Genomic DNA, 140,087 nt, shown 5'->3' on the forward strand with positions numbered 1-140,087 from the left:
ACAGCCCCAGAATGCTCCTCTGGCCCACGGAAGAAAACAAAGTCCTTCCCTGGTTTCCTGAGCCTTGAGCCCACAAGTGTGCCCCACATTGTGGAGCAGGCAATGGGTGCTGGGCCAGGCAGAAAAATGGGTGAGATGTTGGATGATGCTGGGCTCAGTTTTCTGCTGTTCTGGTCTCACTAGCTTTTGACACTATGCTCATTGCTATGCTTGAAGCAGGAGGCGAAGGGGGTAGGCAGATCCCTCCATTTTTGAGCCCCTGTTGAGGGCAAGCAGGGAGAAATCCAGACCACCATGATGATGAGCCATGTGTCTGACAAAGCTCTTTTGAGAGCACACATCAGTCAGTCATTTGGTGTCTCAGTAAGGCACAGCCTCTCCATAACCCTGGCCAGTGCAGCTCAGCACTGTGGGTGGCCCTGGCTGACTCTCCACAACTTTGACAGGTGCCTCTGTGGCTGGATTCACCCTGAGCATGATGCCAGGAGACCCACACCTTAGAGAGCATGCTTGTTGCTGTATGGCTGGAACAGGATGGACAGGTGCTTTAAGGCTTTGAAACGTAAGGTGACTCTCAGGCTTCCCCAGCATCCCAAAGCCCCTCTCCCTCACAGTGCATACACCCCAGCCCCACAAGAGGTGATTCTCCAAGGCATGGGGAAGCAGGAGATGATGATGTTTCTCTTGGATATTTGGAAAGTTCGGGGGAACTCTCCGGGGTCATTTGCTTTTAACAAGCAAACAGACAAAGGCTGCTCAACGTCCTGATTACATCTTCTAAAAATCTTATCTAGGAGAAACTCTTGGCAAGTCCCTTCTTCAATTTTAACCTTGTTTTGCATCCAAGAAATTAGAGACCAAAGCTATGATTAAATAAACATCAGTGTATCACTTAGTTTTCCCTTCTCCTCCCTCCTTCTTCATTCCTGACACACAACCCCACCCCACCAGAGAGTTAATTTACAGTTTGGGTTGATCCTCTTGACAAGCCTCACTGGAGGCAGGCAGCTCAGTCTGAAAACTGATTGTCCCTCCTAGACTCCAGGCTCTCTGCGACATCCTCCAACTCATCCAGGATCTCAGAGAAAGATGGCCTCTTAAATGGTTCCACCTGGAATTAGAAGGGAAAGCTGAAGAGGACACCCTGGACAGGAGGTTAGTGCTCTGCAGCAGCTCTGGTAGCTCCATCAAGACTGGCCATTCATCCATCATTAGCACTACTCTGGGTCACTCACCTGCTGGTGGAGACTTCGGGCATCACCACTTGGTGATGCAGGCCCAGGCTGATGCAAACTAGCAGCTGTTGGGCAGGTGTTGGTGCAGTACAGCTTAGGCAAGGGCAGGAACATGCTGAACACCAGCCTGACACACCCCAGCGTGGGAACTGCTCAACCCAAAGCCTATGGTACAGGGGCAGGAAAACACTGCAGGGAGGTGTCAGCAGGGTCCCTCAGCTTTTTCATGACAGTCAGGATCCAGCTGTCTTATCTCCCTCATCCTCAGCTGGCTGCGATCTCTTAACCACCACCACCCCCCCCAGAGCCATTGGCTCGAAGTGAGGGATATGGCCCAGGGCATCCCCATCCCACACATGCATCATGGGAATGCCTGCCCTTTGTGCCTGACCCCTGGAGAGCTGCAGCAGAAACTCCCCAAATGTGCACTCCACACAAGGGCAGAGACAAACAGCCCCAAGAGCCATCTCTGGCAGAAGCTCATTATTGTATTGATCTGCATTAGGAAGCTGCCTGTCAGATGTGCAAGATCTGAGCACACGTAAATCTGAACCAGCTTCTGTCGCAAAGCACTGATTCAGGGCAAGCTATTCACGTTTCTTGGGACCTATGAAAGGGTTTATTTCCATTTGCTGCCCTGCACTTCTAGCAGTTAGGTGCACTGGATCACCCAGTTTCTTCATCCTCTGCCTGAAGGGAAAAACAAAGAGCACAAAGAGCAGTCCCTTTTGTTTTTCTCTTCCTTTCCTAGATTAACTTCAATCCTGGCTTTTTCTGCTTTGCCTCCTGAGGTGTTGGGCAGCACAGGGAGGCCTCTCAATTTCTGCCATTACCTTTTATGTTAAATCAAGAAAGGCTAGAGGACAATACTGTGATGACATCTGGAACACCAGGTTTCGTTACAGTGAGGCAGTGCCCACCAGATCATCAGCTGCTTGCCTCTGCCTGCAGCCTGGCTTAAGGAAGCACTGGACATCACCACCAACTTCCTTCCCTCTCTGAGGTTAACAGGCAAGGGAACAGGCAGGATCCTTGGAAGTTTTAGGCTGTAATACACAAACTGAACACTTCTCCTAGGGACAAGACTACACAGTGGGTGAAAGCACACTACTGACTCACTTCACAGTTCAAATGGCAGCACTGACAGCAGCAGGTTCAAGCTCTCCGTGGCTTACAACAGTTTTGGTCTCTGCCATATAAATGTGACACAAATTCAGTAAAACCAAAGGGAAAAAAAAAAAAAAAAAGCAAGGCAGAACTCTCACCCAACAGCAGCTAACAGCAAGGTCCATCACCTGCTTTGGGCATTCACCAATCATCCCCTGGAAGGCAGCAACATCCAATCCATAATCCTGTGAGGAAGGGGGCAGAGTACATGAAAAGACTTTAGCTACAAGGTCCTTTAAAGCTCTTCATCTTTCTCAAGGTGTTAAAGCACAAAACAGTCAATGTTTGAAGATTTAGAGTTTCTATCACAGGTACTTCATTGACAGCTGTGCAAAGATACCAAGGCAACATCAGCTCTGGCAAGGCTGCTCAGGTGGTAAACCATCCACAGAGCTGGGAGCCTGCAGCATCCTTCTGCTTGTGCTGTGCTGTCTCTGCTGTATCCTCCTGGAAAAGCACAGCCTAAAGGCAACCAGAGACACAGAAGGGGAAACCAGGAGAGGAAACAGCCCAGGTGCTGAGCAGTGGCTGCTGAGGATGGGAAGTGCAGATGATCTGGGCTTCCACCAGCACCTGAGAGCTGAATGGGTCCAGGTAGCTGTTTTCATAACCACATCTCTGTCCCTCCAGACATCAGAGTCTCTGACATGTAATTCTTCATCTTGTGAACACAGATAGGGGTCAGTTCCTATTCAGTCTCACAGAGACATGGAATAACCTCTGACCACTGCAGGTTCCTTGCATTGCTCCTTGGAGAGCAGCAATTTACTGTTTTCCTGATGGATTTGTCATCCCTGTTCAGGGTAAAATTTTCCTTCCCACTTGGTAGAAAGAAACTGTTGTAAGTGTTGAAACAAAAAAGCCCACTGCTTCCACGTGAGCTGTGCATCAGCTGCAGTGTATTTCAAAATAAACATTGGTGATGGAAGCTGTGTTTAGCCTGTTACTCAGTGGAGAAGTAGGAATCACACAGGACCACAGTGTGTTAGGGGTTGGAAGGGACCTCTGGAGATCATCCAGTCCAACCCCCCTGCCAGAGCAGGGTCACCCAGGGCAGCTCACACAGGAACACATCCAGGTGGGTTTTGAAAGTCTCCAGAGAAAGAGACTCCACAAGCTTTCTGGGCAGCCTGCTCCAGGCCTCCAGCACCCTCACAGGGACAAAGCTTTCCCTTCTGTTCCCATGACACCTCCTCTGCTCCAGCTTGCCCCCAGTGCCCCTTGGCCTGTTATTGGACATCCCTGAGCAGAGCCTGGCTCCAGCCCTGCACATCTTTATCAACAGAAATAAGGTCACCACTCAGGCTCCTCTGCTCCAAGTTCCAAGCCCCAGCTCCCTCAGCCTGTGCTCACAGGGAGATGTTCCACTGCCTGCAGCATCTTTGTGGCTCTGTGCTGGACTCTCTTAAGCAGTTCCCTGAGATCCTTCTTGAGGGGCCCAGAACTGGACACTATTCCAGATGTGGCATCACCAGAGCAGAGGAGAGGGGGAGGAGAATCTCGACCTACTAACCATACCTCTCGTAATCCACCCCAGGATGCCCTTGGCCTTCTTGCCAAAGCAAAATGAAGTTCTTGGAATTGAGGCCTTTAAACAGAAGTGCTTCATCTCAAATTGTTGATCCACAAAAGTTTTGAACATACAGATGCACTGAACTCTAGTATACTGAAAATGTTGAGATCAGACTTTCTCATAGAAAAAGCCCCAGAGAGAAACCCAACTGTGGACACACAAACCTGTCTACAGACCTGCCTAGAGCCACAGCTTGGTACCATGGAGAAAGCACCACTAGATGTGGCTGTAGGAATCATTACCTGAGTCCTGGGAAGTACTTCAGGGTCAGCTGGGATCCTGCCCAGGATTTCACACAGGACAATGCCAAAGGAGAACACGTCCACCTGCAGGAAAGGTGGGAGAGCAGGAGGTGAGACAGGGGATGCACAGGAGCAACGCATGAGCTTCAAAAAAGCCTATGGGAGATGGAGGCAGCAATTCCCTAACCTTGTTCTGGGCTCCTGAATCCATGCAGAAACATCACAAGCCCACCTGGAGGCCAGCCTCAAGTTCAGGAAGTCCGGCCCTGTGCTCTTATTCAGTCTGTCTGGTGCTTCTACAACAGCTCTGCCAACCTCCCCAAACTCTGTAAGGATCTCATCAAGCACCCTCCTCAGAGGGGCTTCGCTGTGTTTGTGCACAGCACCAACTCTCTTCCGTAAAAGTAGAGCTTAACCAGGCCATGGGAAGAAATTCCAAGTTCCTAAGCAGAGCAACAGTCTAGGTAGCAAAGCAAGGTTTCGCCCAAAAGGAGGGAAGGGCTTTTCTGTCTTTGGGAGATGTCACCAGCAAGCAGAGGAGACATCTCCCACGCTCACCTGGGAGCTCTAAGGATGAGCAGGGAGCAGGGCAGCAGTGCCAGCCATACCTTCCTCTCCCCATCCTTCACAGGCAGCTCCACCACCTCCCTGGCCAGCCCAAAGTCAGTCACCAAGGCCTCATGGCCCCGTGGCATCACTCGAATGAGGCAATTCTGAAAGGAGTCCACAGGGGACAGCATGAGACCCCCAGCATGTAAGGGCCTGCACACTTCACCAGGCAGCACCCTGATGGCCCTCAGCCCCAGCTGGCCAGTACAGGCTTTCCCCTAGCCAGGGGCCTGCACCCTGGCAGCACACATGGGACATGCAGGGCAGATGAGGGATGCGCCAATCGCATCTGAAGCCAGGGAAAGTCCTCTGAAGACGATGAGCAGTGAACATGACGCTATAACCCACAACCTTCCATCTGAAAGGGGCCTTGACACGGGCACCTTGACCTTGCCCATGGTTCAGCCAGAGGCAGGCAGGATCACAGCCATAGCCATCACTGCTCACAGCCACGTCACCAACAGGGCTTTCTGCAGGAATTCCTACAAAATTATCCTAGGGTTTCCCAAATCCAAGCTGTTTCAGCCCATTCAGCAGCCCAGGATTTCCTCCTTGGCACCTGCTCCCAGGAAACCAGCAGAAGTCTTCTCCAGATAGCTCTCACTAACAACTAGATCTCAAGTGAGCACATCCACACTTCTCCCCTCAACTTTCAGCCAACATCACTGCACATTTCCTAGGTTGCCCTGGGAAAGGATGAACCTCTGCCAGCACTGAAGAGCTGCAGGGAGATGGAACTGACAGGCAGAGATCTCTGGCACTTTCCAAAAGCAGGTCTGGAAAGCTCCTGAGCTCAGTCACCACCCAATAGGAAATGACTTTGAGCACAGGAGAACAACCCCTGTGGGCAGAGTAAGCCAGGCTCTTGGTCTGCTCTTGCCTGGTGTTTGCAGTGGTCAGTAACTGAGCCAGACACACAGCCTGGATTACAAAGGTGAGCTTCATTCCTCTGCTGGTGTCTCTCAAGACTACACCACTTTACTGGCTTCCTGACTGCCAACCTCCAGCAACATTTCAAGTTTCTCTTAGCAGGCTCATAGAGCACCAAAGAAAGTGGATGCAAGAGACACACCACTGCCTGTGCAGGACCAGCTGGGACTTGCAGGCTCCATTTCCATAGGTCACCAAGCCAGCCTCTAGTGTCAGCTGGCACAGATAAGGTCAGGCCAGTGGCCAGTCCCTCAGCCCATGTTCCCTGTGGCACCATGGACACACTGAAGATCCACCTGAGATTTGAATGGTTTTGTTTAAGAGAGACCAGCAAGGCACCACTCCACCATGCCACATCACTGGAAGGGGAAGAGCCAAAGCAAAGCCTGTCACCAGGGACAGACCTGGGAATGGCTAAGCCTCAGACTGTTCCTGCTCCCATCATCAGCATAAACCAAGACAGGAGAGCAGCTTCCCAGCCAGAGGGCTACTACAGCAGGAACGTGATGTGCTTCTGCATTACACCCAGAGCACCTCTCCAGATGCCAGTCTTCACAACTGGCATGCTGCCAGGATGTGAAACCTGTGGAGGTGACTATCCTAAAATTGGTGACCTGGACTCTATGCCTCAGGGAAGAACAAATTCCCTGTGCTTGACTGAGGTGGCATCTCCTGAGCTCTGTGGGTGCTCCGCACACAGACAGGGACCACCTCACTTGGCACTTGCTCCCAGAGCCCATACCCAGCTGCTGTTAGCAACAGCTTCCTACTTGCTGTGAGCAGGAAAGGAAACCTCTAAACCTGGCAGAGCTTCCCTTGCAAGTGCAGGCACTTGTGCACTGCTGCACACCCTTCTGTCTGCTTTCTTTTCTGATGGCAATAGCAGGAGGTGCAAAATGGTTTTATTTGTGTCTGGAGCTCCTGCTTGGCAAGTGATGAACACAAAGCAATGACAGGTTTGATCAAGAAAGCTTCCTCACTTGCCAGAGGCATCAGCATGAAGCAGAGGACCAAAAGGAGGTCTGAGGCCTCCTGGTTACAGCCCTAGAGGGTCCCTAACCGTCCCCTAACAGAGTTTTTGTTAGCAGTGCAGGAGTGATGTCCCCTTTCCAGCTGCATACCTTAGAGTTGAGGTCGCGGTGGTAGATGTTCTTGGAATGCAGGTAGATCATGCCTCTGGTGATGTCAGAAGCTAAGTCCACTTTTTCCTTCCACATCAAAGCAATGTCTTTGCTGGCCAGGAGCTCCTCCAGGCAACCTCCATTCACATACTGTGAACAGAGACAAAAAGCAGGTGGGGGTGTGACCAGCCATGTCCTGATCACAGGAGCCATCCTGGAGTTTCCTGCATGCTGAACCCTCCCTTGCCAACCCAGGAGCCTCTCCTTCAGGGTGGAGATTGGAAATGTCATGGCAGAAAGGGGTCCCTGTGAGTGGCAGTGCAAATACCCCTTGTGGCACAGCAAGCCACAAGTCCCCGGGCCCCAGTGCAGAGACAGCTGTACCAGCCAGCCATGGTCCTCACTCACAGGCAGTTAGAGGCAAAAAGCCTGGCAAGGGCTCAGTGAGGGCTTTTTGCTACTAGCAGCACAGAAACAAGGTGAGAAGTCCCCAGGGCCAGCCCAGGCTTTCACATTAGACCACACCACCATTACAGGGCCACCCTGGAGGTCCTGCCACTCTGCTCTTCTTGCTGCTTGTGACCTCCATCTCTAGCTCCTCTTCTCCCCTCCAGACAGCCCCTTCTGGCCTTTTGGTGGTACTAAGTCAACATGAAACATATTTTAGCTCTCCTGCCTGAACCTCGTAGCTCTGAGACCTGCTGTGGGGCAGAAAGGACCAAAAGCCCCTGAAAGGCAGCTTTGCTAGTCCAGAGCCATTCACAGACACAGGAGTCAGAGAGGCAGAAGTTTGTGTCACAGGATGTATCTGCCACCCATCCTGCCAAAGAGCCACAGAGCCTCTGCCTGCCCACAGCACACTTATAAGCAAGAAGCCTTTACCTCCAGAAGGGGGTACAGCTTGTCATCTTTCACACATATCCCAAGGTACCTGAGCAGAACAACACACACAGACAAGACATTGAGGTTCAGCTCAATCCCCCATGGCAGAACTGCCTCAGAGACACTAAGCCAGCTCCAGCCTCTGTCAGTGTCCACTGCTCATAGCTGGAGGATGTGCCCACCTGACAATGTTGGGGTGGGACAGCTTCTGCAGCAGGCTGATCTCACGCACAATCACCTCCTGGTCCACATCATTCTTGTAGATCTTCACCACCATCACTTTACAAGCAGAAGCCTGGGTCACCTGGAGCAGGACATCTCTTAGGTTGCGGAGGTGTGCCAGGCCCTCTGGACAGCAGCATCCCTTCCCAGGAGGAAATCTGCTGCCCCCTTGGTGAGACCAGGGCTGGGCAGTACTGAATGCAGGAGTTTCATGCAGGCTGCAGGACACACAGTGGTCCTGTGGCTCTCAGCCATGGCAGGACCATCCAGGGCCCCTGTTACGTTGGGGATCCAAACAGCAATTTTCATGTCACATCACAGAGCACTGTGGTACCTGTTTTAAGGTGGCTCATGTCTCAGATGTGGCTCACATTCATGTCCTGACAGCTCCCCTCAGGGCTAGTAGAAAACCACATGTTCAGCTTTCTCTCATGTTGAGGTTTATGGAGTTTTCTTTGGTTTGTGTAAGAGAAAAAAAATAGTCTAAACACACCATGAGCTGGCTTGAGAGCAGCACTCTGAGATCCAAAGTGTCACCCACTGCTCTATGTGATGGATAGGGTTACTAGACCAGGTGAGGAGAACAAAGAGCTGCATGTAAGACTTAACTGGGTTAGAAGGAGAGAAAGGCTCTGTACCATCAGGGTCACAAAAGCAACTGTCTTGGGAGCAACAGGAATTGCTGCTCCCTTTCTGAAGGAAAGCAACCTGACAGTCAATGTCATCACTGAAATAACTTTGCAGGCTCTAAGGAAGCCAGGACTCTGACACCTTCACCTGATGGTACTTCATCACCACAGCCTGTGGGTCACTGATCAGCTGCAACTGATCATCAACTGTAATTACACAGATGTAAAGGTAAGAGATGCTAGCAGTCATCTTTGCACAAAGACTGTGAGTGCTCTCATGCCCAGGACAGCACATGAAGCAGCTGGAATATGAAAGGCTTTCAGGAGAGCTAATCCTGAGTTTCAGTGAGACCTACTAGCTCTGCATAAACTCTGACAGTCACTGAGCTTCCAGCTGAGGTTGTATGTCCCAGTTGGACACCAGCAGAGTTCACTGTCTGGGCCAGTGGAGTTGTTCAGCACTGGAGGGCTTCCTGTCCACAGCCTGGTCTGGAGAAGAAATGACTGAAAAGCAAGGATATACCTATACACCAAAAACAGGTAGTATGAGAGATGGGCAAAGGTAACAGGCCCAGAAGGCCTCTTCTAAAACCACAGGCCCTAAGACTTTGGTCTGGCCAACCTGGAGCAGCTCTTGGGTCACTCTGAGTCATGCAAACTGTCTAGTTTCATCCTAGATTGATGTGAGAACTTGGGAAGGACAGAGGGGCCTCCAAGGTGTTCTCACTTTATGCTAAAAAGTGATGAAAGATAACGATCTGGTGTCAGCCTTGAGTGCAGAGAAAGAGGTGAAAACCTGGCACTGGCAAGATGCAGAAAGCCAGGGAGTGAGACTCTGCTTCCTAATGTGGGTGAAGCTTTTTGAAGATGAACAGGTAAAGAGGTTGGTCAGAGGCTCACTTAATGCCTTAAAGCAGCCTCAGAAAAAGAAGTAATGAAGTGTTTCTCTTCTGCTTTTGAGCACCTCAGAACTCTGTCAATGAAAGTAGCTTTATGCTTTCCCTGAAAGAAACCCACACTTGAACAGCTGCTCAGAGTACATGAGAACACCAAGGCAAAGAAAGAGGGGAAGTAACCTTCTGTCTAGGTCATGCAATACATAAACCCACAGAGTAGAGGGCTCCTTCCTTAGCCAACCCACATAATAGCAGCTCCTGGGTATGTGCTTGAAGGAAGGACAAAGGATGGCAAAAGCATAGGCAGACAGCACAGCACTTTGGGGAGTCTCTGTTTTTGCTGTGGGAAGCTCTGAAAGACAGTGTCTGCTGGCAAGGGGTTCAAAGGACCATCCCCAGTGATGATCCACAGCAGGAGTGCTTCTGGCTGACTGACGAGTCAGAGCAGTTGGTTACAGTCATGCTCAAGTTCCCAGACAAATGCCAAGTCTCCACAAAGGGCTGTCCCTGACCCAAGTCCTTCTCCACTGGCTTCTCTTTGACCCACTGCATTCCACTCCAAAATTACATATTTTTCACATTTCTTTTTCTGTTTCTCCTTCAAGAAAGATTCTCCATTCAAGATCTGCTTCCAGCCTGCCTACTGCTGAAATTTCATTCTCTGACAGGACAGGAGGAAAATGTCATGCAGGAGGAAACAGCAACTGTTATTGTGAAAATCTGCTAGAGGCAAGAAGAGAGAGCAATGGGAACAGCACTGTGGACGTGGGGAAACAGCTGCTAGAGTGAGGCTGTGGTGGGCAGAGGGATTTGTCACCTATTGCTTCATTCCGCAGGGAGCTGCCACAGACCTTTGTCTGGAGATCCCCTTTGAACAGCTTTATTGCACTGCCCCTGGACATAACCACCCAAAAGCTTTATCACCAAGTCCAGGTGCAGTAGAGGAGATGGAGCCTTAAGAAGCAGCTGTGGTTATCTATCCAGCTTGCATATTTTCTGCAATTCCATGGCCAGATCCTGCCAGCCTGGCTCCATTAGTTTCAACTGGACACATGGGCTTACATCAGCCAGGGATCTCGCCCAGAATATGCCACAGCACTCCTCTGGCAGAACCATCTCATGCTGGCCCAGAAGAAACATGTGCTCATGGTATCTATCATGGGGCTGGTCAAGCTAAAGAGCTGAAGCCATTTGTACAGTCAGGCCCAATTTGTTTCCACTGGATCTGTGTCACATCCCAACAACCAAGACCCATGTCAGCAGCCCCAGTCTCGAGGGCTGCTAGGAGGAGAGACAAGCTGGGCAAATCTGGCTACACTGCAGAACAATGTGGCATCTGCTCCAAGAGGGGAAGGCTGAGTCTCATTGGCAACCATGAAGCACCTCCTTTGGCTGTGTGTTTGTGCAGCAGTGACAACTGAGGGCTGCAGAAGCCCACCCACTCCCCCAGACAAGCAGCACAAAGGGGAGCAAAGCTAGCAGCACCCCAAATCCTGTGCTTGCTCTCAGCTGGTTAAACAAACTCCCACACCAGTGGAGCCTGGTGTAGGGAATGACACACAACAGCCCCAGTGAGAGCAGTGGGTTTGCTTCAGTGCCACAGCAACTGCAGAGAGCCAAGGGTCTCCTGGCACGAAGAGAGCAGAGGCAGAAGTGGATGCAGCCTGTCCCATCCTACCCCTACCCCAGCACCTGCTGGAGTACCCCTGCTCCTCCCCAGCACCACTGTAACACAAGGGAACAGCTGGAGAGGGATGACAGTGCTGGCACCTCCACAGGGTGTGGGTGGCAGGTATTTTACATTCCTTTTCTCTGTAGATTTTGCTACAGTTTTGATGACAAAACCTGCAGAGAACATCCTCAGCTCATCCAGTTCAGCCCCCTGACACACATGGATAGGTCACAGACTCAGTGAGCACTGACTGGTTGTCCTCCCACCTCCCTTTTCACCACAGATGGGGAGATGTGCACCACAGGTGATGTGCTAAGTGCACAGAGGAGAGCATCCTGTCCTCCCTCACCCCATCCAACCCACCAGAGTGAGCTGGATGGGATGAGAACAAGGACAGATTCCTCATCTACAGTCTCAGCAGCTGCTTGGCTTCTCCCACACAGGTCCCGGGCTGCCTGCGAGTCACTTTACCTTGTAGACCGTGGAGAAGAAGCCGCTGGCGATCAGCTCTGCGCTGAAGCTCTCCCAGAACTCCAGGCGGAGCACGGCACTGCGGCCGCTGGCGATCAGCTCTGCGCTGAAGCTCTCCCAGAACTCCAGGCGGCGCACGGCACTGCGGCCGCTGGCGATCAGCTCTGCGCTGAAGCTCTCCCAGAACTCCAGGCGGCAGAAGGGGTGGGCTGGCTCCGCGCACTGCTGAGGGCAGCGCAGTTCCGGGGCCACCAGCCTTGCCTCGCACATCCCGGCAGCAGAGCTACAACACAGATCAGAACACAGCGAGTCAACAGCAGCATCTGGGCATCACACAGATACCTGCACTAGAGACTAGGACTGGACAAATCCTAATGAGCAGAAGGAGAGTGCTGAGGTGCCGAGATCACAGAATGATAGAAAACATCCAAGCTCATCCAGTCTAACCCTTGACCCAGCACTGAAGGCTCAACACTAAACCATGACCCCCAGCACCAGGTCCACAGCTACTTGAACACCCCCAGGGATGGTGACTCCAGCACTGCCCTGGGCAGCCTGTTCCAATGTCTGAGAACCCTTCCAGGGCAGAAGTATTTCCTCAGATCCAGCCTGAGCCTCCCCTGGTGCAGCTTGGAACCATTTCCTCTGCTCCTGTCCAAGGAGCAGGCTGCCTCCTCCTCACTTCAACCTCCCTTCAGGGAGCTGTAGAGAGCAATGAGGTCTCCCTTCAGCCTCGTCTTCTCCAGCTTGAACACCCCCAGCTCCCTCAGCCCCTCCTCTAGCCCACGTACTCCAGGCCCTTCTCCAGCCTTGTTGCCCTTCTCTGGACAGGCTCCAGCCCCTCAATGTCCTTCCTGCAGTGAGGGACCCAGAGATGAGCACCACACTCAAGGTGTGGTGTCCCCCAGTGCTGAGCTCAGGGGGATGGTCACCTCCTGTCCTTGCTGCCCTCCCTGTTTCTGAGCTAAGCCAGGATGCCATTGGCTTTCTTGGCCACCTGGGCACTGCTGACTCATGGTCAGTGACTGCCAACCAACACCCCCAGGTCCCTCTCCAAGCTGCAGCTTTCCAACCACACATCCCCAAGTCTGTAGCTCCCCATGGGGTTGTTGTGACCTGGATGATACACCCTTCAGCACACATTGCACTGAGAAGCACCCATGGGCACAGACTCCGGGATAGGTCACCCTGGGCTTAGGCCTGCCTTATGCAGGCTGCATTCAGACTTCTTTAAACTAGGATTTAAAGATGTTCCATCAGTACATACTCACACCTTCTAAGGGTTCATGTTGGACAGCATGCATCACCTTCAGCACAGGACACTGCAGCCCAGGGCATCTGCCCTTACTCAGCCAGCTTATGTTGGGTTAGAAACCATTGTGTCTGACTGAGAACAGGTCACATGCCACATGCTATTGCCACATCTCCTACCCCACAGCTGTAGGCAGGGCTTAGCTAGCAGTGCAGAGAGAGGCTTCTAGCTTGGTGGGCTAGCAGGAAATAATCTTAGAAAGGTCCTCACTTTGCAGATGCCTGCACTGCATGATAAGCCCCAAAGAATCACACAACAAGGAAACACCCCATCAACTCTCCTCCTGACTCTGTATCCCAAGTTTGACTCCAAGCCTCTAGTGCCTCTTCCTTTGCCACTGCTCTGCTTCTCACACTTCCCCCTCCAGACACCCTTTTATAGCAGAAGGATCACACTCCTTCACAGCCATGTGCCAGTCTTCCCCTTCTGCATCACTTGCCTCTAGTTACTTCCAAAAATTCAGGGGAGGCAAATCCAGTGGTGAAAGTGCTTCTGGCACCGTGAGCGAGGTACAGGAGACACCCACTCCTGGGTAAGTGAACCACTGTTGGTGTGCTACAAAGCTGTCTGAGCACTTCCACCCACAGCACCTGCTCAGATTGCTGCTTTGCAATGGTCAAAGGGTAAATCTTCAATACTTCCAACTGCAGCAAAGGTAAGTTTTGACCTTCCTGAGTTTCTGTCCTTGCACCAAACAAGAAGCTGTGTCAGCATGCCTGGATCCCATGAATTATTTCATGAGTACTTTGCCTCTACAGGGCAGGTCAAAATCTGCACTGAGACATGCATAAAATATTTGCACCAGTCACCTCATCTACCCAGAGGCAGTCACGATCCAGAGAGCTACCAAACAGGGGCAGACAGATGTAGTGGCAAGGCTAAGCAGGGCAGTAATTGAGGCAAAGCTGAGGGCTGGGAGCTGGGCCAGGCAGGCAGACAGCACCGACCAGGGCAATGATCCCCGACACAAACAGCAGGCAAAGTCCAGGCTGAGACGCAGGGACTGCACACACAGGAACAACAGCACAACGTGCTAAAAGCAGCCAGACCTCAAGTCACAGCAAAACCAGCATGACACATGGGCTCCTATCTGAATGCATGTCAAACACCTTCAGGACCAAAGCCCCAGAACTGCTCCTGGACAGGGGAGATGGCTGCCATGGTCAGGGAATAGCACTTAGGTCAGGCACATGGAAGAGGTTACAGGGCCATAGCTTTACCACTGCTTTGACCCAAGGACAGGCAACCAAGGACTAGCCTATGATGGGATGCAGCTGCAGAGACCTGAGGTTTTTGTCTTGGGAGAGGCACTGCTCCTGACAGCCAGCACCATCTGAAACACAGCCATGCCATGTGGCCTCCCATCTGGCTGCACCTGGGCACTGTGTATGGGCAAAAGGAAGAGGCTTATTGCAGAAGAAGGGAATACGACTCAAATCAATCACACTCTGTGCTGCTAAAGCCATCCCACTCTGGCTGTGTCATGTCCCGTTCCCACAGGGCTGGTTCATCCAGATTCTGCAAGGATCTCTCTCTGCTGTGCAAAACAGGGCAGAAGGGCTTGGGGCATGGCTGCTGCAGGGCAAGACCCCATCACAGGCTGGCGGCAGGGTGCAGCAATGGGCTCTTACTTCAAGGCCATGTTCTGCATTCAGGGTCACAGAGCAGGAGGGCAGATACAGGAGGTGCTAGAGCTCTGGGCTAAGACTGTGTGGTGAAGGCACCATATGCCCAGAATTATGCCCCCAAATACTGGAAAACTTGTCTCATTATGTTTAGGCAAGTTCCCTCCTTCCACGAATCTCCTTTCCCAGAATAGGGAACAAAGGCCCAGGCACCAACCTGTCTCCCAAGGGGTAAACAACTACATGCACCCATCGCATGGCATGCTCATGCTTCTTCCATTTAAAGGCATAATTCTAGCTCTATGCTTTCTATAGGTTAAAGCAGGTTGTTGATAAGTGTGCCCATTGGCCAGATCCAGCCTTAAGAAACTTATAAGTATTACCCCATTTGTTTACTAGTTGCTCTTTCCTTTTGCTCTGTCCTTTAGCTCCCTTGCTTTGCTCGAGCCTTGTAAGCTCGCAGCGCTTAAGCCATTGTCTGTAAGTCTTCTTACTCCTACAGGCAAGCATACTAGCTGCCTCTGCAGCACAGAGAAGAAGCCAGCACCCCGAGCTGCCCAAGGAACCTGCAAAAGGAGATCCCTTCACTGAAGCTATGAAAGCCAGCATCGTAAGCCCAGTCATGTCTTTAAGGAGGACTGGACTCCCCATGGTAAGCTTTAGCCCAGAGGGGGAGGGACTTGCCCAAGCTTGGCAATCCAATATCTGCTACAGCTATAAGCAGCAGACCGAACAGCCACAACTTTGTGTGTACTGGTTCAGAAAGCAGGACAGCGTTCAGGCATGCCCTGCATGACCCCGCTGTTCGTGGGAGACAAATGAAGCCTGTCATCGCTGTGCCACAGCCCTGTGTAACCAGGATAATATAACTCAGGACTTCCCAAGAGAGACACCCTCTCCTTTGAGTGCAAGCCAAGGACTGCATCGTAACCTTAAACAGGGAAGCAGTCATTGATTCAAGCTAAGCAAGGGGAAGTCGCCACTCCACGTAACTGCACCCCTTCCCTGAAGCCCGCCACCAGGATCAGAGGCATCCGACCCTGCCTACTGGGAACCATCACCCCGCCCCACTGTGCAGGCCGACCCTATGAGGGCCGACCCCGAAGGACCCAGCCCTGCCGCACAGGACCACCTTCCAGCACCGGCCCTGCCAGCCCCTGGTCGCCACAGTTGTGCCGTGGGACCACCCTGCCAAGGGAAGCCACTGATCACTGGAAAGCCTCACCTCTCCTGCAGAGGCGGGAGGAGAAAGAAAGTCACTGTCCAGAGGAAAGCCAGGTCAAATTGTACATACTAAAGCAGTTATGGGATATGTTTTCACAACCGTGCACTAGAATCAATATATAAAATAATGATTAACCAGTTATTAATATTTTTAATTATTAATAAAAATATTTTTTCATAATTCATCAATTAATAATCTCTTCATCACAGACTGCAGCTTACACTCAGGCAGCAAGACACAGAGGATCCTCACATCCTGCACAGCTGGTCAGGACATAAAGAGATGACAGCAGTGTCTGACAGATCCCACTGACCCCAAGCCACTGACAAAACATGGAGAAGGAATGGCAAAGGGTCACCTTGAGCATCAGACCTGTCTTTGAAGATGCATTCTCAGGATTTACCTTCTCCTGCCCCAATCCTGGACACAAGTTTGCCCTCTCCTATTGACTCAGATATCAAAACAGTAACACAAGCTGTAACCTCCCACCTCAGTGCCAGTCACTCACTGGCACAGCTGTGGCAAGCAAGCCCAAATGTTGCTCTGGCTACCAGAGCTACACTTACCTAGCAGCGTCTGAAAGCCTCTCTCTGCACTTTGGCACCTGTTGGTAATAAAAGAGGAGCCTTTCCTCAGCAGAGCAGCACACCCGCAACTGCCCTGATCCCCAGCCACCATGCAGACCCTCCTGCCTGCAGGGTGACTAAGGCACAGGCACAACACATCCCCTCAGGCAAGGCAGCCTGGGGCTGCCTCTTCCAGAGGGAATGATTTCCTTTTCAGAGGCCTCTCTGTTCAGTGCTTTTCCCTCGTACCATCTCCTCCCGCCATGACCCAGTTCATCAGTTGCCTCTTTGTCCAGTAGAAGTCCCTGCAGCGTCCCCAGCATGCCAGAAATGGTTCCTCACATTACGCCCCTGTGTGGGAGCTGAGTCTTTATTTTCTTCTTACAAATGTGGCTGTTTGTCCCCAGATGAGTGCTGACACATAGGATGGGGGGAGAAAGCAGCCTTTCAAAATGCCAGGATTTATTTGAAGGCTTCCCAAGACCCAGGGAGGGATGTGGAGAGAACAGAAGGATGGGGAGCAGAAAGGTCTCAGGGGACAGCCCACAGCCCCAAGAAGCAGGGCAGGGCAGGGCACATCCTTGTGTCACCAGCAAGATTCAGAGCACCTGAAGTCGTGCTGTTGTCTGAGCAGGCAAAGTGCTGGGAATGCTGACCCCAGCGCGAAGTCAGCCCACGAAGGAGAGACCAGGCTTGGGCACAGGAAGAGGTTTGTGCCATTCAAGGCTGCCCTGCCAGTAGGGAGAAGAGAGACACAACAAGCGGCTTCCACCACCCTCTGGGGAAACCACCCATGGCCCCAAGCAGTCAGCTGTGCTGCAGCAAGCAAGGGGCTCCCTCTGCACACAGCAGCCAACAGGCACCTCTTAGCCCTCCAGGGCAGCAAGGAACACTGAGGTAGCAGCTCCTGAACAGCTGGGAAACATTAGGATGCTGTGACTTCTCACTGCAGGGAACCCACTCCTTGCCAGATTAAAACCATCAACTTTGGAAAGCAGACCTGTGCCACCATCCAGCTCTCCCACAGCTGTGTACAACCACTCATAGCCCTCAGTACCCACCCAGGCTCTGCTGCAGAGATGCAAGCATCAGGCTTCAAACACTTCTTTCCTCAAAGACACAAACTTTCCCAAAAAGGTAAGGATACACTGGTCAGCCTGCCTCCCCTGTCACTGCTTCCAGGATTTTCCTTCCCACCATCAGGAAAGCAGAGCACTTCTCCCCAGCCTCCTCTGCCAGTAAGCAGGAGGCTGGACCAGGAAGCCCAGTGGCTGATGGCTGGAGCCTTGTCCTAGGGACCAGCTTCTCTGGTGTGTACTAACGTGCCATGCAAAAGCCTCCTGCGAGTGGGATCACTCTGTAGACAAAGTGTCTGCCAGAACAGCAGGGTGCCAGCACTGATTGCCAGTTCACTCCCCAGATGGTTTAAGCTACATGGGCTTTGTGGCTTGCTCCTGCAGCATGTGCTGGGGTGTATGGGCAATGCTCCCCGCACCCTGTGCTGTCTTACTCTGCCCCTGCTGTTCCTCAAATCCAGAAAATCCAGAGAACGATGGGAACATCAAATAGGATCATCTGTCTAAGCAAGATAAACAAAGCACCTTGGCAGAGCCACTCAGCATTTATCTCTCTCAACAGAAACAGACTTTCACAGAATGACAGAAAACATCCAGCTGGAAAAGACCTCCAAGTTCATCCAGTCCAACCCTCGACCCAGGCTGAAGGCTCAACACCAAACCATGTCCCTAAGCACCAGGTCCACAGCTGCTTGAACACCCCCAGGGATGGTGACTCCAGCACTGCCCTGGGCAGCCTGTTCCAATGTCTGAGAACCCTGCCAGGGCAGAAATATTTCCTCAGATCCAGCCTGAGCCTTCCCTGGTGCAGCTAAAACCATTTCCTCTGCTTCTGTCATTGACACTCCCTTCAGGGAGCTGTAGAGAGCAATGAGGTCTCCCCTCAGCCTCCTCTTCTCCAGCCTGAACACCCCCAGCTCCCGCAGCCCCTCCTCTGGCCCGTCTCCAGCCTTGTTGCCCTTCTCTGGACAGGCTCCAGCCCCTCAATGTCCTTTCTGCAGTGAGGGACCCAGAGATGAGCACCACACTCAAGGTGTGGTGTCCCCCAGTGCTGAGCTCAGGGGGATGGTCACCTCCTGTCCTTGCTGCCCTCCCTGTTTCTGAGCTAAGCCAGGATGCCATTGGCTTTCTTGGCCACCTGGGCACTGCTGACTCATGGTCAGTGACTGCCAACCAACACCCCCAGGTCCCTCTCCAAGCTGCAGCTTTCCAACCACACATCCCCAAGTCTGTAGCTCCCCATGGGGTTGTTGTGACCCAGGTGCAGGACCTGGCCCTTGGCCTTATTGAACTTCATCCAATCAGCCTTGGCCCATGGGTCTGACCTTCCCAGACACTGCTGTAAAGCTTCCATACCCTCTAGGAGATGGACACAGCCACCCAGCTTGCTGTCATCTGCAAACTGAGGGTGCCTCAATACCCTCACCCTGATCATTGACAAAGGCATTAAAGAGGACATGCCCCAGTGCTGAGCCTTGGGGGACCACACTGGTGACTGGGCCCCAGGCAGGTTTAGCTCCATTCCCACTACTCTTTGGGCCCAGCCATCAGCCAGTTTTTAAACCCCTACAGAGGACACTGAGCCAAGCCCTGTGCCAGGAGCTCCTGAAGGACAATACTCTGCTTCCTTGCATTCTGGCTTTTCATAGCAAACACTCCTTGTAGCACAAAGAAAAATGCAGTCAGTTAAGCAAAACCAAAATGGATTTGCTGACCAATACAATGTTGCTGATTCCTAAAACTGGCATTTGCACTTTTGAGTTCTTGACCCACAAAATACCAAGGAGAAGGAGTTAATTCCTGAATATTCCTGGCATGGGGAGAAGACTAAACAGGTTGGTTTACCACAGATAAAATAGTGACTTTCACCAGTGTGAGGATGCCAGGAGCAGCCCTGTAGCCACCAGCTCCCAGCATCAGCAGAGCCCTGCTGGCTTACCCTGGATGCCTTTTTTACATGAATTATCAATTAGCTCTCTGTAGACATCCTCACACACATGAGCACATCTAGTCTAGGTTTGGCTGTTTCCTTCAAGCAAACTCAAACACACTGGATCTCTCCAGTGAACAAGGCAATCTTCTGTTCGGTAATAACAATAAAACAAGAAGGCAAATTCCTCTCTCCACGGGACAGTAAAGTCAAGGAAATAATGCAGTAGGGATAGGGGCTACCTGTACCTCTTTTGAGCATGAACTCATTCTTCACAAAATGAAATAAATTCACTCCAGGGTAAGCTGCTGCCAGGATAAATCATTTTCACTTTGTAATTTCAACTGCTTATCATGATGTTCTCAACAAGGACACCTGTGAGCCACAGACCCGGACAAAACCCTGCCTTCCTGGGACAGCACCATGCTCACAGGACTAGGATCACATTCTGGATGGCAATCCTAGCTTTGATTTAGTTGCTCTGATTTAAAATCTGTCCTTTGCCAGGTAGGAAAGACTCTATGCTTTTGCTGAGGGGACATGCCAACAGTGCCAAGGGCATTGTAAGAGCCAGCAAATGCAAACTCAGAGAATCCAAGTGCACAGGGAAGCACAGGTCTGTCATAGAACCAGGCACCATGGGACATAAAGCCCTTCCAAAATCTAAGTCAAAAGTCTCCACACATGTATTGCTGAGAGAGGACCTAAGCACTGGAAAACCTAATCAGAACACACTCTTGATTCCACCTGAGTTATGAACAAGATTCTTGCTACTCAGTAAGAAACCTAACCAAACAGCACCAAGTTTCCAGGGAATGCTCTATCAGTGGTGCTACCTTCAAGGTGAGGTCAAGCTCTGAAGATCTTCTGGCTCTAAAAGGTCAGTATTTCCCCAACGCTTTCAAGTAAGAGATTAACTGGCTGTAACTTCAGCAATGAAAACTTCTGAAGATAAGTAGGGAGGGACTGGCTGCTCCAGCAAGTGACTTGTACCATCCCCACAAGACAAGACTACAGGGGAATGAAGATACAGTTAGTCCCCTCCTCATCCAGCGAACCCTGACCTCCAGTTCCCTTGTGCCCACACCCAGTGAACCGAGTCCCACTTGAAACGGGTTTCACAAAACTGATAAAGACATGTAGGCAGCTAAGATGCAGATTGGCCTCTAGCAGGATTAAGAGCACTCAGGCTCCAGAGTCTTCTGAGAACTTGCCTGTTCTGCACTCATTTGGGCAGGTACAATCCAACCATTTGTGAGGGCGTCTGTATGGAGTCCTCTTCAATAACACTCCACACACACAGAAAGTGCCACAGCACTGACTGCCAGATGGGAAATTAGTGAAAAGAAAGAGAAACAATGAGAAACAAGCAAAAACACTCTCTGAGGGCAGGCAGTGGTGAAGGCTGTGAGCTGCTTACCTTGCAGTGATGATCAACAAGGCACATGGATTGCTTTGAAATGCAAAGGTACAGAAAAGAGCAGAGAAAAGCAGGTTGTAACAGCTCAACAGTCACAAGCCCTGACCCACACACTCCCTGTCTATCTCTGCTCCCTCTCCATGAATTTTTTGGCATTTTTATTTTAATTCTGAAGACTCAGGGTACAAGACCCCTAACTGATGTCATCTGGCACTCCTTTCACCAGCACATACAAACCTCGCTCTCCTCTGATATTTTAATTGACACCATACAAATGAAGAAGCAGAGCAGAGCCTGTGGGTGTTTAAAAGGAAGCTCAGCATGTGGGAACTGTCAAGCGTTGGAGCTGGCTGGAACAGCCCACCCTCTCCATCAGGAAAAATGCATTAGGATGAGAGAAGATCCCATACCCTTACTGCTGAGATATTTGATGCATCATCTGAGGGCAGCATTGCAGGCTGCTTCCTGTAACAGCCCAGAGATGAGGGCTGGGGACTGTGGAGGAACCAGGAAGTGTGGTGGAGGCCATGCTGTCAAGCAGTCCATGGTAGGGGGTGCTCCTTGCAAATTCAACCATGCTTCACAGCAGGTGAAAGCCATGCCCTTGCAAATCTCAGCCACTCTGTGCTGTTCACAGAAACCAACAGGTTGTTTTTAGCTCAGGGATTGCTCTCACTGCAGATGGCCACTCCTAAGCTAGGATAACATCACACAGGAACACATGCAGGCAGGTTTTGATAAGTCTCCAGGGAAGGAGATTCCACAGCCTCTCCAGGCAGCCTGCTCCAGAGCTCCAGCACCCTCACACCAAATTATTTTCTCCTTATGTTGAGGTAGAACCTCCTGAGTTCCAGCTTGTACCTGTTGTTCCTTATCCTATCCCTGGGCACCACAAAACAGAGCCTGGCACCTTCATCCTGACACCTACCCCTCAGGTATTTATAGACATTGATCAGGTCCCATCTCAGCCTTCTCCTCTCCAGAACAAACAGCCCCAGGGCTCTCAGCCTTTCTCCACAGCAGAGATGTTCCAGTCCCACAGTTGTAGCCTCCACTGAACTCTCTCGAGCAGATCTCTGTCTCTCTTGAATCATCACTTCCCACCACCTCTGGGACATAGCATGGTACCGTTTCTCAGGTATCTTAAGGGCTGGATCAGTTTAAAGGAAAGCAAATGAATCCCTGGCTCAGCAGACAGGAAAAGCTCTCATTCTTCACTTGCATGTCCCATTCACCATTCTCAGGTGAGCAAAGTTTCTCATTTTAGGTCCAGGGGTTACCAAAGAGCACCAGTACCACCAAGGGGTAACTCTCTTGCTGGGGCAACAAGCACCAGCACAAAGCACTGCTCAGGTTTTACGTGGAGCACAAAGGGGAACCAGAATGAGCTCCTTCGACTGCTCCATGCTGTTCTTCAGCAGGTGCAGACAGAGCAGAGGGCTCAGTAGGAGCCAGCACACAGAAAACAATTGCAGAAGCTGTCCTGAAGCAGGGTACCTGAAATAAACCATGGTCCATCTGGGATCCTGGGCATGGGGCTGCCAAGAGGCTCAAAGCTATCAACTGAGGAGTGAGAGCTGCATGTGTCCAGTAGAGAGGAGGACACTGCTCTGCCCTGTAGGGGAGGGCAGCCATGGAGTCTCCCACATCTCCAGGGCAAAGGAAGCAAGCTGTGGGCTGTGCAGGGACAGTGCTGGCACCCAAAAGGATGTGGGCAAGGTAGGATCCACCCCATGTCCTGTCAGTGGTCCTGAGGACACTGCAGAAGGATACACCAGGAGGGTGGGATCAGTCTTTCTAGGGAAGTGTTGGTCTTTCTCCAGCAACTGTTAAAACCACAAGGGACATTCACTTGGATCAGGCACTTCACCTTCAGACAACTAAACCTGGTGAGAGCTGACCCTGGGCTCCAAATACTCTCATGTCTCCAGGCTGTAGCTTGCTCTTCTGCTAACAGTAGCCACCTGAAAAGAGCAACAGTAGCTGAGAGACACCCGAGGTAAGCAATCTGAGAATTAAAACATAGCAAAAACAGTCTTTAAAGGCCAGCCCCCCTGTGGCAGAGGACAATCCCTCAACTGAGGGAGCACAGTCTGCTGTTGCTGCCTACAAGGCTCAGCAGACATACCAGCCACAGGCCAGCAGCACTGGTATGCATGGGAAGCCAGAGAGGGGTGGCAATGCTTTCCTAACTGAGACTCCCACCACTGAACAACCCACTGCATTATACTAAACAGCCTCACTGTGCATCCCTCCCTTGCTGCACTGCCACAGCTTCCCACCCTTCCCCATTCAGCAATGCTCAGGCTCTGCTTCATTTCCCAAGCTGTGCAAGATCTAAGGCAACAACAAAGCACCATCGTTACACAGAAATTGTTCATTCTATTCCCTTCCTAAAGAGACCACTTCCCCCCTCTCCACAGGTCACGGTTCAAGGAAAACGATCATCCAAAGAGCTGCTGGAAGGATGGAAAAAAGCTGTCCTCAGGATCCACAGTGATGGGCATGCAAGCAGGCAGCCCCCAGCTGCCTGAAATATAAAGGCTGCAGAATTCAACTGAAATTTGACTCATGCTTCCCCATCCTGTCACCAGCCTTCCTGAGGCTCTATTGCAACTTTAAATAATTCTTGATCCAGCACAAAAGAAAGGGCAAAGCTTCCCCTGGGCTGAGGCATGCCAAAATGTCATCAGCCCTTGCAGCAGAGCTACCTCAGAGCGATGGGGCAGTCACTCAGCACACTGACTCTGCAGGCACACGTTGCTCTCTGGATGTGCTTCTCTTGCTCTATCATTTACAGGAGCCTCTGGGGCACTCTGCTGTCTCATTTCCCAATCTGCAAAGGCAGGAGAAGACCCTGAGCCCTCACACAGTCACATTCACTCCAGTACCTCTGCAGATGTGTGGTCTTGGACCAAGCCATCCTCATACCAGGCAAGGCAGCACAGCAGGGACAAGGTGGTCTTGGTGGTCCCCCAACCAAGAGTCAGTGTAGAGATAAAGCTTTGGCCATCTCTCACGTTCAGCTACGTTAAGAGCTAGCTGGACAGCTTTTACCTCTGCAAATTGACTGGATTCTCCTTCTCCATCTCTCGCTTCTGCAACTCTGCGCGTTGGACTCCACACTGCAGATTTCCATCTCCGCTTGTTCCCAACCAGACGACAGGAACCGTCTGTGAACAAAGCATATCTCTTTTCATCATCAGACAGATCACTGTAAGGAGGAGCTTCCTCTGCACGAGTTACTCTCTCCTCTGGAGGTTTTGCACAGCTTGTGCCTTCTGGCCAGTTTGTGATCACCTCCACCAAACCAGGCCTTTCGAGATTTCCCATTCAAGCTCTCTGTGTTATCAGAGCCATCCACTTAGACCAGGTAGCATCTGTTGCATGATGTGGTGAAGAACCTTTGCCTTTGAACATCCAATTCAGAACTGGCAATCTAGGAGCTAGAAGAAGTTGTGACTCAGTTCCGATCACTTCAGAAGCAGCTTTCACTCCTTCATAAGCAGCTAAAATCTCTTTCTCTGTTGGAGTGTAGTTTGCCTCTGAGCCTCTGTAGCCACGACCCCAGAAACCAAGAGGACGTCCTCGTGTCTCCCCTGGAGCTCTTTGCCATAAGCACCAGGTTGGACCATTGTCACTCGCAGCTGTGTACAGAATGTTCTTAATGTCTGGACCAGTTCGGACAGGTCCCAGACCCATCGCTTGGACTACCTCTCGCTTGATCTGGTCAAAGGCTGCTTGTTGCTCAGGACCCCATTGGAAACTGTTTCTCTTTCGAGTCACATCATACAGAGGTTTCACAATCTGACTGTATCCAGGAATGTGCAGTCTCCAAAATCCCACTATGCCTAAGAAACGCAGAGTTTCTTTCTTGTTGATGGGATTTGCCATGGTGGAGACTCTGTTTATCACATCCATTGGGATGTGACGGCGACCATCTTGCCACCGCACTCCCAGAAACTGGATTTCTCTGGCAGGTCCTTTCACCTTGTCTCGCTTGATAGCGAAACCAGCTTGCAAGAGAATGTCAATGATTTTGTTACCTTTCTCGAAGACTTCTTCAGCAGTCTCACCCCAGACGATGATGTCATCGATGAACTGAATGTGTTCTGGAGCTCCACCTTTCTCCAAAGCATCATGGATCACTGCATGGCAGATGGTTGAACTGTGAATCCACCCCTGGGGCAAACGATTGAATGTGTACTGAATGCCTCTCCAGGTGAAAGCAAACTGAGGCCTGCATTCCTCTGCTATGGGAATAGAGAAGAAAGCATTAGCAATGTCTATGGTAGCATACCATTTGGCCTGCTTGGATTCCAGCTCATATTGGAGTTCCATCATGTCTGGTACAGCTGCACTCATGGGTGGAGTTACTTCATTCAAGGCACGGAAATCAACTGTCAGACGCCACTCTCCATTCTGCTTTCTCACAGGCCAGATTGGACTGTTGAAAGGTGAATGAGTTTTGCTGATGACCTTCTGACTCTCCAACTGACGAATCAAGTTTTGAATGGGCACCAAAGAGTCACGGTTGGTTCTGTATTGTCTGTGATGCACAGTTTGAGAAGCAACCGGCAGCTTTACATCCTCTATCTCATGTTGTCCCACAACTGCAGATTCATCTGAAAGCTCAGGTCTAATGGACAACTTCAATTTTCCTCCATCAATTTCTACAGTTGCTATTCCAAAAGCCCATTTGTAACCCTTAGGGTCTTTAAAACGCCCTTCTCTCAGAAAGTCAATTCCCAAAATACAAGGTGCATTAGGACCTGTTACAATAGTATGTTTCTTCCACTGCTTCCCAGTTAAGCTTATATCAACCTCTATCTTAAACAACTCTTGAGATCCACCAGTGACTCCCTGAATAGTTATAGATTCTCCCCCTTGATAATTTGATGGTATTATGGTGCACTGAGCTCCTGTGTCAACCAAGGCCCTGTACTTCTGAAATTTTGAAGTGCCAGGCCACTGGATGTACACATCCCAATAGATTCTGTTATCTCCATTATCCCTTACCTCCCCCTGGCGGAAGGCAGGGCACCCCTAATGGTGGGGATTACCTCCACATGTACAGCTGGCACAACGTCCAGCACCAGAATTAGGATCACTGTTGGAGCTATCAGAGTTGTTCTGGGAAACTGAGGAAGCGACAGCTACCCTCCTGGTATTGCTACCTCGGGATCTGCCCCTCTGCAGCTCCCGTAACCTCTTGAAAAGATCAGAAGTTGGTTGACCATCCCATCTGTTCATGTTCTCACCAAACTGATCACGCAGAGTTATCCAGATACTGCCACGTGATTGCCTCTGCTGTCTGTTTTGGTTTGACCTATTCTGGAATGGCCTTCTTGGAGCACGTCTGTTCCTAACAGCTGAAACTTGTATCCATCTGGAGGAAGAGGAATCAGAATCATCCCCCTTCATCAAGTTGGATATGGAGGTTTTAAGTTCCTCCTTCAGCTCTTTCATGCAATTCTTTATTTCTCCAGACAAAGTTTCAATGGCTGAAACCAAAGAAGTACGTGCAAGACTATCCTCCAACTGCCTCATTTGGTCAGTGAAATGGCCAACAGTAGGAGGCACTCCACCATAATTTCTTGCCACAATCCTGCTTGCCAGAATAGTAGCATAATTAGGAGGAGCAAGCTTAATGAGCTTTTTGGCAAGGCCTGTTCCAACAGGAATTTCATCAGGATTCAGAGTCTTATGATCTCCATACATTACTTCTCTCACAGCAAATTCTCTCAGACGCTTGATTCCCTCAGCTATTGTGGTCCAAGGCTTAGGGTTCCATGGTAAATCATCTCTGCTGGGGTACCTCAGCGAGACTGCCAGTAGGAGGCGTGCCCACAGAGAAACTTTACCAATGCACTTGCCTAGGTGCCTGTCTATGCCTGTATCCTTTGAGAGCATCCCCAACTGAGAGGCCGACTTGTCGCCTACCACCAATGCTGGGGCTCCCATATCAAAACACCTGGCTAGCCAAGACAGGACTGGCTCATTATCTCCTCTGATGTAATCCTTCCTCACATGTCTAATTTCCTGTCTGGGTGCATTAGCTGACTGTATGTCATCCTCATCATCATCATCATCATCATCATCCTGAGGTCGCTGTCCCCATATTCCTATTGTAATCCTCCGTTGAATTTCCTTGAGTTCAGAGGCACTGACCAGCAGTTGCTAATCTACCAGGGTCTACATCCTGACCTACATCTCCATCATCCATGTGGGGTCTCAAGAGGTCTACCAGAGTTTTAAGGCTAACCCTCTCTTCCTCACCAGAAGGATCTTTCTTAACAGAGGGACCCTGAGTAGAAGGACCCTCATCTCCATCTGCACCATCTCCTGCAGCATCTGCATCTCCTCTGCAGCTCCTTTACGCTTTCTGGTTACAGTGGCCACCAAATTTACTGGCTTGGTTTTCACATTCACAGCAGAGTTGGAAGAGCAAGTAGCCTTATGTCTTTCTTGACACAGTGCTATCAGTAGCCATATGATTATTCCAAGAAGCAACAAAATTAAGGCAAGCACAAGATATCTAGGGTACCACTGGTTCCAAGGACCCTCTGTAGTTGTAAGAGGAGTAACAAACTCATATGTGTCTGCTAGCAGATCCATAGTTGAGTTACCATAGCTTCTTAGCCCAATAAGACCACAACAGAATTCACCAACATTCAGTAACTTGTTCTTAACCCAAAGAAATGACTTATATGCCACATATCTCACAATCTTGTCTGTCATGCAGGTAACAGCCCATCTGTAGACAATTGCACTGATAATAGATGAAATAAAATTACTCAAAATCCAAAACAGCTTCATTTTGCTTCCTAATCTGAGCAGAAATAAATCACAAGCAATCGAGCCCCACGTTGGGCACCAAAAATAAAAAGTGTGTCAGTGTGAGCTGAAATTCCCCCCCCCACCGACAATAACCAGGCTAGCTCAGTCTGGAAGCAAATGAAAAGCTGTATTTACAAGCAGAGTCTAAAATCTACAATGAAATGCAATGAATATGTACAAATATACAAAATTCACAACATTCACAAATATATACAATCAACAGAAAAAGCACAACCGATCTCCCTTTGCTTCCCCCCAAGGGGACCCTCCCAAAGGGGCCTCCCTCTCCCAGGAGCTTCCCCCCAGACCCCCCTGGACAGAGAAGCAGAGTTAGTTAAGCAGAAAGTTGTTAACTTAGCTGCCAAGGTCAGTAGTGTTATCTTCAGCCAGAAGAGAAGAAGAAAACAGCAGCCAGACAGCCCAGCAACTGCCCCCACTGCAGAACGCAGAATGTGCAGAATGCCTACTTTGTTTTGGGTAATAGTTCTTAAACATTTCTATCTATCCAATGGAAGTGTTTAGAACAATCGTTATTTTGCTTTCTTACACCCAATAGTGACATATTTACATTCTTTCACTTTCTCTGTTCTGAACTTTGCAAGGAAAAATTAAAAAAGACAGTTTCAAACCATCACAACTGCTCTGCCTGCATCTCCCCATTCAGTTAGGGCATCACAGAATGCTATCAGATTAGCCAAGCCTGATTTCCCCTTGATGAATCCATGCTGACTGCTCCTGATCATCTTCTTCTCTTCCAAGTACCTAGAGATGACCTCCAGAATGAGCTGCTCCATCACTTTTCCAGCGATGGAGGTGAGGCTCACTGGTCTGTAGTTTCCTGGAACTTCTTTCTTGCCCTTTTTGAAGCCTGGAGTGACTTTGGCTTTCCTCCAGTCCTCAGCACCCCCTCCTGTCTGCCACGACCTTGCAAAAATGCTAGAGTGGTAGAGCAACCACATCAGGTAGGTCTCTCAGCACTCTTAGGTGCATCTCATCAGGGCCCATGGACTTGTGAATATTCAGTTTATGTACCTGATCCCTAATCTAGTCTTCATTGACTAGTGGAGAGTCTTCCCTCCTCCAGGCTTCTTCTCCTTCATCCAGGGTCTGGACTTCATAGAGGAGTTCAGTCTTAGGAGTAAAGACTGAAGCAAAGAAGGCATTCAGCAACTCTGCCTTCCCTGCATCCCCAGCTCTCAGGGCTGCCTCCTCACTCAGCACTGGACCCACACCTTCTATATTCTTCCTTTCCCTACTGATAAATTTGAAGAGGCTCTTCTTGTTCTCTTTAACTTTCTTTGCCAGTTTTAGTTCCAAGAGGGCTTTGGCCTTCCTCAGGTGCCTTCCTACATGCCCTGGCAACTACTCTATATTTCTCCCAAGGGACAAGTCCCTTCTTCCATGAACTCTAAGTATCTTTCTTCCACGAGATTCCCTTCAGATGCTCCTTGCTCATCCATGCAGGTCTCTGGGCACCTCTGCTCCATTTTTTACTCACCTATTTCGGGCTTTGAGGAAGTGGCATTTAAACATTGTCCAACTTTCTTGGGCTCCTTTGCCCTCCAGAATCTTAGCCCATGGGATTCCTGCAAGTATATCTCTGAGGAGTACGAAGCTAACCCTGCGGAAGTCCAGGGTTCTAATCCTACTTACTGCCCTGTTCCCACACTGTATAATACTAAACTCTACCATGTCATGGTCATTGTCACCAAGGCTGTTCCCAACCTTAATGTCCCCAACCAGCCCTTCTCTATTAGTTAATACAAGGTCCAGCAGTGTCCAACAACGTCCTTGTTGGCTCCTCCACTACCTGCATCAAGAAGTTATCATTGACACACTGCAAGAGCCTTTTGGACTGGCTGTGCCTGGCTGTGTGGGCTTCCAGCAAACATCAGGGTGATTGAAGTCACCCATGAGTCACACACCCAGGAGTGTGTACTAAAGGCTGCCTCCAGTTGACTGTAGAAGGCCTCGTCAGCATCTTCTGCTTGATTTGGTGGTCTATAGTAGACCCCCACAACAGTTTCACCTACCTTTTCACATCCATTAATTCTTACCCACTAGCTTTCAACCTGTTCTACCTCCCACCCTGGGTGGAACTTGACACACTCCAGTTGCTCTCGCTCGTGGGGAGACCACCACCACCTCGCCTTGCTGGTCTATCTTTCCTGAACAGTACATAGCCATCCATGACAACACTCCAGTCATGGGATCTGTCCCACCATGTTTCAGTGATTCCAATTATATCATTCCTTTCCCTTTGGGTAATAGTCCTTAAACATTTCTATCTATCCAATGGAAGTGTTTAGAACAATCGTTATTTTGCTTTCTTACACCCAATAGTGACTTATTTACATTCTTTCACTTTCTCTGTTCTGAACTTTGCAAGGAAAAATTAAAAAGACAGTTTCAAACCATCACACTCTGGGTGGATCCCTTCCCTGTCAGCTGCACCACACAGCTTGGTGCCATTGTCAAACCTGTTGAGGGTCGCAGTACTGATCCCCGAGGGACTCCACTTGTTACTGGCCTCCACTTGGACATGGACCCATTGGGAGCCACTCTTCGGTGCAGCCATCAATCCAGTTCTTTATTCACCCAGTGGTCCAACCATATGGCACCAGCTTGGAGACCAGGATGTCGTGTCAGACAGAGTCAAAGGCTTTGTTCAGGTCCATGTATATGATGTCAGCTGCTCTCCCAGCAGTGTGGCAAGCTGACTGCCCAGCTGGAGACCCATGGCCACAGTGGGGTCATACCCCACTGTCCAATTACATGTGGAGGAGGAAGAGCAGCAGAGAGGAACCCTAGCAACAACTGAGCAGTCAAGAAGTAGGGCACTGGTGAAGATGAGTTTCATGCATCTTATCTCTCCCAGGACATAAAGGCCCACTCCCACCTCACTATAACAACTCCAGTGTTTTCCACAAACTCACAGCAGCATGGAGCTGACCCACAGCTCTTGCATCTTATTTAATCACAGTTGTCACTGAGGGCAAGGGAAGGAGCACAGCACCAGCCACTTGGTAAACAGCAGCAACACTTCATGTCCTTCATGTCTGTGCACCTCTGATCTTTAGCATTCATGTTGAAGATCAGATAGAGTAAGAGCCAAAGCACTTGCCATCAATGCTCAAAGTTGAAAGCTGCCTCAGAAACTGTGCTCCAAGTCAAAACCTCACAGCCTTACTGCATGTAACGTCAGGCTGCTACTTTATATAAAGTTTTCATGGCAAAATCTGTCCTTGGGGGAGAAGATTATGTAAGAGTTAATGTCAACAGTGGAAATGATCCTGAAGTGTTTTCTCTAAAGGCCTTGATGTTTTTCAGCTCAGGCTTTCAGTCCCCAGCATTAAAGGGGAAAAAAAAAAAAAAAAAAAAAAAACCAGCTTCTGTGCTCATAAGGCAGACAAGCAGCAGCTCCCTCCAGACAGCAAGAAGCAGGAAGAGGCAGACAAATCACAGCTTCTGCCCTAAGTGGCCTTCCCCACTCCATGCTCTCCAAATAACTCCTATGCCACTCCCCAGGTGCATCGACATTTGAGTGGGGTCTGAGGATACCCAACAGATTCCTGGAAGCTTTGCCTGCTGGCGTAGAAACTGCTTCTGGACAACCTCCAGTTTCAGACATTGCTTTGAGATCCTTTGACAGGCCACTAGAAAGCAGCAAGCCTGGCAATGATGACACCAATAATGGAAAGAGAAAAGAAGGGGTAGCAACAGCAAGCATCAGCAGCAAGGAGTACTGAAGGACTTACTGTATGAGGACGACCTTGCCTGGTGGAACAGCACAACAGAGATGCTGGAAACGCACGTGCATTGTACTCCACAGAGCCAGGACATTCCTGGAAGAGCTCCCATTCCTGGAGCACCAAGATTCAACAGGGAAAGGGCAAGAAAATACAGACCAGGCACCCTGAATAACTCAGCCCGGACTCCAGCCTATGGAAAGGCCAGGCAAGGACACTCCAACAAGGTCCCTATGGGGTTCTCAGTGCTCCCCACTCTTCCGCACGCCGAAAGTCCCATCCTGTGATGAACTGATGGCTCAGCACTGCAGACAGCTCCCTCCCTGCCTGCATCCAGCTTGGTTTCATATTCCTTTTCCGTTGAGGGACAGGAGCACTGGCATGTGATTTGCAACCAACCACACACAAGTAGCTCTGCACTGAACACTTCAGTTCCAGCTGGCATCTGTTTGGCCCCTTGCAGGTCAATGCCATGCTGGGATTGACTTTGCATGGTAACTGCCATGCCCTCCCTACACAATGCTGTCTTTGTACCATTTGTTCACCCTACAGCTTTACTACACTTCACATGCAGGTTTTGAACAGCCTGACTCAGCTTCCCCTGTTGTTTGAGTGTTGTTTTTTTTAAAAAAAAAAACAGGATACATTTGGGATTGAAGCAGAAGGCAGGATCATGCAGCTCTCTCCTGGGTACTGTTTCTGTGCTAGAATTACTGAACAGGAAATGGAAGAAAGAGACCCTGGAGCTGCTGGGAGAATCCTGCCTGAGCTGCCCTGAGCCATTTCTTGCCACAACAGGGCCCCGTTCCTAGGGCTGCTCTGGGGCAGATCCGTGTTTCCAAGTCAGGCACAAGAAAGAGCAGGGGATGAGGGACCACTTCCACAAAGCAGAGGTCTGGGCTGAAAATGTCTCCTTCAGCAAATCGATTGGAGCCAGCATGTGCACAGCATGTGCAAGCAGCATCGGAACAGCAACAAAGGCACACCGCTTGCTTGGACATACGGGTGACACAGAGCAGCTGCCTAGAATCCCAATCCAAGCACAAACTCCATTCCCCGCCTTGGGGTCTAATTTTTTCTTTAAGTCTTCCAAAAACCCCACAGCCCTTCTGCAACTTCAGACTAAGGTCAGTGCTGGAGACATCGGGGTCAATGAACCACCGAGCAGGTCCCGGGGGCAGCAGCTGGGAAACCACCTCCAGCTTCTCTCGGGACCAGTCCAGGCCAGAGGAATTCCCAAACCACCCGGCGCCGAAGCTGCTCCTTCTCACCATTGCTCTCCGCACAGCGTTGCCCCATCCCCTGCCCCTCGGCCGCTTCCGTCAGGCAGCTTCTGGACAAAGGCAGGCTGTGGGGACACAAGCCGGCTCCGGCTCCATCCCATGAAGGAGGGAACAGGGCCGCAGAGCAACCAACGCAGCTTCAGCGATAAAGCAGCGGCGCCCTGCATCTCCCCAAGCGCTCCCAAAGAGGCCGGGGCTCGGTGCCGGAGCCCCCTGCAGCTTGCCCGGAGACCGCGGATAGGGCAGGGCCGCTGCCCCAGGCCAGCTCGACGGGACGGGGCCCGGCTGGCCGTGGGGAGGGGCGAGCTCCACCGGCCCGGTCTCCTCCTGGAGAGGAGAAAGGAGCGGGCGATAGGGACGGAGACCTCTCGTGTTCCGGGGGGTTCCACCCTCCCGCTCCGCAGTTTCCCGGCGAGGACAGGGCGAGAGACGGCACCGGACAGCCAGGGCCGGGCCTCAGCAACCCCCGCCCGGTCCGAGCGGCGACTCACCTGTGCGGGTCCCGCAGGACGCGGCGCCACTCCCGCGGCGGGAGCGGGCTCGGCTCGGATCAGCTCAGCTCGGTCCGGCCCCGCCCCAGCGGCGCTGCGCCACCCCCCGCACCGCGCACCGGCTCCTGCACAGGCTGGCATCGCCTGCCCGGGGCACCTGCCCCCCGACACAGGCTGGCATCGCCTGCCCGGGGCAGCTGTCTCCCTCAGGGCTTCCGCCGGCGCTGCAGCCCCTCCCGGGACAAAGGGCCGCGGCTCCCGGGGCAGCTGTCCAGCTCTCCGCACACAGCAGCGGCATCGCTCGTTTGCGGCTCCACGCCCAGGCTCCTCCGTGATTCACAGCACAGGCGACCCCCACTATCGCCCCTCCTGTGTCCCCCTCTAGGGCAGGAATTTCACGCACCCTGCGGTGGGACCGTAGCTGGCAGAGGCAGATCCCCTTGCCCTGTCCAAGGCAGCACCCGGAAACACTCTGCTTCCCTGCACTGGGCTCAGGGCAAGGGCAGTCCCAGGGCCAGACATGCCTGGCCCAAAGACACCACTGTTAGATCACAGAACATCAAATGGCAACAGATCCTGGCACCAGGATTTACCAGTACTTGCACGAAGCCAGAAAGAGCTCCTGCGACCCCAGAGTAAGGAAAGAAAGCATGTTCTACCCCACCTCTCATGGTGGGCTGTCTTCTCCCCTCTGCTCCAGCCCTCTCCCCTCCCAGCTGCTATCCAGTCCCTTCACCCCCGAGGACAAGGGTACTTGTTGAGGGAAGCCACATAGCATCCACCACTGGAAGCCCTCTGCTGTGAGGCCATGCTGAGGGAGTTGGGGTTGTTCTGCCTGGAGAACAAAAGGCTTCAGGGAAACCTTGTTGTGACCTTCCAGTACTTAAAGGGGGCCTACAAAGAAGCCTGGAGAGTGACTTGTAGTGATAGGACAAGGGGTAATGGCTTTAAATTGAGGAAAAAATTCTTCACTATAAAGGTGGTGAAACCCTGGCCCAGGTTGCCCAAAGAGAATGTGGGTGTCCCATCCCTGGAACCATTCCAGGGCAGTTTGGTTGGGGCTCTGAGGAACCTCCTCTAGTTAGAGGTGACCCTGCTCATGGCAGGGAGTTGGATTAGTGGCCTTTAAGGTCCCTTCCAATCCAAGGCATCCTGTGATTCTATGAAGAGGTGACAGAAGGCAGGAAACTTACTAGGCCATGTTGGCTTCCCTCAGGTGGGAAGACACTGGAACAGGTTGCCCATGGAGGCTGTGGATGCCCTCTCACTGGAGGTGTTCATGGCCAGGTTGGATGGGACCTTGAACAACCCGATCTAGTAGGAGATGTCCCTGCCTATGGCAGGGGGGTTGGTCTTTAAGGTCCCTTCCAACCCAACCCATTCTGTGGTTCTGTGACCATGTGCTCTAGCCCTGTGGACTCACGGGTCAGGAACAGGGCCACTTCCTCTAGAGGTTGTGATGGGCATCACAACACTTCTCCATCAATATAAATGCTGCTGTAATATGGGATCAGGGTGTCTTGTGGGTTACACCAACCCAGCTATGAGAGCACCCAAGACTCATTTAGGTTATTTGAGAAAGTCAAGTTAAACAAAAATCTGGGTCATGCAGGAACAGGAGGCAGCTGGGACATGAGGAACCCAGCTGGTGACAAGAGACTGGGCCATCACAGCCACAAACATCTTTGCTGCACTCCCATGTACTCCAGAGCAGGACAGGGTACCCAGAAGAGCATGTGCTCAGCCCTCCAGCCCTTCCACAGCACTCCTGTCCCCACTGAACAGCAGGGCCCAGGGAGAGATGTAGGCAAGAAGGAGCAATTAGCTCTCTCCCTGACAGCTCCCTGGGGAGCTGCTGGCAGCTGGAGGCACATGGAGCCAGGAGCAGCATTTATCCCAGGCACCAATGCAGGATTCAAGGGACACACTTGGAGCAGTCACACAAGCTCTCCTGGGTGGAGGTATGACCGGAAACTTCATTTTAGGCATGTCACAGACTCTCTTCTAAAGCACTGCAGACCCCCTCCACCAGAGCTGGCATAGGGCATGTTGAGAACATCTAGCTGCTAGAGATCACAAGTTGTGTCCACATCTGCCCAAGGCCCCAGACTTGTACTTCTGTATGACAGCCTCCATCAAGGAAAGCAACAGGAATCCGTTCCTTCTCTCTGAGATGTCCAGGGGTCATGTTCACCATGTGAAGGACAGGTTCCACAGGTCACAATGCAGTTTCAAAGTCACTTTCTGGGGCAGAAAGCCAGCATTTAGACATAAGCAGTTCTTTAAGCTTTTAATGGCTTCTAGATACCTGACTTTAAGAGTATTTACTACCCATTCATTGCTGTCTTGCAAACATGGTTGCTAAGATGTAGCTGTGTAATAAAACTCCATCTCCAGGAGTGTCCCTCCACTGCAGCCCAGAATGTAAGAGCAGCTCCCTGGGCAGTTACTGCCCTAAGATTCATGGTAGCAGTGCCCTGCAGAGCTGCCCAGACCAGGTGTACTCACAAACTCCTCCCTCAAACTGGTGATCACTTCAAGCACCCTTACGACCAACACCACAAACACAGTGGGAACAAGCAGGTTTGCACAGGTGGCATCAGGAACTTATAAGTAGCCTGGCACAACAAGGCTGTCATCATCCTGTGCTCTGGTACCTACAGCTCCATGGCTCCATTTCCTTTAGGGGAACCGGGAAAGGGATTAACAGGGACTTAAAATCAACTCCACTCACAGGGAGAAGTGTCAGGAGTTGCAACAAATTTGACAGGTCAGCCAGGCAAGTTCAGTTGTGGACTGAAGCTCCCGTGGACCGGAGCACATGTTAGGATGTGGAAGAACCCCTGGTTACTTTGGTGGCCGCTCCCAGCCAGGCTCAGCTTCACGTATGGCTAACCTGGCTTGCTGTCCAGCTGCCTGCCTTGCCCTCCCTCCTGCCTGCTCCCTCAATGTCCATCAAGAGCAACATATTCAGTGCTAAGGTAAGAGGAGAGCCCCAGCTCCTCCCTCCCCTTTCACTTTCCGCAGCACACAGACACAGGCTGCATGCCCATGTGATGCACTCAGCCAAGTGTGCTGGTTTGAGGCCAGCCAGAACATCTCTTGCCCCGAAAGGGACAAAAGAATGACACACGCAAACGGATTGGAGAGTGATGGAAAGTTTAAGTGGAAAAGCGATTCGTGAAAGTACAGAAAAAAATACAAACTACGAAGCATAGTGGAAAAGAACATCCCAAAGCATACAGAGTCCCCCACAGAATTCCCAAAAGCTTCCCAATCCTCCCTTCCTCCCACCTGAGGGTCTACTCAATCCCTCAGGGCTCTTCCTTCCCCCCCCTCTCCCACTGCTAGGCAAGTCACAGGCTGGCCAGGTCTGAGACTGCCCCCCCCCCTCCATTCTCCTCCTGGCATTAGGCCTAGTCAGGCCTAAGAGGCCTGAGATACCCCCCCCCCCGGCATTACCCGTTAAGAGAGGACATCTCCCATGGGAGCGGAGAGGGAAGAAAAGAGAAAGAGGATGACTCTGCAGATGGCTTTATAGGGCGCAGGATTTATGGGTAGAAATATGCCATTTCCTGTGTCCACCCCTATTGGGCGGGCACCCGGGACACCAGAGGTGTGTCTCATGCAGCAGTGGCAGGGGGCACCCAGCCTAAACTGCCACACCAAGCTACACTCCACAGGGCACCCTGCTGTGTCACCCTGCCTCACCTGCAAGCACGGATCACTTTCCCTGCAACAAGCAGCATGCAGAGCAGCCTTAACAGCATCTGTCTGCTCTTGCAGCTGGCCAGGAAGGTGCAAGCTATCACACAATCATCATCACCTGTCAAAGCAGAGAGTGCTGATCCTGTGCCCAACCCAGCTGAGGGACACACAAGCATCCCCATCCACACCAGCCCGGTGTCTCAGTGATTTAGTGCCCACATCATTAAGGCAAACGAGCACCAGCTAGGAAACCCAGCAGGAACACTGCTTTCAAGCAGACACAGTGCCAGCAACATCCTTAGGGTGCTGATGACTGAGGAACACCTGCAATACCCTGCAGAAAAACACAAGGAGACCCAGGTGTGTGCCACTTTCCATTTGCAAGAACTTCCTTCTCTTGTCCAGGTGCTTTTCTCCTCTGACAGGACCTTAAATGATGCCTCTATTTCAGCTTCCTTGGTGCCCTCAGTTCCCCCCAGGCCAGTATGCCCATGGCTCCCAGGCACAGTTGGCAGGAGCAAGGGCTCTGGCATGACTGCAGCAACACAACCAGGCAGCAGCTCTGCTTTGATGGAGGCTTGCAATGCCCTGCTTCACCCCTACTTTCAACTGCCTTAGGAGTATCAAGGATCCTGGGAGGTTATCAAGGATTTTCTTTTCTATGTGTTTGCTGTCACTGAAGTAATTAAATGAAGGGTGTCCCTGGGGATGCTGAGCAGACAGTTAAGCCTCTCCTCTGAAGCCCAGCCCAGGACACCAAGTGGCTCTGGGCATTTCCAAGCCAGCCAGCAGCCATACTACCCCACTGGGAACTTGTGAGGTGACAGCTGCCTGTCGCAAATGACCCCAGGATCATGTCAGTGAATGCCCTGATCTTGGGAAAGCCACTCTGGTGTGCCCTTTGGTAAGGGACCCCTGGGACTCCCAGCTGGCCCTGCAGACCAGGGCAACAAAGAGAGGAACAGAAAGAGACTTGAGATGGCTCTAAGCATCTGCACTTTTCAAGCCCAAACTCATGGACACGCTGTGTGTTCCCAAGCCCAGCCTGGTGTCACGCCGAGGGTTGCTTACTGCAGAACAAGATTTGTTCCCTGTGTTCTCCTGGGAGATATCTTCTAGAAAAGACTTTTGTAATCCACTGCCTCCAACTAACAGGTGCCCTGCCTTGGACAGTTTTGGGGCTTGTCATTTTAGCCACACATGTCAGAAGGGTCAAGACCTCAGAGGTTTTGTGAGAACAAGCAGCACACGGGGAAGTGTTCCCAGTGCAGGAAGCCATTAGCAGACATTTAAGAATCCACACCCCAGAGCAACTCCCTCAAGGTCCAGCAGTGGGGGAAGATCTGGTAGGAGCTTGCAGCTTCTTAGACACCAAGAACAGCACAGCAGCACACCCAGCTGAAAGAAACCCTTGAAGAGAGCCCCTAGTCAGCACAGGGGCTGCCCATCAGGAAACTGTTGACACTGGATAGAGCATCACAAAATTGGGTCTGGCCAGAAGAGGGAAGTTTATAGCTTGAGAAATTGTGTGCGCAAACCCATTTCATATCCCAAAGGGGGAAAAATCTGGTTGATAGGTCACCCCACAGGCACTGTGACTTAGCTCAGTCCTTTAAACAAGCCTGAAGTTGCTGCTGAGCCCTGTCCCACTCAAAACCTACCCCTCCCACCAGCTTACTGTGCACCCACTCGCAGCTGTTGCCAGGACCTTGTCCTTGAACAGCCTTGAGGACTGATAAGAGTCCTTCTGGCCTGAGCCAGGGCAGGTGTGTTGACCTTTGGTATGCTTTCAAGCCATGGGATCTCAGGCATCCTGTGGGGAGACAGCAAAGGCTTGGACTCCAGCAGCAGTGGCATTTGCACTGAGCTCCCCAGTCTCACCTCTCCTGCCTGCAAAAAGTACTCAGGGACTGCTCTGCATGGTGAAACACTCAGCCATGGCAGTGGCAGCCATCAGTCCCCACCATCACACGCAGCCACTGCCTACCACCACGCACGGTGCTGCTCCAGGCAGCAGCAGTGGCCAAGCCGGCCAGGCTCTGTGGAGCACAGTCCCCATCTCTCCCATGGCAGCTTATGTCACAGCAGCAGCGACATAATCACATTCCTCCTCAGCTAACCACCTCATGGTGCCACCAAACCTGACCTGATTATCAGGAGCCTGGAGCTATAACACCACTTTGCATGTCCTGTCCTGGCAAGCCCATGCACATATTGACACCAACACTCTATCACCCAGCTGGCACAAACCACACAATGCCAGCTGCACCTGAGGTTGAGTGCTGCACCAGCCTGCTCCCAGCTCACTGCATCCTCAGGGCTATGGATTTTTTCCACCTCCAGTGCCTTTATGGTGAGCTGTGGCTCCAGGTAGCAGCAAACAGCCCCAGGAACGCCTACCCAGTGCTTTACAGCACAGGAGTGGCAAAAGAGAAGATCAAAGCTTTCCTCTGACAACCATAAGGCCAAACGAAGATTCAGTTGAGTGCCATTTGTGCAGGGAGGCTGCCTGCTCTCAGCCAGACACTGAAGCCTTCATGCCACATCCTGTGGAGCTAAGAGACCTGACACTGGGCAACCTAGAAACTCAGCACGTGAACAGGAAGGTGCCTTGTCTCCTAGCTCCAACCAAGTGGCCAGGTAGCCTTGGCCTCCCTGCAATTACAGGGCCAGCTTTACACCTGTGCTGCCTTTTTGGCCTCTGTAACACAATGTCCAGTGCCCCTTTTTTGAGTCCTTGATCAGCTTTGGTATTTGTATTTTTCTCCACATGATGAAGCATAGGAACCTTTTCCAAAATAAAGCTGCACTTTTTCTGTCACAAGGAATGCTCCCACGCTGTCAGCTGAAAGCAAGGCAGAGAAATTCAGCATTCAGATGATGCCCTCACTCTCAGCAAGACTGCTCCAAGCCTTGATGTTGTTCCATGCTGTCACAGCAAGCAGCCAGGGGAGCATGAGGAAGGAGAGCCAAGCAGCTCTTCCAGGAGACGCTGCAGCAGGCAGAGGAGTCAGAGAGGCTGCACTCCCATGTGGACACTGTTATTTCTCTTCTCCTGATACAGGCTGCCATTGGGTGATGAATGAAGGCACAAACCCTGCTGCTATATAGCAATGAGATTCCAGGCATGCAGAGAGAATCTCAGAAGTTGTCCCCAGAAGTCCTTTATTGCTCAGAGTCCCACTTACAGCACAAGTCCCAGAAGCCCTTTACAGACAAAGCAGGTAACAGAAGTCCTGAGCATATCCCTAGCAGCATCCCCACACTGAAGCCCTGGCCAGAGGTAGCTAAATGACAGAAGCAGAAGTCCCCAGCAGCCCTAACTGAAGCCATTCCTACCTAAGTCCCTAATCCAAGATAACTCTTGCTCAGAGTGGCTGTCTTTTATATTATTTGTTATCAATCCCTTAACCAGTAAAATACAACCACATAGATAAGCTATTTTTTTTCCCAATAAGAGCTGCCAGTGTGTCAAGGAGGTGGCCTCTGCTGTATGTTCCAATCACAGGGTGCCAATGTGAAGATGTTGCTCTTGGCACCCATGGAATGCTATTGTTTTGCTCTACACAGTGTGCTAAGGAATTAGTCAGCTAATGAATCCTGCACTCTGCACACGTCCAGCAGCTGCCCTCAGAACAGTGGCTGTAACAGTCTCCACTCAGGTATTCCACGGGTGAGCACTGACAACCCTCAGTCTCAGCCATGGCTCAGCATGAAACTAGGCTTCCAGTCATGGAGCCATCTATCCCTCCCTTCTACCCCATCACATCCATCTCTGCCCCACAGGGCCAGAGGAAATGGTTCCAGGCTGCACCAGGGGAGGCTCAGGTTGGATCTCAGGAAATATTTCTGCCCTGGAAGGGTTCTCAGACATTGGAACAGGCTGTCCAGGGCACTGCTGGAGTCACCATCCCTGGGGGTGTTCAAGTAGCTGTGGACCTGGTGCTTAGGTTTGGTGTTGAGCCTTCAGTGCCGGGTCAAGGGTTGGACTGGATGAGCTTGGAGGTCTCTTCCAGCTGGCTGTATTCTGTGATGCTGTGATTCTGTGACAAGTGTCTGATCTCTCCACCTTCACAGAACAGGAACTTGAAAGCAGTGAACCTGGGGCAGTCCAGAGGACACTCCAAGCAGCTCCTGCTCTTTTACCCCACTGAGCAGGGATAAATGAGTGGGATATCAGTTATCCCTGCTCAGTGGATAACTGAGCAGGGATAACTGAGGCCAAGGTTCTGACCAAGTGAGACTGGAAGGAGCTTGTCCAGCTGGAGCTGCCCAGGGCTGAGTCTGAAAGCAGTTGCTTTCTCAGGTTGGTATCTTTGGATGACTTTAATATTATTGACAGGAGAAGGACAAACCCAGACTATTTCTTTCCCTTTTCAGATCTTGGAAAGCCTTCGGCTTTTTATCTCATCCAGCAGCAGGTATTTTCATTTCTGAAGACACCGAGAGCCTTTTTTAAAGCATTATTTTATTAGGATGGGTTAATACAAAAGGCTTAGATGAAATCTCCTTTCCTTACCCCAGGACAAATGTCTCTGCCAAGTCATCTCCTGGATTTCCCTAGCCTCTTCAGAAAGCTTGGCACTGAGTACAAATCCTTCTTCCGTTAAAGCCCTGAATTACACACCTCACAGGCTACAATGCTTGTAGCCTAACTCTGCAAATCTCTTTGGGACAGAATTTAGATAAGCAGTAGTCTAAAAGTAAGATCTTAATCCTGCCTTCATTCTGAGGCCACACAGGGCCTATTCCAAGGAGCAGACCCACTCAGGCTTTGCTCTCTACTGCAAAAGCAAACAATATTCTGCTAATGGGTTGAGTTTTCTGTGTACCCTGCATGTTTTAAAGTAACACAGCAAGACTATCCAGAGGCTTGTGAAGCAGAAGAGCCTCCTATGGCACAAACTGCTTCTCTCTGGTAAGGTGGGAAGACAGTTGCTTGATCCCCATCCTTCGCAGAAACAAACCTAGGCGGGAGCATGCAGCTGAAATAGTCCTAAAACAAAATCAACAAAACCCCAGGCCCCCAAAATCAAAGATTTCAAAGCCCTAATTATAATGGCACTTTACTGAAAGTGCTGGAGAATGCTTACAAATGTTCATTAGCTTGGGCAGCTAAGGCCACCTCAGCACTTTCACCACATCCTTACTGCATGTATCTAACACAGAGTCTTCGCATCCTTAGGACAGAAGCCTCCACAATCATAAAATCATAGAATCATAGAATCAACCAGGTTGGAAGAGATCTCTGTGGTGAATGCCCAAGACTACATTCTAGATAGTGGCAGGACATGTCCCTACATGTTCAGCTTGAACCCCCTCTTTCCTCTCCCTTCTGGAGTGGGCGGGAAGTCTTGGCACCCCTTTGTCTGGGTAGACAATTCCCTGGGCCTTTCGGGGTAAACAAAGATCAGGCGACATGCTCATGCTGGCTTTGTTAGGAGTTATGCTCACACTATATTTGGTGAAACATCAGTTCATTGGTTAATTGCTCTGTTTACAAGGATGTTCACTTTGACCAATGTTTGTGTGACAAATGTTAAATAGGGGTTGTTTGGTAAACCCGTGTTCCGTGCTCCTGTGTTCCGTGCTTATACTCCGTGCCTGTTCCCGTGTGCGTGCCCATGTTTGCCTCGTGCCGTGTGCTGCCAAGAGGTCCACTTTGCCCAGGACTCGAACCGGTGTGTTCGAGTGCATCACCGCAGATCACCGCCTTTGCCTGACTGACCGGCGAGAACACCACCCATCCTGGATCGCTACAGCTGCCCTGAGGTGGCGACATCGTCTCAGCGGAACCGGCACCTCCCCGGCCGATCTCCATAGACCGCGGAAAGGGTCGCCCCAGCTTCACAGAGGAACCGCTTTTGGCTGTATCCTGTGACCGCAGCGACAAGGTTTTTCCCCTGGAGCGGCAAGCTTGTTTATACAGCGCCGCCCGCAAACTGACTTGCAAAAGCCTCCGAGACTCACCGTCAAACTCCCAGGACCCTTTTGTTCCGAGAGGAGCTGCAACCACGCGGCACAGCGCCACACGGTCAGCGCCATTTTAATTGCTTTATTATGATACATCCGTGCTACAATTTCCGGGAATACCAAACCAAAGAAAAGACCTCGCAAAGTTTCTTCAGTTAGTGAGTAAGCTAAATATTTCTTCATAGAGTTTCTGTAGTAGTTTGTGCCAAACTGCCTGTTTTAGACTTGCCGATCCCCGACAAGCACTCACCCCCCATCTCTCGTACCTCTTTCCAAGTTAGTTTCACTTTCTAAACGTCTAGATTTCCTCAAACTATTTAAAGGGCCTACCTATATACATTCTGCAGAATTGATTCTTTCCAACTGAACATTAGAACCTGTAAATATCACTTGTAAATAAGTTGTAATATAGTGTAAATAAATATTTATAAACCTTTATAAATATCTCCGCCGCTTATTTTCGGTGAGAATTTACATTTCACATCAACCTCCAAGATCATCCAGTCCAACTGACCACCCAGCCCTAAGCAATCAACCAGACCATGGCCCTAAGTGCCTCATCCAGTCTCCTCTTGAATGTCTGCAGTGATGGCGACTCCATCACCTCCCTGGGCAGCCCATTTCAATGGGCAGTCACCCTCTCTGTGAAGAACTTCCTCCTAATGTCCAGCTTATATCTCCCCTGGAACAACTTGAGACTGTGTCCTCTTGTTCTGCTGGTGGCTGCCTGGGAGAAGAGACCAACCCCCACCTGCCTACAACCTCCCCTCAGGTAGTTGTAGACAGCAGTGAGGTCACCCTTGAGCTTCCTCTTCTCCAGGCTGAACACCCCCAGCTCCCTCAGCCTCTCCTCATAGGGTTTGTGTTCCAGGCCCTTCACCAGCTTCGTTGCCCTTCTCTGGACACGTTCCAGTACCTCAACATCTCTCTTGAATTGAGGAGCCCAGAACTGGACACAAGACTCAAGGTGTGGCCTGACCAGAGCTGAGTACAGTGGAAGAATAACCTCCCTTGTCCTGCTGGCTACACTATTCCTGAGATACAGGCCAGGATGCCATTGGCCTTCCTGGCCGCAATCTTTCCTTAACTGCTAAAGTCTCCTTCAGATCACCCACTACCAATGAATGTGGTGCAGGACCTGGCAAACTGAGTGCCATAATGCGAGAGACGGGACAAAGCCTGATACAAGCAAAGTGTTGATTTATTGTACAAAGCTTTTTCTTTATATAGGTTAACATAATATCAGAAGGCAGCTTGTAATTGGTCATTACTATGTCCAAACTACAGTTGTAAATTCATGATTGGCTACAGAGAGAAAGTATCACACGAACGCATATGTTTTTTAGAAGGCTTAAGCATACGTCAGGCAAGAGATAAAAGGATTCCATAATTCTGCATCTTCGATGCTACAACTTGGTAATTACCGAGTTCCTGTTATCAGGTCCCTGCATAACTCCCTTAGGTCACAGTGACTACTGGGAGTCAACCTATCTATGTTTTCCTTTCTAGCTGCACTCTGTTCCCAGGGTTTGCTGCCCATCAGGGTTAAAGCATCTCCTTCTATCAGTAAGACAGTGTCTGGAGTTCTGGTCCCTAAATCAATTCCTTCAACTGAGTGATGTAAGGAAAAGGAATTCAAAGCAGACAAAGTTCAAACTTGAAAGACCATCAGAGACACCACACCTAGCTGGAAGACCCCTGCCCAAAATCACAAAAATCACAGAATGACAGAAAATACCCAAGCTCATCCAGTCCAACCCTTGATCCAGCACTGAAGGCTCAACAATAAACCATGTCCCTAAGCACCAGGTCCACAGCTGCTTGAACACCCTCAGGGATGGTGACTCCAGCACTGCCCTGAGCAGCCTGTTCCAATGTCTGAGAACCCTTTCAGGGCAGAAATATTTCCTGAGATCCAGCCTGAGCCTCCCTTGGTGCAGCTTGGAAACCATTCCCTCTGCTCCTGTCCCTCACCACCAGGGAGCAGAGGCTGTCCCTCTTCACTCCAACTCCCTTCAGGGAGCTGTAGAGAGCAATGAGATCTCCTTCAGTCTCCTCTTCTCCAGCCTGAACACCCCCAGCTCTCTCAGCCGCTCCTCTAGCCTAGGGGTTCCAGGCCCTTCTCCAGCCTGGCTGCCCTGCTCTGGACAGGCTCAGTCTGTGCTGGCAGTCTTGCTCCTCACCCCTCCCAAGTCAATGGACCACTAGGTGTGGACCAGGGGGGTCCCACCATAATGGAAGATCAAGTTCAGGACCACCCGAGGAACGTAAACATACATAAATCTATGGGACCTGATGAGATGCATCTCTGAGTCCTGAAGGAATTAGCTGATGGAGTTGCAAAGCCACTCTCCATGATAGCTGAAAATTCCTGGCAGCCAGATGAAGCCCTTGGAGACTGGGACCAGGGAGATGTTCAGCCCAGTTTTAAACAGGGTGAAAAAGAGGAACCTGGAACTACCAACCTGACAGCCTCACCTCTGCCTGGGAAGACCATGGAACAGATCCTCCTAGAAGCTGGAAGAGAGGGCAGTGATTTGAGACAGCCAGGACAGGCACTAAGGGCGAGTCCTGCCTGACCAGCCTAGTGGATTTCTATGATGGTGTAACTACATCAGTGGACAGGGGAAGACCAACAGATGTTGCCTAACTGGACTTCTGTGAAGCCTTTGACGGAGTCTCCCACAACATCCTTCTCTCTGAGCTGGAGTTATGTGGATTTGATGGGTGGACTGTGCAGTGGATAAGGAATTGTTTGGATGATCACATACAAAGGGTCAACAGATCAATGTCCAGGTGGAGGAGGGTGTCCCTCAGGGGTCTGTACAGGGACCAGTGCTGTTCAATATTTTCATCAATGACACAGACAGCAAGACTGAGGCACCCTCAGCAAGTTTGCATATGACACCAAGAAGAGTGGTGCAGCTGACATGACTGAGGGATGGGAGCCATCCAGAAGAGACCTAGACAGGCTGGAGAGCTGGCTGAGGAGAACTCATGAGGTTCAATAAGGTGAAGTGCTAGGCCCTGCACATAGGTCAAGGCAATCCTTGATATCAGTCCTGTCTGGGGGATGATGAGATTAAGAGCAGCCCTGCAGAGAAGGATGTGGGTGTGCTGGTGGGGGAGAAACTAGACAGGAGCCAGCAATAGGCACTGGCAGCACAGAAGGCCAATGGCAGCCTGGGCTGCATCCAAAGCAGGGAGAGGTGATTCTGCCCCTCTGCTTTGGTGACACCTCACCTGGAATACTGCAACCAGCTCAGCTTCTCTGAGTGGAGGCTGAAAACTGAACCTGGTGCTCCAGGTGTGGCCTCACCAGGGCCCAGTACAGGAGCACAATGACTGCCCTGGTCCTGCTGGCCACACCATTGCTGATCCAGGTCAGGATGCTGGTGGCCCTCTTGGCTCACACTGGCTCATGTTCAGCTGCTGTCAACAAACACCTCCAGCTCCTTTCCTGCTGGGCAGTTTCCAGCCACTCTCCCCCAAGCCTGGAGCCTTCATGGGGTTGTTATGACCCAAGCGCAGGACCCAGCACTTGGCCTTGTTGAACCTCATCCCATTGACCTCCACCCATCAATCCAGCCTGGCCAGATCTGCAGCACCTTCCTACCCTCAACAGTTCTGAAGGAATTGATTTAGGGACCAGAACCCCAGACACTGTCTTACTGATAGAAGGAGATGCTTTAACCCTGATGGGTGGCAAACCCTGGGAACAGAGCGCAGCTAGAAGGGAAACACAGACAGGTTGGCTCCCTAGAGGCCACTGTGACCTAAGGGAGTTATGCAGGGACCTGATAACAAGAACAAAGCAAAACTTAGGACAGAATTATGGAATCCCTTTATCTCTTGCTTGACGTTTGCTTAAGCCTTCTGAAAAATATATGCGTCCGTGTGATACTTTCTCTCTCTGTAAATCATGAATTTACAACTGTAGTATGGACATACCAATGACCAATTACAAGCTGCCTTCTGATGTTATGTTAACCTATATAAAGAAAAAGCTTTGTACAATAAGTCGACACTTGGCTTGCATCAGGCCTTGTCCCGTCTCTCACATCGCAGCACAGTTTCATCCAGTTTAGTGTCATCTGCATACTTACTGAGGGTCTTTTGATCCCCTTGTCCAGATCATTGACAAAGATATTAAACAGAACATGGAGATGTGGGGAGCACCACCTGGGGAGCACCACCTGGTGACCAGCACCAACAGGGTTTAACTCTGTCTGCCACCAGAAGGATGATGTGAGAGGCAATGTCAAAGTCCAGGTAAACAACACCCACAACTTGTCACTCATCCACTCAGCAGGTCACTTTGTCACAGAAGGAGAACAGGTTGCTCAAGCAGGACCCATGCTGACTGGGCCTGATCACCTGGCTGCCCTGCACCTGCTGCACAATGGTCCTCAAGATGATCTGTTCCACGGCCTTCCTTGGCATCAAGGTCAGGCTGACAGGCAGTAGTTCCTCAGGTCCTCCTTCCACCCCTTTTTGCAGATGGGTGGTTAACAAAGCATTCGGCCTCTCTCAGGGCTGATGCTTTCCAAACAGGGTTTTTCAGTCGAGAGACCAGTCTTCCAGAGATAAATGCTTGTGGCACGCCAGCAGCAGGCAGGATCTGTGCACCTCTTCAGGTGGGAATCTGAATACAAAATGCACCTTAGAGAAGCCCTCTTCAGAGGCATTGCTGCATTCCTCAGAGGTGCCAGGGGCTCGGGGCAGCTGGACTCATCTCTGCATATGTTTTTTAGAAGGCTTAAGCATACGTCAGGCAAGAGATAAAAGTGTCATCTTACAGCCTTTCATTTTGTTTCTAGGAGCCAGGTACCACCGATAGTCTGGCTCCTCTTCAAGGCTGCAGGCCCCAACAGGGCAAAGTAACTAACTTTACACTATCAAGCGCCTGATCAAAGATCCTCCTTGAAGCCAAATGCAGTGTGTTTAACCCTACCCTAAACTGCCACTGTAACCTGGGCATTCACTCCAACGGTTACCCTTAGGTAACGCCGTGAAGGCAGCAGAGCAAACCTGCAGCGTGCACCGCCCCGCCCCGCGCTGCTCCCCCGCCCCGCCCCGCCTCGCCTCATTCTGCTGCATGCCAGCAGCGGCTCCGCAGCAGACGCGCGGCTCTCGAGATCACGCGGTACAGGGTGGCACGTGACCGCTGCCCGGCGGCGCCATGCGGACGCTGCTGCCGGTCTTGTTGTTCCTCTGTCCTTCGCCGCTGTCTCGAGCCGCTCCCGGTGGGTGCCCTGGGTTGGGAGCCCTGTCTACTTAACCGGTCCGTAGGCCCGAACCTCCCCGGGTGGGTTCCCTCCCCGCCGCCAACCGTTTCCTGGGCCCCCGCGCCGGCATGAGGAGCACAGGACAGGTGCCCCGAACTTCCGTGGGCCTGTGACCAGGGCTGGCCTGTGCTGTACCGGGTGGCAAGGCCAGTTGCCGGTTTCCCTGGCGCTGACGATACCCCCTCCAGCTGTCCGGGCAGCGAGGCCTGGCCTGGAGGAGCGGCTTTTCCAGCAGGTGCGGGACCACTTCAGCTTCGAGCCTTGTGGGAATGAGACCTTTCCGCAGCGGTACCTGATCTCAGGTAGGTCCTAGAAGCATGCTGCGGCCGAGCTGCCCCCCAGCCCTGGCAGAGCCTTGCAATGGCTCAGGGTTGGATTTCTGTCTGCTTTAGTTGCTCCCGTGCCTCACTGGTTGGTGCTTGGAGAGCTGCGCTGAGCAGAGAGGGATCAGTGCGAGCTGAGAGTGAGCCCTGCATGTGCCAGTCCTTCCCCCTCCACACCCCCTTTGATTTGTGGTCTGGCTGTGGGGCGCAGGTGTGGGGATTGGTCTTGCTGCAGCAAGAGCAGCCTAGAAGCTGCAGCTGCATTAGGCTTGCCCCAGGGCTGGCTCTGTACATGGTGTCTTCAATTGGCTAAAGCATCTCTTAAAAGTGCAGCTCAGTGTACTGGACACATCAGGAAAAACAAGCAATGACCTAAACATTGCATTCTGTACCTGTTGCTGTCAGGATGAAGGTGACTCTTCTTGGGTCAGTGTTTTCACAGGAACACAGAATGTCAAGGGCTGGAAGGGACCTCTGGAGATCATCCAGTCCAACCCCCCTGCCAGAGCAGGGTCACCCAGGGCAGCTCACCCAGGAACACATCCAGGCAGGTTCTGAAAGTCTCCAGAGAAGGAAACTCCAAAAACTCTTTGGGCAGCCTGCTGCAGGGCTCTAGCACCCTCAGGGACAAAGCTTTCCTTTCTGTTCTCATGGCACCTCCTCTGCTCCAGCTTGCCCCCAGTGCCCCTTGTGCTGTCCTTGGACATCCCTGAGCAGAGCCTGGCTCCAGCCCTGCACATCTTTAGCAGCAGCAATGAGGGCAGCCCTCAGGCTCCTCTGCTCTAAGCTCCAAGCCCCAGCTCCCTCAGCCTGTGCTCACAAGGAGATGTTCCACTGTCTGCAGCATCTTGGTGACTCTGTGCTGGACTATCTTAAGCAGTTCCCTGAGGTCCTTGTGCTGAGGGGCCCAGAACTGAACACAATATTTCAGATATGGCCTCACCAGAGGGGGAAGAGAACCTCTCTTGACCTACCACCACAGCCCTTCTAATAGACCCCAGGATGCCATTGGCCTTCTTTTATGTTATTTAAAACCCTGCAACTTTAGCTAGTTGCTGTGCTGGGCAATGAGGGCTCACAGCAAGCAGTCAGTAGTGGCTTCCTTTCTAGCCACATCAAGAGCTGTCCTCTGTGCAACAGACAGTAAGAGGCTTTTCTGAACAGTGTGACTCTAAACACAGCAATCTGAGTAACCCGGGGCATCCATCCTGCCTGCTTGGAGGATTTGCCAGGAGTTGGGGCTGTGACTAGCAGCAGCTCGGGGTGTTGCCCAGCCTGGTGCCTGCCTGCATGTGGGGCTTTGTATGCAGTCGTCAGCTGCTGTTCTGCAGCCTGTTCAGCGTTTGCACCCAGTCCCATACGTTTCACCATGCATGAGCTCAGGGATCAGATCAGCCCAAAGACAGAACATGTGTGAATTTTGATAGCACATCCAAGGCTGATATTTGACTCTTTAAGTGGCCCTGTTTGAACAGAACCTATGCCTCAGTTCAGGTCTCAGGCATAAGTCTGTTCAAGCAATTCTTCCTTGTTATACTCCTGCTTAACACCAAAAGCAGGGAAGCAGGGTGATTCTATGATCATGTGTTGTTGTTTGGGGTTGTTGGTGTGTTTGTTTATTTGTTGTTGGCTGGGGGGGTTGGTTGTTGGGGGGGGGGGCTGGTTTATTTTGATTTTTTTTTTTTTTTTGTTTAATTTGCTTCTGTCAATTGCCTCATTCAGCAAAGTTCTGGAAGAAAGGATCTGGACCCATCTTTTTCTATACTGGCAATGAAGGTGACATCTGGACTTTTGCTCAGAACTCTGACTTTATATTTGAATTAGCAGAGGAACAGCAAGCACTTGTCATTTTTGCTGAGCATGTGAGTAGTATAGGCAGCATCCATAATGCAGAGCCAGGTTTGTTCAGTATCACCCAGTTCAGCTTTCCACAGGTCCAGAATAATAGTCACATCTCTTATGAAGCTGAGGCATTCCTGATGTTAGCTTTCTCCTGATGATAGCAGCTCTGTTTACTTAGCCGTGGCTTCTGGCTCTGTTTGTTATGATGCCTACCAGCAGTCCAGAATGCAGGCTACTGATCCAGTAAAACCTGTGCTGTGGTGTCATTTGCTTTATAGCAGTGCTCCTGTAAGCAGTTCCCATGGGCCTTGAATTCCACACTGAATCAGAGCATTCCTTTGTTTGGATAATATTTAATCTCTGGTCTGTGAAGTCCCCAGCCAGCCTCTCCCCTACCACTCTATACTAACCCATGATGTCTACCTGTAGAGATGATTCTGCTTCCTTTTCTAGGTGGGGATTTCAGGGCAGACACATGTTGGGGTGTCCACTGAAGCAGCTTCTCATCCTCTACAGGCCGTGTCCTGAAGGTCTGTGTTTACCACATGCAGGAGCCAAGGTCCTTCCTCAGCTAGTACCAAATTAGAGGACATCTTGTGCTCTGTTTCTGCTGCCCTTTGTGCACACTTAGCCCAGTTCTATGATGAGAACAGAGAAGACCCAGACATTGACACCAGCCTTTCCACAGCATCTCTTTCCTTGCAGAGATACTATGGGAAGTCTCTTCCATTTGGACTTGAGTCAACACAGCTGAAGAAGACTCACCTACTTACTGTGGAGCAAGCCCTGGCTGACTATGCAGTGCTGATTACTGAGCTTAAGCAGCAGCATGGTGCTGCAGCCTGCCCTGTCATAGCCTTTGGAGGCAGGTAAAGGTTCTGTGTGCTCCCTTGTATCCTTGCCCAGCCACACTCATGCTGTTCTACACTTATTTGGCTCTCCAGCATGTTCTAAAGGAAGAGCTTTAAGCTATCTGATAAAGAGCACATGTGCCTGTGCCTGAGCTCCCAAGAGCTCATCACCCAGCCCAGCCAGCTCTCCCACCAAGAATTAATCCCAGTTTGTGATTGCTGTGGAGAAGCACCACTACCAGGATGGCTCTAGGCATCTTTACTGTACGAGTCAGCCAGAACTCCAGAACACAGGGAATTGTTCCTGCAGGATAGAAGCATTTCACACTGGAAATACAGAAAGCTAAGAACTGGGAAAAGATTATTTCCAGGGACCACTCAGCTTTTTCCTAACCACAGTCGGTCTGACAACATTCAGCCCTTTTCATTTAGGTTCCTTTAAAACTCTGTTCTGCAACCTGGGGCTTGCTGGCTCCTGGCTTCCCAGCAGCAGTTATTCCCCACAGCATGAGGTGCTGCTGCAGCTCAGAGCTGTGTTGAGGCAATATTCTTGTCTCCTGAATGAGTCCCCAGGCTTATTGTGGAGGGAGGCTTCCATTTGAAAGGCTTCCGCTAGGGCCTTCTAATGCAGTCACAGTGAGCTAAGAGTTGTTTGATCTAACAGTTACCATTACGCTGGGTTGCACGTTGGACTCTATTTGTGTAAGTCAGAGTTGAGTCTGCAGCAGCCCTGAGTGGCACTGCACCCATGTGAGGAGCACTGAAACGGGGCAGTGCTGGAGCAGCTCAGCATTTCCCATGGAGAATAAAAACTTCTTCTGTTGCTTAGAACTTAGCCAAACTTTAAGCTGAAATTACTTGTGGCAGGTCTCAGCTGATACCTGTTCCCCAGGCCAGGGTAAGGGAGCTGCACCTGGCCTAACGCACGTAGGGGCTGGGGAGGGAGCCCCGAGTACCTGCAAGCCTGGGGTCAGACCTGGTGTTATTTGTGTTTTGGGGTTGTCGTTTCCCACCCCCAGGAGTGACCTCAGAGTAATTCCACAAGATGCTGCATATGAATAACTTCCATCACCCTGGGTTTATCTAGCACTTCTTGATCCAGCTGCAGATTGTGGCCCTGGCATTGAAGCTACTGAAGTGGTTTTGAGTTTTAATGTGGTATTTGTTAATGCCTCCCCTTGCCCATATCTGTGCTGATATTCGTGCCCAGGAAGAACACTTTCCACTTGCAGCACTAGAGAGGCTGTCCCTGAAGCATTCAGGGACACCCTTTGCCAAGAGCCCAGGCAGTCTTTAACATCCCATATGCAAAATGTTTCTCCTTCCCCCCACTGAACGTTGACAGCCTCACTTGGGCCCCACTTAACTCTGTTTCAGCTGTCAGGACACACTCAGGATGTTGCAGAATTAAATCTGAGGCAGGGTTTACATTTGGCTGCAGAAACAAAGATGTGTTCCCACTGGGGTCGGTGTGCTGTCCTGGACTCATGAGAATAGCATCTAGCAGATATCTATCAGCTTCTTGTAGCCTTGGGTCAGGTGAGCCTGTGAATGCTGCTCTGACCTTTTGAGTTCCTGTGTTAGAAGCTGTCAGTTAAACTCTCCTGTCTGTGCCATGGCAGCTATGGGGGAATGCTGAGTGCCTACATGAGGATGAAATACCCAAACATTGTGGATGGAGCATTGGCTGCCAGTGCTCCTCTGCTGTCTGTGGCTGGCCTTGGAGACCCCACCCAGTTCTTCAGAGATGTAACAGCAGTAAGTAGCATCTCTTTTCAGGAGTACTTTTCTCCCTCTAGGAATGCTGGAGGGTTTCTTTTTCCATCTGTTTAAGCAAACACCTGTCTTCACAGCATCAGTGCTGGTCCAGGATTGCAATTAAATGGGAGCCTGCAAGGGGAAGCAGCAGCTGCCTGTGTGATGGCTGAGCACTGCCTCAGCTAGGGCAGCTCAGAGCCCAAAGGTACTGCTGTGAGGAGCAGCACAACCCAGTTCCAGCCCTTTAGTTCCTTTAGTACCATTATAAGGATTCATCTTCCCATTCCTAGGAATGTGGCTGTAGTTTCAGTCTGAAGTTTTCCTTTTTGCCTGGCTGAACCTCCTTTAGCTAATTGATTCTTCAGGTGCTCTCCCCAGATGATGTATTTTGCAGTGTCAATGATTCACAGCAGCTCCTCACTCTCAAGAGGGTTCAGTTTCAAGGAAGAGCTTGGAAATCTTTCACTAATTTAAAACATCCAGAGTGTCCTGGGTTCACTTAAACACAATATTTGAGTGTGGCTTTCATGTTTTGAGGACACAGGATCGTAGAATCCTAGAATCAATTGGGTCGGATGGACCTTAAAGATCATCCAGTTCCAGCCTTCTGTCATGGGCAGGGACACCTCCTGCTAGCCCGGGTTGCTCAAGGCTTCATCCAGCCTGACTTCAAACACTGCCAGGGTTGGAGCCTCCACAGCTTCTCTGGGCAACCTATTCCAGTGCCTCACCACTCTCCTGGGGAAGAATTTCCTCCCAATGTCCAGTCTGAACAGTTTGGGTTACTGGAGCCTGCAGTGACAATAACCTGCTCCAGGTTGTTATTGGTGTGCAACCAGCCATATGCCTTCAAACATGCCTTCAAGTGCTTCTTCAGCAGCAGTACTCTTTTCCCCAAGACACATGACATGGTGGTCTTGATCACCTGGCAGATCACTGGTGGGCTTAAGAAGAAAAGCAGTTCCTGGTTCCTAGAGCAGTGCTCTGCCCCCCTTGCACAACTGACTGGTTCATGGCTCCCTCTCCTAGAGCACAGATGGAAGAAATCTATGGTGGAGTTTAAAACAAATCCTGAAGATGCAGAGGAGGTTGTAAGCAGTGGGCCAGTAACCCTTGTCACCTGCTGGTACAGTTCTTCCCAGTGCAGGCTCCACATGTGTCTCCCCTCTGTCTTTTCTGTCCCTTCAGGATTTCCACAGGACCAACCCAGGCTGCAGCACCACTGTCCGCAGAGCCTTCCAGCAGATAAAGGATCTGTGCCTGAGTGGAGGTAAGGACAGGGAGCCCTGCAGGGCTTCTGAGGGGTAGCCAAGAGGCAGACAGGGGGATTGCACAACTGACTTCTGAATGAATGAGGGTTCAGTTAGTGTTTAAATGAGTATGAGAACAGGCTGACAGAGGTGGGGCTGTTAAGCCTGGAGAAGGTGCCAGAGAGACCTTAGAGCAGCCTTCCAGTACCTGAAGGGGCTCCAGGAGAGCTGGGGAGGGACTTTTGACAAGGGCTGGGAGTGCCAGGATGAGGGACAACAGCTTTGAGCTGGGAGAGGGGAGATTGAGACTGGAGATGAGGAAGAAATTGTTGAGATTGAGGCTGGGGAGACACTGGCACAGGTTGCCCAGGGAGGTTGTAGATGTCCCCTCCCTGGAGGTGTTGAAGGCCAGGCTGGATGAGGCCTTGAGCAACCTGGGCTGGTGGGAAGTGTCCCTGCCCATGGCAGGGGGTTGGAACTGGATGATCTTTAAGGTCCCTTCCAACCCAAACCGTTCCATGATTCTCTGAAAGCAGCATCTGCTGGGTGCCCTGCATGGTGCTGGAACAGCTGTGGTGGGTTCCTGATCTGTCTCAAGGCTTGCCTGGTCTGTGCACATGCCTCAGGTGACTGCTGCAGGGGCTGGCCCTGGAGCTGTCCAGAGGAGTTGACATCCTAAGCCCATTTGGCTCTGGGTCACAGCAGGACAAACATTACCAATGAATAGCCATGGTGTGCCTGTGGCCAGGCTTCCTGCAGCAGGGTAGGCAGATTTCAGGCCTAGGAGGGTGAAAATGAAGGCAGCAGCTTTCTGCAGCAGAAACACAAAAGTGTGTGAGTGCCTTTTGAAGGAATATCTTCAGAGATGGATTTCCTGACTCCAGCTGACCTCTGTATCACGCTGACATTTGGAGGCATGTTTCAGGAGTCCTTTGTGACAGACAGCTCTTCTCACTTGGCAATTCTTACTGCAAATGTACACAGCTCTTGCCAGTTTTTGCAGCTGTTGAACCCCACTGGGACCTCTGTGCTGTGCCCTGCTATCCTGCCTGACAGCTGGCCTGTGGAGGCTGCCCTGCAGCACCTGCCAGGCCCCAGGGGGCCTGTGGGGGCAAGGAGGAGGCAGCCAGGCAGGGCACTGGCAAGGACAAGCTCATACCAAGCTCCACTGTGCTAGCTGGGACTACTTCTGTTTCAGTGGTGCTGTTTTCTTGGGGCTCCCCAGGGAGTGTTGGTGGCTCCATGAAGGACTGGCTGTGGGTCATGAAGCTGCACACAGAGGCTGTGCCTGTGTATACCTGTGTCTGTGCATTTAGATGCAATGTGTCCTTCCCTCTGCAAACCTGATCTGTCTGTCACAGCTTCTCAGCCCTGAGCCAAGCAAGATGCTGAAGCCTGCCATCATTTTTGTCTGTCCAAGTTTGTGTCTTTCATTTTCCTTCCTTCTTCAGCGTACGATGAAATCAGCAGGAAAATGGCCACGTGCCATAAGTTGTCTAACAAGCAGGATGTTTACCAGCTGTTTGGCTTTGCTAGAAATGCCTTTACTGTGATGGCCATGATGGACTACCCCTACAAAACAGACTTCATGGGACATCTCCCTGCCAATCCAGTGAAGGTGAGTGCCAGGACAAGAGTGCACCTTGGGGACTGGAGTGCCTGGCACACTGTTAGGCACCCACCATTGGTGGCAGTGACAGGAAGAGGCAGTGATGGAGGTTGCAGCCTGTCCACTAGTAACTGCACCTTCTGAGCCTCTGTGGTGGTGACTGCTGCTCTAGAAATGTGCTGCTGTCAGACTTGTCAGGGAGCACTTGCTGCATCCACTCTTACTCTGCCCTGCCTTCACCTTAGACACAAAGCTGCAAGCTTGTGGACTTCAGCTTTGAAACAAAAACAAAGTAGCTATGTTGTAGCCCATCTCAATGGGCTTTCAGAGATGGTTTGGTGGATAGGGATGGAGATCTAAAAATCAGGCTTCTTTCTAAGCATCACCCAGGCAGATGGCATCAAAATATAAATCAGAGAAGAGTCTCCTGCTGTGGGAACTGGAAAACCATTAGAATTCCAAGAGAGTCAGATGGCAAAGTGTGGGAAAGGGGCCTGGGTCTTGGTGGGGGGCGGGGTGTTACAAAGACTGCTCAGATGACTGCTGCTTTTGGAAGCTCCCGGCCTTGACCCCAGATCTCCAGCTGTGGTTGCAGTTCTCAGTTTCTTGTGATGTGCTGTGGCCACCATGCCAGCATGACTTCCTTTGCCTCTGGCCCTGTGGCATTTATGGTTTGAGTCCTACCTGGAGCAAAATGCAAGAGGCTATACAGACTGTGCTGTCCTGGGACTCAAGAGATGCTGTCTGTGGCCCCACTGGGCATGCAGCTTCTTTCTAGGCTCTGTTTACAGCCTGTAAAATGGAGAGAATTATTCTATCCCCTTTGGAGAAGAGCATTAGAATACTCTGACTGTAGGAGGAAGGAACTGCTGTGTGGCACTGTGGCTTCTGCAGAGCTGCTGAAATCAGTGAAGGGACTTAGTCCCAGCCCTGCCTCCTCTTTCTGTGCATATTGTTGCTGGAAGGGAGAAGAACACCCCCTGCATACCCCTTCTGTGGAGCAGAGGCTCTTATCTACCCTGTCTGCAATTTACTTGTCATGTGTCTTCTCCAGGTTGGCTGTGAACAAATCCTTGCCCACACAGACCCAGTTGAAGGCCTTGCTGCTCTGGTTGGTGAGTTCCTGGGACCAGCTTGGTCTTTTGAGGCCCTGCAAGCAGAGCTGCTATGTTGTTGTGTGGCTCCTGCCACCCTCATCTCCTACTAGGTGGTTGTGCCCTGAACAGGCTTTGCCAGAGTGGCCCATGGTGGCCCATGATGTCATCCTCTCCCCTTTCCAAACCCATCCTTCTCAGATTACTCAGCAGCCCTTTAGCCACCTGAAGACGCCTGGTTCTCTTCTAAAGCAGGAAGTTGCACATTCGGTGAAGGAGCTAAGGAGCTTTTCAGGTGTGCTTGTTGAGGACGAGGTTGTCAGCACAGTGCCCTATGCTCTGACCCGCTGGCAAGGCCATTTTACATACATCAGCCACATCTATCTCTGTCAATGCCTCATCTGTCAGCCAGGAGTGTTTGTAAGTAAATTATTTGAGCTCTTTGGAAGACTTCTCACAAAACAGTTCAGGTTGCTCACTAAAAACAAGTTCTGCCTTGGTCATTGTTCAGAGAAACAGGCTTTGAATGTCAGAAAATTGATTGAAGGAATTTCTTTAGGTTTCATGCAGCTTAGCAGGATTGGCAACTGCTGTTTTATTTTCTTTTGTGCATTGTGCATGTAGCCAGGATGGCTCCAAGTCAGAACTGTCCCAGTTCCCCCTCACTGGTACAGACACTTGCCTGGCAGCTCTTGTTGACGTCTTTACACTCTACTTCTCTTCTGAGGCAGAGTGGGGCTCTTGTCTCTTTGTGATGGCAGCTGAGGGTGGATTTCTTCCTCCTGCAGGCAGGGGAATCCTTTGTGTCCCTGCCCAGCTTGCCACCTGCACTCACTGGAGGCAGTCTGATCATGCAAGAGACATGATCAACCAGAGCTGTGGGCAGGGGAGTGGCTTTTGTCCATACCTGCGCCTCAGTGTTGTAGAGGAGGACGCTGTTCTCCTTCTGCATGTGCTGCAGCGATCCCCCTCCTGCCAGGTAGAGTGTGCTGCCGTGTGCTGTGAGGCTGAACTGGCAGCAGCTGAGTGGGGACAGCGTCAGCGTGGTCCACTGGTTGCTGGCAGGGCAGTACTGCTCCGTCTGGTTTCACCTGAACCCATTCCCCCACCTTCAGAGAACCACAACAGCACTCCCCCACTGTCTCATGCTTTGTGGGGGCATCACTGTCACATCAAGTTTATGATAAACCAAAGTCCCAGCATCCACTGGAACACCACCAGGCTTAAAGTGCTGGATGCTCAATCCACAGTTAGTGAGCAGAGACTCAAAAGGAACAGATTAAAATCCTGCTTTAAAGGAGCTTCCTCCTTGGAAACCCAGAGCAGGGTGCCACAGGGACTGGCACAGCCCAAGTCCTGCCTGCTCTCCAGACTTCCAACATGTTACAAAGGATATTATGTAAGCAGGTCTAGACTGCACCCGGTTGTGGACGCTAACTGAGTTTGTGTCATCTGGGGGAATTGGATGTGCAGGTTTCCTTTAGAGATCTCTGTCCCTTCCCCAGTGAGCAATTAAGTACCCCAAGACTTCCAAAGAAACTGGGCCCATCATGGCAGAATCAGGCCAGGGCCTGAGTCTTTAGGCTTTAGTCATAGGTTGGAAGGGACGTCAAGGATCATCCAGTCCAACCTGGTAAGGTCATAGCTGAAATGAGCTGGCCCAGCACCCTGGCAAGCTGGGCTGTGAAACTCTCTAATGTAGGGGAATTCTCCACCTCCCTTGGGAGTTTATGACAATGTCTAAGAGTTTGAATGGTGACAAAATTTTTCTGGCATCCATTCTGACTCTCCCCAGTGGCAATTTGTCCCTATCACACCTGGTCTGTACTGTGGGACTCTGTACAAATGGAGTCTCCCTCCTGACAATCTTTGCAAGCTCCCCTGTGCCCCTCTGCACAAGGACACACAGGTGCTGGGGGTGTCTGGGGCAGGTCTGGGACTGATTTTACACTCAGGTTATCCTGTGTTAAGCTGCTCTCACCAAAAAAGCCCCCAAGAGCCTCTGTTCTCTGGCAGGTGCAGTGACAGCAAGGCAGCTCCCAGCATGCTTGGCTGCAGTGGCAGCCACAATGTCACAGGTTTGCTGGCCTGGCCCCCCAACTGTGCCAGCCCACTAAGAGCCCCAGGGTAATGCAGTTATGGTCAGCCTGCTGGAGTACAGGTCAGAGCACAGCAAGGGTGTTGACTGGGGATTCTAAGAGCCAGTAAACTTACTGCTTTGAGTGTCCTTCCCCCAATGCAGAAGAGGCTGTCCCCGGCCGCAGCCATGCCATGGTCACAGCGGGTGAAGGCCATGGCACTGTTGCCAACCCAGCGGCACAGGTGAGGGAGGAAGCTGTAAGTGTCCCGCAAGATTTTGCCTCCAGAGAAGCCTCCTAGGAGTGAAGCAGAAGTCTAAAAAAAAAAAAATCTCTCCAGCATCCTCTCTGACATCCAGCAAACCTTCTGCAAATGTCAGCTGACTTTTTTGATTTAAAGCACCTGGGGAACTCAAGTTTTAAACTTCAGTGTGTTCTGCAGGGCCGAGGGCTGTGCACAGCCAAAATTCAAACAAATTCACACAGAGTGATAAAACTGCAAAGGTAAAAAACAGACTAAAGGCCAGGATCATGGTTACAACATTTCTGCTCTGTCCATAATGCTACATCTTGGGTGTATTTGAAACCATATTCCAAGATTTTAAAACAAGTTATAATCTGATAAACAGGTTGTTTTGCTGAGGAAAAGAAAAGGAGGCTCCTGGTGACTGTTTTCATTGAGCTCAGGTGTTTGAAACTGAAACCTTGAGCTCCTCAGGTGCTCTAAATTGAAGCCTTGAGCTCCTCAGGTGTTTTAAAGAGGAGGAAAACACAATCCAGTTTCAGTTCTTTCTGTAAATAGTTTTCCACAAAATATTTTTGAATAAAGCTCTTGGGGTGTTCCAGACATAACCAGGAACAGCTTTAGTGAGGGAATCTTGCTACCAGCACATGCAGTCATGCAATGGAGATTTGAAAGGAAAGCATTCAGAAGTGTTTGAATTTTGGGTCTTTGAAGGTCAGAGTTAATCTGCCAATGCTGTTGTCACCTTACTAAGCATTCACTTGTGTAGTCAGGTGTCCATTCACATGAGGCTTTAATCCATCCCTAACACCATGGCAGCCTGTTCTTGTTTCACCTTTCCAAAGAGCAAAGTTTTGGGATTTAGCCAGGACTGCAAGGTCAAAGATGACCCTGGGCTGGGGGTTGTAAGCACATGATGTCACCTTTAATGGCTTGGACATAATTCCTGCTGTTCAGAAGGGCAGTGAGGCTGTGGTAACACAGCAGAAAAGGGCCACTGGAGCTGTGGGTGTCACTGGTGTGGGTACAGGGTTAAGCTGTGATACTGAGACGGCAGCAAAAATCCCCCAAACTGCTCTGCTGTCACCTGAAATGTAGAGGATTCCCTTGTGGGTGGTGCCTGCGTGATCAGCAATAGGCATGGGGAAAGGAGCTGTGAACTCCCACTGGTTGGCAGCAGGCTGGTAGAGTTCTGTGGTGTGGGTGAGGGTTCCCAGCAGTGTCCCACCACCCACAGCGAGGATGCAGTCAGCGAGCACGGTGGCATGGAAGCGTGTCCGCCGCTGCAGCAGGCTGGCCACCTGCAGCCAGCAGGAGTGCCAGGGATCGAAGCGGAACACCTAGGAGGGCAGCAGAGAGGTGAGGGTTAGCAGAGGGCAAGTGGCTGGCTCGCATCTCATTTGGCTTCAGGAACTGATAAACATTTCCCCTTGACAGAGGGTGTGTTTGTGTTCAGACCTGGAGAGGTTCAGCTGCCAGTGCTGACCCATCAGTACTCCTGTAGTGCAGCTGGGGGCAGAGCTGTGGCCTGTCTGCAGCTCTAGGGCTTGCAGTAAGGAGGAGGTGAAACATTGGCTTCATGAAATAGCTTTGTGTCAAACACCAGCTAGCAAGTGGCAGCTGACAACTTCCAGTGAGGTTTTAAACAAGCACATTCAGCACTTCTGCAGCTGCAGAGCTTTGCCCACTGCTCCCACCTAGAAGAAGGTGTGAGGGGCATCTTCCCTTACGTCACCACAGGGGTACAGCCCCTCTGCCACAGCTGAGCTTCTACTTACATCTGAGGCAGAAGTAAATATGTGCCCAAGCTGCTTGTGTCGCACCTGGTTAGAAAGCTCAGGTCACTGAACCAAGGCGGTATCTGCAGAACCAAACAGGCTGAGTGCTGGGCTTGGGCTGTAGCTCTGCAACCAGTGCCATGGTCCTGCTGCTTTGGCATGCTCTCCTCTATTGCTGCTGAGCTGCCTCCTGCCTTCCACGCAGTGGAAGAGAGCTGCTGTTTGCAGTGGCGCTGCAGAACTGAGCACAATGCTGGGTTAAGCCCTCTGACAGTATAGGGAAGGAAATCTTGCTGCTTTTTCTAGCAAGCTCACTGAAGCTGTGTAGGAAAGGAGTTTGGAAGCCGTGTTCCCAAGGGCCTTCCGTGCTGCACAGAGCACTGCGAAGTACCTAAAGGCAGAAGGTCTGTAGTGGGCCAGACAAGTGACTCCCTCCCCCAGGCAGTGTTCTAAGGGGAAGTTCTTGTGCCTTACCTCGTTTGAGGGCTGCTTTCCTGTGGGATCAAATTTGCTCTGTCCCCCAATGACAAACAGGAAGTCATTGATGACAACAATGCAGTGGTTGTACACTGGCACACAGAGGTCCCCCACCTTGTGCCAGGCACTGCAGCTCTGGTCTGCAGCCCACATCTCCCTGCACACGCAGTTGTCAGTGGTTCTGCCACCAGCAACGAGCAGCACAGTAGAGCTGGAGCGGAGCCTTGTGCGCTGTGTCTGCAGCACTGGCTGAGCATACAGTTGGCAGTGGTAACTCAGAGCCTCCTGCAGGTACCTGTGGCAGCCCAAATCCAGCCTTGTAAGAGGTGTTTCCTGGACGTACCCCTGCAGGTCCCACAGAGGGATGAGAGGGAATCTGATGAGCCCTAGAACACCTGCAGCGTCCTTCAGCCGCGCATGGTCGTGCTGCAGCCAGCTCAGGGCGGCTCGGAGCAGCTCCAGCTCGCTGCACCCCTCAGTGTCAGTCCTGTCTAAAATTTCACAGAGGGTTCCTCGGTCCAGGTCTTTCAAGCACTGAGGATCGGTCAAGATTTGTTTGTAGTGCTGCCCCACGTAGCACATGGCTCTCTTCCTCAGCTCTGTGTGGCCCAGCCTCTTGGCAATGGTAAGAACATTCCTGCAGTTCTCGGGGTTCAAGCAGTCATCCAGAAAGCCAAAGCACAGCTTGATCACCTCCCGAACCAGAAGGGCTTCTGCAGCTTTGAAGGTCTCCTCAATATTCCCTAAGGAGAAGTCTAGTTTCTTGGAGTAGATGAAGTTGAGAACGTTCCTCAGTCCAGCAGCACTGACAGCTTTCAGCTGGACGTTACCAGCTGGGCTCCCTGCTCTTGTCGAGTCTCCAGCAAACAGGACCTTGCAGTAACTGCTTGCTGCTGCTAAAACCACCTTGTGGGCAGGAAAGCAAACCCCTTCTGCCTCTAGCGTCACATCACACAGCTCATGCTGCAAGCGGAGGCTGCTGAGGCCCTCCAAGAGCCTTGCCAGGTAGGTGTCTGACGTGAGCCTCCCTGTGCCAGCCTGGGAGCCCAGCAGCATTTCTGACAGGTAGCGCCGGAGCAGCCCTGGCACTGCTCACTGCACTTTAGGCATCTCCTGCAACTTCAGCAGTGGTTTTATGCCTCAAGGGAGCTGAGACAACACAGCCATGCAGAGCAGGAGCAGCTGTGGCAGCCTCCGTCCAAGTGTCCTGTGCCTTGCAAAGCCGTGTGGGGCTGTTTGCAAGGGGAGCTGCTGGTGCTGCTCACTGCACACAGCCCAGAGTGTTTGTGGGCTTTGCCTGTGGGCTGTGACACTGGCAGCAGTGGGTGGCCCCCAGCATAGCCACATTCCTGCTACTGGCTGGCTGGCAACTGCCCCTCTCACAAAGGGCTGCTCCTGCTTCGGCAGCTCCCCCGCCACGCTCTGCTGGCCGCCTAGCAGGTGTTTTTCTGTCTGAGCAAGCCTGCACATGCTGTGCTTCCCTTCCTGAGCAACAGGCAAACACAGGCCTGGCTGTGACCTGCCAGCCTTGGCCCTCTGCCCAAATTTGATGCATTCAGCTGACAGCTACAGGGGGTGGAAGGGTCCCAACAGCTGTATCCCATTCAGTGACCATTCCATACAGCACCAGCTGCTTCAGGGATTTGGGCTAGGGCTCTCCCAAGGGTGCTTCTGGCATGAGCAGAGATGGCACCTGGGAACCTTTCCCTCCCTGTGGACACAGCAAAAGGCAGCCTGCAACCAGGCTTGAGCCTTGGTAGAAGCTTTGGCATAGAGTGGGGATCACAGCCTAAGGCTGGGGCAGACCCTGCTAGTTCTGTTGCAGCCTTACTCAACAGGGACAGCTACCCCTCTGCTGTGGGAGGTGGTGAGGCACAGAGGTGCTGAAGGCTTGGCTTTGTGCTGTGTTCCCCCTTGGCAGGGGTGTTCTACAACTCCTCGGGCTCGGCACAGTGCTTTGACATTTACCACCTGTACCAGGCCTGCGCAGACCCCACCGGCTGCGGCACCGGCATGGACGCAGAGGCCTGGGACTATCAGGTGAGGTGCTGGGCACACCAGCAGGGTTCATCTGCTTCCATAGTTAGCTCCTGGCTTCACGAAATCCTTGTACCTCCCAGGTCTGCACAGAGATCAACTTAACGTTCAACAGCAACAACATCACCGACATGTTCCCTGCCATGCCCTTCACGGAGACCATGCGGCAGCGCTACTGCCAGGGCCGCTGGCACGTACAGCCACGCCCGGGCTGGCTGCGCACCAGCTTCTGGGGAGCAGGTGAGGGGTGCTGCCTGCCTGGCCCTCTGTGGTCCCTTGTAGATGCCTGTGCCCCTCTGCCCAGCTGAGCTCTGTGAGCACAGCTATAGTGCACTTAGTCTTGTACTGACCTGAGCCAAGCAGAATTTCCTGTGCCCCTTTGAGACAGAAGTGGGAAACCTAAAACCTGCCAAGAATTTGTTCTGTTCCCCGGGGTTGTTTTTCTATTCTTGGCCATGTTTAGGTAACTGGGCAGGAAGGAGGCCTCTCAATTGTCATTTCTCTGAATTTCAGACCTGAGAAGTACAAGCAACATCATTTTTTCAAACGGAGACTTGGACCCCTGGGCTGGAGGTGGGGTAAGCATCGGCACTCCTGCACTCTCAGCACAGAGTGCTGCTCAGGTGATGCTTTTCTCCCCCTCTCAGAACAGCCCTAGTAATTCGTCTTTAGCTCATGTGAGTTTCTGGAAGTAGCTGTTCTACACTGAACCATCCAGGGGCCTCAGGACATTCATGGTGGTCCATCAGCCAGGGTGCAGCAACAGCATCCCCCCTTAGTGCAGACACAAGAGCCTCCTGACCCAGCCCCTGGCATCCCAACCACAAACCATCATACATCTGCATCCAGACCTGGGCTCAGTGCTGATAGCTGAATCCTCCCTGCTCTCTCCAGCCCTAGCACATTTTGTGACACCACAAGGCTGCTCTCAGCAGCAGCTCAAACCAGGGCATGTTTTAGCTGAAGTTCAACAAAACGTCAGAGTGATGGCAGAGCTCTAGTTTAGAATTTAAAACCCAGAGCCACCCAGAACTGGATTTTGAGTCAGTTGAGCTCCTGCATGTAGTGCAGGAGCTCCTTGGGTTAGGCTGGCTTGGTGGTCCAAGGCTGCTTAGGGTGCATAGGCCCAGCTACTGCAAAGTGCCTGTGACAGTTTCCATCACCTCCTCTGGGACAGATCAATCAGCCCACTGGGCCTGCTGGCCATGCACAGAGCAGCAGCTATACTGAGGACCTCTTTGGGTGCTTTTCCTCAGTCCTTCCCAGGTTGCCTGGCCACTTGGTGAGACTTTGCCTCTGCTCCTTCTCCTTGCAGATAAACAGCAGCCTGAGTCCTTCCCTCATTGCCTTGACCATTAAAGGAGGTGCTCATCACCTGGATCTCCGGTAAGCACTGCACTCTCCTTTGGCTGACAGAATCCTGCAGCCCTGGGTGGTGAATCTTAGCTAACCACAATCTAAAGAACCAGGGGGTGAACCACATGGGAATTGGGTACTAGGCTGTGCCAGCCTAACTGCAGATGAGAATTTTTTACCCAGGACAGGGCTCCTGCAGCTGCCAGGGAGGCTGTGCAGAACTCTGCACTAAGCTCACAAACTTCCATTTCTTGCACAAGGACTGGCACAAGTGCATGCTAGCTTGCAGAGATTGGTCACATCAAGTGGTGCAGCATCTCTGGGCATCAGCCTTCAAGCGTGGAGCAGAGGGCAGCAGCTGCCAACACAAGGGAGAGCTCAGGGCTCTCAAGCCTGCCTCCCCGCCTCCTGGTTTTCCAGGGTACAGATACCGAGTGCAAACCAGATCACCACTGTCCTTCAGTTCCTTGGCTTGGTTTTTGCTGTGCAAAGTAAGTGGGCTGCTCCCCACTTTCTGTCTGACACTGCTCTTTTTCCAGAGGACACAACCCTGCTGACCCCCCGGCAGTCACCGAGGCACGCAGGCTGGAGGCGAGCATCATCGGCAGCTGGGTGGAGGCTGCAGCCATGGACAGGGCACGGACAGCTGGCTCTGCACACCCAGCACCACAGGCTGACAGGCTGCCACCAGGGCACGGACACACAGCAGCCTGCTGAGCTGTGCCTGTGCTGTCTCCTCTTCCACAGCAGTGGGAATTTGCCTCTTAAGTACCCCACCTGCCCCTAATAAAAACAAGAGGCCCTGATCACCAACTTGAAGCCAGCCCACACTGTGTGGGCTTCCTGCTCACCTGCTTGGAATGCAGAAGCATTACAAAGGATGGAAATAATAAAAGCTTGCCTGTGATGCCCATTTCAAGCCAGGATGAAGTTGCTTACCTTAGGTCACAGTGGTCTCAGGAGGAGCAGCTGAGGAAGCTGTGTTGGTGGCCGTCTGCCTTATGAGCATCCTGGGAGAACTGCTTCTGGAGGAGCATGAGTGAGGATGAAAGGTCAGAGTCCCAGGACACTGCGCCTGCATCCCTGAGGATTAGTGGTGTTCAGTCAGGTCAGCAGTTCCCCCAAACCAGTGTCCTGATGTTGAACTTCCTGCATAAATACCTGCAGCAAGTGCTATCCAGGGGGGTGCCAGCTCTGTGACACTGCCACCCAGCTGGACTAGGGCAAGTGCCTTGATCTGTGCCAGTGCTCTGCATGCTGGGTCAAGGATCCAGACTTGGTACCACACCTGAAGGCCCCAAAATCACCACTGCCCTGAACACCATGGTTGCAGGTGCAGCCTTAAGGCAGAAGCTAAATGTTTTTTAGGCAAAAAGCACAGGATGGCAGGCGGGAAAGCAAAAGGGTGGTCATGACCTCCACAGGCTCATGGGGGTCTGCCAGCCTCAGCCCGGGCAGTGAGTTTGGGTTTTTTTTGGCTTTAACTTGTTCTAAAGATACCCAGGAGGTGAGCTAGAGATTTCCACAGTGTCATCCTGGTGTACTGCTGCCACTCAAGAGCTGCATGTCAGTAAAGCACATTTCCACTTGAGACAGCTTCAGAGCTTTTGAAAATAAATTACAAGTTTATTAAAGTGTGGGACAGAATTTCATGGCTTGGTAGTGTAACAAAAGATTTTAAAAAAGGACACTGCTCAGCATTCTCAGCTTTGCACAGACAGGTGGATTCTTACCTACTGCAATCACTATGCACCAATAAATATTAGCTTAATTGCAAATTACTAAATCTTGGGAATCAATTGGATGACTCAGCTGATCCATTTATAGTGATTTTATGTTAGCAGAGAAGCTTCCAGGCTCATCAAAGGCTTAAGGTGTCCTGTTTGCTCAGACTGAAACCAGGCTTCAGTCTTGCTGAAAAGATGGTTTGTAACAATGCTGCCACTTCCAGACTTGCTGAGATGTTAGACCCTGCTGCAGGGCAGTTCACAGACCCTCCCACCCCCACACTCCCAGCTTTTCTTAATTTCCCAGACCCCAGCAAGTATTCATTAAAAGAAAGCAGCCAGCAGTGGATGCATCTGTAGGCAGAGGCCTCTTTATGGTACCTTTCTACCACTATCCCTGGCTCCCAGTAAGCAGGCACCCTAATGAAACCTACCCAGCAGCCAAGCCCAGTCTGTACTTCCTGGAAAGTAAAAAAGCCGCCAGGGGCTTGGTTTGTGCCTTGGAGTGAACAGAGGCCCAGGTGTCTTCTGACCTGCAGAAGGACTGAGTTCTTAATCTCCTAATGGATTCTCCTGCTCTCTCATTCTCCTGTTGCTCCAAAGGACTCCCCAGAGACTGAGGGGTACAAACAGTCTGATGGAAGGAGAAACTTTCAGGTGCTCTAGCAAAGGAATGAACAAGATCGACACAGACTGCTGCAATAAAACCAATGACAAGAAAAGGCTTCAGGAGCTATGGCAGAAGTATGAGACCAGTGCCACAATGTCCACATTTTGAGGGGAGGATGGGACCTGGTGGGGTGTAGGGAAGAGCCCAGCAGCAGCAGCCACCTCTCCTGCATGTTGCAGGAACACTGGTGGCTGAACTTCAGGTAACCCAACAGGAAAAGGAGTCAGTAAATTGGCCCAGAGCACCATTCCTAGGTCCATGTAGTTGAAGACTTGCAGCAGTGAAGGTGTAGAGCAAAAGCTGATTCAGCCTCTCATCAGATACCAGCATGAGTGACCAAGGGGGCCACTGCACACAACAGGAAGAGCTTCTGCCTGCCTGTAAATCAGAGCAAATCAATAGCTACTCCTGGTAGGCACAAGGCATCCAGTTCTGAAGACCTCAGGGTTAGCTTTTAGTGGAAGCTGAGGCCTGCAGATTGGAGAGTAAGTTCCAGCAACACTTCAGAGACAAAAGCCTCCGAAGCCCAAGCTTCCCAAACCCAAAGCCAGGGAACGGAGTCCTTCTGTGGAAGCAAGTTTGGCAGACAGCATCATGCAGCTGCCCTGAGATGGGAGCTTTACTGCTCCTGGTAAAGAGCCTGAATGTGGGACTGGAGAACAGGAGCTGCCTGCAGCTCACTTCTGGGAGTGCACAGCTAAAGGTAAGTGGCCTTAAAGGGCAGGAGAAACTCACAACAGTGTAGCTGCAGAAACCTCTCCTGTCTGCATCCCTCATCACAGCAGTATCACATTGGTATGGAACAGCAAACAAAGCAGAGTCTAGGCCTAGTATCTGAAGGCGTAGCTGCAGCTGAGCTTGACATGGGCCAGTCAGAATACTGTTAACAGAAAGCCATGGTGAGCCCCTGGCAGCCAGTGCCACAGACCATGCAAAACTGGCAGTGGCTGGTCCCCAAAAGTCCTGAGGTTAGATGCTGCCTGTGGCCCCATCCCTCTGCTGCGTCTGACAGCAGCAAACAGGAATCTTGTTGAGCTGTGGCTTACAGCCCAGAGCATGAGACTTCAAGTGCCCCAGCTGTGCAGCACTCCATGGCTTCAAGTGCCCATCAGCTCTGCTGTTCCTAAGTGAAGGCAGCTGCCTGGGGCTGTGCTTTTCTTCCTTTGATTTTAATGAGGAAGGCACTCAAGCTCTTGAGGAGAAACCAAGGCAGCTCTTTGTGCAGAAGGACAGAACCACTGGCTAAGGAGATGGCCCTTCTGCAACAGCCAACTGCAGAACCAGCAGAGCAGTGCACTGTGACAACAAAGAGGTCCCAGACCCTGCAGCTAAGGCTTTGGTTCAAAGAACCACAGAGGGCTCCAAAGAAACCTTTGCAAAGCTGCTGTGCTAAGCTTCTGCTGTGCTTGTGAGGCACGCAGGGGAACTGAGCTGGGCTGTGAAGCTTAGACTGACCTGATGCAACACAGGATGGTAAGGAAGGGAAAATACATCAGAAATGTAAAGGGGCCTTTGCAAAAGGACAGGATCAAGCAGATGAGCTTTTCTCAGATTATTTAGACTGGAGTCTAAATCAGATAATTTTAGACTGGAGTCTAAAGCAAGCATCAGTTCTATAAGGCAGAAAGAGATGAAAAATCTGAACTCCAGCTTTAAAGGCTGAGACCAGCAAAGCCACACTCTGCAGAGATGCAGCTCCCAGGCAGAATTCCATAGAAAAATATATTAGTTGGTCCAGGAGGTTCAGCTAAAAGACAAGAAGTGTGCTTGGGACAATGACGATTTATTCTTCTCTCCAACTCCTTATCAAATGCATTGTCACTCTCAAGCCAATCATGAGGCAAACCCAGTTCCAACACAGAGTCCCATTTGTAAAGCTGAGCACATTAGGACTTAAGAACAGAAGGGATTTGGAGAACTTTTTCTGTCCACTCTCTAAGAAGTCTTTTGCTTTCCTCAGTAAGCCTGGGCAGGTGCAATGCCAAACTCTGCAAGTTTGGCAATCCAGAGCAGTCATTACTTCAGGGTTCAAAATTAGGTTCCTCTGACGGCACAAGGCCAAAGCAACACAGGGCCAGGGAGCGTCTCACTGAATCTATGTCTTGGGTTTGTTTTTTTTACAATCTCCAGTTTTAAACTGGAGCTTTTAGCCACAGCTGAAGAGGAACACAAACCTGCTCCACAAACAGAAACACTGGAGGTGTTTTCTCCCACATTTCAACAGCCTTTTCCTCCTCACTCTTATGTCAAAGTCTCAGGAGCAAAACAGTTGTGCAGACAAAAGCTACAGCTGCTGGCTTCCACTGCACACAACTGAGAAACTCATCTTGGCGGTTACTGGTGGCACTGGTAAACAAAGAGCATCAACATTCTGCACAACCATGTGTGCCTTGCAAATCCCAGGGGCCCTTGGATGCCGGAGAAAGGTGCATTTCACTAATTTCCAACTTTCTCCATCCCCACAAGCCATCATCAGCATATAGAATGAGAAATACTCCCGGAAAGACTTCAATAGTGGTCCCAAGGGTAAGGTCTGGCTCTAGCAAACAGAATTGGTCAGCATAAACCAGCCCCAGATTTAGAGATTCACAGGGGGCTGCACTTTGCTGCCACCACCACACACCTGCAGGCTTCCCACCACTGCCAGGGGTGTGACAGGAAGGGACATCTTAGTAAGAACCTCTTCAAGAAACATGAACAAGCACGTTTCTGATAATTCATCTATGAACACCAGACTGCTCAAGTATCTACAGAACCAGAAGGAAAAGCACTACAGAAAGCTGATTTCCAATTCATGGCATAAAAATCTATTTGCACATCAAGACATGCAAGCTCCCTGGGCTCCCAGAAGGCTCAACCCAGACCTGCCTGGTCTTCAGGCAACTGACCAGATTTCACTGGGAGCAGGAATTGCAGCAGTGCGGTTGGACTACCTGCTTTTAATCCCACTAATGAAAAATACTTCTACCCAAAGTACTCCTAAGGAGGGAAAAAACCCCAAAGATCAGCACTATTATTTCCCCAGTCTAACCAATGATGAGTAAGAAGTTTGCTGTGCATTCTAAGCCTGTCTTGAGTCAACACCTTGCAATGCAGTATCTGGACAGGATGGGACAGAAAGGCTGACATAGAATTGCACCTCATGTGCTGACAAGCTTCCTCAGTGCCCAGCCTCAGAAAGCAGCTTTCAGTCAGAATACCTGAGTCTAACTGATGCAAAGAACATCTAAAATGCAGGTGGAGTTCTTGTGTTTCACATTATCTCCCGCATTCCTGCAGGTCAGCTACAAAACTGCAATACCTCTACAAAATTCTAAACCACTTCGAGCCAAACCAGCAGCAAAGTCTCTCCCATCACTCAATTTAGCCACAGCTTGAAGAGATTGTTCAAAGTGCTCTAGAAACTTAAGACACTGTACAACAGAAGCTTTGCTGCCACTTCCTTCTCCTCAGCCGGTGCAGCACAGCTGGGTAGCTTGGAATGAGTGCAGAGTACCACTGGCAATGGCGAGAGTTTTCTTCTGCCTGGACACTGTCACAGTTCTTTGTTGATTCCCCTGACCACCTGAAACAGCAGCTGAAGCACCCTTCTTAAGAAGGGATGGTGCTGTTACTGGTGTTCCAGTAAGTCCAAAATAAACCAGAGATCTGCAGGTTTATTCCTCCTCTGCAGGGCCAATCCTGTGTTGGACAACACCAAGCTGTGCTCCTGGTATTTAATGAACATTTAGTAAGACGGACAAAAGTGAGGCCTGTTCCACCAGAGCCTCAGGAATGTCATGGTCCACACCACAATCCTCTGAACCTCATCATCAATGCCAGGAAATGGGCTTAGCATGGCACAGCTTGGCCATCCCAGAAGCAGGGATTAGCTTTAAGACTGATGTGACTTCTCCAAAGCAGAGATGCTTCCCTAACGGTTTTGCCTGTTTGAAACCAAACACAGCGCAGTGCAGCATCTCTCCTCAAACCCTGAAAAGTAAAGTGACTTGACGATAAAAATGCCACCCCTGGAAGGTCTGCTGACACTCAGTCTATGCTGGCACCCAGATAGGGAGTGGATGAGCTTCTGTGTTGAACACAAACTTGTCGAGGTTGATCAAGTCAATGTCATCTGAGAAGAGCAGGAACAGGTACTTGAGTGTCTCCCCAAGGAAGAAGCTCTCCATCTTATCCCGTGGCTCTGGATTGCTAGGGTTCTGCACATTGTTAATGGAAGTGTAACCACCTGTGGGGACCTGTGCCAAAAGAAAAGCAGACTCTGTGTGTTCAGATAATTCTTTTTACTTCCTAGCATCCAGATGCACTTGAAGAAATTAAGTGCCAAGGAACAGCCCAGCATGGGCTTCAGTCCACACTTGCTCTCAACTTACTGCAGCCACTGGAAAAAATCTTGCGTTTTAAAGGAAACCAGAAGGATAAAATGAAACAAAATGTCCAGTGATGGTTAATTTACAGAGGTATTGCAAGAATAAGTTCTGTACAAGGATTGCCCAGGGAGGTGGTTGGGGTCTCATCCCTGGAGATATTCAAGGTGAGGCTGGATAGGCCTTTGGGCAACCTGATCTAGTGGAGGATGTCCCTGCTGAATGCAGGGGGGTTGGACTGGATGAGCTCTGGAGGTCCCTTCCAACCAAAACCATTCTGTTATTCTATGATCTCCTTCAAGTTTCTGGACAAATGTACAAAAGGTGCAATTTTTTGCATTAGAGGTGGCCAAAGCACCACATCAGACCATGGATGTTTAGTGACCACTGGCATCTAGGCCCCACTTTGACAGCATCTCAGAGCAGTAGCTGCAGAAGCACTGCTGGCAGGAGGAACAGAACTCCTCTCTGGTAAGGCTTTCAGGCCATTGTGTGAACCTAAGGGTTCTTTCAATACAGTCATGTCCTTCTCAGCCCCAAACTCCTAGTAATTGGAGTTGCACAGGGATTCCAACAGCTTCCAGCAAGACAAAGAGACACTTTGGCAGCCTGCACACAGCCTCTGCACGTTGTCACCAATGCTCTTTCCCTGAGTGTACTGAGCAGGGAGCACCTCACCCTGCAAGGCGCTGCATGAACTGGGCATCTCGGGGAGCATCATGAGAAGTGCTGCCAGCAGGTTGAGGCAGGTTCTGCTCCTTCACTACTCCGTGCTGCTGAGGCCTCACCTGGGTACTGTCTGCAGTTCTGGGTGCCCCAGCACAGGGCCACTAAGCTGCTGAGGGCACTGGGACACCTGTTATGTGAGAAGAGGCTGAGAGAGCTGGGGCTGGTTAGCTTAGAGAAGAGGAAGCTGAGGGGAGATCTGATCAATGCTTACAAATATCTAAGGGGTGGGTGGCAGGAGGATGGGGCCAGACTCTTGTCAGCAGTCCCCAATTGACAGGACAAGAGGTAATGGCCATAAACTTGGACACAGGAAGTTCCATTTAACATGAGGAACTTCTTTGCTGAGGGTGCAGAGGCCTGGAGCAGGCTGCCCAGAGAGGTCATGGATTCTCCTTCTCTGAAGGCATTCAGAACCCATCTGGATGTTTTCCTGGGTGACCCTGATCTGGCAGGGGGCTTGGACTGGATGATCTCTGAAGAGCCCTTCCAGCCCTCAACCATGCTGTGATTCTGTGACCTGAACTCCATGTTCTGACCAATTTCCCCACAGGTGATTCCCCAAGCCCCAGGTGGCTCTGAGCTGGCCTTACCCGTGTGTACTTGTTGAAGCTCTGCAGGATCTCCCAGCCCCAGTCCTGGTACTTCTTGTCACCAGTGAACCTGTACATGTAAAAAAGGCTTTCCACAGTTTCTGGCCGCAGTAAGTTGTGCCTGTCTGCAGGCTGCAAGAGGAAAAAAAAATGCAAAAATAATTCAGACAGGGAATTTGTTCAGGGACTGCAGGGAGCAAAACAGTAATTCCCATCTCCACCTGCTCCCAAGGGTTTGTTGTGCATAACTGTCTTAGTTTACAGTGAGGCAGATTTGCTCTTTTACCTCTTCCAAAAGGGGTAAAAGAAAAACACACAAAGGATTGGATAGGATTGGAAAGTATAAATGGAAAGGCTATTCACAACTACATGAAACAGCACAAAGCATATAAAATACTAAGAAACCCATAGGCCACAGTTCTCCTTAGGCCAAAGCTTCACACAAACCTCCCTCTAAATCAGGCCAATAAACCCATGCCTTCACCCCCCCATACAAAACCATTGTGATGCAGCCAATATATGGCTTGGCCCAACTAGGCTGCTCCAGGCCTAAGTGGCAGCATTGCCAAGGCTGACACCAGGCCTTCCCTGCAAGAGCTAACAGCCTGTGCATCCTCCCAGGAAGAGAAAGCAAGATAAAAAGGGAAGAAGAGCGACTCTGCAGCCAGTTTTATAGAGATGCAGGACTTATGGGAATGAAATACACTTTCTGGTTCACCTCCTGGACGTCTATAACTTTGTGGTTCTTAAAGGCACCCAGCCCCTAAACCATCACAGTCAGCCTCTCAATACACTGCAGGGCAATTAAAAACAAAGGCCAGGGTGCAGCAAGAAGCCAGACAGCAGAAGAACATCTGCTCCACACCAGCACATCACCAACATCAGCTGGGAGGTCCAGGAGTGGAAGAAATCACTGAATTCCAGCCCTCTGCTCACCTTGACCTCCACATCATTCTGGCCCTTTTGTGCATGAAGGTTGAAGTGCACAATCTCTGGGCTCAGACCTGTCTCCACTTGAGCATACATCTGGTAACAGGTTTCTATGAGGGCTTCAGCCAGTTTCATATGATCAGCAGTGAGGCCATTGTGAGCTCCCAGGGCCAGAGTGCCAGGCAGAAAGCAAACCAAGTGATCCTGCAAGACAAGACAACTCTGACTGGGGCAAAGCTGACACAGCAGAGGTGCAGATGTGTGTGCCTGTGAGTGCAGCTGCCTCTCTGCCCAGCTGCCTCTTTTGTCTTCTTTCTCTTCTTCAAAGCTCATTTCAGGTACCAAGAACTTTAGGGTAACTTTTTGACAACGTGATGGGAGGCAGCACAAAGCAGGCAGCATTATTACAGAAGGCATCACTCAGCTGAAAAATGTTCAGGACTCTGGTTTTAGGTCAAGTTTCTGGAGAAGATAATACAAGGTTTCAGGTCAGGGCAAGGGGAGGAGAAGTACCAGAAGTACGCATTTGATACCAGCTCAAGAGGGCAGGGGGGCAGAACCACCTCAAGGTTTCTCAACAGAGATACCTAAAGGGACAACAGAAATTCAGATGATCAGTTTGCTCCTTAGTTTTTAACATAAAATAACAACAGGAGTCAGCCACAAACAAAGCTTTAGAAAGGGGGGAGAGATCAGCTGAAGGAGATTTTCCTCATCCACAGAATCCCAGAATAGCTCAGGTTGGAAGGGACCTGATATCATCTACTTCAACCCCCTGCCATGGGCATGGACACCTCTCAACTAGACTCAGCTGCTCAAGGCCTCATCCAGCCTGGCCTTGAACCCCTCCACGCAGGAGGCATCCACAACCTCCCTGGACAACCTGTTGCAGAGTTTCACCACAGTCTAACCAACTCTGATCTCCCTCAGCTTCCACCCATTCCCCCATGTCCTGTGTCTCTAGACACCCTCGTGAAAAGTCCCTCTGCAGCCTTCCCGTAGGATGCCTTCAGCTATTGGAAGGCAGCTCTAAGGTGCCCTGGAGTCTGAACACCCCCAGCTCCCCCAGCCTGTCCTCATGAAGAGTTGCTCGAGCCCTTGGATCATCTTTTGTGACCTCCTCTGGACTCTCTCCAACAGCTTCTGCATCTTCCTTCTGCTGGGGACACCAGAACTGGAGGCAGGATTGGAGGTGAGGTCTCAGCAGAGCAGTCAAGGGGCAGAATCCCCTCTCTTGCCCTGCTGCCCACACTCCTTAGCATTGCCTGCAGAGCTCACCAGACCCAAGAGGAAAGCTGCTAAGCTTTCAAACACATCTCTGCCTGAACACCTCCCCATTCCTGGCAGCATCGCTCCTTGGAGCAGTAAAAAGCTGCTACCTCTGGTGTCTGTGAACCAGCACAGGAAGGCTGGGACACAGCTGGCTCCCAGCACCAACCTCCTGAACTTGCTTACAGCCAGCCAAATGCCACAGATACTGAGCACCTTGAACAAAACATTTTGGGCTCTTCATGCAGCCAGGGAAGAGGGGCACCTCAGGATGACCATGTGAAAAGCCTTCCTGCTTGTTCTGCCAAGGCAAAGCTGCAGCAATGAAAGGACTGCAGGGACATTTATTTCTTAGCTGCTACTTGGTACAACACACCCAGCACCTGTACTTCAGTAGATCTTCAACTGAAAGATCATAAAACGCATGTTAAAGGGTAGGGATGCACAAACTAAGAGCAGAGGGACAACATCAACCCATGTTCCCTGCAGCAAAAACTATCCTGGCTTTACACAGTAGAACAAACATCAGGAATGGGCAGAAGCCCTCCAAAATGAGCAGACTTTTTTTACCCAGTAACACAATGTTACGTCACCTACTGCTTCTGGGGACAAAGCTGAAAACCAGGTGTGCAAAGTGTCCACAAGCCAGGTGTGCAAAGTGTCCAGAGAGTCTGCACTTATAATGCATAAACCAGGCACTGCCTCAGCAGTTTCAGACATTGAACATTAAGAAAAAAAAAAAAAAAAAAGGCAGAAATCTGACTCCAGCACCAAAATTTTCAGTTTACAGGAATGTAAGAGGATTGCCCAGCAGGCAGCTGTGTGCTGGGCTGCAGCCAGAGGAGTCTGGCCAGCAGGGCAAGAGAGGGGATTCTGCCCCTTGACTCTGCTATGCGGAGACCTCACCTCCAATCCTGCCTCCAGTTCTGGTGTCCCCTGCAGAAGGACAGAGAGCTGCTGGAGCACCTCTGCTCTGGGGACAGGCTGAGGGACTGGGGGTGTTCAGGTTGGAGAGGAGAAGGCTCCAGGGGGACCTTAGAGCTGCAAAGGGTTGGAGTAGGTGAGCCCTGAAGTCTCTTTCCATTCTGTGACTTAGAATAACTCAAAAAGAACCAGGCTCCTGCTTTGCACAGGTGAGTACTATCTGCAAACCTGTTACTCAGTACTTGCCACCACACTACACACAGTCTTGACTGTCTTGTGGACTACTTTTTCCAGCTGGTTGGTTGGTTGTTTCTTTGTCCCTTGGCGGGAAAGAAGGGGGGAGGAAGACAGCAGAGAACCTTTGCATTTGCCTGCTCTTATGGGGTTTGGTGGTGGTGTTCCTGGTTTTCTTTTGCTGTTGTTTGTTGGTTTGTTTTTTAAATGCAGTTGTACTCCTTACCATCTTGGCACTGAAGTGGCCATGAGCAAGCTCTCCTACAAATGTCAGCTTCTTGGGTTGTGATCTCTGAAGAAGATGCTTCTTCACTCCTTCTATGGCTCTCATGTAGTCTTCCAACAGCCTGTGAATTACAACCATTCCCAGCTGGCTCATACACATTTAATCACAGGTGATGTTCAGCACAGTCCTTTTGCAGGCTGCTATCTCAGTCTGAAGAGAATATTGAACTAAATGTAAGACCTGACAAACACCCCTGCAAGTCCCCATGCCTGAGTGACCACCACCATGGAGCAGTGTCCAGCTTCCTTTCCAAGTAAACCCTATACTGAAACAGGAAAGAAAGTCCACCCCCAGCTCTAAGTCCATGCAGTAACCAGATTGCATTTCAGGAACCCTCAGAAGTACAGCTAATTAAAGTCACAACAAAACCAGGCTGCTAAGGGTCCCTTGGAGGTCTCTACTTCAGCCCTTTACTCTGAAGCAGAATCAATCAAATCAGATTTGCCCTCAGGCTAATCTGAGTAATTTCTTTAATGTCTCCATCCAAAGATAGAGATTCAGTGATTCTGAGCAATCTCCCCCAACCTCTGTCCACTCCCATCTCACAGCATTTAATCTGCATTTCCCTCATTTCAAAATACTTTTGTGTGGCAAAAAATCCTGCAGAGTACTTCCGGGAGTTCACAGACTGCCAGAGGTCCTGGGTCCCCAAGACAGTGGTTCTCCAGTTCCAGGGAGGGTGGCTTAGTAAAGGCAGTGCTGCAAGCTTCCTTTGTAGCAATGTCTAAAAGCAGTGCCTCAGAGAGGCAGGAGGTCTGCTGCAGGCATCCAGCTCCTTGGCACAACCAAGCCCAGCAGGCACAAGTGGCCTCAGCAGGCAGAACCTGCTGGCAGTTTTTGTCTTGTTCTGGCGAAAACATCTTTTCCAAGATCTTCAGTTGCAAACATTTTCATCCACTTACTCAGTGCGGATAAGGGAAATGTGAGACCCAAAGCAAAGTTTATACAGACTCCATCTATTCCTTAAGGATTAAAATTCCCACCTCCATGAACTTGTAGAATTCACCATTCTCTAACAACCCCACAGAAAAAAGCTAGCACTGGTGAAATGAAGCCTCAGCAGTAGTTCAGAGATGTCTAATTCTGCTCCACCTCTACTGCAAAGAAGTCACTGCCTTCACCTGCCCACTCCTCACACTTGATGCACTGAGGGAGAAAACTTCTCTGAGGAACAGAACTTTTGAGACCAAACCTTAACTCTGATGCTGTTTTTACATCAAGCGATAGAATGATCTGGGTTGGAAGGGACCTCCAAAGGTCATCTAGTCCAACCCCAGTCACCACAGGTCTCTTGCTTGCTTGGTGACACGCAGTGGTCCAGGCAGTGCTCTTTGCAACTGACTGCTGGGCAGAGACGTTTTCTTTAAGCAGCAAACTTCACAGCTCACACAACTCCCTCACCAATAAGGGAAAAGGAAGGGACTTACTCATTTTCTTTTTTCCCCCCCTGAATCCATTGCTTGAGCAAATACTCGTAGTAGCTGTCAGCTCTGGCCCCCAGAGTGTAGACACCCAGGTGGGTGAACTGCCCACTGTTGGTGTTTATGAACATAGGCACTAGTCCATCGTTTTTCCCTGAGAGGCTGTGAACGTGCTTCATCACCTCATCCACGGCTCTCTGGGAGACAGAGCAGAGCAAGACAGAGACAGGTGTGAGTGATGCACAAAAACGTGGCCAGCAGCTTCAGCCTGAGAACTCTTCTTCCTCAAATTAGCATCAGGGACATAAGTTCAGCTCAGGCAATGCTTTGTATTTCAAAGACTCCAGGGGAACCTCAGAGCTACCTTTCCAGTACCTGAAAGGCTCCTACAGGAAGGATGCAGAGGGACTTTTCATGAGGGTGTCTGGAGACAGGAGCAAGGGGGAATGGTGTGAAGCTGAGGGAGAGCAGAGTTAGACTGGAACTGAGGAAGAAGTTCTTCAGCAGGAGGGTAGGGAGACTCTGGAACAGGCTGCCCAGGGAGGTTGTGGATGCCTCCTCCCTGGGAGTGCTCAAGGCCAGGTTGGACGAGGCCTTGAGCAGTTGAGTCTAGTTGAGAGGTGTCCATGCCCATGGCAGGGGGGTTGGAGCAAATGATCTCTGAGGTCCCTTCCAACTTGAGCCATTCTACGATTCTATACAATAGGAACTAGGGCTTTGTGACTCTCAAAATACAGTGTTCGGGTACATTTAAGTACTCTGAAACAATTCAAATTATCTCCTTTCCTTCAAGCTTCCACATAGATGTGGCTTCTGAAAGACAGTAGTTTTTTATGGCCTGCAATAGCACCGCTGTCACCAAAGGTGAGGGGCTGAAAGAGCTGTAGAGAAGTGGGAAAATAAAAAAAAAAAAAAAAACAACCATGGAATGCTTCTTCCATACCTGGAATTTCTCATCCCCAGTGAGACGAGAGAGCTCCCTAAACTCCAGCTGAATGCTGGTGACCTCTGCCACGGTGCTGTCAGAGGTCCAGCGGGGCGGGTGTGCGGTGCCCCGGCCGATGTTGACATCAGAGTATGGGATCTTGGAGGGGGTCCTGAACGCTGGCATCAGCCTGTTCCCAATGTCTTTCTAGAGAAAAGCCAAGAGCACAGCACAACACAGCAAACAAACCAGCAAATAAAAAACTTGCACACACCTACACTCCTCTGCATTGCCTTGCACCAAGGAGACAGGAAAAGAGACGAGTGGCTCAGCTTCAGATGGTGCCAGAGAGCCAAGAATTAGGGAGGGCCAAGGATTTATTCCCAGTAACAGTTACAGAGCTTCTGCCTGGCTCCTGTTATTGCAGTCTCATTGCAGTCTGCAGTCCCTATGCAATTCTGAGGTCACTGACTGCTCCCAGCCAGGTGGCTGATCCTGCTGAGACTCACACAAAGGGCACCTCTTTGCCCAGCATTTCCTTCCTTTCTGTTTCATGAACTTTATGCAGGTCATCTCATCAAGAGAGGAGCAGGCAGGTAAGAATGGCAGCTCAAACACAGCAGTGCTCTGAGCTGACAAGCACAAGAGGAGATTAATGGTCCCTTTCCCAATACTTCAAATACAAAACTGTCGAACATTTCCCTTTCTGATGGACCTTCCCTCTGCTCTCTCCCAGGTGGGGTGCATGATGTAGGTTCTGTGAAATCTGGGCACTCACTGCTTTTTCCAGGAAGAGGCTATCTCCAGAGAGGTGGTAGGTGCTCAGCAAGCCCCCCAGGATACGAATGGTGCTCTCAAAGAGGTTCACATCCACGTTTTTATCAAACACTAAATCATTTGCTACCCATTTTCTTGCTTCTTCAAACTCTGCAAAACATAAAAGGTCATTTGGCATGTTCCAGCTAGACCAGAAACAACAGTACCCCACATATCCATGGCACTTAACTGGGTCTGTCTACAGACAGCATTCATTTAGGTAGAAAACGAAAATGATGAGCACATGCTAGAAGAAATTTCACTACTATTGGCTTAAATAAAAAGTTCCTAATAGTCTAAATTAAAAAGCAGTTGAGGAATTATTTCTAAAACCCACTAGAAATCGAGATCTTGGCTTGTCAGGCAATCAGCTACACTTCCACAAGAGCCTTCTGAACTTTTGATTCCCATTTCTTTAAACCAAAGCTGTTATCACCCCAGATAACCAAGACAACATTTTCAGTTAACAGCTGTTAACAATCACTAACACCTTCTCTCTAGCAGTCTTCTGGGCACCTGCCTGAACCCCTAAAATTACAGAATCACACAGAAAACATCTGCCTAAGAGAGATCTCCAGGTGGAGCCTGAGCCCAAAGCATCACCCACAGTGTCATCCCCTCCTTCTCTTTCCAAAACCAGGGTAGCAGACATGGCCATATTCCGAGGAGAGCACTGACCACAGAGCATTATTTATGACATTCCCAGTATTGGCAGTGCAACCCTACAACTACTGGAGAGATTTTCCAAGTTTCTGATCTAGGGTCACCAGGAAAACAAGTATTTCCAAAAAGGTAAGCAAAGGGCTGCTCTGACTTCCCAACTGTAAACTACAAATGTCCACAACTAAAGATCAGACCTGACTCATCCATGCTGCAAAAAGTGGAAATGCTTATCCCTCTTTAAATAAATAAGTCACAGCATCCAGTCCAACCCTTGATCCAGCACTGCAGGCTCAGCACCAAACCATGTCCTTAAGCACCAGGTCCACAGCTGCTTGAACACCCCCAGGGATGGTGACTCCAGCACTGACCTGGTCAGCCTCTTCCAATGTCTGAGAACCCTTCCAGGGCAGAAATATTGCTTGAGATCCAGCCTCAGCCTCCCCTGGTGCAGCTTGGAACCATTTCCTCTGCTCCTGTCCCTTGCCACCAAGGAGCAGAGGCTGTCCCTCCTCCCCCCATCCATCCTTCAGGGAGCTGTAGAGAGCAATGAGGTCTCCCTCAGCCTCCTCTTCTCCAGCCTGAACACCCCCAGCTCCCTCAGCCCCTCCTCTAGCCCAGGTGCCCCAGGCCCTTCCCCAGCTTCGTTGTCCTTCTCTAGACCTCCTCCAGCCTCTCAATGTCCTTCCTGGAGTGAGGGGCCCAGAGCTGAACACGAGACTCAAGGTGTGGCCTCAAATCCTGGTAGCCTGCAATTTTTTCTCCAGAAACAAAACTGAGTGTTTCTCACACCGCTGTTTCAAAAAGAAATGTAAAATAATAATAATAAAAGCCATTTCAGATTCAACAACTTAGCAGCATCCCTCCAGGACTGCTCTTGCACAGGGTTTGGATTCATAGTGCCTGTGAATTAGCTCAGCTTTCACAGGCAGAGGCAGGAGTGACCTCAAGCTACCTTACAGCTGCCTGTGAGCAGGTGCAGAACAACAGCTTCCCAGGAAAGGAAGCCACTTCGTGGGAGATTAAAGCAAAGGGACACCTCTGTGCCCTCATGAACAACTTGGATGTTGGGTAGGCTGAGAAAAACCAGAGAAATCTCAGCAGTATCTGGCAGTACAACAGAAAAGGGAGGGTCCTCCTGCACAGAAGCATCAGCATTCCCAGAATCACAGAATGTCAGGAATTGGAAGGGACCCCCAGAGATCATTCAGTCCAACCCCCCCTTCCAGAAGAAACCCCAGCAGCTTTCTAATGCAACTAGAAGTACCATAAAATTGAAGAAGCCTGCACTGAGAGCCTATTTTCACCATGTCTAAGTAATAATTGATTTGAAAAGCTCCATGAAGTTCACAATTCATTCCTCTGTATAAAAAAGCAGGACATTGTCAGCTGGAAGAAATTTCAGGACAGCCTGATCAGACCTAGAGCTGCAGACACGTGATAGAATTGTTGCCTTATTTAATCTTTTATACAAGCTTCAAAGGTAGAAGTGAACCTTGCAAGACCTTCACTGCCCCCATACAAGCAGCTCTGTTCTTCCTACCTTGACCGAGGAAATTGCATGATGGATAAGCTGCAAAGGGGGCTGCTGTCCAGCTTCAACAGATACAGCCCCACACATTTTAAATGCTTTAAAAAAACAACCCAGCTCCATAACAAACACCAATAAAACAACCCCAAAAAGCAGACAGCAACAAAACTTTAGCACTGATTAAGCAGCTTTGTGGGTTTTTTTTCCAACAGAATTGTAGAGATTTTCTCTTACTCTTTAAAATCTGTTGGGAAGGTTTCTGACTTTGCCACTTCCAGAATAACTAGGAAAAAAGTACAGAGCAGAGCAGTGGAACAGTGGAAAGGGGTCAGATCCTCTGCTGAGAGCACAGGCTGAGGAAGCTGGGGTTGTTCAGCCTGAGAGAAGACTCCAGGGGGACCTCAGAGCTGCCTTCCAGTACCTGAAGGGATCCTGCAGGAAGGCTGCACAGAGACTTTTCATGAGGGTGCCTAGAGACAGGACAAGAGGTAATGGTTTGAAGCTGAGGCAGAGCAGGGTTAGACTAGAGCTCAGGAAGTTCTTCAGTACAGGGTGGTGAGACTCTGGAACAGGCTGCCCAGGGAGGTTGTGGATGCCTCCTGCCTGGAGGTGTTCACAGCCAGGTTGGATGAGGCTCTGAGCAACAAGGTTTAGTTGAGAAGTATCCCTGTCCATGGCAGGAGGTTGGAATAGATGATCTCTGAGGTCCCTTCCAACCCAGGCCATTCTGCAAATCTATGAATCTAATGAAGATTGCCCTGCTCCATTCTTTGACTCCTTACAGAAACAACCTTCTTAAGCCCAGACGGGAAATCCTGATGTTGGGTGTGGTAAAACACAGCCTAAAAGCTTACAGGCCAGCTGCCCAAGCCTGCTGGGAAGAAAGCAAGGCTGCAGTGGCAAAGACACAAAGACCACTAGGGGTTTGGCACAGGAACAACAACACACAGGAGATTCATCCATATCTTCCTCACAGCAGACACATCCATTCTCATATACAACAGAAGAGGTTTTTTTCTGGATAAAAGTTCTATTCCAAGAAGCATTCTGTGCTTTAAGAGGACACTGCTGGAACACTGCAACAGGTTGCCCAGGGAGGTGGTTGATGCCCCATCCCTGGAGATATTCAAGGTGAGGCTGGACAGGGCTCTGGGCAACCTGATCTACTGGAGGATGACCCTGCTGAGTGCAAGGGGTTGGACTGGGATGACCTTTAGAGGTCCCTTCCAACCCAAACCATTCTATGATTCTACAAAATGTTCCCCCCAAAGAGCTCTGCGCATCACTGCCTGCACAGACAGCAAGGCACTGCTGCAGAGAGGAAAGAGGAGAGGGAGGGGAAACCCCAAAATTACCTTCTTTTAAGCCCAGAATCCAGAGGGTATCCAAGGCATCAATCAAGGTGAGCCCAAGGCCAAACCATTCGCTGTAGGACTTGGATAAAGGCTTTAGCTCATCATGGCCCCAGGCAAAGGCCTTGTAGCCCCTCCAGGCATGGCGGAAGGCTTCGATGACGGCCAGCTGGCGCTCGTTGATGGGCACTGCCAAAGGACAAATACTGCTCAGCACTGCTGCAGGGGGCTTGCACAGCAACACCAAGCCACATTTTGCTGCCCTCTACCCAAAACAAAATTTCTTCTGCACTAAATGATCAGTGTAAGGGCCAAAACCATCCTCAGAGTATTCTCTCCTCTGCAGAATAACAAGCCAGTGCTTCTGGTCAGCAATCCAGGAATCCCAGAATACCAGCTTGGAAGGAACCCCAAGGATGGTCTGATTCAACCTTTCTAGGTCACAGCAGAGTTGAAATGAGCTGGCCCAGCACTCTGGCAAGCTGAGTTTTTAACTGTCCAGTGTGGGGGACTCCACTACTTCGTTTGGTAGATGATTCCAATCTCCAACTGTTCTCACAGGGAAACATTTTTTTCTGGAGCCCAATGGCAATCTCCCCAGCAGGAACTTGTCCTCATCAGCCCTTGTCTTCTCATGTCACTGGTTGTAAAAAGTTCTCTCCCTAGTAAAATAAAAAGTCACTTCTGCAAATCAAACACTGCTGTAATCACATGCATGGCTGTTAGGAGAGCATCACTGCTGCTCAAAGACCTAGAAGTCAGGAAATACCAGGGTCAAGATTGGTTAAACCAGCTGTAGTCCAGCTGCTGAACACGTAACTCTCCACTCAGGTACCACCTACCAGTTTTCCTTCATCTTCCCTGCCTTATTCACTGCTTCCTGCCGAATTTAAAGTCAGGACAAAGTTTACATGTCCCGCCTCAGGCAAAGCCAGGGCTTTTTCATGGTCCTGCTGACATCGCTGATTGCAATCTCCCATGAAGATGAATTTCTGTTAGAAAGCCAACACCAGCAACACCAAACCCCTCAGCTGAAAGGCTGAAAAATGATAAACAAAGCCTTCTCCAGTGCAAAACACCAAGCAGCACTGACTGACTCCATACACAGAAAAAGCCCAATAGATGACACTGCAACGTGCCACACTTAGAGCTCCCTCATGAACCCAGAGCAACAGCTGCTTTGCTAAGGACAGCACCTGCAAAAACAACTTCTACAGCATCTTGGTGAACCTTAAAAACAGCTCAGTTTCATTTAGGGAGGAAGTCACTTGGCCTGTTCTTGCAGACGAAAACCAGTGCTGAAAAGAGCCTTTCAGGCCCTGTCTTTGTGCACTGTCACAGAGTCACAGAACGTCAAGGGTTAGAAGGGACCTCTGGAGATCACCCAGTCCAACCCCCCTGCCAGAGCAGTGTCACCCACAGCAGGTCACACAGGAACACATCCAGGTGGGTTCTGAATGTCTCCAGAGAAAGAGACTCCACAGCCTCTCTGGGCAGCCTGCTCCAGGCCTCCAGCACCCTCACAAAGATCAAGTTTTCCCTTCTGTTCCCATGGTACCTCCTCTGCTCCAGCTTGCCCCCAGTGCCCCTTGTGCTGTCCTTGGAGACCCCTGAGCAGAGCCTGGCTCCAGCCCTGCACATCTTTAGCAGCAGCAATGAGGGCAGCCCTCAGGCTCCTCTGCTCTAAGCTCCAAGCCCCAGCTCCCTCAGCCTGTGCTCACAGGGAGATGTTCCACTGCCTGCAGCAGATTTGTGGCTCTGTACTGGACTCTTTCAAGCAGGACACTGAGGTCCTTCTTGAGCTGAAGGGGCTCAGAACTGGACACAGTATTCCAGATGTGGCCTCACCAGGGCAGAGTAGAAGGGCAGGAGAACCTCTCTCACCCACCTACCACAGCCCTTCTAATCCACCCCAGGCCACAAGGGCACATTGCTGGCTCATGGGCATCTGGTTGTCCACCAGGACCCCCAGGTCCCTCTCCTCTGTGCTGCTCTCCAAGTTACACTGTCCTTTCCCGGGGAAAAGATGGGACAGGTTGCTGCCTCCCAGAGGTTGTGTTTCACAGATCTGACACTAAAATTTTCACATTCTGAAGACTAATAAGCACAAAGGCTGCTGTGGTGGAGTAAAGACAGTGAGAAGCTTGAATGTTCTAGGTAAATAATCCTTTTAGTGTCCTTAAATTGATAATGAAATGGATGCATGTCGGGGGGGGGGGGAACTGCACAACTTCAACCATGAAGTGGACAGAAATGAAGGGATCATTAACTCTCCTACTCACCTGGCTCCTTTTGCCCTTCAGCTTCCACAGATGAAGGTTTTTCTACTTCTTTCATTTTACTAGATGGAGGTTCAGGGCTTTGGTCAGGTTCTATTACTGCTCCTCTCCAGCTGCAAACACAAGGGGTTATAATTAAGACGTAATTTGATCACAGAAAGTCAGGCAAATGTATGAGACTTATCTCTGCATTGCATTGATTTCATGATCCTTGGCTAAAACAGGAGCTGGATTCTGCATTAAGGCTCAAAATGTCTCTGGTCATTTTTCTGTTCAGAGAAAGTAATTTGCAGCTGAGAAGTTTGCCTTGATTAAGAAAGGCTGCAATTACAGGAATGTGTCATGGAATATCCTGGCAATGGAATTTCATAGAAAGCTTCTAAAATAACTAAAAACCTCAGAATACTGCATCAGAAGCATTTTATTATCTACCAGGTCTGAAAGCATCATGGAAGCCACCAACATCTCACAACACCACACAAATGATGGTCACCAAAAACCCATAACCAAGCACATGGGAGGAGCTGCCGCAAGTAGCTGCTTTACTCCAAGGGCTGACAAAAGCCTTCTCTGCTACCACAGAGGCATGGAGTTCAACAAGGCCAAGTGCAAGGTCTGGGCAATCCTGAGCACAAATCCAGGCTGGGTGAGGAGTGGCTGCAGAGCAGCCTGAAGTAGAAGGCCTTGGGGGTGTCAGTTGGTGACAAACTGCCCAGGAGCCAGCAATGGTCCCTGGCAGCCCAGCAGACAGCTGTGTGCTGAGCTGCATCCAGAGCAGGGAGAGCAGCAGCACAGGGAGGGGATTCTGCCTCTCTGCTCTGCTCTGCTCACACCCCACCTGCAGCACTGCCTCCAGCTCTGGGGCCCCCAGCACAAGAAGGACCTGGAGCTGCTGGAGACGGTCCAAAGGAGGCCACAGAGATGATCAGAGGGCTGCAGAACCTCCCCTGTGGGGACAGGCTGGGAGAGTTGGGGCTGTTCAGCCTGGAAAAGAGGAGGCTCCAGGGAGACCTCAGAGCAGCCTTGCAGTACCTGAAAGGACTCCAGGAGAGCTGGGGAGGGACTTGTGACAAGGGCTGTGAGTGACAGGATGAGGGACAATGGCTTTGAGCTGGGAGAGGGAAGTTTGAGACTGGAGATGAGGAAGAAATTCTTGAAAGTGAGGCTGAGGAGACACTGGAACAGGTTGCCCAGGGAGGCTGTGGCTGCCTCCTCCCTGGAGGTGTTGAAGGCCAGGCTGGATGAGGCCTTGAACAACCTGGGAGGTGTCCCTGCCCATGGCAGGGAGTTGGAACTGGATGAGCTTTAAGGTTCCTTCCACCCTGAACCATTCTGTGATTGTATGAATCCCTTTTTCCAGGGTTTTTATTCAAAATCTCCTTTCAGGATGGATTTCCAGTCAAGCCAAGCTCACACTAAGATCAGTTAATCTTGACCATGCTGTTTAACACACAGGCACCTTGCCTTTGAGGTCAAGATTCACCTCCTAAGGGAAGCAGGACATTTAAAAGTTTCTGTTGTTTACAGTCATGATACCTTAGGGCTCACAGAAACACCCTAAGGTATCATTCTTTCTTTGCATTTGTACCAATCCAGGTTTCCCCTGCTCTCCTGAGCTTTTCTGTTGCCACCAGTTTAACTCTACAGTTTCAGAATGAGCAGAGGCACAGGACTGAACCACTCAAGTCATTCTGAGAGATTTCAGGTAACAACAACAGCCAAAATGCTGCTGCAGACAGCTCTGCTATGATCAGCTCAGCTGTGCTGGTGCCGAGAAGGACACCAACATTTATCAAACCCAGCTCCAGTGTCCTGCATCTTAAGAACCTCTCTTGAACTCATAGTAGACTTTTGGATATCCAAATGACATCACTCCAGTTACTCCCAAATCAAAAGATTTCAGTCACTAATATCTTGGGTTACCACTTAGCACAAACACACCCACAGCAGCACAGAGCCTCTGCAGAAGATTTTGCCACACCTGCACAAGAGTCTTTGAACGATATCATTAGCCTGCTGCAAGCAAGGAGTAAGCTACAGGCCCACAACTGCACACACATCTACAGCCTCTGCCAGGTCAGCCTGAGCTTACTGACAACATTGACACTGCTGCCACTGCGCAGTCTGGCCAAGACAAAGGCAGTAGTGACTCCAGCACTGTACTGAGACTGAATCCTCCAAAGGTCATCCAGTCCAACCCCCTGCTGCAGTCAGCAAGGACATCCTCCACCAGGATCAGGTTGCCCAGAGCCCTGTCCAGCCTCACCTTGAATATCTCCAGGGATGGAGCCTCAACCACCTCTCCGGGCAACCTCTTGCAGTGTTCCAGCACCCTTCTGGTGCAGAATTTGTTCCTCACACCCAATCTAAATCTGTTCTGCTCAATTTCAAACCATTGCCCCTGGTCCTGTCACTGCAGGCCTTTGGGAACAGTCCCTCTGCAGCTCCTACAGTTCCTCTGTAGCCCCTTCAGGTACTGGAAGGCTGCTCTAAGGTGCACCCAAGAGTCTTCTCTTCTCCAGAGTGAACAAACCCAGCTCTCTCAGCCTGTCCTCACAGAAGGTGCTCCAGTCCCCTCATCACCTCTGTGGCCTCCTCTGTATTTGCTGGTGGTGCCATAAATTTTGTTCACTGTAGCGAGCGTCCAGTTCTCTTTCAAAGTGTTTTGATAAAACTTGGACTGTGAATTCCACTTGCATGTGGGAGCTCCCAGTAGGGCACCACATTCTTGTAGTAGCAGCTCTTGCTCTCTTTCTCCTTGATTCTCCCATTTGCTTATTGCTTGTCACCCACACTGGCAGGAGCTGGGGGAACCACTCATCTTCCCCAAAGTTCTCTGCTTCAGTGGCTCTTGTGCTCTACCACCACTCTACCAGCAGAGAAGAACCAAAGCAGAAGCTGCAGGACAGAGGAGGTGATTCTGCCCCTCTACCCTAGTACAGGAGGTTCAGTACAAACCCAAGGCAGAAACCCACAGACACTGAGAGCTCTCAGGCCTGCCCTGAGAACAAGGAAAGAAACCAACCTCAGGCACAGACCACAAATAGCCCCTAGAGCGGATCTTGTCAGGGACAAGGAGAGGAGCACAGGGACTTGCTGGCAATATTTCTACCTGATCACAGATTTCTCTGGTTTCTCTTCTTTCTCAGCCTGGACTGGCCCTTTCACAGCCTTGTTGATATCATGCTGGGTCTTCAACCTCACATTCCTTTGTGGTGGCTTGAGCTGAAGACTGGGAGGACCACGGCGACCATGAGGCAGTTTTGGTGGCTTCTGAGAAAATAAAGGGAAACAGCCAAAGCTGCTCAATGTGTTGCAGAGATGGTAAAATTGCAAACCATACATCAGCAGCATTCCAGTGATAAACACAGCTTCAGACAGAGCTGATTCTGCTCTCATATCAGCACGCAAGTTCTGCCCTGAATAGAAGGCACACCAAGACTTCAGCTTTCTGCTTGATATTAACATTCTGCTAAAATGACCTGGTTTAACTCACACTGATAAACTGAACTCCCTCTGCTGCTACCAGATAAGTCACTGAACACAAGGCACTGCCCAGAGCTTATAAAGCTACGTTTATTCCATTTACTAGGCACAGTAAATTTTTAGGAGAATTAGCAAAAAGCATAAAGAAAGACTCCAAACAACCAGAGAAAAGCTGACAGAATGGCAGCATCAGGCAACACTCAGTGCTGCAAGGACATCTGAGCACCAGGAGGGCAGGACTGAACACAAGATTTTGTAGTCCTTAACCGGAAGGCCCCAAACTCAAGAGGTAAATACAGCAGAGCACCACAGCATTAACACAGGTGGTTGGTTCATGTTTCCTCTCACATCCCCACAGGTGGCACCTGCTGCCTTCAACACCTATCAACATCTGCTCTGTTTGCTGCTGCTTTTCAAGCCAGCAGAAGAGCTGCTCCAGCTCAGTGTGGCACTGGCTCTCACTGGGTCTCATTTTAGCCAGGACTGTTTGGGCTCCTCACAACAGTGATGCCCAGAGCAATCCCAGCCCCAATGAATCATGGCAGGAAAGTCAAGCCTGAAATACGAGGTCACTGCAACCCAAAGTCCTGGCACTCCCAGATATCAGTGGTTAGGAAATAGCATACTGGGTGCTGAAATGTAAAAGGGAGAGGCAAGAAACACTCTACCAAAATTCTGCTGAGAGGAAAGCATTCCTCCTAGAGCAAGCTTGAGTGCAAGAAAGCTGGGGAGGGACTTTTGCCAAGGGCTGAGAGTGCCAGGATGAGGGACGATGGCTTTGAGAGGGGAGATTGAGAGTGGAGATGAGGAAGAAATTCTTGAGAGTGAGGCTGGGGAGACACTGGAACGGGTTGCCCAGGGAGGCTGTGGCTTCCCCCTCCCTGGAGGTGTTCAAGGCCAGGCTGGATGAGGTAACCTGGCCTGGTGGGAGGTATCCCTGCCTGTGATGGTTTGAAACTGTCTTTTTAATTTTTCCTTGCAAAGTTCAGAACAGAGAAAGTGAAAGAATGTAAATAAGTCACTATTGGGTGTAAGAAAGCAAAATAACGATTGTTCTAAACACTTCCATTGGATAGATAGAAATGTTTAAGAACTATTACCCAAAACAAAGTGGGCATTCTGCACATTCTGCATTCGGCAGTGGGGGCAGTTGCTGGGCTGTCTGGCTGCTGTTTCTTCTTCTCTTCTGGCTGAAGATAACACACACTGACCTTGGCAGCTAAGTTAACAACTTTCTGCTTAACTAACTCTGCTTCTCTGTCCAGGGGGATCTGGGGGGGGAAGCTCCTGGGAGAGGGAGGCCCCTTTGGGAGGGTCCCCTTGGGGGGAAGCAAAGGGAGATCGGTTGTGCGTGAATTTTGTATATTTGTACATATTCATTGCATTTCATTGTAGATTTTAGACTCTGCTTGTAAATACAGCCTTCATTTGCTTCCAGACTGGGCTAGCCTGGTTATTGTCGGTGGGGGGGGGAATTTTCAGCTCACACCGACACACTGCCCATGGCAGGGGGTTGGAACTGGATGATCTTCAAGGTCCCTTCCAACCCAAACCATGCTATGATTCCATGAGAGTTGTAACGCCCTTCTCCCCAACAACTGTTGAAACCAAAAACTGCTTGCAGCTTTCATAAAACCCTTTGGCAGCTTTGTAAGGCTCCCCTCTTCTCATAGTACCTGTGGTGAAAGCTCTGGGTAGTCTCCAAGGTTGCCATCTGCTTTCTGGGGTTCTGGTAGAACAGCTGGATTTGCCAGCTTCAATCCAGGAATGTCTGGTTCGGTTCTCTGATCATCCTGTGATTTGTTGACTAAGCCTACACAAAGAAAAATGCTCAGCACAAGGAATCAACAGGACAGGCTCCAGCAAGACATTTCTGACAGTCTGCTGCACTCAGGCACTAGCTGCAGCTCCATTCACAAAGCACTGAGAAGCACACACTCACTGTTAGACACTCTCCCAAACACACAGGGAGGCTGCTACGAGGCACAGGCTTCTTTGGAAATTGCTGTCCTGTAAGCTTCTCCACACAGGCATCAAGATAACACCAAAGGTAAATGTACCTCCAGATGGCAGAAAAGCTTGGAGTATCTGATGGACAACCAGACCCAAGAGAGCGTGACCTCATTCTAATGGCTAGGATTGGGTTACAAATATGTACAAACACAATTATTTTAAAACCCTCCAGTCTCAAATTTCAATTAACTAAACCAAAACATTACTCGAGTGCATATAAACAGTAAGAAATATTGCTGAGTCAGCAGCAAAGGTCACTGAAACACAGCACTTAAAGCCATCCCACAACTGCACTTTATGGCTGCACCCAGGAACTGCCAATCAGAATTAAAAACACTTGTAGGAACTGTAAAGCTCTTAAACACAGCCCCACACTGCAGTAACACTGAGTTCTCCTGGGCTCTTACTTTTCCAGGATTCCCCCATGCTGGTGTAGGAAATGACTCCACAGACAGCCAGGGCAGCAAACAGGAAGAGGATGACGCTGCGCTGCAGGCGAGAAAGTTGCTTCCATTTCTGCTGAGAGAGAAGTGTGAGGAAGAACACTGAGCAGCACATAAAGAATCACACATAAACTTCTCGGTTCATTCAGAACAAGAAATACAAAGGTGTGCAGGTTTCCAGCTGCAGACATCCACTGCTCGTTCTTTGATAGGGAAACGCCAACCCCATTGTTAGTGCAGGTACACCTAGAGCAGGCTGCACACAAACACATCCAGGCAGGTTCTGAATGTCTCCAGACATCTTGTGACCTATTCCCACACTGCCTAGCTGGTAGAAGCTGTCTGCTGTGTCCCTAATCAAGTTCTTCACACACTTCACTTGACCACTGTGATGCCTCCATAGGTGGCCATACTTCATCCCCCACCTGTAACAAGGATTATTTTGTCCCTTTGGCTCACACTTTCCCACCCCATCCCCGTTAAAGCTGCCTGCCCACTCCCTATACCTAAGGCAAGAAGGCTGCTTCCACACAGCTCTGCTACAGACCCCTTCTCACACCCTGTCTTCCTGCAGAAAGGGGAATCATTCCCTTTACTCTCTCAGGACGCAGGACAGGGCTTTCCCTTCAAGTCCTAAAATAAGGGTCAAAGACACCAAGACCAACTCTCCCCTTCCCCTCCAGAGGGTCGATTCCCGCACTGTTTCCCCCTGCTCCAGCTTTCCACACAAACACTGAATGGATTTGGAGCACCCTCAGCCAGCCCGCACTCGGCAACCCCTGCCAGGAGATGATCTGCCACCTAAGTACTGCTAAGACCAGAACGCCAGCCTGGTGCCACCGCTCCCCAGAGCTCAGGGCACCCCCATCGTCAAGCGCACACAGCTTGGGCACCGTCCCCAGCTCGGCAGGGGTGGCCCCAAGCCAGGGTCACAGTGCAGACAGTGCAGCTGCACCCGAGAGTAGAGACAGCCCTCAGCGGCCCCTCCCTGCAGCCCGTCCCTCCCAGCCCAGCGAGGTCTTCCCTTTTGCCAGGTGTCCCCAGCAGCCAGCACGGAGGTACCCGCCACTATCGTACCGCTCCCCACACACCCCGGGCCGGATCCTCCGCGCCCGAGTACTCTCCCTGCCCGGCGTCCACCCTCACCCGCCAGCAGGAGCGCCGCCTCCAGGCCTTGCTGTTATTGTAGCTGCCGGGCCCCAGCCCTTCCTCCAGGCTGAGGGTGACGGAGATGAAATCCCGTCGCGGCGGCGAGGAGGCGGCGGCAGCACCAGCAGCAGCAGTCGAGTACATGGTGGCGCCTCAGGGGCCGCAGCCCATCCGCCCGGCGCCCTGCGCACCGGCCGCCATCACCCCGCGCCTGCCAGCGCCGAGCGGAACGGAGCGGCCGCTTCCGGGAGCCGCTCTAGCCCCGCCCGTCGCACACCCGGAGCTCTATGGCGGCCCCCCTGGCCACAGCCTTGCGCTGCCCTGCCCTGGCCTGCCCGATGGGAGATATGGTGGTCGGAGGCAGCCCGAGGTCCAGTGACCATGAAATAATTGAGTTTTCAATATGCAGTGAAACTAGGAGGGACATCAACAAAACCTCTATTTCCGGAGGGCAGACTTTGGCTTATTTAAGGAACTAACTGGGAAAGTAACTTTGGGAAACAGCCCTTAAAAACAAAGGGGTCTAGGAGGGCTGGACCTACTTCAAGAAAGAAATCTTGAAGGCCCAGGAAGAGGCTGTCCCAATGTGCCAGAAGAGGAGCCGCCGGGGTAGACAGCTGACATGGATGGGTAATGAACTTCTGAAGGAATTAAGGGGAAAAAAGAAAGTGTATCACCTTTGGAAAAAAGGAGAGTCAGCACAGGAAATGTTTAAGGATGTGGCTAGGTCATGTAGGAGAAAGAGAGGCAAAAGCCCAGTTAGACTGGCGACTGCTGTGAAGGACAATAAGAAATGTTTTTATAAATATAATAATGACAAAAGGAGGGGCAAGGACAACCTTCACTCCTTATTGGACATGGATGGGAATATAATAACAAAAGAGGAGGAAAAGGCAGAGGTACTAAATACCATCTTTGCCTCAATTTTCAGTAGTAGGATACATTGTCTTGCAGACAACTGGCCTCCTGAGCTGGCAGATGGAGTCAGGGACCAGTACAGTCTCCCTGAAATCCATGAGGAAGCAGTAAGAGACCTGCTGAGCCACTTGGATCCCCACAAGTCTATGGGACCAGATGGGATCCATCCTAGGGTAATGAGGGAACTGGCAGATGAGCTGGCCAAGCCACTGTCCATCTCTTTCAATACTCCTGGCTCACTGGAGAGGTCCCAGATAACTGAAAGTTGGCCACTGTGATGCTCATCCACAAGAAGGGCCAGAAGGAGGAGCCAGGGAATTCCAGGCCTGTCAGCCTGACCTCAGTGCTAGGCAAGATTATGTAGCAGATCATCTTGAATGAAATCACACAGCACCTGCAGGATGCCAAGGGATCAGGCCCAGCCAGCACGGATTTAGGAGGGGCAGATCCTGCCTGACCAACCTGATCTCCTTCTATGCTCAGGTGAGCACCTGCTGGATGTGGGGCAGGCTGTGGATGTAGTCTGCCTGGACTTCGGCAAGGCCTTTGACACCACCCCCAATGGCAAACTCCTGGCCAAGCTGGCAGCCCATGGCTTGGACAGCAGCACTCTGTGCTGGGTTAAGAACTGGATGGAGGGCTGAGCCCAGAGAGTAATGATGAATGGTGCCACTGCCAGCTGGCAGCCAGGCACTAGTGGTGTCCCCCAGGGACCAGCGTTGGGCCCCATCCTGTTCAATCTCTTTATTGATGATCTGGACGAGGGGATTGAGTCCATCATCAGTAAATTTGCAGATGACACCAAGCTGGGAGCAGGTGTTCATCTGTTAGAGGGTAGAAGGGCTCTGCAGAGGGACCTTGCCAGGCTGGACAGATGGGCAGAGTCCAAGGGCATGAGATTGAACAAGTCTGAGTGCCAGGTTCTACACGTTGGCCACAACAACCCCCATGCAGAGCTACAGGCTGGGGTCAGAGTGGCTGGAGAGCAGCCAGGCAGAAAGGGACTTGGGGGTACTGGTGGACAGCAGCTCAACATGAGCCAGCAGTGTGCCCAGGTGGCCAAGAAGGCCAATGGCATCCTGGCCTGGATCAGCAATAGTGTGGCCAGCAGGAGCAGGGAAGTCATTCTGCCCAGTGCTCAGCACTGGTTAGACCACACCTTGAGTCCTGTGACCAGTTCTGGGCTCCTCAATTCAAGAAAGATGTTGAGATGCTGGAAGGTGTCCAGAGAAGGGCAACAAAGCTGGGGGAGGGGTCTGGAGCACAGCCCTGTGAGGAGATGCTGAGGGAGCTGGGGGTGTTCAGCCCGGAGAAGAGGAGGCTCAGGGGAGATCTCATTGCTGTCTACAACTGCCTGAAAGGAGGTTGTAGCTGGGGGGAGTTGGTCTCTACTCCCAGGCAAGCAGCAAGAGAACAAGAGGACACAGTCTGAAGCTGTGCAGGGGGAAGTTTAGGCTGGAGGTGAGGAGAAAGTTCTTCATAGAAAGAGCAATTGGCCATTGGAATGTGCTGCCCAGGGAGGGGGTGGGGTCCATGTCCCACCAGGTGTTTAAGAAAAGCCTTAATGAGGCACTTAGTGCCATGGTCTGGTTGATTAGATAGGGTTGGGTGACTTGATCTTGGAGGTCTCTTCCAACCTGGCTGATTCTGTGAAACGTGCTTGTGGGAGGTCATCATGAAAAAGACGATAATTAAAGAAGGGTTGGTGTGTTCTGATGGGTCAAACTCAGGAAGGCACAGCTCCCATGCAGCCAGGAGAACCAAGACTGCATATATCAAGGGGAGGATTCACCACAGATCCCACTGCTCCTGCTGCCAGCCTACTGGGGAGGTGAGCAGAGTGAAGGAAAACCACAAAGGGGTGACTCCCTTAGGACAGAGAAGAGCTGCCTCATGTCACTGTCACGTGCCAGTCAGAACCCCAGAAACAGGCAGCATCCTCTGTGCAGCACAGACATAGCCTGCGAGCAAACAGCTGAAACATGAGAGGCTGTGAGTGGGTGACACAGCTAAAGCAGTTGTGTAAATAAATCCTCCACTTGTCCCACACAATTCCTTCCCTCACCTCTTTCTCCACTGACCCCCCAGCCCTTTGTCACTCCACACAAATGCTTCACATCTTCAGCAGGATGTGCAGGGGCCAGAGCAGAGCCACATTGTGCTCTACACATCTAGAATCACAGCAGGGCTGCCTGTGTAGTAACCACCTCCAGATCAACTTTGTAGGCCAGCAGGAGAAAACAAGCTTTGAAGCAGCTATTTTAAAGCTCCAGCTTTCAGTGCTGGCACTGAATTCACTTTCAGCCATGCCTAACTGTGCAGTTAACAAGCATCAGTTATGTCATCCAGAGGGACATGGACAAGCTGGAGGTGGCCCAGGTGAACCTCATGAGGTTCAACAAGAGCAAGTGTACCTGGGTCAGAACAATCCTCAGTATCAATACAGGCAGGGAGATGAGGTGATAGAAAGCAGCCCTGAGGAAAAGGACTTGGGGGTGCTGGTGGGGGAGAAGCTGGACAGGAGCCAGCAGTGGGCACTGGCAGCACAGAAGGCCAAGGGCAGCCTGGGCTGCATCTAAAGCAGTGTGGGCAGAGCTGGAGAGAGAGGATCCTGCCCCTCTGCTCTGGGGAGACCTCACCTGCAGGGCAGTGTCCAGCTCTGGAGTCCTCAACACAGGAAAGCTATGGAGCTGATGGAGAAGGTGCAGAGGCCATGAAAATGATCAGGGGGTTAGAGCAGCTCTTCTATGAGGACAGGCCGAGGGAGCTGGGAGTGTTCAGCCTGGAGAAGAGAAGGCTCCAGGAAGATCTCGTCATGACCTTCCAGTACCTGAAGAGGGATGGAGAGAGACTGTTTGCAAAGGCCTGCACTGAGAGAATCAGGGGCAGTGGCTTCGAACTAGAGCAGAGCAGATTTAGATTGGATGTTAGGAACAAGTTCTGCACCAGGAGGGTACTGGAACACTGCAAGAGGTTGCCCAGGGAGGTGGTTGAGGCCCCATCCCTGGAGATATTCAAGGTGAGGCTGGACAGGGTTCTGAGCAACCTGATCTAGTGGAGGATGTCCCTGCTGACTGCAGCAGGGGGTTGGACTGGAGGAGCTTTGGGGGTCCCTTCCAACCCAGACCATTCTGTAATTCTGCAGTCAGCTGAGTGTTTAAATTTGGAGTCCACCTCACACTAGATCTTCAGGGAGAACTGAAAATTTGTTTTCCTGACCCTGTAACGATTAAAAATAATTTTAAATAATTTTAAAAAGGCAAGCAAAGAGTAATTGTCATCTCTGAGCACAGGAACAGCTGAGCAGAAGCCTGAAGCGTGTGTTCCTTTGTAGTATTTCTCTTCCTATGAGAGGAAGTACTGATTCATGTAGCTTAAAAACCACATCAAAACCCTCAGGCGCCAAGACAGAAACAGTGAAAGGTAGGTAAGGAAGAACTTCGGACCTTTGCTGGGTTCAGCACCAACCCCACCCCCAAAGAGGATAATCTGTCAGCTGTGAAACTCCTCCGTCCTGACTGTTGCAGTGCCTGGCAATAGGGAACCAAGCAATAGCTGCCTTCCAGTTACCTCACAGCAGTTGTCAAAGCCTGACTCAGATCCAGATCAATCAGATTGTTTAAATAAAAGCAAACCACCCTCAATCAAACTCCCCCCTCAGGAAACTGATCTGCAAAGCCCAGAAAACACCCAATGAACAGGATTGCAGGCAAGCAGTCTTCTGTCTGCTGATAAGCAAATACATCCCATAATGTCAATAATTAATTAATGTCAGATTCCCTTTAAGGAACTGCCCTCTGCTGAGTTCAACACCCCTTCTTCATCTGAAGCAGGGGCACTGCAGCCTCTGGCCATGCCCCCAGTGACACCGTGTCCTGCATCTGTGGTGACCACACCTGTGATGTGTAGGGACAAGGACAACAAGGAACAGAGAAGACACAGAACTCACAGAAACCTTTATTATAAAAACACTGAGGCCTCCCTGGGCTCCATGGAGACATCTCTTTGTTCATTTCCTGGTGCACACCAGAAATGCTTTGTTACACAGAGAACAGGTTGGGGGTGTTCAGTTCTCTCAAAATTCTGTTACAGATTAAAATGTGAGGAGTCTCAGAAAAAAAATGAAGCAGCCCAAGAGAGAAGCACTCAGCTGTCTGCTTCAGCTTCCCCTTTAGAGCAACCTCTGGAAAGCACAGCAGCAGCTCAGGGTGCACAGGATTAAAGCACACAGGGACTGACCCTTCAAAGAAGAAAGCAGTTCAGGAATAAATTTCCTTTTTTTTATAGCACAGTGTGGTCTAACAGGAGTGTGGGCCCGAACCAATACAATTCACCACAGCTTGCTCTCAGATATAAAACATGACAGACAGGAACAGAATGATCCAAAAACACTGCACAAAAAATAAAATTACAGGACAAATGCTTGGTTTATACCAAAAATGGGAATGGATGAAAGTTCCTCAGTACAGGGTGGTGAGACTCTGGAACAGGCTGCCCAGGGAGCCTCTTCCCTGGGGGTGTTTAAGGCCAGGGTAGATGAGGCTTTGAGCAGCTGAGTCTAGTTGAGAGGTGTCTCTGCCCATGGCAGGGGGTTGCAGTAGATGATCTTCAAGGTCTCTTCCAATCTGAGAATTCTGTGATTCTATGATACACAAACTGAGGTAAGCAGAATTGTCCTCGGCTGGTCTGGATGTGCAAAGGGGCTGATTCCTTCTGTATGTGCAGACAGACTTTACACCTGACATTTGGATGCTTTCTTTGGGAAACCTTCCTCACAACCTATTTACCCTCAAAGCCACTTTTGTACTTCCCCAACATTCTGAACACAGCTTCAGGTCAGGAGTTACAGAAAGCCACCTCAGTTCACAGATTTGTGCTTCACAAAGCATCATCAGCAATGCCTCAGCAGAAGCAGATCTGTGGAATGACAATACTGCAGATGGGGGATCTTCCTGAACACCTGCCTTAGGGGAAAAGCAGAAGAGTGCTCATCCAGCAGAGGCCACCCAGCAGTGCACCTGCAGTGCCCTCATGAAGGGTGACACAACCTTGGTATGCTCAAGTGCAGGTTCTGCAGCAGGCTGGTGATCACGTGGCACAAGCTTGCCATGGCAGCCTCCAAAGGCTGAACAGGGACCACAGCCACCCTGAGATCCCTCAGCCAGGGCCTGACCTCCCGTGCTACATGGAGTCTGGTACAGAGCTGACACTCTGCATTGTGGTTAGTAACAGATTTTAAGGGCAAGCAACTAAAGAATTACCTTGTAAGTGAGAGAGCTGGAAAACCACCTGGCCAGAAACTGTGGAAGCAGAGGCTGGTGTCTCACTGTGTAACTCGCTATGCTGGGATTAAAGCTTTTATTTTTTTTTTACCTTTTGGTTATGCATTAAATTCTACCATCACAAATTATTTCTCTTAGTATTCTCAGGTCCTTTAAAAGACTCCCCTTTGCGGGGGTATGGTATACATTGACCAGGGACATGGAAAGTAAAAGAAGTGTTTGTTAGCCAGGGAGAGCAGAGGGTCTTTGTGGGGAAAAAAAAATCTCTTTTTTTGTTTAAACTAGAAACTCAGTCTGCTGAAGCTGTGCACACAACTTAGAAACAAACCAACCCCCACTCCGACCCCACCAGCACAAACAAGACACCTTAAAGACACTGAGCAGGTTTCATCCTCTGCAGTGCAAAGCTGATTTTTTAGGCCCTGACTTAGACACAGCAAGTAAGAAGTACAAAATCTCTTTGGTCCTCTGCAATATTTGTCTCTGTTCACAGCCAAGTGTCCAAACCAGACTGAGGTAAAAGGCACAATCTGCACAGGAAGTGCTCAGAGCTGGGGAGCAGGGCGGTGAGTAAACACAGCTGCTGCGGGGCTCTGGCACTGCAGAGCAGTGAGGCTCATCAGGCACTTCAGAGCAGGCACATCAGCAGTGCCAGGCCTCACAGAGAGCCAAGCTGAGGGGGAGACCTCCTTCGTCTTCACCAGTTTCCTACCACTTCCATTTTGTTTTCATCCAGAACAAAGGGAGAAGGGAAATCTTTGTTCTTCATGTATGGCTCCAGGCCCTGAGAAGGTGTGGAAAGAGCACTGTCAGGGTGTGAATGCATCAGCCTGCTCTGGCTTCACCTCTGCATCATGTCCTCAAACACAGCTGACTGCCTGCAGTTAAAAGGTCATGGCAAGGACAAGCAACAGCCAACAGTTTCCCCAGAGGCAAAGGTAAAAAGCAGTTCAGTGACAAGCCTGGGGTCCCTGAAGGAGAGGCACTAATAAACAGGAAAACATGATCACAGGATCATGGAATGGTGGGGGTTGGAAGGGACCTCCAGAGATCAAGTCCAAGATCTAGAGCAGGGACACCCAGGGCAGCTCACAGGAACATGTCCAAGTGGGTTTGGTAAGTTTCCCTCTACAACCTCTCTGGACAGCCTGTTCCAGGGCTCCTTTGCCCTCACAATAAAGAAGAGTCTCCTTATATTGAGGTGGAACCTCCTGTGTCCCATCTTGTACCTATTGCTCCTTGTCCTGTCACTGGGCACCACCAGAGCCTGGCCCCTTCATCCTGACACCCACCCCTCAGGTAATTATAGACACTGATCAAATGCCCTCTCAGCCTTCTCCTCTCCAGACTAAACAGCCCCAGGGCTCTCAGTCTCTCGTCATAGCAGAGATGTTTCAGTCCCTTCAGCATTCTTGTAGCCTCTGTTGGACTCTCTCCAGCAGGTCTCTGTCTCTCTTGAACTGGAGAGCCCAAACGCGGACACAGTATTGCAGGTGTGGTCTCAGCAGGGCAGCACAACCTCCCCAGACGTCCTGGCCACTCTTTTCTTGCTGCACCCGAGGATGCCTTTGGCCCTCCTGGCCACAAGGGCACATTGCTGTCCCATGCAGAACTTGCTGTCCACCAGCACTCCAAGGTCTTTCTCCATGGGGCTGATTCCCAGCAGGTCACCCCCTAATCTGTGCTGGTGCCTGGTGTTGTGCCTCCCCAGATTCAGGACTCTACAACTCCCCTTTGCCCAACTCTCAGCCTGTCCAGATCGCCTGGCAGGAGGGCCTGGCAGCACAGCCTGAGGGGTGTCAGCCACCCCCCCCAGTTTGGTATCATCAGTGAACTTGCTGAGGGTCTACTCTGTGCCCTCATCCAGGTCATTGATGAAGATACTGGACAAAACTGGACCCAGTACTGACCCCTGGGACACACCATTGGCCACAGGCTTCCAGCTGGACTCTGGGCTGCTGATCACAGCTCCCCAGAGGAGCAGGCACAGCAAGGGGTATCCTTAACTCACACTGATTCTAGCACACAGAAGGCGGCTTCAATGGCCTTAGCTTTGACTCTGTTCTCACAGTGCACTGGTTGCAGTGAGTTCTTCCCCTGCATGCAGAAGCCCAGGGAAGGTGGGAAGTTTTATGAATGCCCTTGCCCACATGCAAGCCACTATTCCTCACCCTGTCTGTCCCACACAGGGAAGCTCCTCTTCTCCTTGCTAAAGGGAAGCAGCTTTCCCAGGACCAAGAAGGCCTTTATCAGAAACAGCAGGGCAGGGACTGGCTCCCTGTACTGCACTGGGGGCACCACACCTCCAATCCTGGGTTCAGTTCTGGGCCCCTCACTCCAAGAAGGACATTGAAGAGCTGGAGCAAGTCCAGAGAAGGGCAACGAAGCTGAGGGTGGGTCTGGAGAACAGGGCTGGGGTGGTGCAGCTGAGGGACCTGGAGGAGTTCAACCTGGAGGAGTTCAACCTGGAGGAGTTCAACCTGGAGGAGTTCAACCTGGAGGAGTTCAACCTGGAGGAGTTCAACCTGGAGGAGTTCAACCTGGAGGAGTTCAACCTGGAGGAGTTCAACCTGGAGGAGGCTGAGGGAAGACCTCATTGCTCTCCACAGCTCCCTGAGAGGAGCTTGGAGCCAGATCGTTGTTGGTCTCTTCTCCCAAGTTACAACAGGACAAGAGGAAACAGCCTCAGGCTGTGCTAGGAGAGGTTTAGGTTGTAGATTAGGAAAATTTTCTTTGCTGCAAGAGTGGTCAGGCACTGGCACAGGCTGCCCTTCCTAGGTGGTAGAGTCCTCATCCCTAGAGGTGTTCAAGAAATGAGCAGATGAGGCACTTTAGGACATGTTTAGTGGCCATGGTGGCCTTGGGTAGAAAGTTGGACTTGATGATCTTACTGGTCTTTTCCAACCTTAATGAGTCTATGATTCCATTTTCAGAGGGACAAACCTGAGAAATCTCAGATCTGGTTTCTCTAAAGTCAATGTACAGATCCCCCCTCTCAGTCAGGACTCACTCACAGTGGCTCCCTGGACTCTGTCACTGGAATACTCTGCACTGTTCATTCAGAACATCTCAATGTACTTCTGACCTCTACTGAACCTGTGCAGCCTCCCTGCAGATAGCTAAATGAGAGTCAACAAACTGCTGAAGAGTAAACCTCAGTGCAGTAACAGTGGGACACAAAGTCCTAGACCCTTGCTCTCACCATTTCCCAGCAAGTTCAGACTAAAGAAGCAGACTTCAGTACAGGGTAGTGAGACTCTGGAACAGGCTGCCCAGGGAGGTTGTGGATGCCTCCTCCCTGGGGATGTTCAAGGCCATGCTAGATGGGGCCTTCGCCAACCAAGTCTAGTTGAGAGGTGTCCCTGCCCACGGCAGGAGGTTGGAATAGATGAGCTTTGAGGTCCCTCCCAACCTGAGGCATTCTGGGATTCTATGAAACCCCCTGGGTTTGGAGGGAAATCAGATGCAGCGCTGCCTGCTGCAAACAGTTGTTCTCACCTCTCCGAAGTAAGACACTAACGGAGAAATCTCACAAACAGCTGGAGGATCTTCAGCTCCTGAGAGACTGGAGAAGAGAACACAGGATGAGATTCTTGCTGTGCTGCAAGAACAGTGCCTCTACCTTGAAAGCTCATCAAGAACAGAAGGCACAGAAGAAGACATTTGTTACATGCACATGCACCAGACATTATACGAACACAAAGTGTGAAAATCAAAGGGAATCAGCTGGCCCCAAACGTTTCTCATCACAAAAGAATATCCCTCTCAGAGAGGTGCTCCTCAAAAAGGATCCACAGCCTGGGGGGGGGTTATTAAAGGAGAAGCTGAGGAAGTAACAGCCCCATGGACTAAAAGCAGCTTCCCACTCAGTGTCTGCAGGAAGGATCCAAACTGCTAATTGCTCTAACAACTGATCCTTAAGCCCTCCTGAGGGTCTCGCTGGGCTTTAAGCACAGGGGCCATACTCAGAAAAGCTGGTGAGGACTACGAATTACAATTCCTTGGGCTGCCTAAATCCAGAAGGATGGAAAAGGTCGCCCCTTGCCTAACAAGGTGCTATATGTGACCCCAAGGGCAGGAATCTCTGCCAGAGATAAAGCCCACAGCACTGTGCACTCCCAGTCACAAACACAGCAGGAGCTGGAGAAGACCAGAAGAGATCAGCTGAAGGAAATTCCTGCCCAGTACCCCTGTGAGCAAACTAACACCTGCTTTGATAGAGCTCAGCACATGCTGGCAGGTAGCTGGCATGGCTGGGCAGCCACAGGCAGAGAAGCTGTAGAGATGGTCACAGAGGCTCATACCTGAGTTTCTCTGGTATCCTGCAGCCCTTCTCATCCAGAAATCTGGCCCCAGCCTGGAGCGCCCAGCGGTAGTGCTGGGCCAGCAGCGCCTGCCGGGCAGTGGCAGGAGTGTCCTTGTCAGCTGTCTCTGCATTCTTCAGTGGTGAGAACTCCTCTTCTCTCACAACTTCAAATGCCACAAAATTCCTAGCAGCAAAGGGGAGAAGACAAAGATAATGAGAGCCAACAACCATCAGACCCCACTGGTGTAACAACAGCTGCTGTGAGCTCAGGCATCTCTTGGGGAACAGCGATGTGCAGGCTCTTTGGGAACAAAAGGCAGCCTCAAGGCCCTGCAGGGCTGTGCACGAGTGGGAGGAAAGGCAACAGCTCTGCAGAGATCCCACAGAAACCTCTGCAGGCACTGGGAGCCTCATGGACAAAAGCCTCAGCCAGGAGCAGGGCAGGATAGAGAGAGCAGCAATGCCTGAAGCGTGGAGTCTCCAGAGCACCACAGCTCCAAGGAATGGCCACTCCATCTGGCAGTCTGCAGGGACCTAGGTTCCCCAGGATGAATAAGCACTCTGGGGGGGGTCCCAGCTGAAGGCTAGGTGCAGCAGAAATGGGAATGTAAAACTGACAAAACCCCACAGCAGCCTCTGTGCCTTTCTGCATTTCACAGGTGAGGAGCAGTAGTGAAGAGGACTATTAGAAACAGGAGATGTCCCTGTCTACAGGGGAGGCCATTCAGAGTTCAGAGTGTGACACTGCTCCCACCACACTGGTTTTTGCCTTTGGTACCATGCTTCTGTACTGAAGCTTATGTCAGGAAACAGATCCATTCAAACTTTGAGCTCACTGTCCTAAAGGAACTCCTCTGAGAAGAAAAATCTCCAAGCAAAGGTAAATGTTTGCTTAGACATGGCAAAAAGAGACCTCAGGCAGAGTCTTTACTGCTGAATTCAAGACCATGGAGAACAGCTTTCTAAGGATACTTCTGCTAAATCATTAAAATCCCACATTCCCTAAAGGCAAGGCACCCCTGCCTGCACTAACATAGTGCTTTCAGCTCAGCTTTAGAGCTTGGCAAGTGCACAGACAGTTCCCACAACAACAGTAACTTGGCCATGTTCCCTGAGCACCCAGGGTGTGAACTGAGCCCAGGTGTGGAACACAAAACACAACCAGAGCTGCAGCTGCCATGGCAGCCACCATCCTGAGGGGCACAGCTTTGGTGAGTCATAGGCTGGTATTAAACATGGGCTTTATGCTCCATTTCTTCTTGTTTTTTCTTCCCCCTCTGTCCCAGGGCTGACAGAAGCTGGGCCAGGCGGCACATCCTCTGGGAGCACAGTGAGAGCAAGCCCAGCCACTGCTGAGCACTCTGCACTGCCCCTCACAGAGCCTGAGGTGTTGCTGCTGTGTGGGAGCTTGGTGCAGACCCAGCAGCCTCTCTACCAAGCCCCTTGTGCTCCCTGGCAAGGCCTGGAGCCACCTGCAGTCATTCAAACAAACATGGGGGGTGGGGGGAAACAGAATCATATCTGCCACTAACTTAGAGAACTGGAACACATCAAACACAAACTTCTCCAGCTTTATCCCATTGGGCTTTAGCGGCTTTACCAGATTGCCCTCCTGGTCAATGTATGGCACCTTCTTGATGGCCACATGGGGCCTCAGCTGGGGCTCGTATTCACTGCAACAGAAGAAATAACTTCAGTTACCTCAGGCCTGCTTAGGAAAGAGCAGGACACTTCCGGGAAGCAGGTGGCTTATTACTAGTCTGGGTTATCCCCCAACTGGTGTGGGTGTTGCTCTCCCCAGACTGACCCAAACCACAGCCAGGAAACACTTCAGTAACAGAGCAGCCTGGCCAGCAACGCTCCCTGCACCAGTGAGACATGACAGGGGAAGAATGGTGAGAGACTGTTTGTAAAGGCTTGCAGGGACAGGACCAGGGGCAATGGCTTCAAACTAGAGCAGAGCAAATTTAGATTGGATGTGAGGAACAAGTTCTGCACCAGGAGGCTGCTGGAACACTACAACAGGTTGCCCAGGGAGGTGGTTTAGGTCCCATCCCTGGAGATATTCAAGGTGACGCTGGACAGGGCTCTGGGAAACCTGATCTAGTGGAGGATGTCCCTGCAGACTACAGGGGGGTTGGACAAGATGACCTTTAGAGGTCCCTTCCAACCCAAACCATTCCATGATTCTAGGCAAGAAGAGAAGCAGGGCCAAGTGTCCATCTGAAACTGCAGGCAGAAAGAAAAAACAGGAAACCCAAATTGTATCTGCCAGGATGTCGATGGAGCAGAGCAGATCCCTCACACAAGGCTGGGCCAAGCTCTTCAGGAAGGTCATAGGGCTGCTCACCAAATGCCCAGCATCACATCCCTGCCTCCCAACACCAAAATGCAAAGTCCACCCCAACCTCTGCTGTCCCAAGGAATGCCATAGGTGACATTCCCTCTGAAAATCCTCAGTGTGGGGTTGCATCTCGCACCACACTGCAAGCTCAGGAAGGTCATGCATTGGTGTATCTTGGTTGCCTGAGCTAGAGCAAAGCATGCAACATCTTCATGGGGTAAGGCCAGAGAAGACACTGGGGCTGCCAGAAAGGGTTAACAGCTGTTTGGAGGAGGGAGCAGATGAAGAGCAGAGCAAGGGGCACCCATAACTGAAGTTACAGAGTGGGAAATGGGAACATCCACTCTTGGAAGCATTTCTGGGCTGCAGTGCTGCCTAGCAGGTCTGCTGGAACTTACTGGGCCACCATCTCCAGGAACTCAACTGTGAAGAAGTGGTTGCAGATGTTGCCAGTGCTGTACATCAGTGTCCCATCAGGGCCCTGCTGCTGTGCCGTCTCTGGGCTGATCTCACTGTACTCCACCACCTGGTAGACCCCATCCACACTGCAGACCACCCCCACAGGTTCTGTGGGGTAGGCCTTCTGCACCACCTGCAGTCACAGGACAGAGGGCTATGATGAGGAGGAAGAAAATCCTAGCATTGTTCCAACTCTCAGGTACAAACAACCCTACAGGAGCTCAGGAACATGAGCAGGGCAGTGCTGGCTCTGCAGAGCAGCCTGGGAGCAGGTTTTGACCAATCCAATCCAGTACTGGAGCACTGCTGCTCAGGAGACAAACCAGTACAGCTGGCCTAGCGTGGGACACTTCTCTCATCAAGGACTGGGACCCAGCATGAACTGTTTGCAGCTAACTGGCCTTCTGCTCCCTGTGTGTGTGAACAGTGCTTCTGATCAAATAAGAGAAATCTCTCCTCGTGCACCTGCAGCTATAGGGACACCAGGGAGCTGGGGCTGCTTAGTTTGAAGAAAAGCAGACTGAGGGGAGACATCATCACTCTGTAACAACTACCTGAAAGGAGGTTGTGGAGAGGTTGGTGCTGGTCTCTTCTCACAGATCATTAGTGATAGAACAAGAGGGAATGGCCTCAAGCTGCAGAAGGGCAGGTTTAGGCCAGACACGAGGAAAAACTTTTCACAGAAAGCGGTCAGACACTGGCACAAGCCGCCCAGGGAGATGCCGGAGTCACCAACCCAGGAGATGTTTAAAGGTCATTTAGATGTGGTGCTTGGGGATATGGTTTAGGGGTGAACCTTGCAGTGGCTGGACTTAATGATCCCGGGGTCTTTTCCAACCTGAATGATTCCGTGAAAGCCATGATGGTTTTGCTTTCCCCATCTTCCTCACTGAGGCATCAGGAATGCCTACATCAGGCTTAAAGGTTGAGTTCATCAAACACAACCAGGTGCAAGAGCGTTTCCAGACAGCCCCAGTGCCTTTCCAGAAAGGCCATAAAGAGGAAGCAATTCCAGCTTGTAGCTTCCTTGGCAGTTACAGTCCCTGCTCCAACTGAAGTTCATTGTCTGGGAGAAGCAGAGGAGAACACTCACAGGTGGGTTCTGAGCAAGCAGCTCCTCTAAAACTGCTTGGAGTGAGCTGCAGCTGGGCAGAGGCCTGAGCACCCTGCTTCATCTGAGTTTACTCTAACCAGCAGCTTCCAAGCATAACGACACCTTAACTCCTTATGGGAAAATGGCCCAGCCTCAGCACCACCTCACCTTGGCACCACAATCTGCCCCTTTGGAGACACAGAAGCCTATGAAGACTGGGTCTGCCATCTTCACAAGGATATTGTCCACACAGTACACATGGATGTAATGGATCCCACGCTGCTTCATGTCCTCCAAGATCTTATTATCCACCAAAGCACGGTACAGGCCCCCGTTGCCATCTACAATGCAAGAGAAAAGGCAGGAATGGTTCCTTAGTGGCTTGGGAGGGGTTTTGCAACTAAGAGAGCAGCAGCTGGAAGTCTTGAGCAAACTTCTCTGAGGAGAAGTGGAAGTGCTTTCCAGCCCTCAGGAAGTGCTATCAGATTTCTTTTCCAGTTCTGCCACACCATTCACAGGCCTGGGCCTCTCCACACCCCAACTCCTGCAGAGGGGGACCATGGGACCACCTCATGGAGAAGCCTCCCAAGACTTTATGAAGCTTTGTAAGATCCTTAGAGGGAAAACACCAAAAGGCAAAGCTCTATTGGATGGTAGGGAAAGCCTGCCACATTTCTTCTCTCCCAGGGCAAAAGCAGACTTAGGAACAAGTTCTGCACCAGGAGGCTGCTGGAACACTGCAACAGGTTGCCCAGGGAGGTGGTTGAGGCCCCATTCCTGGAGACATTCAAGGACAGGCTTGACAAAGCTTTAAGCAACCTGATCTACTGGAGGATGTCCCTACTGACTGCAGGGGGTTGGACTGGATGACCTTTAGGGGTCCCTTCCAACCCAAACCATTCTAGGATTAAAAACTCAGCTTGGAGAAAAAGATTGAAATAAATCTTATTCTGTTTTTCCTCCCCCCACAACTCCCCACTGCCTTTTCAAAGGCTTGCACTGCAGCTACACAAAAGGCCCTGCCTGTCTGCTTCCCACAGATCACCCTCTCACTGCTTCACTGCTCCTCCTCTGACACCCCTGCAACCTCAGGAGAACTACCACTGCAGCATGGCCCTGACCAGGCTGCCTTCAGAGTCCCTCACCACATCCAGGTCAGAAGAGGTGATCTTTGCTAGGTGAGACGCTGCAAGAATTTTGGAATGATCTTCTTGCTGCCTCTTGCCTCATTTTCGGCTATCAGACTCGAAGAGAAGCCCAGCTTCCAGCAGCTTCATCCCTCGGGGCAGCACTACAGGGACCTCAGGCACAGTACTGCCAATGCACAGCTGCACCCCTCCTGATCCTGGCTACCTGGCAAGGGCCCAGCTGACTGAAAGTTAGGAAATGTGACACCTATCTACAGGAAGGGTCAAAAGGAGGATCTGGGAAACTACAGGCTTGTCAGCCTAACTACTGTGCTGGGGGAGGCTATGAAGATAGATGATCATCCTGTGTACTACCACACAGCATGGGCAGGACAACCAGGGGATAAGGTATAGGCAGCATGGGTTCATGAAGGGCAGGTCCTGCTTGACTAACCGGATCTCCTCCTACAACAGGGTGACCCACCTCATGGAAGAGGGAAAGGCTGTGGACTATAGTAAAGCCTTTGACACCATTTCCCACACCATCCTCCTGGAGAAACTGGCTGCTCATGACTTGGACAGGTGGACTCTTTCTTGGGTGAAAAACTGGCTGGATGGCTGAGCCCGAAGAGTGGTGGGAAACAGAGATAACTCCAGTTGGCAACTGATCATGAGTGGTGCTCCCCACAGCTCAGTGCTGGGCCAGTTCTGTTTAACATCTTCATCAATGATCTGGACAAGGGCATTGAGGCACCCTCAGTAAGTCTGCAGATGACACCAAGTTGAATGGAAGCACTTGATCTGCTTGAAGGCAGGGAGGCTCTATAGAGGGACCTGGCCAGGCTGGATTGATGGGTGGAGGTCAGTGGGATGAGGTTCAACAAGGCCAAGTGCTGGGTCCTGCATTTGAGTCACAACAACCCCAGGAAGGCTCCAGGCTTGGGGCAGAGTGGCTGGAAACTGCCCAGCAGAGAAAGCCCTGGGGGTGTTGGTTGACAGCAGCTGAAGATGAGCCAGTATGTGCCCAAGTGGGCAAGAAGGCCACCAGCATCCTAGTCTGGATCAGCAATGGTGTGGCCAACAGGAGTAGAGCTGGGCCCCTCACTCCAAGAAGGACACTGAGGGCTGGAGCAGGTCCAGAAAAGAGCAACAAAGCTGGAGAAGGGTCTGGAGAACAGGGCTGCGGAGGAGCAGCTGAGGGACCTGGGGGTGTTCATCCTGGAGAGGAAAAGGCTCAGGGAAGACCTCATCTCTCTCTACATCTACCTGAAAGGATGTTGGAGCAAGGTGGGGGTCGGTCTCTTCTCCCAGGTAAGAAGCAACAGGATGAAAGGAATTGGCCTCAAGCCATGCCAGGAAAAAAAAGTCTTCAGTGAAAGAACAGACTACCCAGAGGAGTGGTGGAACCATTGCTGGAAGTGTTCAAAAATGGGCAGATGTGACACTTAGGGACACGGTTCAGTGGTGGGCTTGGCAGGGTCAGGTTAATGGTTGGAACTGATGGTCTTGGAGATGGGGACACATCTCAAGCATGAACTAAAGGGAGGTTGCTACAGTCCTGATTGCAGCACCCAATTGAACCCTCCTGTGCTCCTCAGCAGCATGAATACTGCCCTCCAGAGACTGCTCCCTGTGCTGGCTGAGGGCCAGGAGCAATCACCAACATCACTGCACCCTGTAAGAGTGGACAGCAGAGTACCTGGAGCCATGGCAAGTTTCCCCTTCTCCTCCAAGATGGCCTTCCCATCAAAGGTGACAGCAGGCAACATCCTCTGTTCAAACATGACCACGTTGGCTCTCTCCAGGTGGAAGTAGTCATGCTCCACAAAGAACTCTTCCGTGGGCCCCAGCGTGAACTCGCTGGTCATTATGTACCTAGGCAGGAAAGGGAGTGAGCAATGACAAAAGAGAGCAGAACAGACAAAACCTCCAGTGGGACAAAAAAGGGAGGAACTCCAGGTGTTTTGAGCCAGGAGCTTCCCAGGGAAAAGGACAGAAAAGGTATTTTACTCCTTTCCTAGGAGCAAAATAAGACATGCTCCACACTGATTGGATGTTTAAATGGAAATTCCATTTACAAATCTATACAAAAGATATTCAGGTAACAGGAACATATTCACAAACTAGGCTCAGGCCTTCACCTGGGCCCACCAGGCCAAAACCTTCCAGAGCCTTCCCTCCACCCCCTTCAGCCTTAGCAGTCCACAGCTGCCCCCACCCAGCTCCTAGAGTAGGCCTGCTGCAGGCTTCTACAGGCCCTGTGGCATAGCTGCAAATTGCCTGGCAGCCAAGGCCAGCAGAAAGCCTCTCCCCCACAGCCCATGAGGCGAGAAACACTCTGCAAGAGTCCAGAGAGCGATACCTGCCTGTGCACTCCTTGAAACAGAGGAATGCAAGGAAATGGAATAGAATAACAGATTATAATACCCTGGGACAAACTGCCTGTCCCCTTGGGAGTCTCTAGCTTTTGGAGGACTTTTCTTTGTGGTTACACCAATTAACTTTCCCTTGACCTACCACAAGCACAAAGAGGTGGAACCTCCTGCAGAGCATCTGAACCATGCACTGAAAGTGCTGTTGATGGAGTCCTCAGGGACTGTGCCTGCAAAGCCAGTGTGGAGCAGCCATGACCACAGCGGGCAGTGCTCAGTCCGCCAGGCCTGCAGACAGACCTGCCACCTGCCATCCCTGAGCAGCTTCCTCCAGCTGCTGGCATCACAACAGATGTGTCTCTGTACAGCACCCAGCAAAGTGCTTCTAGAAGCCAGCAAGAGTGAACAGGCAAGAGTGCAATGCAGAGACCATTGCAGAGCAGGGCTGAGGCTCTGGGTCACCTACCAAGGGATGGCACACTGGCAGTGGTGTCGCTGGCCAGCCAGCTGCTCAACCTTACGGATCCTCTCTGCTTGGATCTGGTACAAGGTCTTGCCACTGGGCAGCCCCACGCTGTACATGCCCTTGGGGTAGCTCACTCCCAAGCGAGTTCCTTGTCCTCCAGCCAGGAGCAGCACTGCCACCTTGTTCTGTGAGATCTGATGCAAACCTGAACAGAAGAGAGAACCCCAAGGGAGCATGAGAACCACAACAGCAATCACCACCCCCTGCTCTTCTCCCGAGCCATTCTGCCAGAGCTCAGGCAACAGCCACAAACTGCCTGTTCAATGCCCACTGCTGACAGTTCAGAGAGATCAGCCACACACAGTATGGGCAAATTCCTTTGGCTTCTCTGAGCAGCAGTTTCCTCACCCAAAGCAGCAGATGCTGTGAGAAGAGGGGACAGCCATGAACTGCATCTTAGGAGATTCAAACTGGACATAAGGATAAAAACTCTTTACTAGGAAGAAGCTGCAGCACTGGAAAAGATCCAGAGATGGGGTTGCCCTCCCCTTGAAGTTTTCAAGGCTTACTTCGATAAAGCCATAGCTGAGCTGACCTAGGGCTGGGTATGGTCCTGTTCCAAACAGGAGATGGACTAGAGACCTTCAGATGTCCCTTATCACCTACACCTATTTACATCTTATCACTATTTTCTACGCCCCAAAGAAGTGAAATCTCATCTTCAGTGTCAGCATGGGCACTTCTGAATGACCACTAATGGCTGGGCCCCTCAGCTCAAGAAGGACCTCAGGGAACTGCTTGAAAGAGTCCAGCACAAAGCCACAAAGCTGCTGCAGGTAGTAGAACATCTCCCTGTGAGCACAGGCTGAGGGAGCTGAGGCTTGGAACTTGCAGCAGAGGAGCCTGAGGGCTGCCCTCATTGCTGCTGCTAAAGATGTGCAGGGCTGGAGCCAGGCTCTGCTCAGGGATGTCCAAAGACAGCACAAGGGGCAATGCGGGCAAGCTGGAGCAAAGGAGGTACCGTGGGAACAGAAGGGGAAACTGTCGTTGTGAGGGTGCTGGAGGCCTGGAGCAGGCTGCCCAGAGAGGTTGTGGGGTCTCCTTCTCTGGAGACATTCAGAACCCACCTGGATGTGGTCCTGTGTGACCTGCCATGAGTGACCCTGCTCTGGCAGGGGGGCTTGGACTGGATGATCTTTCAAGGTCTCTTCCAGCCCCTGCCATTCTGTGACTCTGTGTGCATCTGCCTTACTCAACCAGTCACACTGCTGCTCCAGCTGCTGTTTGGCTGCAGCCAGAACTCACAGAGCAGCTAAGCCTGCAGAAGCTGCAACTCCCACAGTCCAATTAAATACAATTCAACTAATAAATATATAATATAATAAGATACAACATATATAAAAGTGAATTACAAATTCTAATTCAAAATGCCGTAATTTCTCCTAATAAACCAGGACAATCCAGAACCTGGGACAGAACCAGACCACAGAATGAAACCAACTTCATCCACACTCTGCTCCCTGCCTTCTCTCAAGCCAGCATCACACTGAGGCTTGACAACCATGACAAAGACATTGCTTTAGGGAACACGCTGTGCTCCTCCAAGAATGCAGTGAGCTCTGGGAACACCCAGGTCAAAAGTCCCAGCTCTGTTGCTGCACAGTTGCTACCTGAGCCTTTTGCAACCTAATGCAGGATATCTACCACACGTCACCATGCCTGCCACTCTGCTCCTTGTGGCCCAGGCCAGCCCATGTTTCACCCCAACCTCCAAGAAGAAGACAGACACAAAACTTTAACCACATCTGGGACTAAAAAATTCCTGACTTGGACTGGAAATACACAAGAAGCAAAGATATTGAACGAGAAGGAAAGCAGATTGCTTTTATGCCTATTTAAATACCTGGTTGTTTAAATGAAGCAACAGAGGGAAAACACCAAGTGCTTGGGTTTAATTCTGTTCAAAAGTTCAGCTTTCAGCAGTTACAGACATAAGTTACCCATGGCACTGTGGTGACCCTCCTGGCCTCCCCAGAGCTTCAGCCCCAGCACAGTAGTGTCACGGTTTCTCCCTCAGTGGATCCTTTTTTGACAAGGCTGCTAACGCCTGCTCAGGCACACCTAAGGAACCTGGCCATGCAGGCCTACCACTGCCCTGCTGCAGAGCAAGCCCTGGAGCTCACAGGGCCACAGAAGTGTTAGCTGGAAGCCACCTCTGGAGATCTGCAGTCCACCATCCCACTCCAAATGGGACAAGGAGAGCTCTCTAGAGAGAAACCTGTGCTGAAGGTGCAAGTCTTGGCATTTCCAAGTTTCAGGAGGTCCTAGGCTAGAGGGGGAAGCTTGAATGGGTTTAAACCCAAAACGTAAAGGCACAGATGACAGCATTGGGTGAGCCGCATGGCCATGCAAACAGAATTCTGTGCACCAAACCACAAGCAGTTCACAGCTCCTTTGGGTCTTTAATGTGCTTCCCACCGCAAAAGACTTGGAGCAGGGAATGAAGGCACCAGGGCCACCACCATTACACCGTCACCTGCTCCAATCCTTGGCACATGGTTTGCCACCATGGGCTCACCAGGCTGTTTGCCAGCACATGGCAGCATTACAGGAGAAAGGAAGGACCAGGCTACTCCTGGCCTCCCAGTGTCCTGGTTCAGGTGGCAGCTGTCCTCTTACAGGGACCTGGCACAGAGGTGCCAGGCAAGACCTACACTTTGCACACCAGCCTGGCTTGTGGCCACCACACAGCTCAGGGGAACACAAACCTGGGTAAAAACTTTCTTATGAGCCCCTTCTCCCCTCCTTTCTCTCTCCTTCTCACACAGTCAGCAAACTGAGGCCAGCTCAGCACCAGCCTACCCAGGAGTGCTCAGCCTCCAGCTGTCCCTTGAGTCCACATTGCCACCAAGATCAGCCCCACCACTGCAGCTGCCTGCAGCTATACCTTGGAGCAACAGCAGCAATACAGAGTGGGAGTCACAGGCCAGTGGAGGGGTCAGGCAAGCAAACCCAGTGAGGACACCCTACTGAGCTAAGACAGTGACACAGACACACACAGAGACATCATCCAGTTGGCTCCAGCTCCTCAGAATGCAAGCAAATACTTTGCTAGTTTACAGTTGCACCAATTGTGCCACACCAGTGCCCTAATGCACCACTCAGAAGGGTCACGAGAACAGCAGCATGAAAAGAAACACAGAATCTTCTTCCAGCATCCAACCAACCAGCAGTGCCCCACGATAGCAGACCTGAAGCTCTCTCAAGATCTGAACAGCTGTGGACTGAGGTTGAGGGCTAAGGCACATGGGAAGTGAAATCAAAATGCCAACATGCCACTCACAATCACGCCATGCAGAGTGAGGCTTTGAGTCCTGCTGCAGCTGCAGGACACCCATCGCCCAGCTCTGGTTTGAGTCCTGCTGCAGCACACCCATCACCCCCAATCACCACAGCACCCCCTGTGGTGCGCAGCCAAGCACTCAGCAGTGCTCGCCCTTACCTCAGCCTGGCCTCACTGAAGGGCTGAGGCAGGGAAAGCATTCCTGCTTGGCCTCCCACCAGTGAGCAGGGCAGCATTGTGCCAGGCTGGCAGGCTCCTTCCACCAAACCTGGCCCAAAATATCCCCATGGAAAAAGTAAAATTAAGAGAAGGAATAATTGCTGGAGGAAAAAAAAAAAAAAACAAACAACCAAACCTAAACTGATTCCCCTGTGAGACTCTCCCTCCCAAATGGTTTTGTATCCAATGGGCAATGAAAACATTTTCAAAACCATAAATAGTCCAGACTGGAAACTGATTGAGCTGAAGGGTTTCACACTGATTTAAAGCAAAGCTGGATGAGATCTGGAACTCCTCATTTGCAGGTCTAAGTTGCTGCAGCATGAGGAGTGCGGCTTCGAGGTGAAACTGAGATCTTACCAGTGGACCCAGTCAGGCTCTCATCCCATTCCATCCCTGCTACAGCACCACCAGGCCTGCACCCACAGACAGTCTGGTCCTGATGCATCAGACCACATCTCACTGCCTTCATGTGAGAGGTCTGTGCACAGCAACAGGCTGTGACTAAGAGGTGTCACTCACACAGAGCTCTGGGGCAAACACTCTGTAGGGAATGCCTGGAGACCCCACTTGGTCACACAGCATCCAGCACAAGCAGCTGTGATCCCTGGCTGTGACTCCAAGGGTTCCAGGACTGGCATCACTCCACTGAAACGGAGGTGTCCCAGAGGACAGGACAGTTCTTACAGGTTTTCTGTGCAGTGATGAGAGCTGATTTGGTATCTCACATCCACCCCCCAGAAGGGCCTCTCACTGCATGGACCTAACCTAAGGAGGAGGAGCCTGAGCCCAAAGCACCATCCATGGTGTCATCCTCTCCTCTTTCCAAAACCAGGGTAGCAGACAGGGCCATATTCCTAGGAGAGCACTGACCACAGAGCATTATTTATGACATTCCCAGTATTGACAGTGCAACCCTACTGGAGAGGTTTTCCAAGTTTCTGATCTAGGGTCACCAGGAAAACAAATATTTCCAAAAAGGTAAGCAAAGGGCTGCTCTGACTTCCCAACTGTAAACTACAAATGTCCACAACTAAAGATCAGACCTGACTCATCCATGCTGCAAAAAGTGGAAATTCTTATCCCTCTTTAAATAAATAAGTCACAGCATCACAGAAAACATCCATCTGAAAGAGACCTCCAAGCTCATCCAGTCCAACCCTTGATCCAGCACTGAAGGCTCAACACCAAACCATGTCCCTAAGTGCCAGCTCCACAGTTGCTTGAACACCCCCAGGGATGGTGACTCCAGCACTGCCCTGGGCAGCCTCTTCCAATGTCTGACAACCCTTCCAGGGCAGAAATATTTCCTCAGATCCAGCCTGAGCCTCCCCTGGTGCAGCCTGCACCTGCCTCTTGACACCAAGGAGCAGAGGCTGCCCCCTCCTCACTTCAACCTCCCTTCAGGAAGCTGTAGAGAGCAATGAGGTCTCCCCTCAGCCTCCTCTTCTCCAGCCTGAACACCCCCAGCTCCCTCAGCCCCTCCTCTAGCCCACGTACTCCAGGCCCTTCTCCAGCCTTGTTGCCCTTCTCTGGACAGGCTCCAGCCCCTCAATGTCCTTCCTGCAGTGAGGGACCCAGAGATGAACACCACACTCAAGGTGTGGCCTCCCCAGTGCTGAGCTCAGGGGGATGGTCACCTCCTGTCCTTGCTGCCCTCCCTGTTTCTGAGCTAAGCCAGGATGCCATTGGCTTTCTTGGCCACCTGGGCACTGCTGACTCATGGTCAGTGACTGCCAACCAACACCTCCAGGTCCCTCTCCAAGCTGCAGCTTTCCAACCACACATCCCCAAGTCTGTCGCTCACCACGGGGTTGTTATGACCCAGGTGCAGGACCTGGCCCTTGGCCTTGTTGAACTTCATCCAGTCAGCCTTGGCCCATGGGTCTGACCTGCCCAGACGCTGCTGTAAAGCTTCCATACCCTCTAGGAGATGGACACAGCCACCCAGCTTGGTGTCATCTGCAAACTGACTGAGGGTGCCTCAATACCCTCACCCAGATCATTGATAAAGGCATTAAAGAGGACAGTGCAGAGCCCTGGGCCACTGGTGACTACTCCACCTTCTTTTCTGCAGCATTTGGAATACAAACAGCTCAACCAAGCACAAAAAGGGAAGATGTTGCCTGTTAGAAACCACCAATGTTAAGTCTTGTTCTGCACAGAAAGAAGCAAAAATAGATGTTGCAGGAAGAACAGATTGTCCTGCAAGAACAGACTGTATTCTCCTGCTGAACAGGCACATCAGCCTGATTACAACAGCAGTCAGCAAGAGAATAAGGAAAACACCCCAAATCCTGAATTCTGCAGAGCAGTCAGAAAACCACAACAGTTCATTGAAGCCTGGGATGAACAGAACTACGTTGTGGCCCACGTCCAAGACTCAGATTTTACTAATAACATATTTCAAGGCTGTAAAAGTGTCTGAGCTTGATTTATATCACTGATATATTGACTGATATAATTGATAAATTGATTGATATCAGTGATAAATTGATTGATATCAGTGATAAATTGATTGATATCAGTGATAAATTGATTGATATCAGTGATAAATTGATTGATATCAGTGATAAATTCATCAATGTAATCCCTAGGGCTGCCGGCAAAAAATGATCAATACATGTCTGAGTTTAAGATCTGAAAGCAAATCCTACCAGCTCAGTTCTACTGTTTCAGGCACAATACAAATTAAATATATTTTAATTTTTTAACTATGAAAAATCTATCAGGTGTTCCCAAAACTAAGTGTTTTGAGGTGCCTGCTTCTTTTAACTACCATTTTTTATTACAAAAAAGAGGGAAGGGGAAAAGAGGAGGTGACACTTCATCTGTTCAGTCTTCGAAGAAGACACACTGCAGGGGGCAGCTGCTGGGAACTCTGACACCAGCAAACAGAGCACAGACAAGCTCAGCTCAGACCCTGACCCCATAGCCAAAGACTGTTGGCTGCTGCGCAGCCTGAGGGCCATTGAGCAGCAGGTGGGGACTGCTCGTTCTGCTCTTGTTCAGCTCAACACCACAAGCAGCTCATTGGAGGCTTTCAGAGTCTGCATCCCCTCAGAGGCCTATAACCTCTGCAAACCTCTGTGGTGCCAACCACACCAGCCTCCCAGGGAAATGCTGCGCAGGGCACAGGGATGTTCCTGGGCACAAGCCCATGGCCACGTCTGCACTGCCGAGGTCCAGCAGCACAAAGTCTTGCTCCTGATTGCCCTCCTCCCAGAAATAACACCAAGGGCTGATTCCCATCTCCAGCATTAAAGTAGATCATAAATCCAAACCAAAGGGAAGCAGGAGAACTGCATGCCCCTCTCCTGGCAGAGATTCAGAAGTGTTTCCAAGGCTGCCTTAGCTTGGGGCCATCTGGACGTCAGGGCCAAGTGACCTGTGCCAGTGGTCCCAAATGCACCAGACCTTCGACTCCGGCCAGCACACCCAGCAGCAAGTGAGGCCAGCACTACACTGGTGTCCCCTTCCCCCAGTCTGCCTTTTCCTCCAGCAGACAGTGGCACAGGACAGACACCAGCTCCCTGCTGGCCTGTCAGGGCAGAAGGCAAAGCACCCAGTTTGGTAAAATGGTTAATTGAACTGCACCACCCTGACCTAGACCCACTTGCCTCTAGGATTCACTCACCCTTCCCACTCACCATGACACTTTCAGACAAGACACAGTGGCCAGCATCTGAGCAGGTCCCCTACCCAACCCCACCAGTTACATCTGGGAAGCCACCATGGTACCAGCTGGGTGTCCTCCCTTGCTCAGCTGGCAGTGTGAGCAGGGCTGGTGGAAATTCTGGCTGGACCAAGCACACGTGGTGCCTGAGTCACCAGTTTCCTCCTGCTCCCTCCACCACCACTCAGCCTCACAAGCCGTCTGACACAGCAGAAAAGCTCCTCTGTGACCCTGCCACTTCTATTTTTGCTTTAGCTTGGAAATTTTTAGCATCCTGCCCACACATCCCCACCTTTTTGCTGGCAAGTTTAGGTCAGGGCTGTGTAGCCACTTGACATAATTTAGGTAAATGTCTCTCCGACCACAGCTGGGGTTTGCTGGCTTCCTTTTTCTATGACGAATGTTTTTAACAGTGCTGCTCTGTTTTATAAAGCAGCACCAGAGTCACAGCTGAACCTCTGTAGTAAATAGAGCATGTAGTTAGGCAAAAGCACAGGACATCCAAGACATACACACCTAGCGGGGGGCCTGCATAGCACCCCACACCCAGCCACTGCCTCCCGCACCACCCTCATCTTTCACATGTCCATAGGGTGACCTAGGAAAGCCACCAGCATCTACCAGGCTCCAAACAACAAGGACGCTGGGCTTTCCTGAGCTTCTTCCACACTGCCCATCCACTCCCAGATCTCATCTCCCTCCACACTAGCATGAGACTTGCCTTTGCATCCTTAAGTGGTCTGGGGGACCACCCACGTGGCCCAATGCAGCTGCCCATGTTAGCAGAAATGCATATCCTCTGCTCCCAACCCTCTCCAGGGACTTCACCTGAAGTCTGCATGGCTGAGTGGTGTCCCATGTCCTGCTGCCCACACGGTCTCCAGTCTCAGCCATTCTGTTTAACAGCTAAGCCCAGGCTGCACAGAGAGGTGGGAGATACCCCATCCCTGGAACTATGCCAGGTCAGCTTGTTTGGGTCTCTGAGCAACCCGCCCTAGTTGCAGAAGTCGCTGCTGCCTGGGGCAGGGTGTGGACTCGATGAGCTTTAAAAGTCCCTTCCAACCCAAACCATTCTATGACTGTGAGGCCCCAAATCGCCACCGCAGTCCCTGCTGTGCACCGGGCTACCTGCGCGGCCCGGCGGGGCAGCCGCAGCTCCACAGCTCTGCCCACCCTGCCCAGCCAGCCCCCCTGGGCTCCCACTCGCCTCCCCCGCCCGGCACCCCAACAGAGCCGCTGCCGCTGAACGACGACCCAGAGGTCGTGCCACAACTGGGCACGGCTCCGTCCCAGGGTCTGCCAGGCACAGTCCCGCTCTCTGCAGCGGCCGAAGCTCAGCGGGACGCCGCGGGGACGCGCCCGCCTCCAGTACCCCGCACCGGAGCCAAGGCCGAAGCCAGCCTGTCCTGGCTGGCGTCAGGCCTCGTTCTGCCGGGTTTAAGGCAGCCCCAGCGGGTTCGTAGGACAAACTTCAGCATTTCGGGGGCCGACCGGTGAGGGGCCGGCAGCCCTGGGAGAGCCGCGCCTGCCCCATGCCCCCCGCTCCAGCTCTCGTCCCGCCGGGGGGAAGGGAGATGGCCGCACGGCGCACCGATGGCAGGAGCCCGGCCCCACGCCCCGCTCACCTTCCTCCTCCCAGCGCTCCAGCGCGGCGGGGCCGCTACGGCGGGTGCTGCCCAGCACCCGTGCGGGGAGCGGCTCCATCCGGCCATCCAGGCGCTCCTGCGGGCCCCGCTGACAGGCCCGGGCGCCGGCCGCCGCCGCCAGCCGGCAGTGCTCACCCAGGCCCGGCGGCATCGCGGCCAGCAGTGCCCCACGCTGCGCCGGGCTCAGCTCGGTCCAGAAGCGCAGCAGGTGGCTCTGTCCGCAACGCGCCAGCCGCTCCCGCACCTCCTCCTCCTCAGGCGACCCCATGGCGCTGCTGCCCCCAGCCTCTACCCACCGCGGGGCACGGGCTGGGCAGGGCCACGGGCTGCGGGCCGCGCCCCGGAGCAACTCCCCCGCCCCTCGCGGGTGTGGAGGGGGCGGTGCTGCAGGAAGGTCCCGCTCGGCCCTGCTGGGCTGCGCTCACCGCGCTGGAGCTGCGCGGCCAGCGCGGGCTGCCTGTAATCGCCTCTTTCCCCGGGGCCTGTGCAGCCCTACCCCCCCCTGCCGCTGCGGCGTCCCAGCTCGGTGCCCGGCCGGTTCCCTGCCCGGAGGCAGGCTGCCTTAGGCCAGCGCAGCGTTTCCCCCATGGCCGGATTCATAGCCTGCCGCCTCGTCCGAGCGCAACAGGCTGGCACCCCGCTGCGCACCTTCAGCCCCACCCGAGGGTGTTGGTGCTGGAACCTTTGTACCTGGGAAAGCCTCGTCCCCCTTGTTGCACCTGCACTTGCAAGTGTATCAAAAAGCTCTAGAGGTGACGTCACAGCAGGTAGGGAGGTGAATCCTACCCCAGCGGTGATGCTGCTGCAGGTAGTCTGGCTTGTAAGTCTGAGTTCCCAGTTCTCAGGACACTGCACCATCAGTGTCAAAGTGACAGCACAAAAGCCCAAAGGCCGAGGCTGGGCTGCTCATGAGGTGTCGCTAGGAAAACTTTGTTTTACAGGAAGAGTGGTCAGACACTGGCACAGACTGCCCAGAGAGGTGATTGAGTCACCAATGCCGGATGTGTTTAAAGGTCGTTGGATGTGGTGCTTGGGGTTATGATTTATGGGTGAACCTTGCAAAGTAGTGTTATCAGTTGGACCTGGTGATCCCGAGGGTCTTTTCCAAACTGAACGTTTCTGTGATTCTGTGTGTCAGAAGTCAGACAGCAAGACAGATTCCTCTGCAGCCCATGCTGGGGTCACAGGCTGACAGGAGAGGGGACAGTGCAATGTCCTGCACTCCCACCCTTGTGTCCCCAGTATAATCAGTCCACTGCTGCCACTGGGCAGCCTGGCAGGCATAACTCTCCATCCCAGACACCAGTCTGTCTCTGTGGCATTCTGCCTGCAGTCAGAGCCCAGCTAGGCAAAAGGAAACACGAGGACAGACAGACAAACAGCTGCTCAGGCACAGACACCTCTCCACAGGTGACTGGAGGCAGGGCAGCTGGGCCCCATCTGCACATGACAATCAGGTAGGAAGAATTCCTGATGGTTGTCAAAGTTTCCGTTTCATGCTCTGTTTCCTGTCACCTCACACAGCTCCTGCTTAGGCGGAGTCTTGGGGGTTCACAACCTTGTTCCGCTCCCTTTTGCACAAAAGCTGTTGCTGTGGTCGCGTTCCTGGCCTGCCTGCTGTGCAGGTCCTTCCACACATGGTGCTTGCATGACCATCTACCCTTATCCGTCAGGAAAGGCTCTGTCAGATCCAACTTGAAAATTCAGCCCTGCCTTTTCCTGCGGAGCCATCACCACCTTGCATCGAGGGAACCCCAGCACTAGCTGTGGGATCTCACAGATCCTGGCTCTCCAAGAACTGCAGCAAACCATGCTGCTGCTGCGCATGCTCCCACCCCCCACATCTAGCCACCAGCCACAACAGGCTTGTCCTGCTGCACAGAGTGCCCTGGGCAGGTCCCACAATCCATTGTACCCCTGTGGGTAGAATTTCTCTTCAGGAAAGCAATGCAAATAGTAGCAGGTTGGATCAGATAATACTGGACAAGACAGCCTGAGATAGCAGGAAGAGGAGGAATACTTGAGCCAAAGGAAGCACAAAGGGGCAAGTGGAACAGGAAATTCAACGTTCGAAAAGCTGCTGAAAGCAAACAAACAGCAAACACTGATCCATCAGGGTGAGATATGCTACCAGGAGAGAATTAGAGCTTCTTGTCTTTAGGGCCTTGCTTCAGGCCTCAAGTATCCACCAAAACGTTGCCTCAAGAAATGCAGTTTTAGGGTAGTTGCAGTGGTTTTTGGATGTGGGGTGACTGCTACAGCATCTCTTACCCTTCAACTCCAGACAATTTCCAATGTTTAGACTTGTGCTGAGATCCCTTCAGCTGGAGAGGTGGGGAGGGGTGAGACCAGACGTGAGTGACTGACATTTCTCACAAACACAAATCCTTGCTATGCAGCCCCAATCATGTCACACAGCAAGTAAACAAAACCACCACAGTGCTGACAGCTGCTTTTAGCTTCCCACTGGAGCCCTTCTCCTAGCCCTTGTGACAGCCAGGCAGCTGCCACACTTCCTGCTCAGAGCCAGGTGAGGGAAAAAACAGTCTGGAGGAAAGAAAAGCAACCTTGTGGGAAGTGCCTGACCCCCTCCAAAGCAAACAGAGCATGTCCTCAGGAGGCCCCATGATTGCATCTCAGAGCCAGAAAGCTCATCCAGATAGTCCTCCCCCAGGAGAAAATCTGCTGTGTCTCCTTGACCACACTCCCCTCACCACATTCAGCCCAGAGGTTTCCTGAGGACAGATGCGTTTCTGGGTTGACACATTGGTAGCCCACTGGAAGCAATACCCTGCAGCTTCTTGTCTTTGGGACTACGAGAAGGGATTAACACCAATTGCACTTAATGAACGGGACAGTGATGGAGAGCACCAGAACCTGCCATCTGCATGGTTTCACTCAATAACCTTAAAGGTCTTTTCCAGCCTAAAGAATTCTATGATTCTGGTTTTAACCAAGCCCTGATCAACAATTCCTGGGCATGGCCTGTGTGTCGGTGTGAGCTGAAATTCCCCCCCCACCAACAATAACCAGGCTAGCCCAGTCTGGAAGCAAATGAAAAAGCTGTATTTACAAGCAGAGTCTAAAATCTACAATTAAATGCAATGAATATGTACAAATATACAAAATTCACAACATTCATATATATATACAATCAACAGAAAAAGCACAACGATCTCCCTTTGCTTCCCCCCAAGGGGACCCTCCCAAAGGGGCCTCTCTCTCCCAGGAGCTTCCCCCAAACCCCCCTGGACAGAGAAGCAGAGTTAGTTAAACAGAAAGTTGTTAACTTAGCTGCCAAGGTCATTGTGTTATCTTCAGCCAGAAGAGAAGAAGAAACAGCAACCAGACAGCCCAGCAACTGCCCCCACTGCCGAACGCAGAATGTGCAGAATGCCCACTTTGTTTTGGGTAATAGTTCTTAAACATTTCTATCTGTCCAATGGAAGTGTTTAGAACAATCATTATTTTGCTTTCTTACACACAATAGTGACTTATTTACACTCTTTCACTTTCTCTGTTCTGAATTTTGCAAGGAAAAATTAAAAAGACAGTTTCAAACCATCACAGTCCACCCCTTCTAAACAATTCCATTGGCTGCTACTATCATTTATCTAATCTAAAATAATATCTACAACACTAGGTGAATAAAGACCATAGTCCATTCCGGCTATTTCAGATGTAGATGATTCAAAAGAGTCAAATAACAGGAAAAACAGCAAACAGCTTGTTTCCTCGCAGATGGAGCGAAGGAAGGAACAGGGACTCTCAGGTGACTCAGGGCTCTCAGGGTTCGTGCACCGTAGATCTCATGGACTCTCCTCTTGGGCGCGATGCTGTATCTGCGCAACACTCTGAATTTAACCTCTCTCAGCCAAAGTTAGATTTCTTTGTGGAATACACTGAATTTCACCATTTTCTTGCATCACCCAATAGGTGTGACCAGGACCTTCAGCAGAAACCACCCCTCGGACAGGTTTGGCCTCTCCTGAAGGAGAAAATACCCAAACAGTTTTGCCTAACAGATTCTTTTCTCTGATAACAGGAACTCTATCACCTTCTTCCTTTCGCAACAAATCTGATTGGGCAGGTCCAGCTCGATTCACTGAACCTCTACTATTCACCAACCAGGTTGCTTGTGCTAAATGTTTCTCCCAGTTTTTCAATGATCCACCCCCCATGGCTTTGAGAGTGGTTTTCAGCAAACCATTGTAGCGTTCGATCTTCCCTGCAGCTGGTGCATAGTAGGGAATGTGGAATATCCACTCGATGCCGTGCTCTTTGGCCCAGTTTTTTACAAGATTGTTCTTGAAATGAGTTCCATTGTCTGACTCAATCCTCTCTGGAGTTCCATGTCTCCACAGGATTTGTCTCTCCAGGCCAAGAATGGTGTTACGTGCAGTTGCATGAGGAACTGGATAAGTTTCCAGCCATCCAGTGCTTGCCTCTACCATAGTCAGCACATACTGCTTACCAGATGGAGAACGAGGTAGAGTGATGTAGTCAATCTGCCAGGCTTCACCATACTTGTACTTGGACCATCGGTCACCGTACCACAAGGGCTTGATCCGCTTTGCCTGCTTAATAGCAGCACAAATGTCACAGTCATGGATGACTTGTGTGATAGCATCCATGGAAATGTCAATGGATCTGTCACGAGCCCATCGGTAGGTTGCATCTCTGCCTTGATGTCCTGACGAGTCATGGGCCCACCGAGCTAAGAACAGCTCACCTCGGTGTTTCCAGTCAAGATCAGGATCAGGATCAGAGTTTGTGTCCACCTGGGAAACTCTTGCAGCTAGATCTGCCTGATGGTTGTGTTGTTGTTCCTCAGGAGCTTTGCTCTTAGGAATGTGAGCATCGATGTGTCTCACTTTCACTGGGATTCTCTCAATGCGAGCAGCAATGTCTTGCCACAGATCTGCAGCCCAGAGAGGCTTTCCTTTCCTCTGCCATCCATTCTTCTTCCAGTCTTTCAGCCAACCCCACAAGGCATTGGCTACCATCCACGAGTCGGTGTAGAGATAAAGCTTTGGCCATCTCTCACGTTCAGCTATGTTAAGAGCTAGCTGGACAGCTTTTACCTCTGCAAATTGACTGGATTCTCCTTCTCCATCTCTCGCTTCTGCAACTCTGCGCGTTGGGCTCCACACTGCAGATTTCCATCTCCGCTTGTTCCCAACAAGACGACAGGAACCGTCTGTGAACAAAGCATATCTCTTTCCATCATCAGACAGATCACTGTAAGGAGGAGCTTCCTCAACACGAGTTACTCTCTCCTCTGGAGGTTTAGCACAGCTTGTGCCTTCTGGCCAGTTTGTGATCACCTCCACCAAACCAGGCCTTTCGAGATTTCCCATTCGAGCTCGCTGTGTTATCAGAGCCATCCACTTAGACCAGGTAGCATCTGTTGCATGATGTGGTGAAGAACCTTTGCCTTTGAACATCCAATTCAGAACTGGCAATCTAGGAGCTAGAAGAAGTTGTGACTCAGTTCCAATCACTTCAGAAGCAGCTTTCACTCCTTCATAAGCAGCTAAAATCTCTTTCTCTGTTGGAGTGTAGTTTGCCTCTGAGCCTTTGTAGCCACGACCCCAGAAACCAAGAGGACGTCCTCGTGTCTCCCCTGGAGCTCTTTGCCATAAGCACCAGGTTGGACCATTGTCACTCGCGGCCGTGTACAGAATGTTCTTAATGTCTGGACCAGTTCGGACAGGTCCCAGACCCATTGCTTGGACTACCTCTCGCTTGATCTGGTCAAAGGCTGCTTGCTGCTCAGGACCCCATTGGAAACTGTTTCTCTTTCGAGTCACATCATAGAGAGGTTTCACAATCTGACTGTATCCAGGAATGTGCAGTCTCCAAAATCCCACTATGCCTAAGAAACGCAGAGTTTCTTTCTTGTTGATGGGATTTGCCATGATGGAGGCTCTGTTTATCACATCCATTGGGATGTGACGGCGACCATCTTGCCAACGCACTCCCAGAAACTGGATTTCTCTGGCAGGTCCTTTCACCTTGTCTCGCTTGATAGCGAAACCAGCTTGCAAGAGAATGTCAAGGATTTTATTACCTTTCTCGAAGACTTCTTCAGCAGTCTCACCCCAGACAATGATGTCATCGATGAACTGAATGTGTTCTGGAGCTCCACCTTTCTCCAAAGCATCATGGATCACTGCATGGCAGATGGTTGAACTGTGAATCCACCCCTGGGGCAAACGATTAAATGTGTACTGAATGCCTCTCCAGGTGAAAGCAAACTGAGGCCTGCATTCCTCTGCTATGGGAATAGAGAAGAAAGCATTAGCAATGTCTATGGTAGCATACCATTTGGCCTGCTTGGATTCCAGCTCATATTGGAGTTCCATCATGTCTGGTACAGCTGCACTCATGGGTGGAGTTACTTCATTCAAGGCACGGAAATCAACTGTCAGACGCCACTCTCCATTCTGCTTTCGCACAGGCCAGACTGGACTGTTGAAAGGTGAATGAGTTTTGCTGATGACCTTCTGACTCTCCAACTGACGAATCAAGTTTTGAATGGGCACCAAAGAGTCATGGTTGGTTCTGTATTGTCTGTGATGCACAGTTTGAGAAGTAACCGGCAGCTTTACATCCTCTATCTCATGTTGTCCCACAACTGCAGATTCATCTGAAAGCTCAGGTCTAATGGACAACTTCAATTTTCCTCCATCAATTTCTACAGTTGCTATTCCAAAAGCCCATTTGTAACCCTTAGGGTCTTTAAAACGCCCTTCTCTCAGAAAGTCAATTCCCAAAATACAAGGTGCATTAGGACCTGTTACAATAGTATGTTTCTTCCACTGCTTCCCAGTTAAACTTATATCAACCTCTATCTTAAACAACTCTTGAGATCCACCAGTGACTCCCTGAATAGTTATAGATTCTCCCCCTTGATAATTTGATGGTATTATGGTGCACTGAGCTCCTGTGTCAACCAAGGCCCTGTACTTCTGAAATTTTGAAGTGCCAGGCCACTGGATGTACACATCCCAATAGATTCTGTTATCTCCATTATCCCTTACCTCCCCCTGGCGGAAGGCAGGGCACCCCTAATGGTGGGGATTACCTCCACATGTACAGCTGGCACAACGTCCAGCACCAGAATTAGGATCACTGTTGGAGCTATCAGAGTTGTTCTGGGAAACTGAGGAAGCGACAGCTACCCTCCTGGTATTGCTACCTCGGGATCTGCCCCTCTGCAGCTCCCGTAACCTCTTGAAAAGATCAGAAGTTGGTTGACCATCCCATCTGTTCATGTTCTCACCAAACTGATCACGCAGAGTTATCCAGATACTGCCACGTGATTGCCTCTGCTGTCTGTTTTGGTTTGACCTATTCTGGAATGGCCTTCTTGGAGCACGTCTGTTCCTAACAGCTGAAACTTGTATCCATCTGGAGGAAGAGGAATCAGAATCATCCCCCTTCATCAAGTTGGATATGGAGGTTTTAAGTTCCTCCTTCAGCTCTTTCATGCAATTCTTCATTTCTCCAGACAAAGTTTCAATGGCTGAAACCAAAGAAGTACGTGCAAGACTATCCTCCAACTGCCTCATTTGGTCAGTGAAATGGCCAACAGTAGGAGGCACTCCACCATAATTTCTTGCCACAATCCTGCTTGCCAGAATAGTAGCATAATTAGGAGGAGCAAGCTTAATGAGCTTTTTGGCAAGGCCTGTTCCAACAGGAATTTCATCAGGATTCAGAGTCTTATGATCTCCATACATTACTTCTCTCACAGCAAACTCTCTCAGACGCTTGATTCCCTCAGCTATTGTGGTCCAAGGCTTAGGGTTCCATGGTAAATCATCTCTGCTGGGGTACCTCAGCGAGACTGCCAGTAGGAGGCGTGCCCACAGAGAAACTTTACCAATGCACTTGCCTAGATGCCTGTCTATGCCTGTATCCTTTGAGAGCATCCCCAACTGAGAGGCCGACTTGTCGCCTACCACCAATGCTGGGGCTCCCATATCAAAACACCTGGCTAGCCAAGACAGGACTGGCTCATTATCTCCTCTGATGTAATCCTTCCTCACATGTCTAATTTCCTGTCTGGGTGCATTAGCTGACTGTATGTCATCCTCATCATCATCATCATCATCATCATCCTGAGGTCGCTGTCCCCATAATCCTATTTTAATCCTCCGTTGAATTTCTTTGAGTTCAGAGGCTCTACCAGCAGTTGCTAATCTACCAGGGTCTACATCCTGACCTACATCTCCATCATCCATGTGGGGTCTCAAGAGGTCTACCAGAGTTTTAAGGCTAACCCTCTCTTCCTCATCAGAAGGATCTTTCTTAACAGAGGGACCCTGAGTAGAAGGACCCTCATCTCCATCTGCACCATCTCCTGCAGTATCTGCATCTCCTTTACGCTTTCTGGTTACAGTGGCCACCAAATTTACTGGCTTGGTTTTCACATTCACAGCAGAGTTGGAAGAGCAAGTAGCCTTATGTCTTTCTTGACACAGTGCTATCAGTAGCCATATGATTATTCCAAGAAGCAACAAAATTAAGGCAAGCACAAGATATCTAGGGTACCACTGGTTCCAAAGACCCTCTGTAGTTGTAAGAGGAGTAACAAACTCATATGTGTCTGCTAGCAGATCCATAGTTGAGTTACCATAGCTTCTTAGCCCAATAAGACCACAACAGAATTCACCAACATTCAGTAACTTGTTCTTAACCCAAAGAAATTACTTATATGCCACATATCTCACAATCTTGTCTATCATGCAGGAAACAGCCCATCTGTAAACAATCACACCGATAATAGATGAAATAAAATTACTCAGAATCCAAAACAGCTTCATTTTGCTTCCTAATCTGAGCAGAAATAAATCACAAGCAATCGAGCCCCGAGTTGGAGCGCCAAAAATAAAAAGTGTGTCGGTGTGAGCTGAAATTCCCCCCCCACCAACAATAACCAGGCTAGCCCAGTCTGGAAGCAAATGAAAAGCTGTATTTACAAGCAGAGTCTAAAATCTACAATGAAATGCAATGAATATGTACAAATATACAAAATTCACAACATTCATAAATATATACAATCAACAGAAAAAGCACAACGATCTCCCTTTGCTTCCCCCCAAGGGGACCCTCCCAAAGGGGCCTCTCCTCTCCCAGGAGCTTCCCCCCCAGACCCCCCTGGACAGAGAAGCAGAGTTAGTTAAGCAGAAAGTTGTTAACTTAGCTGCCAAGGTCAGTGTGTTATCTTCAGCCAGAAGAGAAGAAGAAACAGCAGCCAGACAGCCCAGCAACTGCCCCCACTGCCGAACGCAGAATGTGCAGAATGCCTACTTTGTTTTGGGTAATAGTTCTTAAACATTTCTATCTGTCCAATGGAAGTGTTTAGAACAATCAGTATTTTGCTTTCTTACACCCAATAGTGACTTATTTACATTCTTTCACTTTCTCTGTTCTGAATTTTGCAAGGAAAAATTAAAAAGACAGTTTCAAACCATCACAGCCTGGTAACCTGAGCTAGCTGGAGACGAAGCCACTTGGATGTGGCACTGTTTAGCTGGCAGTGCAATATGTAGAAGTGGGCTGTGCTGTGCCACACAGCAGCATGCATGCTCTGAGCGCAAAGACATGCGTGTCTCATGGTGTCCCATCAGACCTTGCTTTCCTCCCGGAGAGTGCAGGAGCAGAGGCTCATGGCATCTGCTTGAACATGGTCATTGGCAGATACCTTCAGGGCTGCAGTCACCATGTGTCTGCCACAGAGCCCAGACTCACATCCTGCATGCTGCTAGAATCAGCATGGGGCTCCAACTACTGCCACAGTCAGCCAGCATCGTGGGCAGTACCCCAGTCTCCACGGCCAGCACCCTGTTCCCCTCCAGCAGCTTGCTGGGCTCTGATGCAGCTGCTGCAGCGTGCTGGTTGGTGAGACATGCTGGCCTGCCACCAGCCTTTTAGAGGGGGGCATGACATGCTCATGCCCTCCCCAGAGAGGGCCATGGTGGCTTGAGTACCAACCACAGCAGAACTGTGGGCATTACTTCTAGTACCTGTGGGCCAGCAGGGAGGGAGGGCCAGGCCAGGTCTGAATGGCAGCTGGTGCTTCCCAGTAACTTGGAGGAAGGAGAACTGAGTAGCTGCATTGTTTATATGGAAACCCCAGAGACTGTTGGTTACAAGAGCCTAGGGTAGTGCCCAGATAACTATTCAATGAAAGGGAAAAAAAAAACAAAAAGGAAAAAAAAGCAGCCTTTTCCAAGAATTGTCAAAATCTCCCTAGCCTCATTCATGTAACCAGGCCAAGAGTCCTGCATCACAGCAGCCTCCTGAAGGCACTTGGGCATGGAAAGCTCAGCAAGACCAGAGCTATAATGAGCAGTCATGTCCCTGCGCTCTGTTGCCAGAGCAGAAAACTCCACGAGGAGGAGCAAGAGGATTTCAGTTCAACCACCAGACCCAATCAATGTGCCAGGAATTGTTTCTGGTATCTCTGGATTCTTTCCTGGTGGGATACACCTGCAAGGCAGGGAAATTGGACAAGAATCATTAAGGTCGTTTTTCACTTCCCCTATTACTTCTGGCTGTTTCAGAGATGTGGGAGGAATCTAGATAAAAACTAATGCTCCAGCAGATTTAGCCTTTGCTAAGCAAAACAGGCCATGTGCTGTTGCTGCCACAGCTGAGCAGTTCACTGCCTTGCTTCTGGAGGAGAAAGAGGAGGGATTCTGCACCCATTCCTCCTCTCTGTATCCTGCACAAGTGTGAACCTGTTCTGTCAGACATGTCTGAGCCAAGCAGAGATCTCAACACAGGGCAGACAAGTCTGGGAAATTTACCAAAGCAATGGCTTGAAGGAAAGAAGACTGGGAACAGCTTGGCCATAGCACAGAGACCAGCCAGAGTAGGTCCTTGATAGAGACCTTGTGAGGGTCTCCAAAGGCTGCTGTGATTTACCTGGCACCCTGGGTCTGTTAGGCCTGAGAAACTCCATGGAGGTGTGCCAAGACCAAGCTGAGAATCCAGGAATAGGACCAAGGTACTGAAGATACCTGAGATGGAGTCCAGCCCAAGCACAGAAGCTGATGGCGAGATGAACACAGCAAGGGCCACGTGGATGGGAGAGCTTGAGAACCACGCATCTTCCACCCTCTCCCTTTGAAGCCATCTCACAGCTAAAGGCACAAGTCACGGGGAGATGTCTGTGGCATAGGGAGGAGCCTGGGGCACAGATAACCTCACAACCTGGACAGTGGCTAATTGCCCTTTCTGGCTGTTGGTCTTCTCCAGCAAACTCTCTCCCTGATGCTCCTTCTCTCGGCACCATGAGCATCATACCAGGATGGGGGCTTTGGAGGTGCTGACATGGGGCTGCCCAGAGTCCCTCGAGTGAATCATGGTTCCTCTGACATGGGAATCATGCCCAGGGCTTTGCAGTGTACTTTTGTTATAACACACCCTCTGACAGAGGGAGGATGCAGAGGAGGCAGCACCTTTCACTAATGTGCTGCTGGCTCTCACAGACACAGCAAATGTCGGTGTAGCAATGCCAGTTTGCACCAAGTTTATAAGAGGTGTGATCCAGATCCTGTTTCTCTACATTTGCTAACACTTGAGGGTTTTTTTCATCCCTTCTCCATGTCGGTGGTTCCTTTGGGCCCCCACCCCAGCTCTTGCTGGCTGATGGCCACTGTTGCTGCACTAGCCACAGCACTGGGATGCCTGCACTCTGATCCTGCTAGAAGTCTGCCATGGCACCAGGCAGGCCAAGCACACAGGACTCTCCATGCTGATGCAAGAGAGCTGTAAGCTCCTCTGCTGGGGAAGTGCTGCCAAGCTGAGAGCTGAACTGACACTTAGACCTGAGAGTGACCTTCCAGTACCTGAAGAGGGATGGAGAGAGACTGTTTCAAAGGCCTGCAGTGATAGGACCAGGGGCAATGGCTTCAAACTAGAGCAGAGCAAATTTAGATTGGATGTGAGGAACAAGTTCTGTACCAGGAGGCTGCTGGAACACTACTGCTGGTGTTCCAACAGCAGGTTGTCCAGGGAGGTGGTTGAGGCCCCATCCCTGGAGATATTCAAGGTGAGGCTGAACAGGGCTCTAGGCAACCTGATCTATTGGAAGACGTCCCTGCTGACTGCAGAGGGGTTGGACTGGATGACCTTTGAAAGTCCCTTCCAACCAAAACCATTCTGTGATTCTATGATTCTTCTTGGCTGTGTTTGCCAAGGTGGCAGTGGGAGCAAACAGCAAGTTTGGGTTTTTTTTCCTTCCTGTTCGCTAATCACATTTCCTCTAAAGACTCAGACAGAGGTAAGGTCTTCAGGTATCTCTGTTTAAAGAGATACTTTCCTTTCTGCAAGGTTATGGTGTCTTTGAGGTGCAAAAATCCAACTCTTCAGAGCTATTTATTGTCACAGGCAGCAGAGGCATCCATTGCTTTTGGGTGCAGGCAGCAGTGCCCTAAGTTCTGCAAGTAAATATGGAGCTGTAGGAGCAGCAGGTACAATGTGTAGATGACATTGAGAAAGGAGGATTTGTTGAAGGCATGGACCTATTGGAGCAGGTCCAGAGAAGGCCACAGCAATGCTGGGAGGGCTGCAAGCCCTCTGCTCTGCGGCCAGGCTGAGAAAGTTGGGGTTGTTCAGCCAATAGAATAGAATAGAGAATAGAAGGCTCCAGGGAGACCCTTCTGGTGGCCTTTCAGTGCTTAAAGGAGCCTGTAAGGATAGGGACAGACTTTAGCAGGGTCTGTTGTGACAGGACAAGGGGTGATGGTTTAAACTAAAAGAGGGAGATTCAGGCTGCAGAGAAGGGAGAAATGTTTGACAGTGAGGGTGGTCAGAGCCTGGCCCAGGCTGCCCGGAGAGGTGGGAGCTGCCCCGTGGTTGGAACCATTGCAGTTGAGGGCTCTGAGCAACCTGCTCTTGTTGGGGATGTCCCTGCTGATTGCAGGGGAGTTGTACTGGATGAGCTTTAAAGGTCCCTTCCAATGCAAACCACTCGGTACCTCGGTGACTGTGGCTGGCGTACGGACACCGGCCCGCGCGGCAGCTCCCGGGAGGGTCCGCGGGCCGTCGCCGAGGGTCTCGAGCAGCGATGGGATGCAGGAGCTGAGACCCCTCTAAGCCCTACCACGGCCGGGGAGGTGGGGCGCGGGGGTCCCGGCCCAGCGTGGGGCGGGCGCCGCGTGGAACTCAAATCGCCGTCCTGCCCCTCAGCCAATGGCAAGCGCGACCTCCCGCCACCAACCAATGAGAGCGCGGGGCTTCCCGACAGCAACCAACAGGAGCGCGGGGGCCGCAGCGGCCGGTAACGCTCGGAAGCGGCGGTGGCTATGGCCCCAGAGCGCGGCGGTCGGTCCCTCCCAGCCGGTACCGAGGGTCTCCCGCGGGCATTCCTGCAGAGCCTGCGGACTCTCTTCGATATCCTCGATGACCGGCGGCGGGGCTATGTGCACTTGCGGGAGATCGAGTCCCGCTGGCGGGGTACGGAAGCCCGGGAGCTGCCCCTCGGGGTGATGGAGGGGTTGCGGCGGGCGGCACCGGCCAGCGGGTACCTCACCTTCGAGCGGTTCGTCCTGGGGCTGCGGGCTGCCCTGCCTAGCGCTGAGTGCCCCGTGGAGAGCGGCAGCGGCGGGCGGCGGAGCGGGGAGAAGCCGCCGAGCCCGCGCGGTGTTGAGGAGCGGCGCGGGAAGAGCAGCGGGCAGCGGGCAGCGGGGCACGGCCAGCCCTGCGGCCGAGGTGAGCCGGTGCGGCCGGGCCGGGAGCGCTGGCTGGTGAGCAGCGTGCCCGGCGGGCAGCGGCGGGGGGCGGGCAGCACCGCTGCCGGAGGCTCGGCTTAGGCAGGGCGGCTCGCTACGGTCGGTGGGCAGCGCAGACCCCTTCGCTTCTCCGGCCTGTAGCCGGCAGGAGCTCACCCCGCGGACCTACCGTGAGACCCCGCCGGAGTCACCGCGCTTGTCGCCTTTGCCTCTGCGGGGCTTTGTCCCAGCCGCGGGCGAAGCGGAACGCGGGCGGGGCTGTCCCGCGGCTGCGCTGCCCTTCGCAGCCCCCTCGCCTGGGGATGAGTCTGTTTATAGCGGTGACAAGCAGCATTAAGGGATTTACCGCAACGTGGCCCTGGTTGTCCCCTGACGCAGTCAGTCGGTGACCTCCCTCCGGGGGGCTGCTGCCGCCGGGCGCCTCGGGGAGTCGCTGGGCTCGGGGGCCCCGAGAGCCGAGCATCATTGCCGGGGCAAAAGCAGCGGGCACAGAGCAGCCGTGTGCGCAGGTGGGCTCAGGAGGACTTTGTTCTCGACTTCATCCATGTTTTGGATCAAACACAACGGAAAAATAGGAGCCCTCTTTTATGTTCAGATAGTTCCATAGCACCCTTTACAATAATTAAATGGGAAAGTGGCATCAGGGACATGTGCTTTGCAGCCCCCAAGTGCTGTTCTTGCGGCCAGGCTATGCGTTCAGAGCTCATTGGCAAGTCCCTCTGGACTCAGCCTTTCCTTCAGGACCGGGGGTTGCTGTGCTGGGTCTGCCAGGACCCCCACACCTGAGTGGCACTCTGACCTTCATGACTGTTTCACACAGAATCACAGAATGGTAGGGGTTGGAAGTGACCTCTGGAGATCAAGTCTAATCCTCCTACCCAGGCAGGTTCACCCAGAGAAGGTCACACAGGAACATGTACCTAGATGTGTGAAGTGTTTTGAGGTCTGTGGACACAAAGGTCTGTATTATTGCAACACTTGAGCACTGTGACTTCCTTCCTCTACCTTGGGAAGGTTGGGCTGATTTGCCTTACCTTCCCAGTCCCTTCTGCAGGGTGGAGAAAAAACTTTAACCATGGCTGAGATTCTCTGCTTTTCATTTTGCCTCCAGACTAATCACTGGAGCTTCATCTCAGAGCCTGTTACTTACCAAGCTGGCTCCTCTGTCATCAGGAGTAAATCTGGAAAAACTTGAAAAAAATCCTGCTTGGCGAATAAACAGCAGCTTGAAAGCTCTGCCCTGGAAGAGATTGAGCAGATGACTGCAGCAGCTTTCTGGCTGCTGAGTATCCAGCTTCCATTCCCAGCTGGTGTTACACGCATGTCCTGAGCCTGCAGGCAGGGTTAGAGCCTCAGCCCTTGCTGCCAATTTCCTGCAGTGCAGGGCAGTGTTCTGGCAGCAGGCCCAGGGTTCAGGTTAGTTCACAGCAGCTTCACAAACACTAACTCAGAGGTCCTCTATCTCTTTTAGCTCCAGAGCATGCACAGCTGCCCAGTGCTTTCTTCCACTGTGGAGGGCTTCCTAGGGTGCGGTCAAACAGGCAGATGTTCTCCTCAGCTGGCTGAGAGAGAGCTGGGCACAACTGCAGAAGGATGTAGCTCTTTCTGGCCAGAGAGAAGCGTGCCAGGTGCTGAGAGCTGCCCATGGAGCCAGGAAGCCCTATCTGTTAGGATTCTGTGATTTGGGCTTGGGGCTGCTCTGAGCCTTCAGCTACAGGAGACAGCTTCTGTAGAGATCCAGCTAAGTATGATGAGATGGTGTTTCTGCTCATCAGCTGCCAAGAGCCTGAGAAAACTCTCCCTGTCTGTTTTGGGGAAAGGAGGGGCTCACAGGATGCCACCCTAGCTCTGCTCTCTGGTCCAGAGGGCTTCTACATGCATCAGAGGTGATTTGGATGTGAATAATGGCAGAGGTTGGGGCCAGGTGATCCTCCTGGCAGGTCCAGGGCTGCAGTGAGATAGCAGGATGGCATTTCTGTCCCCTCTTCCCCACTAACCTTCATTACCATGGAGGTTCTGAAGAAGTTCTTGCTCAGCATCAGGTTCCAGCTTCTCATCAGCCTGGTGGTGCTGAGGCAGCCTGTGAGCTGCTGTGGGGTGCCAGCCATGCTCTCTGGGGAGTCCACAGCATCTGCTGGGTGTGCAGGTGGTGAGGCCGAGACTGGAGAACTCACCAGGCTTGGAAGTCACCTAATGGCTTCCTTACATGCCTAGGTGGCGTGTCACAGCAACATCCAAGAACCTTGGTGTTGTGGATCTTTACCCTTGTGGTTCCCCTGTGAGCTGAAACCTGGGGAAGTTAAAACACAGGGCAGGAAGTACCTTGCCTGGGAGGTCTGTGGTAGCCTTGGGCACTGCCTCCTCCCCAGCACAGTGCTTGCCTTTGCTGCTGGGATGGCCTGGCTCTAGCAGCTGCCTGAAGAACTTCTGGCCCTGGCAGGAAGGAGCGATGGTTTGTAGCTGATACAGTCTGGGCCATTGCCAAGGACAGGTGTGCACAGTTATAGATTGTTTTACCAAGTGACCCTGAGGTGTCTGCTCCAGCCTGAGCACTTGTTCTGGCTGGCAGAGTCTTGCAGGACCTGCAAGGGCAAAGGGGCTCTGGAAGGGAAGAGGCATCCCATACCCCATGGCAGGATCTATTCTACCTCTGGTGAGCTAGTCCTGCTCTTTGCCTCAGAGGAACCGATCCCAGCTCATTAGTTGGGGTCTTGTTTTAGCCCCTACACTGTTAGTTCAGGTGCACAGAGCTCAGCTGTTTGACCAGGGAGCACTTTCTTCTCACAGGTTCAGCTCAGCTTGGTGCTTCCAAGCAACAGCAGCAGAAACCATTTTAATTTAACATCTTGCTTGTACCCTGCAGCTCTTCCCAGAGGTGCTCTTGGCTTTGATTTGGGATTCTGCCTATTGAAGCTACACTTGGGTTTGGGGCTACTCCTCAGCTGCTCAGGCAGGATGTGCCACAGATCTGTTAGGAGAACATGTGTGTGGTTGTGCTGGTCTTGCTGGGTTCCTCCCAGGTAGATAAGGGTGTGTGAAACCAAAGGCAGCTGGCAAACCATCTGAAAGTGGTATCAAAGCTTTGTGTTCATTGACGTGCCAGAGATCTGCCTACACCAGAGCACTTGCTGGTAGGAGAAAGCAGCATTCCATGGTGAACCAGGAGTATTTTTCCCTTTCCATGGTGGCTTCTTGCCACAGGCTGAGCAGAGGACAGGCTGCAGGGCTGGGCTGACGAGGATCTCATGAAGTTCAATAAAGCAAAGTGCAAGGTCCTGAACCTAGATCAGGGCAACTTGGGGCTGTTGGTGGGGGAAAAGCTGGACAGCAGCCAGCAATGGGCACTGGCAGCCCAGAGGCCAAGGGCATCCTGGGCTGCATCCAAAGCAGTGTGGCCAGAGATGGAAAGAGAGGATCCTGCCTCTCTGCTCTGCTCTGGGGAGACTTCACCTGCAGTGCTGTGTCCAACTGTGGAGCCCTCAACACAAGAGAGACATGGACCTGGGTCCAGAGGAGGCCATGAAGATGATCAGAGGGCTGGAGAACCTCTGCTATGGGGACAAGCTAAGAACATTGTGGCTGTTCAGCCTGGAGAAGAGAAGGCTCCAGAGTGACCTTAGAGCTGCATTTCAATATCTGAAGGAGACCTACAGGAAAGCTGGGGAGGGACTGTTCAGAAGGGCCTGTGGGGATAGGCCGAGAAGTTTGAAACTGGAGCAGGACTGATTTAGGTTGGACATCAGGAGGAAGTTCTGCACTATGAGGGTGGTGAAATACTGGAGCAGGTTGCCCAGGGATGGGGTCTCAACCCCTGGACACATTCAAGGTCAAACTTTGATTAGAGCTCCTGTTGCAGAAGCAGCTCAGATATGGCAGCACAGCAGACCCAGCGTGGTGCAACTCTGCCAGACCTTGTTGCCTTCTGGGTGGAGGGTGACTCCAGTGGCCACAGCTGCCTGCCCCATATCCCTGTTGCATTGTGTCCATGTGCTCAGCTGAGGCTTGTGGAGCAGTAGGCAGGGATGTGCCAGTCCAGGCAGTGCCAGTTGCCCTGTCCTGACTCTTGCAGCCCTTCATGATCATGCAGCAGGGACCAATCTAGACCTGTTCCAGGCAGCTCTGGCACCCAGGAACTGGTGTATCCAACCTGTGGAGAAGGATGTGGGATGGGTGGGCATGCCTGGCAGATACGTGGGGAGCAGTCCTGAGAAGCAGATGTTTCCCCAGCTGCCCTTGCTCATCTGCCTCACTGCTGCTCTCCTTTAGGAGCCAGGCTGGGAAAGAAACTCTGGAGGGAAGCTGAGAGCAGAGTGGGGGCAGCATGAGGCAGGGTCTGCTGGACACTTGGCAGGGGCGCAGGGCAAGCAGGGAGGTGCATCAGGCTTGCTGCCTGGGCATGTCTGAGGAGAGTGCTGGCTGCACCCTGTCTGTGCTGGGGGGTGGCAGGGTGGTGCCTGCTCCAGCAGGAGCTGAGCTGGCCTGGCCCTGCCATGGGGCTACATCCCTGCCTAGATCCCCAGCCTGGGCAGTGCGGGGCTTGCCTCAGCAGGTGCCTGGGCAGTGCCTGCTGGGGCCCACAGGCAGGAGGGGTCAGGTATATCCTAAAACCTGCCAGTATGAAATTGTTTTGCAAAAATGGCTTCTGCAGGGTTTGCAGCAGCTTAGTGTTTGTACAAGGCAGGAACTGGGAGCCTGGTTCATGCTGTGGTTAAACCAGAGGAGGGAGCTGGGGGGGACACATCTGCATGGCCAAGCTGTTCGTCAAGTAGGAGCTGTCTTCAGGAGGAGCCGAGTTCCTGGCAGAGCCTGTGCCACCTGCGCAGGAGCCAGGGGTTCCAGGAGGACAGAACATGGGTGTTGTGTCTCCAGTGGTTTCATTGCCTGTGCCGGGACTGGAGCAGCATTGCCTAGAACCTGCCTGATTTTTGCAGGTGACCCCTGAGGTCTGCTGCCAGCCTGGCATAAGCAAGGGGCTGCTGAAGCCTGCCTTGCCCATACAAAGGTGTGAGCAGGTGCTTGGGCCAGTGCCCTGCTCAGCTTCTCCCTGCCACATCTATTTGCAAGACCACACTGCAGAAGTCCCACAGGAGTGGCCCTGGGGAGGTTTTTGTTGCAGGCAGCTGGTGGCCTTATGCTTTCCTCTGGCACAGATGGTGATGCTAAGGCTGCTGGGCAGTGCCAAGAAGAAGGCAGCCACCCAGGAGCTGGGGACACTCGTAGGCATCAGAGGGGACGTGCAGAGCACCGGAGACACACCATCACCAGCAGCGTGGACTTCAGCATGGTAAGGGAAACCCTGCTGTGGGCCCCAGCACAGAGGCCCTGGGGAAGGGGTTGCAGGGGTTCCTCACCACTGGCAGCAGCTCTGGGCTGTGGCTCCTCACTGCCCATGCTGCACATGAGAGCTGTGGGGGTCAGGCAGCTCCTGGTATTTTGGATACAAAGCTCAGCTGCCGCATATGGAAGTCCTGCTCTTACTTCCAAGCCTTTCTATCCCAGATGGTACTGGACAGGGAGGAGCAGGCACATGTTCCCCTGTCTTCCCTTGGAGTTGGGTCAGGCCCTGGAGACAGTGTTTGACTGCACATATGCCTTCCCCTGGGCAGAAGCCTGGGCCAGGAAAGGCAAACGTTGCAGGTGCAGGAGGATCTCTGGGCCTTTCAAGCACTCCAGCCAAAGTTCAGGTGTGGTGTGTGCTGTGAGCCTGCCTTCCCTGCCAGGTGCTCTCTGGAGGTTAAGGATCACACATTCTGATCCTCCTGGTTGCCAGAAATTTTCTGCCCATGCACTGAATTTAGCTGAGCAGCCCAGGATGGAGGGATCTGCTCCCTTCTCTCCATCCCCCTTTGGAGAGGCTTGGGTCAGATTGCCTGGCTGAAGGGGTCTGTGCTGCTCCACAGAGGGGTGGAGGAGCTGCCTGGGCACAAGCTAAATTTTTCTGGCAAGAGAGCCAGGAGCCAGCCTGCAGGGTGAGTGATAGGTGGAACAGGCTCTGGCTGGTGTTGCTGCTGCTGAGGCTGCAGTGTCACCTCTGCACTTCCACTCCTCACACCCTGGTGTCACCCAGCAGGGCTCGCTGGCAGCAGGGCAGCACTGATCACAAGCTGGTGGCGGCTGAAATGCTCTGCTGGCTGCCCAGGAGAGGGAGGTTGTGTGCACATGGTTTTCTGGGCTGGGATGGCTGTAAAAGGGGCTGGGGTGCTCTCGGGCTGAGGGGGTCCCTGCTGAGAGGTGCTGGCAGGGAGCAATAACTGTAGATGTGTACAGCTGGGGATGAAGGTCCCTGCTGCTTAGGGTTTTGGTGCTGGGAGCTGCTGTCTCTGAGAGGGAAGAGTCCCTCCTTCCCTGGCTGAACCCTTTCCAGGCTGGAGCCCATCACTTCTGTGAGCTCAAGGTCCTCCCTGGTCTGGTGAGGAGTTAGCCGGTGGCCAGTGTGTCTCAGACCTGGGGTT

At 51.3% G+C, this 140,087-nt stretch overlaps 5 protein-coding genes across 5 annotated transcripts in view; 2 read left to right on the forward strand and 3 right to left on the reverse strand.

Annotated features, from left to right (window-relative positions):
- Positions 1-1,009: 1,009 nt before the first annotated feature.
- On the reverse strand, positions 1,010-11,919 carry LOC128976310 (dual specificity testis-specific protein kinase 1-like). The gene is made up of 8 exons (XM_054393500.1): positions 11,650-11,919; positions 7,942-8,063; positions 7,760-7,808; positions 6,878-7,027; positions 4,826-4,930; positions 4,218-4,361; positions 2,501-2,587; positions 1,010-1,111 (listed from the first exon to the last, which is right to left on the reverse strand). Exons 1-8 carry the CDS (start codon positions 11,917-11,919, stop codon positions 1,010-1,012), a joined length of 1,029 nt encoding a protein of 342 aa, XP_054249475.1.
- Positions 11,920-48,029: 36,110 nt separating this feature from the next.
- Positions 48,030-66,025, forward strand: DPP7 (dipeptidyl peptidase 7). Its single transcript, XM_054393201.1, has 13 exons — positions 48,030-48,093; positions 48,324-48,437; positions 50,181-50,320; positions 51,006-51,169; positions 52,774-52,909; positions 54,098-54,179; positions 55,611-55,777; positions 56,823-56,883; positions 63,361-63,479; positions 63,560-63,716; positions 63,990-64,054; positions 64,792-64,862; positions 65,372-66,025. Exons 1-13 carry the CDS (start codon positions 48,030-48,032, stop codon positions 65,547-65,549), a joined length of 1,518 nt encoding a protein of 505 aa, XP_054249176.1. The 3' UTR covers positions 65,550-66,025.
- Positions 66,026-69,929: 3,904 nt separating this feature from the next.
- Positions 69,930-92,777, reverse strand: MAN1B1 (mannosidase alpha class 1B member 1). Its single transcript, XM_054393300.1, has 13 exons — positions 92,631-92,777; positions 91,449-91,557; positions 90,705-90,841; positions 88,655-88,815; positions 85,546-85,655; positions 83,267-83,452; positions 79,683-79,831; positions 78,923-79,111; positions 77,986-78,176; positions 76,499-76,619; positions 73,852-74,049; positions 72,916-73,047; positions 69,930-71,467 (listed from the first exon to the last, which is right to left on the reverse strand). Exons 1-13 carry the CDS (start codon positions 92,775-92,777, stop codon positions 71,264-71,266), a joined length of 2,034 nt encoding a protein of 677 aa, XP_054249275.1. The 3' UTR covers positions 69,930-71,263.
- A 6,753-nt stretch (positions 92,778-99,530) lies between these two features.
- Positions 99,531-120,152, reverse strand: UAP1L1 (UDP-N-acetylglucosamine pyrophosphorylase 1 like 1). The gene is made up of 9 exons (XM_054393202.1): positions 119,864-120,152; positions 111,001-111,205; positions 109,862-110,037; positions 107,204-107,376; positions 105,882-106,075; positions 104,672-104,812; positions 103,138-103,323; positions 102,332-102,398; positions 99,531-99,617 (listed from the first exon to the last, which is right to left on the reverse strand). Exons 1-9 carry the CDS (start codon positions 120,150-120,152, stop codon positions 99,531-99,533), a joined length of 1,518 nt encoding a protein of 505 aa, XP_054249177.1.
- Positions 120,153-133,072: 12,920 nt separating this feature from the next.
- Positions 133,073-140,087, forward strand: part of SAPCD2 (suppressor APC domain containing 2) — a 10,622-nt gene continuing 3,607 nt past the window's right edge. The window contains exons 1-2 of the mRNA XM_054393547.1: positions 133,073-133,615; positions 138,786-138,919. Of these exons, the coding sequence (XP_054249522.1) occupies positions 133,210-133,615; positions 138,786-138,919 (540 nt within the window). The 5' untranslated portion in view covers positions 133,073-133,209. The remainder of the gene's footprint in view (positions 133,616-138,785; positions 138,920-140,087) is intronic.

This window comes from Indicator indicator, chromosome 28 (genome assembly GCF_027791375.1).
Source record: "Indicator indicator isolate 239-I01 chromosome 28, UM_Iind_1.1, whole genome shotgun sequence".
NCBI lineage: Eukaryota > Metazoa > Chordata > Aves > Piciformes > Indicatoridae > Indicator > Indicator indicator.

What these genes read in the sequence shown, in the direction of transcription:
- LOC128976310 (XM_054393500.1), bottom strand. Translation starts at nt 11,919, where the DNA reads ATGTGCGAGGCAAGGCTGGTGGCCCCGGAACTGCGCTGCCCTCAGCAG. An exon ending in TGAAGGATGGGGAGAGGAAG is followed by an intron (nt 4,362 to 4,825) that starts GTATGGCTGGCA and finishes GCTTTTTTGAAG; the next exon opens with CTCATGCGTTGCTCCTGTGC. An exon ending in TTGCTGTTAGCTGCTGTTGG is followed by an intron (nt 1,112 to 2,500) that starts GTGAGAGTTCTG and finishes TTCTAATTCCAG; the next exon opens with GTGGAACCATTTAAGAGGCC.
- DPP7 (XM_054393201.1), top strand. Translation starts at nt 48,030, where the DNA reads ATGCGGACGCTGCTGCCGGTCTTGTTGTTCCTCTGTCCTTCGCCGCTG. An exon ending in GTCATAGCCTTTGGAGGCAG is followed by an intron (nt 51,170 to 52,773) that starts GTAAAGGTTCTG and finishes GTGCCATGGCAG; the next exon opens with CTATGGGGGAATGCTGAGTG. An exon ending in GCTCATCACCTGGATCTCCG is followed by an intron (nt 64,863 to 65,371) that starts GTAAGCACTGCA and finishes CTCTTTTTCCAG; the next exon opens with AGGACACAACCCTGCTGACC.
- MAN1B1 (XM_054393300.1), bottom strand. Translation starts at nt 92,777, where the DNA reads ATGTACTCGACTGCTGCTGCTGGTGCTGCCGCCGCCTCCTCGCCGCCG. An exon ending in GATTCTGGGCTTAAAAGAAG is followed by an intron (nt 79,832 to 83,266) that starts GTAATTTTGGGG and finishes TATGTTTTGCAG; the next exon opens with AGTTTGAAGAAGCAAGAAAA. An exon ending in GCTTCAACAAGTACACACGG is followed by an intron (nt 71,468 to 72,915) that starts GTAAGGCCAGCT and finishes CTTTTGGCACAG; the next exon opens with GTCCCCACAGGTGGTTACAC.
- UAP1L1 (XM_054393202.1), bottom strand. Translation starts at nt 120,152, where the DNA reads ATGGGGTCGCCTGAGGAGGAGGAGGTGCGGGAGCGGCTGGCGCGTTGC. An exon ending in GAAACTTGCCATGGCTCCAG is followed by an intron (nt 107,377 to 109,861) that starts GTACTCTGCTGT and finishes CTTGCATTGTAG; the next exon opens with ATGGCAACGGGGGCCTGTAC. An exon ending in TAGTGTCTTACTTCGGAGAG is followed by an intron (nt 99,618 to 102,331) that starts GTGAGAACAACT and finishes ACACCTTCTCAG; the next exon opens with GGCCTGGAGCCATACATGAA.